Genomic DNA, 105,567 nt, shown 5'->3' with positions numbered 1-105,567 from the left:
TGGATGATTTCAACATGATGTATGTAGGGAATGTATGGATGCTTATTTTACTTAGTGCTTGAATTAAATATTCAGTTTAGCTGCTTCAGTTTGTTTTACAATCAAGATTTTAAACCCTAGTTGACATTAATGGACTGTTTTATTGGTACATGGCCTCTTTTACATGATCTTTTTTAAGAACATGTAAAAAATAGCTGTGAATGAATAAAAAAGTAAAGAATAGAAGAAAGTATGAAAATCTTAACATAATTTTATGTAGCAGAAATACATTTTTTCTGCTTTCCAATCTTGTTAATCATCTTGTGACTACTTGTAGGGGTCCTGACCCCCCAGGTTGAGAACCATTGTTGTAATGTAAATGCAGCCTTGGACATTTTAATCTACAGTGTTATGCTTCAAAGGTACTTTATATGCTTTTAGTTTCCAATCATATCAGTGACTGACTCTGGATCATTCTTAAACAATGTGCATATTGTATTATTTCTTTGTTGCACTGTCCTCATCCTGGTATGTTTTACATGTTATAAAAAATGTCAGCCATCTGTTATGGAAATAAAGTTTACATTTTAAATTAAGGTTTAAGAACAGTTCAATTAAAATCACACCAATGCATATTTTATTTAAAAAAAAGAAACATATTAAACAGATATCATTGTTAAAGTTAAATACAATATGTTTATGCAGGTAAACGTATGTCTTATCGTATAGCAACTTTTAAGAAGCAATGTTCCCTCGTTCAGATGTTGAAGCTTTTGAAGGAATCGAGATGCTTCCTATCGATTTGGCTCTGGAGCTCTTCGGGGATGCAGTGAGAGAATTTGTATTTTTCCTTAATCCACTTCCCCCCTTCAGTGTTTTCAATTGCCACAGCTGCTACACCTACAGGAGACAATGTTTACTTTAAAATATGGAGTTTCACACATTTATGACGTTTCAATTCACCAAAACTTTGACCCACCTACGACAGTGCCGCCAAACCTCTCCACCAGCTGGATGGCAGCCTTCATCGTGCCTCCAGTCTCTATCCATTGGTCCACTAACAGCACCCTCACACCTGCAGTATGGGGAGTCATGTGATTACTTATATCTGCTGGATGTTGAATCATTTATATTAAAAGTGTTCATATGGAAAACAAAGTCAAGTATTTTAAGAAAATGGTACACTTCATTTTTTTTAATAAAAAGCCTAAAGATACAATTATAAACAATTTAGAAAAGATTAAAAAAGGAAAAAAATAAATGAAATGTAAAAATGCAAATATATACTGAATAGGAAAAAATACAAAGCAAGCATAAACAATTACACATACATACATAGTTACATTTTTAAAATTTGATGTATACCTGACCAAATATGCATGAAGAACAATTAATTTAATAATTAAAATCGGAAAAATCATACAAAAAAACTAGCATCAACCTTGTGTGTCTCTGCTCTCCCTCTCTAACCCTCCACTCAGGGAACATGAAACTCTAATGAATAAAAAAACACACCACTCATCTCTGAAGGTATTTAAGATTGATTGGAGTTTTTGTTTAGATATTCAATCAATGATTACCATGGTTACGTTCAAACATTTCAATGTGATTATTCTGTAGGCGACTTATTCTCTCTGCTGGCATTGAACTAAGCAGACCTGAACATCCTACATACTTTTTTATTCTTCCCCTAATTGTTCCAAACATTTTTGGACGAAATAAGACAGACTCGACTAAGATTATCTCTGTGCACTAAAGATGATCATTTGTCTTCATAATATCTGATAAGCTGTCAAACATAATATAACAAAAAGACAGAATTTCTACTGGATCTTTAATTCTCAGATGACAGAAGTCATTAATGAACTGATTGTTGCTGTAATTTGCTTCAAGCAACACTGGGGGGTGCTGTGTCACCAGGAATGAATATGTTAGTTTAAATCAAAGGTCTGTAGAGGGGGATGTGGGCCTTCCCAGGGGGCCCCCAAACTGTTTCAGGGGAGGCATTAATTTAAATTGTGTGTATCATTATTATATAACAGTGCATAAGTGCATTGCAGGTTTTCCTATGCTCACCAAGCTAAATATTGTTTCAGTATGAGCTGCAGATTAGAGTTTTGGTGCTAGATGATGATCTTCTTCTGGCTTTCCCTCCAAGAAAGACTCTCAGAGAATAACATAACCTAACCTTACATTGTGCATAGAAAATATTCAACATAAAGACTGGATATTTACAAAACAAATTCAGATAACACCAGTCTAAACATATCTATTGGTAGGACAGCTTTCCCTCAGCTGGGTAAACAATCATTTTCTCATGAGAAATGTTTAGCATGATTAAAGGATAAAAAGTAAATATTAACCTGGTTTTAGCACATCCAGTCTTACTTCCATAGTCTTTTCTCTGCCTGTGTAGTCTGTGTAGCTTTGGTTTTGGGTTGCGACACACAGGTGTCCTGCTTTGCGGATAGCCAGAAAACCTTTTCCAAGGGTGGTGGCAACAGACGCACCTGAAAAACAGATTGAGAACATTCATTTAGCCAGATAGAATGATTGATGATGATTTCCAGTTTAAACTGGACAAGAATATTTAGACACATTGTGCCACTAAGCAGTGTCTGTTTAAAGCAGTGAGACACAAATATCTAAATTTAGTATCTGTGGCAGTGGGTTAGGTTTCCTGACATATTAGTAGGGTAACTGGCTGGTAATATAAAATTAGCGTGACACACCATGTGTCCAACAAAGCTATTCATTATTTTCCCTCTAAATCTTATAATATGTAAACAACCCATTACTGTATGCCATCTCACTTATTTTATTATTATTGGATTTTTTCACTGTGTTGTTGAGAAAGGCAGATCATGCAATTATGTAAAGATACATGTAAACATTTATGCAACATAAGGAAGGGTGAAATGGATAACCAGGCCCTGCAGAGGAGCCGATACACACGCCTCCCAAATCTCAACAGCCTGAGTGCCAAGCAAAATCATAAATTGATTTTTTTATAGTTTTATAACATACAAGTGTAAAAGAAGCAGCCAACGTCTCAGAACGATGCCTTCTGTCAAGTCTATTTATTACATTTTGAAGATTGTGAAAAAAACAAAAATGTTTACCAGCCAACACAATTAAATCTGTCATGTAAGCATATGGATCCGTTGACTGACATCATTATTGTATACAAAATTGGCAAAGACTGGAGTTCAGGAAATTAAAGAAAAGGTAACCAGTATTCAGACAGAAGCAAAACATGGAAGCAGAAATTGGTCAAATTTACTGAGAAACAATGAGAGTTAAACTTATTTGGTTTGTTTGTTTGTTTTTTACCTAAAATGAATCCCATTGCATCTATTCCAGCAACTAGGTCAATAGTGTCATTGTGGAATGGACTGAGCAGATCTTTGACACAGTCCGCAAGAGCCTGAATAAAGAGCAAAGACAGTGAATGTGTAAATTACAAAGTGTGCATGTGAACGAACACATAGCGTGTATACTTGTGCACTTATAAATGAGTGACATACTGTGTTCAGTCAGACACCAGAAACGGTATCAGCACAGTAGAAGTGTTTTTCTACAAACTGTACCTGGGAGTTACAGTAGAGTCTTGACGGGTCCAGCCAGGCAAATGTTGGTCCCTTAGTGTTAGGTGCCATTAAAGAAAGATACCATCCTTTATGCCTGTCTGCAGGAACGGCCAATGCGTCCATTTGAAATACACCTCTTCTCAGAGCGGTTCGAGGGAGAAACTGGGGTGAATGAACTGGACTGTGAATGAGCAAGTGTCCCATATCAGGTTCCAGTGGGGTGAATGGTGGGTGGGAGGGGGCGGTTAATAACACTGCACTTTGTCACTAATTCACCCTGAAGTTGCTGCAGGCTTTTAAATTCAAAATCTAGTCAAATAATCATTTAATGATCAGTCATTCATTCACAGTAGTGTGGAGAATTCTTCTTTGCACCGTTACTGTGACAGATATCCACAGCTCATTTAGTTTCTCATCTGACTCTGTTTTCCCATTGAGTTGCAGTGGGAGGATCATTGTAAAAGGAGGAATTTGGCACTAAAAAGACACTGAAAGATTTGACTTTATCTGACTAATTTGGAAAGTGGAAGATTTAAATTAGTTTTAGATAAACTTTTAAATACACTTTAGTATGGAAGAAGGACTGATGACTTTGTGATTACAGCAGAAACATGTGTCAGCGTTCATTTGGGCACCAGACTGTTGTTTTAGTACAGACTTGAGCAATTGTGAACCTGCCCTTTAAATGACAGCCACCTTGTCAAGCTCACATGGGGTCAATGTTGCATACTCTGTTTAGGTATATTTAGGTAGAGTGTCACATTTAGACACAGCTTTCATTTATAACGTGACCTGGTTCTGGCATTGAATAAGCAGATGTCAGGAGTCATAACAAAGCAATCTGTTTAAAGCATCATATACATTGCTTCTAAAACAGCAGATGGTCGTTCTGTCTAATGTCGAACATTTTCAGATAATAAATGTTCAAGAATGTGTCACTTGCTTATGCAGGTGACATAGCTGTGCTTGCAAGTTGTGCAACAAAAGTAAATCTGAAATCCTAATAAACTTTAGTGAGACTGTACATTTTAGTTTTATGTAATAATAGTTATTAACACTGCACTGAATGTAGAGAAACGAGCTCAGAGCTGCTGTCTTCAAGCTTTTACGTCAGGTGTTTAGAATCAATGGGGGATCAATGTCTAAAGAAGCTCATGTTACCATCATGTTCGCTGCTGGAGCAACCAAATCCATGATGTCAACATGGAGCTGACTGTATTCACAGTATATTTCTCACCCGACAGACGGGAAACTTTATTAGGGTTATTAAACAAACTGGTATCTGAAATTTCATCCTGGTTTTGTGCAACATAATTCAAGCTGAGCTCAAGACTCAGTGCCAACAGTAACAGTGCTTTCCCACAGGTTTTGTTTTATTGTCACAAACCTTATGCACTTAAACGTTACATCAGAATGTTCACTTACTTTCTTACTTTACACATTTACAAAGTTTATAAGATAATACATCTTGCAAATGTTAACATCAATTTTAAAATTCTCTAACTTTTCCATGCAGATGTTTTATGTATGTAATGAAATACTGAGATATATTGAGGATTTAAGATGGTTGTGGTCCAAGCATTAAAGCAAGACTTGCTATCAGACATGATTTAACTTAAATGTAGTGTAACAGTAGTAGAGAGGAATCTCAAAGTCAGCAAACTAAGGAAAATAAATGTCAGTATAGCTAGGCCCAATATCTAAGTTTGCTAACATTAGCCAACATATATTAAAGAGCAGCACAAGTGAGGCCATGCCAAAAAAATCAAGGGTGAATAGAACAAGGTTTTGTTTTAATTCTGATGACTTTTACTTTTCTTTGTAAAAGGAAGATTGTGTTACACTTTCTTTCTTTTTTTTTTGGGGGGGGGGGTCACATGTTACAAAGCTTTGAGGTCGACAAATTAAAAACAAAGTGGCAGCAGATTTGTCTAATGCATATATCTGAATGCCTGGACAAATGAGACCAAAATGATGTGCATGAATTAATACCACTAGGCATAAAGATTTTTAAATGTTTAGTTTCTATGATTTACATAACATGTAATGCCCTCCTAGGACCCACATTTTACATTTAATACTCCATTGAGGTTTAATTCTGGTGTATATCAATCACAGAGGAAATATGAAGTGTTTTACATATGGTGAAGGAATGCATTAGAATAACACAATAAAAAGGGAAACAAATCAATTAAAATAGATTAAAATATACATATTTCACAATGACTTCATGTTCGGTATACATGGTATACATGCAGGAAACTTCATACAGCAGCCATAGTGATGAAGCAACCGGCTTCACATTGACTTTCATTCATGAAGGCCAGGATGCTGCAGTGACTGAGTGACTCCTCGCCTCCTGCAGGGGGCTCTGTTCTGCAGCTCATGTGTCTTGTGGAGCACAGCCTTACCCAGCAGGAAACAATACAGCACATATTTCATCAAGTTTCACCTTTCATTTTCACTGTGTGGTCTTACTTGACTACACATGGGCCCCGAAACTCTCCAGGTCAACAGCAGGATTACTTTCCTCATTTTGCCCCAAATCCAATCCCTGCAGAGATCACTTTAATTCATGAGAACCCCCCCCCCCCCCCCCCCCCAAGATTTGGTCGAATGTTGCCTCTGGTGATTTTACATCATTTCTCTCCGCCTTCCAACAATCCGATTTGAGTGCCTTGAGTGGACTGGATCCCGCCTCTAGAGCTCTGTAAGACCAACCATGTGACAAAACACTGGGCTGATTAGAAACCAACCTGACAAGAGGGTATTCTTTGGGAACAGTCATTTGTTCAAACACAGAAACTCTGCAGTGCATCATTCTCTTAATTATATGATTTCTGTAATAATGTGTCCAAAAATGTCACATGTAAGCCCACCTACTATAATTATGATATTGATTAATGATATTGAGTGCAGCAATATATAAAAAATCCATAAAAAGAGAATCATTATGTGAATATTTTTCATAATTATATATTTAGACCTACTAGTCCAAACAAAATGTATGGATCCCTGACAAAACATGTGCTGTAAAATACTGAAGAAATCCAACTAAATAACTATATTGCCTTCTTCTTCAAGCTTTTGAGATAAAGTTGGCACAATTCAACACATCAAGAAAGAACAACTGCTCAATTCTTTATCTGTGCACCTAAATATTTCAGGATTTGGCTCTGCTAAGTCATGTAACTTTCTTAAATACTCATACAATACAACCAAAAGATTATGGCAACATCACAAAAAAGCAACTGGCATAACTCATGCCAACGGCTCAACATACCTGCCTCCCACACAGCCAACCCGCCCTGCTTTTATTCTAGTGAGTTGTATCTGATCAGTTCAGATTGTGACTTTATGTTGCTCAGCTCCTTCACTCTGGGTGCTTGCGTGCCACGGCGCCTACTTTTCTCCACATTCCACAATGAGAGAGTTTTGTCTCTACGATGTGATTTAGGTCATCACCAATTCAGTGCATGTTTTGTGGCATTTGAAAGATGTCCAATCTCCTGGGTTGGCACAATCACCCCATGCTTGTTACCATGGAAAGCAGGCCAAGCTAGAACCTCCTCCATGCGTGTTCCCAAAGTAAATCTCCACTTTCTGGGGGGTTGAGCCGAAGGGACTGGGAGGTAACTTGCGGTCAACTCTCTCAACACTGAAAGGTGCTGGCGGTTTACACACCGACATATTAACCCTCTGCTCGAGTCCTGCTGGTTTTTATTCAGAAGTAATCACTACGCGCTTTGCAGCCGTGCAATAGATAAGGATCAAGGATCAAAGATCAAGGATATCTTTATGATCTCTAAGGTAAAATGCAAGCACTAAGCAAACAACAATAAATAGAACAATGGATGAATAAGATGAACAATGAACAAAAATACTATGTCAATACATCAGACATAAACAGAGAACAATAAATATGTAGAAATCAGTTATTTAAAAGGCCACAACAAGCCAGAACAAATGTATTTGTAAATCTACTGGTCCCGCATCTTGGCAGACTATCCGGAGCAAGACGGAAGCAAAATGAACTCATGGGACAGGGTGTGGCTAGGATCGGTTAGGATTGAGCTTTTTTTAAGGTTTTGATTTTGAAAGGTCAGGTTGGACAGGTTATTCAGGGATATGCCTTTCTGCCTTTGAACTTTCTGCACACTTTTACCCGTGCCAAGCAGACGACGAGAAAGTGAGCACGGATTCAATAAAACAGGAATAAATCAAATAGGCAACACCCAAACCAGACTGGAAATAAAGAAACCTAAAGAGGTTAATTCGGCTGACTCCTCCCAGTGTTGCAATGTATCTTATTAATAATCGCAAGACCTCAGCTTCGCCTTAAAAGTGGGTGGGCTGCTAGAGAGGGCTGGAAAACCGAGAGGAACTGTCTCTGTTACGCATGGTGCTGAAAGTGCAGCATCATGTGGTCGGTCTTTTTTGTCTTTCTGTCGTACTTGGACAGAAACTTCGTTAAGGGCGACTTCCTCAGCCTAGCTTTGGAAGCAGAGAAGGAGAGCAAAGAAATGTTCTCCATGATTAATGGCACCTTTTGCGCAAAAATGTCAGCGGTAGGAGAGAATTTCCTCTACCAGGTGTCAGATGGAGCCGAGGCGGTGCGCTCCATGGTCAGTCCCGCCGGGAAGCTGGTTAACTGCTCTGTGATAGTGAACCAGATGCAGGTGAAATCATTCATGCACGAGTGCAGGTTGGGACTGAAAGAGCAAAGAGCCGGGGAGCACCTGGACACGCGTTTTGAGCGCATGGATGAAGCCAAGCTGATGTGCCGGGAGTTTAAAAAGAATTCGGAGCGCGCCGGCACGGTGGAAAGAAATGATGACCCTGACCTGCAGGACAAGGTGTTAAAAAGATCCAAGAGAGGCTTTACGTATCCTGGGACCCTTTGGTGTGGAGCGGGCAACATGGCTGATAATTATAATCAGCTAGGTATGTGATAGTAGATGTTTAACAAAATGAAATTCAGAGAGCATGTTGCAAATATTAAACTGTTCATCCATTCTCACATCACAGGGGAATTTGCAGATACTGACAGCTGCTGTCGGACGCATGATCACTGCCCCCATGTCATTCATGCCTTCTCTACAAAGTATGGTCACACTAATTTCAAGTGGCACTCCATCTGTCATTGCGACTGTGATAAAACGTGAGTAAAATGATTTATATACTAATGTATTACTGCGTTGGTCTCAATTGTATATGTGCAAATGGTTGTTATTGCATTTAGGCACAGTTTATTGTACATTTGTTAATTATTCATTCGTGTTGGCCTACTACTCAAATAGATGATGAAAGTTGAGATGGAAAGGCAACTGCACAGCATTGTCTTGGTGTAATGTTGTATAATGAAAATTATAGAAATCGAGCCAGGATTGTGACAGCAAGTAACACTGCTGGAAACCTAATGATCCATTCACAGTTTGCCTCCCTCACTGTAAAAATGAATGTTTTCTTGGCTCATAAAAAGCTGAGTAAAATTTTGCAGCAACATTTTTAAGAATTAGCCTGAAGGAGTTTAGACCATTTAAACATAATCTTAAAGACCCACAAACGAATCAGTTACACAATCAGTGAAAATTAATTCAGTCAATTTGAAATAGCTGTTGAGTTATTTTGACAAATGTACCAGCTCAAATTTTCTCTCAGTCAGTTGTTTTCAAGGACTTCTCCATTATAAATAAATGATTATTCTTTTAATGGTCTGAAATGAAGCTTCTGACAAAAATGAAAGATGTGAGTCATAAGGGTTAGTGAGATAATGTGAGTGAAATATCAGGAGGACCAACTGAGCTAACAAATAGTTCACAAAGAAGTAACATCTTAGATGTGTCACTCTGAGTTAGAAGGACAAAACTAAAGTGAGTTTGGATGATGAGAGCATTATTCCAATGATTAATCTGACAACCTCAAATTGAGTTTAGGGACTCATGCAATAATTTGGATAACCACAACTACATTTTGGAAACTAATGAAAGCTTAACACTTTGCAGATGAGTTATAATTCCAGATAAATAAATTAAAACATTTTACAGTTGCACAGTATCATCAAAGCAGGGAGCATCTGCAGGGGAGGAGTCGTAGCACCAAGTCAAACTCAACAAATATGCTTTTGTCCTTTTCTGCAGTGACACTACTGCACAACTGTGTTGCCATTTCTTTTTGTATTTAATTGATACCAAATTGTGAATTTTTGTTCTCATATTCTGCAGGTTGAGAGGCTGTCTGAGGAAAGTCAATGACACATCTTCCAGGATTGTCGGTCAGGCATTCTTCAATGTTATTGGTGTGCCTTGTTTTGAGTTAGCTTATGAAGAACAGTGTGCAGAGCGGCACTGGTATGGAGTGTAAGTATATTTGCCTGTAAGAAGCTTACTGAGTTGTATTACTTTCAGCAGTCATACCAACATGCTATTTCTGCTGAATGATTGAAACTAAGCAGGTGTGGGCTTGGTTAGTAGTTGGATGGGAGACCTCATGGGAAAACTGTAGTACTGGTGGGCCAGTAGGGGTCAGTCATATATATATATATATATATATATACACACAAGGAAAGATAAATTAAATGCAATTTATTATTTCTATTTCTGAAACACCACACAAAACCTCCCTTTTCCTCCGCTCTCCCATAGGTGTAAAAGATATGAAAAGTTCCCCATTGCTGTGCTCCAGGATGCTGTCCCGTATGACTTTGGAGGTATCGAGGTCATTGATGAGTTGCCAATTGTTCCTCCAGAGAAGAAAGATTCCCAGAAAATGGACAAAGAAGAAAAAACAGAGAGTACAACACAGTCTACAATGTCAGGGCCTGAAGAACCTTCACTCAGAAACGTGGTTACGGCTGCCGAGGACTTTATCAAGGTGCTCGCTACCGTCTCAACCTCTCAAAGCTCCAACACTGACTCTGACAAAGACGAGACGCAAAGCTCTGAGAAGAAGAAGAAGAAGAACAACACAGGCAAAAAGAAAAAAAACAAAAAGCGAAAAGGAAAAGGAAAGGGGAGGAAGCAAAAGCAAAAAGCAGGGGCAGTTGTTAAAATAGAGGAAGGAGCAACAGTTTCACCCTCTGGCAGCAAGGCAGAAGAAGTCATCTCTCTGAGTAACTTCATCAGTGAGTCACACAAACACGACCAGTCAAGTAAAATCACGAACAGAGTCAGTGACGATGAATATGCACTCAGAAGAAAAGAGGAGCCCTCAAATGGAGTCATGAAAGACGAACCAGCGATGGATAAGGAGATGGTTTCCATTACATCACCTATGGCAGTTAAGAAGAAGCCAGTCAAGACAGACAAGGATGCACCGACAGTGTCCACAGAAGTTGTTATTCCACATAAAGCAGAAAGCAGATGGTTAAGAAAGGGGAAGAGAAAGAAGAGCAAGAAAATCCCTTTTTCTCCCTCTGAAGAAGTTGTATTGAACATTGATCAATCTGTAATGAACACAAAAGACAACTTAAGTACCATATTTGTGCCTGCCATCATTACCATAACTCCAATGACACAGGCCGAACAACAAAATTTTGGGAGTGACACTGAAAATCAACCTGTTGTAGGCAGAGCTAGTAACCCTGTTGTAATCACTGATGTCAAAAGAAACAGGTCAAAGGAGAGAGGAGTAAGGGACAGAAGGAAAAAATGGAGGAAAGTCAGCTCAGCTTCTCCTATTGTGGCCCCTGAAAATTCTTCTGCTGACAATGGGGCTCTGACTGCTGTGCCATCAGGGCCCGCCATGGAGCACCTGGTCTCTCACAGGCCAGAAGTTTATGGAGGAAGGATGACTGTCCATGTTACAGCTCTGAACCCTTCATTTAATGTTTTGAAAAGGCAAAGGTCAAAGCAGCGAGGACTGAGAAATAGAAAGAGAAAAACAGCTTTGCCTCTTTCAAGTGAAAATCCACTTTTTCCCAACAGCTTTGAAGATGTCCTTCCAACTCTGTACACAACAGGAGCATTGAAAAGTCCTATAACTACTGCAAGTAACTGGCCTACAGAAGGAATAGGAACTCACAGTGAATGGAGGCTTTTTACAACAGCCATCCCTTTTATTATTACCAAAAGACATGGGCAGACAATCAGGCAGCAAAGAAAACCAAGAAAGAAAGCCACACCTGCTGCTCTCCATGACAAAGTTTCTGTGCCTAAACAAACTGCACATACAACAATGACATTTACAACTATGCCATCCAAAGTTACCACACCTAAAGAGCTCAATTTTCAGAGATCTGAAAACTCAAAGCCCTTCATGACCACCTGGGCTACTCCCTTGAGTCCAATTCAACTATCTATCGAGAGAGCGAGAGAACAGTTCTCCAGAAAGAAGAGAAGAAAAGCAACGCAGTCTGTTAGACAACAATGATCCCTGTGGTGCAAACGTAGCAGGACATAGGCTGAAAAAAGGCAACTTAGCTGACTAGGATAGCTCCCGATGATCAGATAAGTTTGCTTCGTGATGAGATAAACACTAGCCACCATGAAATTCTTACAGTATAATATTTTCAGGTCCAGCATTTAAATTGCAAAAATCATATTTGATTGTAAAGTGAGAATCATGTTTTGTAATACTGCATTTTGCATGTCTTCAATAAAATGTGTGAATGACTGTGAATGTATGTTGTCATAAATTACATAAAGGAACAATTTACTCTAAAGGTGAAGCTACAGCCATCAGCTGGTTAGCTTAGCTTAGCATTAATAGTGACAACAAAATACATCAAATAGCAGCTCTAAAGCTTACTAATTAACACATTTTATCACGTTTCTTTAATATGTACAACCACCAAAATCTTGGCTATGCATTAACTTTCCCCATTTAAATTGTTTGAGCAAAGCTAAACTGACCTCCTGCTGGTGGTAGCTTCATATTCATTGCACAGACATGAGAGTGGTATCAATTTAAGAAGGTCAAAACTATTATTCCTTTAAACATCTTTTTAGATATCTGAAATGGTACATACTCAGGTTAAATATGACTATGTTGAATAATAGTTGAATAGATAGATAGTATGACTGATTTGTCACATTTCTTCTCTTATCTGGAAGAATTGAATCAAAAAGGGAACATTTAAACTGAGGTGCTTAACTCTAACCTGCTTAGCTTGAATTTTCCATGTATGAAGGAACCAAGCCAAGAAATGCTGCAAAATGTATTCACTGTGCTCTTTTGTTCAAGGTGACCAAGGACTTTAGCCTCATAGTTTACACCCCCATCGTGGTTTAAGTCAGGGTCATTCTCCACGCAGATTAAGTTCCTGACTTTGCACATTACTTTCTCTCCTCACCGCTATGAATTGTAACACCAAGCACATAGGCTGAAATCCACCAGGTCAGCTGATCCTCACATGCTTGCATTAGAAGAATTTATCTAAATGAGTTTTGAAAGGGTGAGACATCCAAATGAGATGTCCACCACATCTGACATGTATGCAGTACTCTATTGAGGGAAGATTTTCAGATATACTGCATAGTTTCCGATTATCTTGTGTAAATCCTTGGCAAAGGAGCTTGGCATTCACTCACAATCATAAGCTGAAATGGCAGCGCAAGTAACACAGTTGGATCTGTGATAAAGCCTTTTTTTCTCACAGCGAGGCAAAGAAAGTGGCCGGAATTTTCCATTTCATCTAGTATGACCTCTCAGAATATATTCTAGGTTCATGTCTATGCGCATATAAACGTGCAAAAGTCGAAATTATAGGGTGGGGTTTTAAAACACGAATGTTGACTGTAACAAAATACTCAGAATACCCACTAATTGAAAATAATGTATATCTGAGAATTTACAGATATGCAACTTTGACCCACAAGAGTGCTTTATTAGTTTTATTCATATGTGTAGCTTATGCATGTAACTTAAATTTGTCCAAATAAAATGAACATGGGGATAGAAAATAATTAACACTCTTGCAGAGGCCAACACACACTACATGCACTGTCTATTATTTGGAAACTGGAACTAGAAACATTAGAATCTTCGCAGCAAATTCTTGTCAGCACATTTCATTAAATATGTCACTGAATTTATGTGCAAGTTAAGTTTTACAAATATATTCATCTTGTATCTGCAAGATTAATTCATACTTTTATTGCAGCTGCATTTTGTAAAACAATGAAGAGCACGTTAACAAATGGACAACAAATGGGAGTTGCTTCATGTTGCCTTTTACTTTGACTTGTCTGCACAGAGCCCGACTGCAGTCCCATCCAATTGCAAGCCTGTATTTACCACCCAACATCATTGGGTGAGCTCTTGTAACCTAATGGGAACATTCTTCCTAGAAGGGTGGAGGTTGGTATGGCTGTAGATGTTCATGGTGTCCCCATACTTTTGGCTATGTAGTGGAAACAGCCGACATTATGGGGGAATCCACTATCTGGGTCACGACAGCAAAAGCAAAATTCACTTTTATGCAACAGTTTCAGCCTAGATGACCTTAGAGATCCAAAGGAGACTTGAAATGTCAAAGATCTGAGATGAGATGTAAAGGCCAGTGTATTTAGTGCCTTATCAACACTCATTATAGGCTAAATTTTCAATTAAACACCATAAGATTTTACATGTTTGTTTATATTCACTTTAAAACTTGTACATTCAATTTTCTTTTTGCTCCTAATTTGTATTTTTGTATATGATCTGTTCATGTGGTTTCCATTTCTATCTTGTGTTGCACTTCTGCACTGCTAGTTGCCCTTTAGGAACACATAAAGTCATTGATCGTCTGGTTTCCGGTGCATCGTCTTTGAAGCACTGAAAACCAGTGGGAAGCCAGCACACAAATGGTGTGGACTTATTGTGTCACTAATACGCCTTGAAACAGTGTTATAGATCAATTGCAGAAAGGACAAAGAACTGGCTCCAAGACAGCAAGAAATGAAGGTGTGAATTACTTCTCAGATCCCAGAGTTGAATGGACTTGATTTTTACATTAAAAGGAAAGATTGGCAGGTGACGTGTCACATGAAATATTTAAAAGATTATGTGGTTAAATAATAATCACCACAAGATCTCCTGAATGTATGTGATACATGCATTTGACAGACGCTCCCCAGTTTATTGGCTGGATGCCAACTGTGCAGGGGTCGTGTTAGGGTTTTGACCCTGGTCCGCTATGGCGCAGATGGCTTTGAACATTTAAGATGTTATGTTAGGACTGCTGAACACTCTGGTCAGGCAGAAAAACACACAAAGGGAAGCACAGTCCATGGTAGGGGCGATAATGAGTGGACATCACGCTCTGTAGCATCCTATTAGGAGAAGAATCCAATAATCCATTATATTCACACACACAGAATAGAATTTATTGATTGAGGAAAACTGACCCGTAGTGAGTAAATTGACAGTTGTGGCACTGATGGATGAGGGAGTGCATGTTCTGCTTCTGCTTTACGTCAGCCTTGTTTCTACAATTTTTACAAACAATCCTGGATTCATCATTCACCTCATTACAAAAAGTAATGATGAACTATATGGGAAAAGTTTAATTATACAACACTGTCTTTTTCTGCTGCTATCTGAACCCAGTAATTATGTTTTACTCCTGTCTTGGCAGGTGACCGTGACAAACACAAAAGTCTTTTACCCCTATTCCTCTGACACAGATTTTCTGTTTGGGTGCGAGGAGCTGCAGCCAGGCACAAGAGGAGATACTTTACACTGTCCGACACACAAGTACTTTGCCAACACTTGTGTATACATATACAAATGTGGTCTCAGTGTAAAAGGGTGTTCATTAACATCAGAAAGACGGTGGGGGGTGGTTGGCAGTCGCCAGCTAAGATTGGCTTTTCTCTGGGCTGAAAACTGAGCAGGAACTTCTTTAGTATCTTTCAACAGGCAGAGGCACGGTCGGAGATGAAAGTAGGTTGAGGACCATCTCTTACTTATCCTGAATGTAAAGAAATTATATGTAAGGTTTGAACATATCACTTCCAGGCTTCACACTCACTAGTGGTAGATAATATTTTACATATTACCTATAGTATTTTTGTCCTTATAATACTGCAAAGACTCCATTATAGGACACCCTGTCTATCACCAGAGTTACTTTTTTTTAAAAATATATATATATTTGTGATGACAACATGAAGGAAAACCATGAATATATTCACATTACCTGTCTTTCATCATCTGTGTCAATCAAGTTTGAGAGAAAATATGAAAGTAGTGCTCTACTTTGTCACTACTCACTATTTCCTCATTGTGGAGTTTACTAAATGTGCTGTTTTGTCTGTTTTTGTAACAGCTGAAGAGGCTTTGCGGCTTCAACCTGATAAGAAAGGTTTATTAGAATATGTTTATATAAAAAATATGATAACCAAACATACTTATCATTTCACCTCCCTTAACCTTGCATCTACTTCAATCCTTTAAATACACAGGACTTTGGACAGCTTTTACTTTCTTACTTTGCACATATCACTATCATGTTTTCTCCCTCCAAAGATGATGTCAAACACTGAGTTTCATAATGTCATGTAATGCTGTGCTTGTGACCTCTAGTGGGCAAAACCTGAGCACTGCATGGTGGAAATCCAAATCTCATGTAAGTCTATGAAAAATACATTGTTTGATTTAACATGCACTTCTTGTAATTGTACTGTTCTGTAATAGAAGACCAAACAGTGGCTTTAAGATGTAGTGTAAACACCTGCACAACTGCACATTATGGCATTGTTTCTCTTTATTTCATAATGTTATTTTCACTACTAACAAACACCACTGCAAAGACTATTTTCTCATTGTGGTAATTTGTTGCTTAAATGCTCAAATGACCCAAACTAATAGATACCTTAGAGTTGTAGAATAAAACACTCTAAACTTGCATTAACATTAAATATCACTTTGTCAGCACACACATTTGAGGATGCTTACCCTCTCATTGTCGCTGTGTCTCTCCAGCTGTTCCACAAAGCCATCTAGTTCCAGGTGTTTGTGTTGCTCCAAGTTTGTCCAGGTTGACATCTTCTGCCGACTTCAAACCATCCACAACAACTTGTGCACCCGTTCACAGATCGGTGGGTTATCCTACAGACCATCCAGAGCCTGTCAGAACTGCAGATAAATGATGAGCGAGATCACTTCAAACAATGACAACACACTGACAGTGATGTAAATAATTTAGATTTGGTTGTATATACATATATATGTATATATATATATACATATATATATATATATATATATATATAGGTAAACTGTATCAGTGTGTCATATGTCAGGAGTTGTAGCCTGTTTTCCCCTGTAGGCTATATCACACATTACAGCTGTGTGACAATGATGTGAAGCACCATAAGAATTATTTATAAATTAGCAAATTAATTAGAGCATGAGGCTGATATACATATTTAAATTTTATGCTGAAATGTATCAGAAGTCATTTCTTTAGTGACATCTAGTGGACATTAAAGGAACAAGTTTTTCTTCTATGGGACAGTTTCGAGTGCCTGAAAACTGATTTTCTCTTGTTAATTTCCAAACTTCTTCTAACTCCAGGCATAAAACATCTCCACAAAATGTCAATGTTTCTATTAAATGCAACATTTTAATGCAAGTTAAAGATGTGGGATATTTATTTTTAAGTGAAAAGTGGTAATGGAGCATCTTAAATACTCCTGGAACCACAGGGTCAGTAAGAAACCAAAACGTTTGTGATCTCACCTCATGCTTCTTACACTTGTCCCTCCGGAACTCTTCCACATCAACGTAGACTACAATATCAACATCTCCTGAACATCCTGGAAACATCTGTAGAGGAGGATTAGATGTATCTCCTTGGCATATTTGTACATTAGAAGGCTGGCAGTTTTCATATGAATTACATGGTTAGTGTTTGATACAGCTGTATCTGTTGTCCTTGGTAACTTGATTCCTCATTTGGTTTTATACAATTGTTGACCCCCACCATTCTTCAAAGGACCTTTATCAATCCACGTTACAAATCTCAGACAATATGTAGCCTCACATCAAGGTGTCAAGGTAAATCATTCAATTTAGTTCAATCCAAACTGCACTTTTTAATGTATATTACTGTGCAAAATCAGTATTTTGGGTGTAGTATTTTTTTCAGTTCAATGGAGCAGTATACTTTACACTTCTGTGCAATGTAAATATCACACTCAGGTATATTACTATTACACCAATATTCCTCTCAACATACTGTTAATATTTTTTATTTGTATTTCCTATTGTTCATATTGCTTGTTTTATTACTTATTATTCATTGTTATTTATCTTTTATAGATGCCCTTCTGTTTTTACTGTCCACTTTTCTTCTGTAACTTTCCCTACCATAAGACTAATAAAGGATTATTTTATCTTAATCTACCACCAATACACATCTATCAACATTTTATGCTGCACTGAGTCACCAGCTATTGATAAATACATTTTGAGAACACTATACAAACATAAGAAAGTTCAAGTTTATCTGATTTTAACCACAAAGAAATTACAGCTGAATTAAATATTGTTTCTCTGTGTATCAGGCTTTTTTTTTTAACTACAAAACACCAAGAAAAAATATAAAACACTTCAAGTGTACAGACTGACCTCTAATTACTGGGCATTTCAAATATATCTTTTTAAGACAACTCTGCTTCATTTTTATATAAACAGCTGTAATACAATATTTATGCACTTAATACATTTGAATTACTTCTAACTCCTAACTACTAAGTTAGGTATTGCATCATTGGTTTATGAAGCATTATCTAATATTAAGGTTAGGACTATTGTGACCCGTGCTGTAAAACTCTGCAGGTTATTACAGGTCAAAATTCTGCTGTGTAGTATTTGATTGTTAATGACACCTTTGCCCCCCACACAGCTCCTGTACTACATCTAATCTATGCAAACATGGGAACCTTTTCATCCAGACAGGCAGTGGTAGTAAAATAATCAGCACATTTGATTGATAGTGATATTAAACAACACCTACCACATATCTTTATGCCTACAAGTTACTCAAGGGTATCTTATCTACACGAGAGATAATCCAATGAATGACCCCAGACTTTATCTACTTGTTTGCTTTGATATATGCCTGTGACAAGTATTTGAAGACAAGACAAACAATGCAGACATGAACCTAACAAACATCTATGGAAATGTACAAGCATGCCAGCATCAGAGGCGCTGCTGTGAATTTCCTTTTGTGCATTTTGTTTATTGCTGCTTCACTTGAATGTTTGGCCATGAACTGAGTTTGACACTAGTATGACATGAAAACCTAAAACCAAGACACATACAATTTAAATGGAGTTTTCAGTGAAGCAGGAGAGATCAAGTCTGTCCTAAAACAATGGTCAGAGACCCAAATGAACATTGGCATATATTTTTCCTTTCTGTAACCATTCTTCCTTTAAGGGGCCATTAAGAGATCCCTTCATAATGCTGTAATGATGGTGTGAAAAATCTACAGTACTCCTTCCATGCAAAAACATGTACTTTTACAGATTATTTGAAATGTATATGAAGCTTCATCCTAATTAGTCAAATTAAGTAAATATTTCTCAGGTAGTCTTTTTATAGCCAGATTTCCTCTTTGTGCTATGATCCTTCAACCACAGCTGAACAGGGAAACACTGTCCATTGAGTCACAGCGATTGTAACTGTGTAAGAGATCCACTTTATTTGACTAACTCAGATGGCTGAAAAATGAGCTTTTAAATGCACTTTTGCTCAAAAGGACTGTGACTTTTGGTCCCTGTCACTTACATTGTAAGAACATGAAAGGAGATCTTCTAATGTTCAGTATTCAGGAGGAATAATTACAGCAAGAAAAATGTGTCAATGATCATTTTGGCAACTGGCTGTTGTCTTAAGAAAGGCTTAAAAACACTGGATCTATCCTTCAAGAATCAAACCAGGAAAGTAAAAAAAACCCAAACATGTAGCCCAACAAGAAAAACCAGAAACATTGTAGGCAATGTTTTTTTCTTTTTCTTTTACTGTATAATACAGAGAAATTATGTGGTGAAATGCTTAAATTATTAGTAAACTGCTTTAAAAATACACAAACTGCAATTATTGTGCCTTGTTTTGACATGTCAGTAAATCCCTGCCAGCTGCAGAGTGACTGTGCTGACATGAGAACAAGCCTATTACCAGATCCCAATGCGCAACTTTAAAAAGATTATGATAAACTTCTGTGAAATCAAATAAGCTGAGAACAATTTTTAGATATTTTTATAGTCTCCATATTCTTATTTTTTATATATTTTGGTGACTGTATGTTGTTGTAGTTCATCACTACAATATTTGTTTACTGCCTGGCTGGAAATCTAAATTCTGTTAAACAAATTTAATCTCCAAATCAAGATATTTATTCTTTAAGTACCAGATTACAAACTTGATAGCAAAAGTTTGAACATGATCAGATCTAGTAGTGTTTCACAGTAATTGTAGTCAACTAGTCAGATGATGAATGCATCAGTACACATATTAGTTTGTCACATGGTGCCTTCATTACAACACCTGCTCCACAGGTCGCATCTGAATGTCTCCAATCTGAAAGAAAGGATGCAGAGGTTATCCCAATTAGGTTAAACGGCTAATATTTTGACAGTGACAGACCAAAGGTGATAAGTCTGTGTGATAGGTCACTAAAATACAGACGTAAGAAAGGAAATCACTAACCTGCACATGGGGAGGGGCGCCGAGAACGTATGTAACAGCATTTGCTACATCTATAGCTTCCAAAGGCTGTAAGGGAAGTGAAACATTTCATCATTTAGAGCAGCTAAAATATTTGAGAAACTTTTGATATTCTAGTAATAATATGAGCAATACTCTAAGTATCTTGAGATTATATTTTTACCTTAAATTTTGTGTAAGCACCAGCAGCTTTATCAGTGTTCTGGCTGTAGAGCCGCGGAGCAAATTCTGTCTTCACTACACCAGGAGATATACACTGCAGAAAGAAGAAATGATCAGAGTGGACTGAATGTGGGGAGTGAAAATATTTATCTAAAGTGAGAAGAGAGAGGGGGATGAAGTCTCACTGTGGCTCTTATGTGAGTGTTAGCCTCACGCAGCTCCTGCCTCAGGCCCTCTGTCAGGGCAGTCACAGCGAACTTGGTGGCGCTGTAGAAATGCACATCAGTGCTATGAACCACACGGTGCCCGCTCATGCTGCGACAAGAAAGATGAATTGTGAGTTGTAGTAAAGATGAATCAGGTGAGCAACAGTATTTTGAAAGCATCATAAATCATTAGGTATTGTAACTGTACCTGTTTATGTTTATGATGTGTCCGTCATCAACATTTCTTTCTTTCATTGACTGATATGCTTCACGTGTGCATACAGACAATGCAAGGACGTTCACCTGCAAGAATGTTAGAAATCATAGAAACATCCCAGCATTATAAACCTATAGATATTGGCCTCTAGTCTATCAATGGCCCAATATGGAGGAGTAGAAGACGTATTTGCATTTTTTTAAAGATACTTGACCTAGTTTTACATGTTAATAGTTGAATAGTTAATTCCTCGAATAAAGAAACCTAGCTCTTACATCCAGCATGTTCTTCCAGCCACTGGTTTTGCCACCTAACAGTGATTCAGGATGAGCCAAGCCAGCGTTGTTGATGCACACATCCACGCCCTTGTGCTGGGCTTTGATGGCAGAGAACATGGATAGAATCTCCTCCTCATTGTTCAAGTCGCACTTGAAAGGCACCAAAACACCACTGTGGCCTTCACTTTGACACTCAGCTGCCAGTTTCTGAAATCAAAACGGAAAAAAAGTCAGAATATTAGCTTCAGAGACAACTCAGTGAATCAGTTTTCCATTTTCCAAGTAACATAAAACTAGTGCGGAAAGATTCAGTTTTTTCAAGTCTGTCTTAAATCAATAGTCAGGTAACCAAATGAACATTGAAACAGGTTTTTGTTCACTCCTCTAGTTCATACTGAACATTAGAAGATCCCTTCATAATGCACTTACAATGTAAGTGATGGAGGACAAAATCAACAAGCCTCTTTCTGTGCAAAAATGTATTTAAATGTTTATCTGAAGCCAATATGTAGCCTTGTTTTGATCTACCAAAGTAAAAGGAAATACAGGGAAACAAAAAGAAGGAAATGGATGAGAAAAAGACTGTAAACGTGACATCCACTTGTCTGCTAAAGCCTCATAGCAGCTTCAGAAAAACAGACATTGTGATCATGTCCTTTAAGTGCATTAAGACTAATGAATGAATATTAGGAAGGTTTGGTTAGTGTTTAAATGAACTTTTCCAAGAGGCGGGAGGTGCTCACTTTTTTGTTTTGGTTACAGATTATGGCAGGTGAAACATTAACTAATAAACTGACTTACATAACACTGACACAGCTAAACGTGTTCAACACTGTTATTTCATGCAATACATTATGTGTGTGTGTGTGTGTGTGTGTGTGTGTGTGTGTGTGTGTTGGGTCGTTGTGAGTTTAGCAGTCTAACATTAACTGTTACAAAAATAAACAAAGTAACAATAAAATGTGCTTTCATTGGGTTAAAGCCATAGACTATATAAAGGTTAAAGCTGGTGTTAGTTACATAAAGTGCATTTACATTAATCAACAACCAATACTTCCTGTACAGCTGTTCAGTCACCTGACCTCACTCTTAGCCTACTTTTAAACTAGTTTTCCTTTTAAAGTTTTTTAAGCTCTAGCTTCTGATCATCACACTAGTTTGTACTGTTTGTCTATGGTGGGTTGTCTATGGTTGTCACTCTCTGAATCCCACCTGGTGCAGACTTTTTTGAGCGTACCTGCATTTTCTCCAGGTCCCTAGCGCAGCCCACTACCTTCATCCCGTACCGGACTAACTCTTTAACGATTGCCGCCCCGATACCGACCGAGGCTCCGGTCACCAGGGCCACTCTGCCCTTCCAGCGGTCCATCACACCAGCACACACTGACCAACTATACTGTTAACACAAAATACAAAGTTAGCTGCTAAAGCTGCGAGCAACCTCCGAGCTCCTACAGTTACGCTGGAGCTGGAAGGCGCGCAGTTCCTCACATGCTCAATACGTCATTCTGATGCATTCAAGGCAACTGAGAATTGTAGGAATTCGCAGAGAAATGTATTTTCTAGGGCTAGGTTAATCACCTCAAGGTTGTTGAATGATGGAGCAGCCAATCTCTAATTAGGCCAAAGATTAAAATGCTACGGTTGAACACAAATGCTGACTAGAGTGCCCTTATTTAAGACTCCCTCCAGACCTGTATTAAGATAGGCTATATGAAAGTACTGCTGTGGTTAATGATTTGTACCTGATTTGTTTTTTTCATGAAAAAGTTAAATTAAATGTTTATAAATTGCAAGATATGCAAGTTTTGGCACATGCACAATAAACTTCTTTCGATGCATATTTTGTAGGGTGGTTTAAATTTTTAATTTGTCAATCTTACTGTTACAATTTACCACAGCTTGTGTACAACCTATGGCACTCCTTGCATTTGACATCAAATATTGAATTCGGTTTGGAGAAGTTGAAAACATTTCCTTGTATAGTATACAAATGAGGGTAGTTTGTGTTGAAAATGGAGTGCTCTTTATGTTAATGTCTATGTACACGTATGGATGCACCTGTATGTACCTGTATCCATGTTTTTTGAAATCTTCTTCTCTATCTTGTGCACATGAAATACTTTCATGTCTGTCCAGCTCCCAAAACATAATATTTAATAAAAGCTTGGTTGAAAAAATAATGTGTATGAAGTGAATCTAAGATCAGTTGCTGAAGTTGCAAAAGGGAGCAATTATTAGGCCTATTATTGTCATAGACTCATAGAAGTGCAAAAGACTTGCTGTCATATTCTAATAAGTCTGCCTTCCAATAATGAAGAAAACCGTGTCTAAATGTATTTTTGTTCTTTTTTAAATATCTGATCAGGTGGTTATTTTTCTGATAAACAAAGCTAAACTGTCTCATTCCAGCTGTGAGTATTTAGGCCTGACCATTTGAATTTGAAGACTCATCATTCATTATGTTATGATTATCAATATTCAGATATCAGTGTACCAACGCCTGCAGAGATTGGACATACGGTCATAAAAATAATAGGGTTATAAAAGCATTCAGTGGGGTGGTGGCAGGACTAATAGGTGGGTGTACCTGTATTATAAATTGCTGACTGAACTCTGTTACTGGACTCATCTTCAGAAATATTCAATACAGGCAGACTGGGACGGATACAGTACCTTTACAATGCTGCTAACATCTGTTTTATTCTTGTGTGCTTCTGCCGTGAAGATTGTGTCAGGGGCAGGTAAATTCATTCAAGAAAATAATCTGAATTTATATAAATACAAAAAAAATGGAAACATTTTATTAAATATATTCTGTTGTAGTAATAGTTTGGTTATAAATAAGTGACCTGATATCTGATCTTCTTTTCAATCATGTTATATGGAACCAGAATAGTTACTGTATGACTCCTACAGCAGCAGAATAGGCTTCAGTTAATGGCAGAAGTATATGACTGTAACAGAAATATATTTTATTTCTCATAACTTTCATTTCTGTTTTTGATTTCATATTGAATGACTTACTTTATACCATTTGTTCCAGATTGGTGCTACCAGTCCCAAGTTACATGCAGCAATCGCACCTGCTCAGGTAAAACTCAGGACAACACTTGCCATACTAATTAAATGTACCAGAAACGTTGAATGCACTATTGATCTTCTTGCTTCACAGGTCCGGATTCGTGGGGTGGGGTTTCACCGCCCTGTGATGGCAGATCCCAGTCCCCAGTTAACATTGTTACCAGGAGATTGATAAGAGATGAACGTCTCACTCCTTTCCAGTTCACTGGCTACCAAGAAACGTTTCACGGTCGCCTTCTAAACAACGGTCACTCCCGTATGTATTTGAAACCCCTTTAACCTGCATTAGTGAAAAATAATGATTTCAGTTTTGATTGAAAATTTAAAAAAGAACGTAGTTCTCTGCTTCTAAGTGCAAGCAATCCGTTTGACTGGTTGTAAAATATCAGTTGTAAACTGCTGAGATAACGGTCGTAGGGTCTGATTTACTAAATGTCTGCGTGTATCAAAATGTGACATCACCCGCAAAAAATATGCAAGCTGATCTACTAACGCTGAGGTTGGTGTCTTTCAACTGTGCAAGATAATACGCGCTGTCCAACGTTTGCCATAATGAATATGTAATATGGGGCGTTTCAACCCCAGTGTGCAAAATACAGGGAGGAGAAAATGCAAATATATTATTTAGCACACGCATTGTGATTTACCAAACCTGAAGGTATTCTATTCTGAAGCTAACTGCGTCTATTAATAATACCTTTGAAGGGCAGATATTAACCGGCTGCGCACTGCGCTCAGATGACTTCTGTTACTGTAGAGAGGAGGAGACGGAGGCATAATGACAGAATACGCACAGGATGGAGTTTTTCCACAAGTGTTAATATTTTGGAGTGGAATATTTTTGGTTTTACTAACAGCATTGACTTTGTCACACATATTCTCCCATATGTCGTTTTTTTTTTTTGGCAATATTAGGGTTTTTTTAATAACTCAATATATTTGTCAACTTCTTCCACTAGAACCTGATCACATTTCATTTTGCGCTTGCAGCTTTCTGCTCGCCCGAACTCTATATTCAGACACGCAAAACCCTCATTTAAATACTGCTGTCTCCACTCTGTGGCACCTGTTTTCATTTACGCAGTTATTATATCACCCACAAAACGCACGCAAACGAAATGCGCAATTTAGTACCCTTTATTTGGGATCTTAGCAGAGGTGGAAAATAAAAATCTGTACTTTTACTTTTACTTAACTATATTTTGTGTGAAGTATTGTACTTCGCTACATTTTAAATCACATCCGTTACTGAGTAAAAAATGTTGGCCTTTTTTTTTAAAGCAAAAACCAGCATGATACAATAACTTAACATTCATAAACTACTGCAGCCTGTGACAACCTGGCAGCTAGCTCTCATAGCGACGTATAAACTCTAACAGTACACAACAAACTCACATATTTACGGACGCACACTAAAAGAAATGTCCATTAGACGTTGTGCCGTCATCTGTCTCACTCTGCATGTACAGGCATTGAGCATGATGCGTTCACGTGAAAAGGACAGCGTCGGAAATGAGAGAATTAAGCGAATGGTTTTCAGTAGGGGTACTTAAAATGTTGTTCTTCTTTGGGTCATTTAAAGAAAAGTTATTGCTCTTGTGACCTTGACCCGTATTGATTTATAGATTTGCAGTATGACTGTTGGTGAAAAAAAAGGATGGTTTACAGCATGGGCGATTGTAGTACTAGGATCAGACCTTTAGAGGGGCTCAGCTGCTAAGTAGAATTTGACATTCAATGCCAAGCAAGTGTTTAATAATTCAGTGTTTCCCCACACAATTTTTAGAGACTATGGTGGGTTTATTATTTATTTTTAGGGGTGCTGAGATCAAATTTAGGGGTGTTAGAGCATCCCTAAAAAGGGTCTAAAATCGCCCCTAGTTTACAGAATCCACAATTTATGCCACCTTCAATTCAATTCTTGTTTTGTTTGAAAACGTTTTATGGGATGGGCTGCACTAAAATTAAGGCCATCCAGAAATGTTTTAAATGTCATGTGTTGTAAATATATACCTTTACCTCTAATTAAAACAATAGTTAGAGATTTAGATTAAAGTAGTGGTACTTTTACTTGAGTAGAATATTTCAGTACTCTTTCCACCTCTGGATCTTAGTAAATCAGGCCCTTACAGTGTAAGAGAGGCAAAATAAACAATGAAAGAGAGATACAAAAAAAAAAACAACAACAAGAAAAACACTGTAGCTAAATCCAGATTTTTTTTTTTTTTTTATCCTCACAGGGAGGGTTTCAGGTTTCATTTTCTATCTGAATTGTTCAGTTATTTCTTTTCTATTCTAGTACAACTGGATTTGCCCTCAAGTATTCAGATCACCGGAGGAAATCTGGCCACAACATACAAGGCAGTTCAACTTCACATACACTGGGGCAAAGATGGAGGTCCAGGATCTGAACACACGATTGATGGAGAGCAGTTTCCAATGGAGGTAAAAAAAAAATATATGGTCAATGTTTGTTAAAATTAGCACCGCATGTGACAAAACCCATTTGAATAACCTTTGTATACCTTCTACAGATGCATATTGTCCACATAAAAGAAGAATATGACTCTTTATCCCAGGCTGTCAGAGACCCTTCAGGAGTGGCTGTTCTTGGATTTTTATTTGAGGTGATTTTATTTATTTTTCTCTTATCAAAAACAGTAGAGGGGAGCTAAAGATTACTAAAATGAGATGAAATGTGATTTCAGGCACTTTAACATCATGTTCTTTCATTTCAGGAATCAAGTTCTGCAAACAAGAAATTTGATCCCCTCATTAATGCTCTGAAAAGTATCACTCAACCCAGTAAGTCATTCATGTTTTGTGACATGCAAAAACGGCATGATTGCGCTTTATTAGCTTCCAGACACATTATCTCCATTGTCCTCAATGTCCTGCCAATTGTTAGAACATAAGGCTAAAGTGCAATTGTCATGACATAACACAACATCATAAATTGATTAAATTAACGAAGTGGTCACTTTGAACCCATTTACTATGAGATTCTGCATGTTAATGTCCTGTTAATATTTCATAAAACCAGCCAACTTCACAACACTGGAAGGTGTGTTCCTGGATATGTTCATTCCTGCTCAGAAGAATTTGAGCAAGTATTTTCGCTATGACGGCTCCCTCACCACACCTGACTGTTCTGAAGCTGTCGTCTGGACCCTGTTTACAAGCACTGTGCAACTCAGCAGGGAACAGGTAATTTTATGACAATATTTTGTCATCTTCTCAAAGGACGAAATAATTTGTAAAACATCACCAGCCTTGTTCAGCCCATATTATTACCCTGCAGAGTAAATTCTCATCTGTTTGCTGTATTGTTTCATCTATGTTACAGCTTGCTGCATTCAATGAGCTTCAGTTTTCTGATGGAAAGCCAATGGCAAAAACCTACAGACCAGTGCAGCCCTTGAATGGAAGGAAAATTTATTACTCTGCAGGCTATGCTGCTGTGGTTAGTGCTGTGTTGCTTATCAGTTCAGTGCTGGTATCCACTGTTGGTGCACTCTCCTGAAACACTGCAGGATTAATGCCGAAGCCTTCTTCTGATGGCCAAAAGGACCATTTCCATGTTCTTTGGTAAAATGCATACATATAGTGCACTGTATTTTTGTAAGTAGATTATGTATGTGTAAATCTACTGTGCAGTGTGCAATGTGTGTAATTTTGTCTCTAACTAAATACTGCAAAAGTGTCAACAGCATTTTTTCTTCCTTTGCTATATATAGGAATTATGTGAGCTTTATCTTTAATAGTTTAACATTTTATAATTCTTGGCTTGACTTTAATTTCTTATAATAATAAAAAAGTGATGAAGCTTACTTATAACATTAATCAATCATTGTTTTTACTTTTGCAACACAAAGTTAGACTGCAGTATGACCCACACAGCTTACAGACTAATAGTTGTATGGTTGCTGATATTTGAGTGAAGACACATGTTCATGTCAGTAAAACTGCTAAAACTGTGAAACGCAGTGTATGAATAAATAAAGTTGGATTTCTGCTTTGTAAGTCGAGTGTTGTTCTCTTCAATTATAGAAATATTGTGATGTACAGTAGATTAATTTACTGCAGTATGTTGCAATAAATCCATCCATCTCTGTGGTCAGATAATACTCACTGTTACCCTGATACCTGAAGTCACAGACAAAGGGGATACATCAAAGCAAACATACAGAAACATAGGGGAAAAAAAGAATAATGAAAACATCTGTATTACCAGGAACAGACATGAATTCAATCAAGCTTCTTTTTTTTTTTTACAGGCAAGGCACATTTATCTGTTATAACCTTTTGACAACAATGCAATTCAAATGACCTTACATAAAACATAAAAGGCATGGAGACAAAATGTAAAAGAAATATGAGACATTATAAAAAGACACATTTAATTAGAATTTAAAAGAGTTAAATGTGAAACAAAACTAAGCTAATATAAGACAGGAGACTAAATATTACAGTGCAGTGCAATATATCAATCAAAAGCCTCAAATATAATTCAATAAAAGCCATCGGCAAACAGAATACAGAAGATATGATATTTTAACATGTATACACATATGTAATTCTGAAATGTTATCGTTTCTATATTCTATTTTGATAATAATAATAATAATTAATTGAATGACTGGGAGTGAGAAATGATTTGCTGAAGCATGGTGCAAAACACAATGTTAGAGATCTTTTATGTTATTATGAGAACTGTACGCAAGCAAAAAGACATCACATGCCATAGTCAGCTCACTTATTAGTCACCGGTGTCACTTATGAGAGGGAATTTCTGAAACTTACATATAGAACCTTAAATGCTCAATTGAGATTTTTTTAGATAGATTGTTTTCTGTTCATAGTTTCCACTAATCTTACTAAGCAAGTACCATGTATGTAACTGTGTTGTGAACATAGCTGAGGTCCTAAACTGCAACAAAGAACAAAAAATGATTAAAAAAAACAAAACTGTTTGGTCACGATAAGTTGGTTTCACTTTGGCTTGTCCAACAAATTTGAAACTTCCTCGTCTCTCTATTGACCCTTGGTGCTGATTGTACACTCCTCTATGTTTATTTTTATCTTAAGAAGTGAGCACTTCTGATCTGACCATTCTAACAGCGGTCACATAGCTCCGATATGAATAATATCTGAGTCACTTAGAGACAACCCCTCCCCCACCCCCCCTTTACTTCAACATGTAAAGTGAATGTAGCCTATGACTTCTCTATAAACCTCAATAGGTGGACGTTATCAGTTCCACTAACATCCACAGAGTGGCAGCACTGAATAACTCTGAATGACTGGGCTCTGCTTCCTGTGTTAGCAGTGAACTCTCGGTAGCAGTTAGATACTGTACTTACAGTTCTAATATAGTGTGTATATCATGGATATCCTCAAATGTTTCTTTTTATATCTTTAGGAGTCTTGGGGAAGTTTCATCTATCATTTTATAAGCCATGAACCCAAGCACAGCATGATGATGTAATGAGAAAGTTACACTCTGAAACAGGAATGATGCCTTTTTTGTGGTGTGTGTAAATGCCACACACTTTGCAGCTGAGGAGTCACATGAACATGGTTGATTTTGACACTCTTGAATAAACACTAAAGAATAGAACTTGAAATGTATTTCTCAAAGGAAAGAAACATCCTCGGCTTCTGTGTCTCAGCTGCACAGACGCAGAGAAGAGGACTGTCTCTCAGTTTGAGATCAATCCTTATAGGTAAAACATAATTCAATCAGTCCTAAGCAGTGCCCTTAGAAGATAATACCCACTGGTGTCATTAGATGGTGCGCTTGTTTTTGGAGTCCTGGCACTATCTATATCACCGTAAGTAGTCGAGGAGATCACTTTGGATATAATCCCATGTTGCACAGGAATAGCTGTCTGATGCAAGCGCAGTCTCTATCGCAACAGTGCTGAGATAATCTGCAGGATGCAAAGTCATGCTGCAGTGGTGCTTTCCTTGTTCTCTTGAACAGGACACACACAGACTCAATATAATAACCTTTACATGTGAGCATGTGTTGTTTGAATAGAAAAAATAAATATATTGTGTGATTCCCTGAAACAAAAACCCTTTAATATGCTATTTGATTCATTTCATATAGTACATTACTGCCTACATATCTTTTCTTCTTCTTCTTTTTTTTCTCACAAGGACATCTTTTTTCTCGGTTTGTGCACACCGCCCTTCCCCCACTTCCTCTTATTTCACTTGGTGTGACTCTGAGGTTTGGGTTGTCAAGACAACGGAGGACACAGGCCTGTCTATCGTCTATTTTGCGAAGTTTCTGTTGTTGCAAGCATATTGCACATTTGCTGCTGGGATAGGGAAGAGGCCTTGCACCATCCCCCACCCACACCTTGTCACAAACACACAGGCGTGAGTTAGTTCTCAGAAATATAAACGAGATATGAAGTCTTAGCTCTTCCTGTAATCTATACAGAAGATTTTAGAATTGCACGGCTGTAAAATATAACATGTAACATATTTGAGACCAGAAATTAGGCCTTTGTTAACACAACCATTTAACAGCATCTCTAAAATCATCTTTAAGTGTGCTGTAATGTTTCATCTAAGGGTCTCACTTTGATCTTTCATCTTTATGTTGCTATTTCACTGAGAGCAAGACCTCAGTGTTGCAACAGAAAACATTGCTTAGTCCTGAAGTAACATGTACACACCCACATAAATTATTAGTGTGATCAATATCTATCTACTTTATGATCTGACTTCTTAAAAAACAAAAAAAAAAAAAAACAGGTGTCACCTTGTAACTGTATGTCCATAAAAGGGATGAGTTCATACATGGTAGCAGTGGTGCAGTCAGCTAGACTTCATGGGCGTAGGCTTTGAATTTGCATGTGTGTGTAGAAGTGGAAAGTAACTAAGTATACTTCCTAAAATGTTAGTACAATTTTTAGAAACTGGCCACTTTTGATTGAAGTTGTGAACTCTTTTCAGTCCATTACATTTACTTGATAGCTACAGGTATTTTAAAGACTAAAATTGTATGTAAAAATATATGATATTCTCATTATAATGTATTGAGTTGTCAGAATCGCCCAAATCTCATAAAAAAGTATGTAAAGTAGTTGGACCTAAATTAAGATGAAGAGACTATGGGTTTGAATGTAAACTAAACTTTATGAATTCTCAAAACATGAAAACATTTGATATATTTTACTGTAAATATTTTTTGATGTGAATAACGATGTTCAGGATTTGAATGCTTTTGCCGCCAATATGTATGTGCGCGTTTGTATGTGTGTGTGAACATAAAAGCATAAGCATGTGCACATCTGCATACACTTCCCTGCATGTATAGTTGCATGTGTGTGTATGTGTGTGCGTGTGTGTGTTTGTGTGTGTGTGTGTGTGTGTGTGTGTGTGTGTGTGTGCGTGTGTGTGTGTGTGTGTTAGGGCTTTTCCTGTGTGAACCACGTGGCTCAGACACGGTTAATAAAAGATCACGTTCACTTCTGGGTTTTCTTTCTCCTGGGAAGTCCAAACGTTGGTAAGACCATGACAGCAACTGACTTTGCTCAAATCTGATGATTTCTGTTTTCTTTCTTTATTTTACTTTTGTTTTATCTTTAGAATGAAAATGTATTTATATATACTGAATTTTTGGATCAGAATCTTTTTAAGGAAACTTTACTGTCAAAATGCTATGTAAGGTAAATATGAAACTTATAGTAAACTGTATCTTTATCTCAGTTATGAAATGATGTTAGAGAACGAAACTGTGTCACATTTAATGTGTAAAAACTTGCCTTTAGTCAACCCTTCAAATCTTCAGTGTTTGCGGTGGAGCGACCAGAAGCGACTGATGTACAGTGTTGTCACCCATAAAGTAGAAAGCACTACTAAACTTCACTACACAGTGTAGTGTTTCCTACTTTATGGATGAGTATACTGTTGGCTGCAGAGGAATCTAACAGAAAAAAGAAACCAACGGACTTCAGATTTAGAGTTGAAAACTTTTAGGCCCATAATGAAAACCTGCTGAATTTCTCTGTTTTTTGTTTTGTTTTTTTCTTTGATTGTTTATGCATTACAAATTGATGTGATGAAAGTAAATGCAAAATTCAACAATATATGTTTGACGTAATGTAGTGAAATCGCTCTACAGTTAAAAGAAAGCAGGAAGGCAGTGTACAAATTCAAAAGTTTATTTTAGTTTTTTGCTGGTGATACATTCATTGTTTCCTTTTTTTATTTTACAAAATTTTTTACAAGGTTTCTGTTGTGTGTTTCACATGAAAAATGCAGCAAAACATTTCAAAAGAAAAAAAAATCCCCTATATGAAAAGACTATGAGCCCATTATATAAAATATACATACAGGGTATAAGGCAAATATGGACATGCTATAATGATACACTCTGGTCTTCAAAAAACTGAGACTATAGGTGTATTCTTAAGGCTAAAATAATCTATAAATTGTCATCGGTATCACTGAGGCTCCATTTAATCTCATATTTTAAAATTTTAATTTGGGATATATAACTGTTCTATAGCATGAATCAGGCTTTTTGGGAAAGTGCATAAAGTAAAAGTAAAATGAAGATAAATATCAGATAAGTAATAACTGAACTGAAACTCTTCCATTAAATAGTTACACAATAAAACAATAACTTAGGTTTGGGTGCTTTTTTAATATAATTTGAAATTGTCTGTATTTCTGACCAAAAACTGTATAATTACTGTCATAATTCTTCAATAAATGGTTTATGTGAACAGTGTATTATGAGAGCTCTTTTCACTTAGTAGCATTATGATTAAGCTGATTTAGATAGATCTTCAGTTATGCAATCTAAAGCAGGTGATGTGCTTTACTATAATATAAAAATATAAAAATCTTTTTGACACTTAAAATGTCTGTGTAGCTATTTTTAAAAAAACATTATATGTATATACATATACATATATATATATATATATATATATATATATATATATATATATATATATATATATATATATATTTATATATATATGTGGCATTTTATTCTAATCCCACGGTAGCGGCTGCAGAAAGTTTGATGGGACCAAACCCCGTCGTCCTTTTACATCTCCCTACAATTGAAATAAAAACGAAAAGAAAAAGTCAGCAAGTAAAGAGGTTAAAAACTAGGCGACAGTAATTGTTAAGATGTAGAGATGACACTCACATAGTAGAATCCATCTTGATCTATTTCACCTAAAACATATATGATGTCTCCTGCACTAAAGCCAAGTTCCTCCTGTTAAAGAAAATAACATGTTTAAGTTTGAAACATCATAAACTACTTTGCTGAATTCATAGCAACAGAATATATATCAGATTATTATGAATAATTATAGTGCTTACTTCACTGTCCATGTTGGGTGAATTTTCCCATGGATCATAGTCAAATAAGGCCACCATTCTACGAACAATCGCATCATCAGGAATACTGCCTATGTCGCTTGGATCTGGTGTTACAGACATACCTGTGGACCAAAACTCAAAATATTATTTGAAATTGTACAATTATGAAATGGAAAATCAGTTTTCAAACTGGCCAGTTAGAGCATTAAACCTCAAAAAAGTAACTGCTGAAAAAGATTTAAAAAATAAAATAAAATAAAAGAGCCGGTTAACTGATTTAACTTATATAAATCTTTAGTGTCATTTTTCACTCATAGTTTTAAGTAGTTCATTTTGTAATATACACTCATGAACTGTTTTTTTACTTTCCTTTTGTAACTTCCTACAGTTACACACATTCACACTCAATGTAAGCAGCCCCCTACAGATGGAGACCCCTGTGCAATGCTCAAAGTTAACAATACATTTATTGTTCAAAGTAAAGGAGAGGTGATTTTCATGCTTCCAGGTTAAAGTATATTAGTATATTGCTCTGAAGTTACTGCCAATGTCCTGCAGAGACAGATGACTGATACCTGTATTGTCCACTGGGAGGAATCCCTGCTGCATGAGTAGATGCTTCAGATATTCGTCATCCACTGGGATTTCAGCCACCATGTTGCTTGGCACATAACCATAGAGGCCACCAGACTCACCATGATAGAAACCATCAGGGTCTTTATCTCCTACCACCTAACAGATGCAGAGACATGAAGTTATATTATATTGTAGATTTGGGTGGAAAAAAATACATGCATGTGTACATTTGCAACAACATACAGGTTTCAGAGAAACAGTGGCAAATCTCATCAATCAGTTGTAAACGGTGACAGGATATAATGAAAGGAAGTGCTCATCTTTGTTCACACTCAGTTGGTTTGAATCTAGCACACACAGGAAACAACATCATGTTCTTTCAAAGAAGCTTTTCAACCGATCAAGTGAAGAAATGCAAGTGCACCTAAAAAAGCACCACAGAGATCTGTACACGATTAAAACAGTAACATGTTTACAGTATACAGTAAGTTGCAACAGAAAAAGAAGTGTAACATGAGTTTTTACCTTGATTATCTGGCCTGGTACAAAAGGCAGCTCCTCTGCAGCCGTGTCGTAGTTTGGAGACATTGCAGCAGGGTTGTACGGGTAAAGTGCCACAAAGAGCCGGACGGTGGGTACAGACACCTGGCTCGCGGTCTCAAGTTCCCATTCTAATAGTTCCTCCGGAGTAGCAAGCCTCACTTCATCTGGGTATATCAAAACATCCAACTCCAGACTTGTCTCCATTTACAGCAGCAGGAGTTCTCGACTGTCCACTTGGCAGACAGATGGCTACTGTAGACAGCAGATCTCTCCTTACCCTTATCCTAATTTGAAGTAACTAAGCTAAGCAGAAGGTACAGTAATCCTCTTTGAAGCAAGTGGATACATCCAATGCTTCAACACTGCCTGTTGCGCTGTAAGACTGTACAGTGCAAAGTAAAGGGATTTCAATTTGCTAAAAAAATAAACAAACAACTGATACATTATATAGGTTTGTGTAGGCTGCATCTATCCAACATTCGGCAGCTAAAGATCTTCTAGTGTTTATAAGTATTACTGAAAGGTGCATGATAAATACACCCACAACACAACAGTTGTAAACTTTTCATTTCAAATCACTTTACATTTTAAACCACATAAAAAAATACACCTGCCCATTCAATATCAGTATCAACTCTCTTTAAAACATCAAGTCTTGGTTCACTGTGGGGAGGCAACATTTAGGCCTGACGCCTCATCCTATCATGACTTGACCCAGTTTACATGTCACTGAAAGTTAACACTTCCTCTTTTGACCTCAGGCCAGGTCAGCAGGTGATCATCTCCTCATGTAGAAGAAGGGAAAGGTTTAACAATTCTCTGTGTGTTTGTTTATGTTTGAGTAAGCGATAAAGAAAGAGCCAAAAAGAGGGAGGCATGAGGAGTAGATATACCTGCCAGCATTTACTTATACTTGGGGTTTTTGAAGTTGTGTTTTTGATTTTTGATTACTTTCTAAACTTGTTAGAGAAACCAACAGGAAGCTATCCACACAGTGCCACATGAACAAATATGCACACTCAGTCTCCTTGTTAAGAATACAGCTGGCCAACAAGAAACATTATATGTGAGATATTATTTATATGGTTGGTTAAATTTAAATGGCATTTAAAGCAGCAATATGTGTTTGTATTGTCAACCTGAAAACAGTTGAATTATTCCAGGTTTCAAACTGTGGTTTCTACAAACAAAACAAATTCTTTTACTTTCTGAAGACTCACTGTAAAACATGTCTCATCCTCAGATATTCCCATTTTTATCCACAAGAGGGAGCTGTAAGACATTAAATATTCTGCTTTAAGTAGCTTGTATTGCTCAGATGTATTGGTACAGATTCAACACATAAACCACACTACAATAATTCACACTCACTGTACATACTATCCTGGCTGCCAGCGTGTGGTGCTGAATTTAAAGATAATGATAGGAGCATGTTCTGCCCTTAGTTTGTTCGCCACCAATAGGGAAATATGACTGCACACGTCCGACCTCACCAGCAGAGTTTGCCCTTTGCATCGCTCTCTAGCATGTGGCCTTGAGGACAGGAAATGCTGTGATCTCAGATTACAGTTCAGGGACGCCCTGAAAGCTGCCCTCCAAAAAATGATTAGGTCATGATTAAAAATATACAGAAAATTTAAAAGTCAAAGTGCTGGACTTAGTGATGTGGGTCTATCCAGGATGTGACATTTAACCTATTGGAATCTGTGCGGCATTAGGGTTACAGTAAATAATCATTTAGTCTTTTTGAACACTGTAAGAGCAACACAGACTTAAGAACAATCTTTGCTTTACCTTAAAACTGATTCTGGGATAAAAAAATCACAGGTCAATTCCAAGTTGGGAAACCAGAAGCAGATTTTTCACCTTAAAACTCAGTTCATAATTTAATCCTAGTAGAAATGTGACGCTACCCCAGTCTGAAGACCATTGTGTCTGCTAAACTTTAAAGTTGACTGTGATACTTTAAAGTTGGACAGGTTCACAGTTTTTCAAGTGTGTCCTGAAACAATAGTCAGATGCCCAAATGAACAGTGAAAGTATTTTTTCTGGCTGTAATCATTCCTCCTGTTCATACTGGCCATTAGAAGATCCCTTTATAATGCACTTATGTAAGTGATTGGGAACACAATCCAAAAGCCTCCTTCTGTGCAAAAATATATTTATAAATGTATCTGAAGCTAATATGATGCTTCAGACATCCAAATTACTCAAATCAAGGCAATAACTTTCAGACTTTATTTTTATTACTGCTGCAGGTGAACAAGAAAACACTGTCCATCGAGACTATTGTATAGATATGTGGACCTAGTAAGGTGACATCACCCATTGATTTGCACTGGAGCCAGTTGAAAGCCCACAGTTGCAGCTTATGGTTGATGCCATTCTTTATGTTTGAAGCTGTGGCCTTTCAAATAAGGAGTGTGGGATGTTACCTTTCACGCTCTGGAAACACAGACAGATGCACACCTGGTCTAATGTTTTCTACTTCAGCTAAATTGCTAACAGGACAGGTATTGCTATCAAGTAACATTAAACTTACCCAGGTATTGTGACAACAACAACCCTTTCACCTCATGTCCCATCAGCAGCCTCCACAGTCAGATGCTGTGTCACACCTGGGCCCCTTCAAATTAACTGAGCCTGGACACGCCCCTGGCACCAACAGGGGACTCCATTTCCCAAAAGGCCTTTATCCCAGCGCTGCTCCCATCCCTTGTATGCCTAGCTTTCTGGTTCCCATGTATGGAGTGTTACATCATTGTCATAGACACCCACCTTTCTGAGTGATGACGCAGCCGGGGGAGAGTGTGTGAGGAGGGGGGCAGAGAGGAGAGGGTGTCCCGTCTGCACGGAGCACAGACAGACAGCAGAGAACAGCTGCAGCATTAGGTTCGCGTAGGATTTCACTGCATTGCGATTTAAAATATCATTTCATCCCCAAAAACCCAAGTAGAGCAGCTCGACTAAAGCAACCAAATATCATTTAAAAAATGGTTGATCGCGAGCAGCTGGTGCAGAAAGCCAGGCTGGCTGAACAGGCTGAGAGATATGATGATATGGCAGCTGCTATGAAATCGGTAAGTTCATTCAAAAACATTATAATAATGACTTAGATGTGTGTGATTGATGTCTATATGACAGTTCAATGTGCGTAAAAGCGCGGCGCGCAATCTCGTCTTTTTAGATTCAGACTGTTGCCTGATTATCTGGAGTTACACTGGCATGCTATTTCTGCACTACAATTAGGCATCATAGACAAATAATATTTAATGTGTTTATTGTCTTGTCGTCAATTAATCGACTGCTCATTGGCCTTTTTTCCCTTAGTCTTCTGCTCCTTGGGCGGTGCCTGTCTGTCAGCCGTTCGGTTCAATGAAGGGATATTACAATGAAAATGCACACAGGCCTGAGCTTCATCTCTCTTTAATAAGAGGCTCATGTCATATAATGGCCCTGCTCTATTGCATTTGCCCCCTTTACTACCCCACCGCCCCTTCCTCCGTTATGCCAAATGTCTAAAACCTACTGCTGCTGGGAGCCATGTGAGGTTGCTCGGAAAAAGCCCATTCACTGCTGCTGCTGCCCCCTCCTCCTTCTCCTCCTCTCTTTGTCACATTAATTAAATTAATATAAAGTATGAGAAGCTGATCATTTTTCATACAAGCAGTGAGGCGGTTTTCTTTTTGTCCATCCAATGGTCAATAAAGATCCCAGTAACTGCTCTTTACTCTAAACAAACGTAGGAGGCAGTATAATCTCTCTAGAATATTCTTTGTCATATTGCAGTGAGTCAATATGATCAGATTTGTACAATAGGCTTTGTTTTCTCCTCTCTTGTTCACTTTATACCTTGTCCCTGTGCCTCAGTCAGTGTAGTGCTGTCTCTGTGTCAGGACATGATATCAATCCAGCAGCAATTTGAAGTCATTTTGGGTTAATGACCCTGACTAAGTAGTGTAATATTTGCTGTAGACACTGATGGAAAGAGGATGACATGGGTGGCCTGCCCCATGGGATCCTTTTCAGCTCTCATTGGTCAGGGATGAGGACTGAGCCTCCATCCGCTTTTCTTTTCTTTTCTTTTGTTTGTGGCCCCTTAAGAAATTCACTAGTGGGTTGAAAAAAAATGCTGTGTCACACCAGCTCTTACTGGAACTAATAGCATCCTGGTAGTCCAGTATAAGCTTACTCACATATAAATTAAAACTACTATTATTATTATTACCATATGTGCTTAACACAAGGAACATTTTATCTTATGTTTCCAAGAGGCGATGAAGTGAGCCTCCGCGGATCATTTGTCATCGAAGGTTTCTGGTTGCAGGAGGTGGGATGATGTGTGTGCAGGGAGGGATTCCTTCCCCTTTAAACAATCTGCCATGTCAGTGCGGTCCAAACTAGGCCCTTTTGCAGGGGTGTGTACTCTCACTCTCTAATCTAAGGGAATCCCTTGCCATTGCAGCCTGAAATGACTACTGTTCACCTTTGTCTTCCTCATTAAAAGAAAAAAAGAATGATTTTCATCGTAACAGGTTTCTGGCAGCTTTTCAGACAGCTTTTTCGACAGATATGCTTGTTATATTTCAATTTTAAAGGATGACATAGGTAGCCGTCATGTCAGTGTAGATTTGCCAAAGAAGCCCATAAAATATATGATGTGATGCATTTCTGCTCATTTTTATGAGTGTAATCCAGTTGACATGGTAATAGGCTTCCCAAACATCAATGTATTATATTTAAAGTGGTGACCTAATTGTTTCCATTAAAAATACAACACATACGTTATTTGATCAATAGAAATATGCTTCGTTTGACTGTACATCCCACACAATTGTAATTTGCATTTGAATTGGATCAGTAAATGTTTTGGATAGGCAAAATGAAGGCTCTTCATCTCTATACGTTGAGCCCTCCTCTCCATTCACTCAGTGTGTGTGTGTGTGTGTGTGTGTGTGTGTGTGTGTGTGTGTGTGTGTGTGTGTGTGACGTTGGCAATCCTGCGCCATCTTTGTGCTCCTCTGCCTGAGCTGAGAATGCTGAAACAGCTCATGAGAAAAGAGAAATATTAGCACATCAAGAAGAAGTGTTTCACATACAAGCCAATTATAAACTCTATTTTTGTTAAACCTAAATCACTTATTTTTGATATGTATAAATATATGTATATTTCAACTATTCCAACACAAGGTTGCTTTTACAAATGTCCTTTTCATTGCAACGTGGTGTCTTTGATCACCACTCAACCATCACCTTGATCCATCAAAATCTAAATTTAACAATCTAACTCAGAGTGATGTCACGGCACAGCGTTTTAGATAAGGTAAAAAGGTCAGCTTCAGCCAGAGAGAAGGTCACTGGGACACGTGAACTGCCTGTGCAGTGATGGTTTTCACTTACAGTGCAGCTGCCCCACAGTGCTCGTGGGAACATTTTAGCCATCTCCAGCCCTCCTTTCGCCTTCCCCTTACCCAACCCCCACTGCCGTTGACTATTCTGAATATCGCTTCTCACTAACTAGCATTAGCTGTCCACGTGGCAGCTGGAGCTGCTGGTGCACCAAATGAATGGATTGCCATGAAAACTGGAAGTTGCACATGACAGATGAAATATTGCTAATCTCCTGTGCTATGAGCTGTGCTGCCAGTTAGGATTTTTTCATGTCATTTGCTCTGAAGATGTGTGAATTGTATCTACAGTTGTGTTGGTGATTAAAAGGTCCCTCCTCTTCCTCTTCCAGGTAACAGAACTGAACGAGGCCCTGTCCAATGAGGAAAGGAACCTCTTGTCTGTGGCTTACAAGAATGTGGTGGGCGCCCGTCGCTCATCCTGGAGGGTCATCTCCAGCATTGAGCAGAAGACCTCGGCTGACGGAAATGAGAAGAAGATTGAGATGGTCCGGGCCTACCGGGAGAAGATTGAGAAGGAGCTGGAGGCCGTGTGTCAGGATGTGCTCAACCTCCTGGACAACTTCCTGATCAAAAACTGCAATGACACGCAGCATGAGAGCAAAGTGTTCTACCTGAAGATGAAGGGCGACTACTATCGGTACCTGGCTGAGGTGGCCACAGGGGAGAAGAGGGCCACAGTGGTGGAGTCGTCGGAGAAGGCCTACAACGAGGCCCACGAGATCAGCAAAGAGCACATGCAGCCCACCCACCCCATCCGTCTGGGCTTAGCTCTCAACTACTCTGTGTTTTACTACGAGATCCAGAATGCCCCAGAGCAGGCCTGTCATCTGGCCAAGACCGCCTTCGACGACGCCATCGCCGAGCTCGACACCCTCAACGAGGACTCCTACAAAGACTCCACTCTCATCATGCAGCTGCTCCGAGACAACTTGACACTGTGGACAAGTGACCAGCAGGATGACGAGGGAGGGGAGGGCAACAATTAAAGAGAAACCACACTTCAAAAAAATATGAAGGGCCGGTGGACTTTGGCAGCCGCTTTTGCCGATGATACTACCGCAGCAGCAGTTCTTTATTTTTCCATGTGTTAAAAGAAAAGAATCAAAAGAGAGGTGAGCGTGGAGGTTAAATCTTAGTTTAAATATATATAGAAATATATATACAGTTGAAAGGGCCTCCGTCTTCTTGATTTTCTCTTTGACATTTGCCAAAACCACTGATATGTCAGTCAATCAGCCTGAAGTGGTTGTTGTTGGATTGAAATGGCAGCCTCACACTGGCATAGGAACTGGTCTTGTTCTGTCAAGATAAGCTGCTTAGTTAGGTTTTTGCGTGATAGAGATGCATTTGAGTCACTTGAGAGAGAAAATGCTTGAATGGGAATGCCTCACAAAACTAGTTTGCATTGGTTCCAGTCGTAGTCTATATATGAGAAAGGGCCCTGAAAGGCATTGATGATAATCTCAATCTTACGGCAGAGAAAAGTTTTAAAAACCTGAATAATTCTCAAAAATTTTAAAAGATAAATTACGTGGGTGTGAAAATGAGAACTGGATAAAAGAAAAATGACCCCTCCCCCTTTAGTCTAAAGTGTATTTGGGATCTCACAGAATAGTCTACTCTAACTATGTCACTGGAACCATAGTTTATTTTGGAGGTGAAGGTTACTAAAAGGCAGAGACTTAACAATATAAAATGAAAAAAAAATGACACAAAAAAATAAAGTAAAAGCAGCTTCAGAGTTTGTGGTTTACTTATGTGTTTGTTTTATTAAATGCACTTGCCTACTATACTGTTTCTTCAGTGTAAGATGATGACAACAATAATATCGATTATTCAATATTGTGCATGCTGGTGATGTATTTATATACAGTAGCTTGACTTTATTAACTTATACTGTGGGTGTTAAGTATTCATATGATTGAGAAAAACAGGCTTTGTCTGATGTTGATTTCTAATTTCTAATTTATTTCGTTTTGTTATGGTTTTTGATTTGCTATACCAAAATGGTGATTGTAAAAATTGACCTGTAATGGGCGTTGCTATAGTGACATGCAATATGTGTATTTAATTTGTTAATGAAAGAAAAAAAAAGGAAGATAAAAACCCACCAGTGATCACTTAATCTTACCAGCTGGTGTTTGTCACATTGAAGTATGATTATGCTATATTTTGTTCTTCGAACAGTATTGAAGTACCTTTTTCTGTCATGCTATCCAGTTTTAACAATGGTGACGTTTTCAGGCTCAATGTTTCTGTTATGAATTCACAACATGGACCATATTTTATTTCTGACAGTATACATTTTTTTGTTTGTTTTTATACCTTTTAGCTGTTCCTGAGTGACAAAATATCTTGAATGTGAGTCATTATGTAGCAGTTGCACAAGAACCGAAATAATAGCTATGATAATAAAAAAGAATATGACTAAATTATAAATGCGCCATTTCCGTGGTGGTCTAGTGTATTGTTGTATCGTCACCCATTAGTAAATTTGTTTTTAAGGAAAAACCATTTCATACAGAAATGTTTTAACACTTTGTTTCATGCCCTGAGTATGGTATGTGCTTACTTTTTGTGCCTGTATCATTATTTAATATGCCTCATTTGCAAGTTAACCTTCACAGAAAAAGGATTTATCTGCCAGTATTTTTAAGTTCCTGCAAGCATGTGTGCAAGATGTAATATTTTACCGACAAATGGTTCCTCACTTTTATGTGTGTGTCAGACGGTACTGCTCTCTGTACAGCACATATATATGAATATTCAACACCAATGCACAAATAGAGTCACAGGGAAAGCATAGACAAAACAGTAGAATTGGTTATTGATTAGCGGTTGCGAAAACTCACATCTTCAGAACAAACTTTAGACATTAGGAAGCTGCCTAAGAGCACTCGAAGCTGATGAACTGATTCATTATGCTGCTAGTTCTATAGATTATTACATTAATATATTAACACAGATGGCAGTTTCTATGAATTTAGGTTTTATTTTCAGATGTGATGGCTTATGAGATAAACCTAAAAGCCTTAAGGTCAGTCACACAACTTCCTTCACGTATGCCAATTATGTCACCATGATGAGTCAGCCTCCATGAGCTTGTGCTGTATGCCACAGCTGCTTTGATTTATTTTTAATGTAGTATAAAGTTGATGGTCTTGAAGGCTTGCCAGACAAATAGCATGAAATCCTAATGCCATTCTGTGTGACTGCTCACACAGCTTATAAATATTCGAGTGGAGTCGAGTCCTACGCTTCAATTTTTAAGTTATGTGTGTTAAAAATGAGTGGAGGTTGAAATTTCTCTCCCTTTTTGTTTTGATATATTTTGCAAAAAAAAACAAAAAACATGTCAGGAGACTTTCACTCATTGCCAAGAATACATGCATTGTGTTTTTGTCTCTCTCTCTCTCTCTCTCTCTCTCTCTCTCTCTCTTTCTCTCTCTCTCTCTCTCTCTCTCGTTTGTGGTTTGTGTTTTTATTTTTAAGTTTCTTTATTTTGGATGCTGATCCTTGTTTCTGTGACATGAAAATATACAATTACAAGCTCTGAGGAGAAAATAATTGAATCACATATTAGATTAAAGAAGAGCTGACCTGGTAATTAGGAAAGAGGGGGGAGGAAGGGTGATAGTAGAAAATGGGATACAAACTGTATGCTCTGAGGAATTTTTGGTTGCCATCTGTTGCCCATTAAAGTTATTTGTTTATCGGTATTATTCTATATTTTCATTTCTCTCTGTGACATAGCCATTTGCAGTCATACCAGACACACCACAGCTCATTCCTTTTCATTCTGTAACTTCATTACTGAGAAGATTTTACAGTAAAGAGCGCCTGCCTACACATAGATACAGGAAGTCAATATGACCCAATGTAACCCTTTGTGGGTCCCATAACTGGTGTGTGTGGGGTGTGTTGGTGTGTTGGTGTGTGTGTGTGTGCGTGTGTGCGAGGCTCTTTTTAAGGCCACTTTGCTAATCATTAACTAAATTAGGGCATAGATCCAAGAATATTACTTTATGATCGTAGCAGCAGGAGCGCTGCAATAAAATAAAATAAAATCTTGCATCTCATGATGGACAATGGATGGAGAATCTGCACCTCTCAGGCTTTTAAACTCACATGCAGGTTGTATTTTTACACCCAAAGGTTGAGCTTATCTTAGCAATTCTGCATATCTTTGCATTTCAATCTGGCAGTCGAGCCCCTACACTGATTAATAAGCTGAAGCGGCAAGCTGTTGGATCGCCCACCCTCAGACTGCAGCCTCTTGCTGCAGCTTGCTGCACTGAACCTTTCATGAGATGAAATTCTGTGCTTTGAACGGTCGTCTTCGCCAGCCAATAGCTGATAGGCTCACTCTCCACAGCCACCAATCCCATTCCTGTTGCTAGGGCTATAAGTATCCCACTATTAGCCTGGCTCCTTGCTGCACTGCTCAGACACCTATTGCATCTTGTAAAAAAATGAAAGCTCAAAGCACACAGGAGGCATTGGGATTCAGCACCAATCTTTCTGCCAGCCTATGTTTTAATGCACTGCTACACTTTCAGGCACACTGGTGTCATCTTTTTTGGACATTAAACTTCCCAAAACACAGTGGGACCCACTAATGGACAAGTAATTGAATCTCCAGCAGCTACAAATTCAATTTATCACTTTTCAGGATGCGATTCTGATCAATTACAGTAAAGTAAAAAATAAATAGATATCTCTTGTAAAATATTGTGTAATTCAAGCTTTTACATTAAACATGCATATATAATCAATACAATGTATTTAACTGATGCAATCATCCCAGCGAAGATAATGTTTTAAAGGTCATATCTACAAGATATGTAGCTACAAAATGGAAGATTGTTCACTTACAATTATACAATAACTGCTCTGATCACTTTTAACACATGAAGCATTACTTCCCTTAGGGGGACGCATGTAGTCCAGACAATGCACAAGTGATCATTGAGCAATAACTATTTCACCCATGAGCGAATGCCCTCTCAACCACTGGTTCAAATTCCTCTTTAGCATCAGTGGATGAACACTGTGATGCCACTTTTCATTGGCATCCTAATCATGTAACATAATATACATCTTTAATGATAGATTAAAACAGTAGAAGCCAGGTGTACTGTATCTCAAAGATGATACAAGTTGGTTCATTTTGTTGAGGCACCTCTCTGATTATAAGAGCACTATCAAGTTTGTAGAGCGATAGTTGTGTGCACCTCCTGTCCTCTATTTAGCAAGAGCAGGATACCGGATTTAACGCATGAGGTGGTCTACAGCTACGCTAGTGTCTCTGTGAGGCTGCAGGCACACAGCGTTGCTTTCACCTAAAATGCTAATGTCAATTTGCTAACATGCTCACAAGGACAGAGGCAACATGCTGATGTTTAGTAGGTAAAATGTTTGTCTCATCTAGGCCATGCTGAAATGTAATAATTAGCACGAACCACAAAGCATAGCTGAGGCTGATGGGAAAGTCGTCACTTTTGCAAGAAAGCTGTCTGGACACAGTATTGGACAAACTGATATTTTGACCTTTGATGGTGCTCGATGAGGATGAGGATGAGAAATATAGTTAGTTCAAATTCATCCTCTGTGGACTATGAATGTCTAAACCAAATTTCATGGTGATCCAATTTTTTTTTGCACAAAATGAATGTGTCTGAATGAGAGAATTACAGTGAGGAAGACCTTACTATTGTTTTAAGACACACTTGAACAATTGTGAAACTGTCCTTTAAGCTCCCAAGATCTTGAGGCATCAAGAAGGCAACAGTTCAATGTTGTTCTTTACCAAAAGTCATCACAAGGTCTGAGCTTTGTTGCAACTCATTGTTTTCATTTCTTAACTCCACAATGGTATTTGGTTATTGTCTACAAATTTCTGCAATAAAAGGCATTTACCCTCTGTGGTGTATGCTTTGGTGACATTCATCATCAACTAAACTGCAAGTCAAGTGGCTTGTTTTAGGTGCTGTGGGGTAAAAGTGGCAGCTCTATGGACTCGACACTGGATAGTAGTAGCAGAAGAACAGACAGCTTTAAACTTAAGATGTTTACTTAAAGTGTTTAAAAACTTGGGGAATGAAAATTGATGACTTTTTGTGAGGTCTAACATGGCAGCTCACGACCAATCAGATATTAGAAATAAAACCTCAGATTAAAGCCTCACTATTCTTCATGAGATGATGAGATGATATTTCTGCGCAGCAAACCGATAAAACAGAGACACATCGGATTTTGAAAAGTTTATGATCTGACTCAACGTGATCTGCACCTCAAAGATGCAAAGAAGATAATAGCTGTGCGGCTCCAGAAATATCAACCCATTAGAGGGAGGGAAGGGGAGAGAAATGAGAGATGGAGGAAAAGAGGGGACCGATGTAGAAGCAGAGAACAGAGACAGATCTATAAATAGGTCTCCCTGCAGCCTGTGAGTAGACAGTGAGTAGACCAGAGACATCAATGTGACAGCCTCTCCAATATAGAGACTATGTGTGGATGGTGAGAGTTCATGTCTTCAGTTAAGAGAGTCTGATTCATCACTTTCACCCCCAGCTGAGCAAACACATGACATGACATTAAATTACACACATGATACAGTACGAACAATTGAATCACATGTCCGCTGTTTTTCTTAAAGTTAACTCAGCCATAGTTATGCACAGCATTAAGTTATGCTAAGACAAAGAGTGGCACTAAGTCTTTCAGGCACAAAGACAGCTGTATGCATGGCTGCTGCAAAATAAATTATTCAGACTAACATTTAGACTCTCTATTATTTATCAAAAAGTGCCACAACGTTCAGCTGAAGGTTTTAAGAGACTATTTTAGGGAGCACTTGTCCCAAAACATTCCAGGATACATGATAGGCGGTGGGAAAGTGTCATCACATGATTTTTGGGAGAGCTTCAATCCCCCAAATGCTCTCCATCTGGCCTGAAACACAACATACAACACTGCTGTCATTTACATAATTTGCTTTTTGCCTTTTCTGACAACCAAACTTATTCCACAGAATAATACAGGAGGTGATTATTATAACTACAGAGGCTTGTGTGATGAACAGAAGTTTGTAAAAAAGGTGATTCTAAAATTAAGTATTCTACCATCCCTCCCTCCTTTCTCACAGTTACGTCACTCTGCATGTTCTTTCAAGGCCTCCCATTGCAGGAGAATCACAGTCACACCACGTTCCCATAAAATAACATCAAACACAAGTATGCTCAAACTTCATTATGCAAATAAATGATACTTGACATGTTTTTCCACATCTTAGTATTCATGAAGATATTGACTTTATTGTGAATAATCCTCTTTTCTCAAATAGGCACCAACATGTATAAAAATATCATTTATCAGTGCAGAAATACTGTTTTTGGAGCATCTTTTGCCCCACTGTACCATCTTCTAAAAGTGGAAGTGGAAGGAACGGGTAGTGAAAGACATCTGTACCCTGAGGGATTTATATGAGGACAACACATTGAAATCTTTTGAGAAACTTGTTAGACAATATACTTTGGCCAGAAATCAGTTTTGGAGATATTTACAGTTGAGACATTTACTGGTAAGCACATTTGGTTCCCCTCAATCCCCCCCTCAGGGTATGGATCTGCTAAAGCACATCTTGGCCACTTTCGGGTTGGGTCACTAGGCCTCTATTTACTACTCCTTACTCATGGATAACAGTGTTGATCGTAACAGGATAGTTTTGGCTCTTAAAACAGTTTGGGAAAGGGACCTAGGACTCACTTTCGAGGAGAAGGAATGGGATGTTATCTCAGGGATTCCCAGGCAGGTATCTAGGGATATTAAAACAAGGCTGACACAATTTAAGATATTCCATCACTTCTATTGGACTTCCTCCAGATTCTTCAGGCTGGGTCTGAAAGAAAACCCAGACTGCTGGAAGTGTAGGGCAGGGGAGGGCTCTTTAATGCATGCCCTTTGGACATGCCCAAAGATTAGTGACTTTTGGAACAGTATTGACAATCACATTGTGGCCCTGGGTTATACATTCTCGGGAATCCTCGCCCTCTCAAGCAATCTCAAAACCAGTAGCAGACTGGATACAAACTAGTATCATGATCAGCAGGCCGATAATAATGACAGGGTGGAGGTCTCCGGAGGGGCCTTCGCTCAATGACTGGCTTCTGGAATTAAGTAAAGTAGCTGCTTTCGAAAAGATTTCTTTTAACCAGACAGAAAGAAGTGGAAAATATCTTAATAAGTGGAGCAAATATTTAGAATTTAATTCTTTGTAATTCTCGGCGTAGGGCATGACGTCAGGCGCAGGGATACTTATTCTTAGCACCGTGGCGAGGGACTGGGGGCTACAATTCTCAATGTGGAGGGGGACGGGGTTTTGGTTGCTGGAATATATGCAACATCTTAAAATCACTGGGATTGTTCTGACCTGTATGTTCTCGTTTTGTTTTTTGCTTTGGGCTGGTGTTGTTGTCGTTGTTTTGTTTCCTTTTTTTTTCTTTCGGTAGGTGCGTGATGTATATTGGTATTTGTTGGTGTGTAGATAGGTTTTGTGTTTTTTTCCCCTTCTTTTTTGTTTTGTTTTGTTTCTTTAGTTGACTGTTTATGGTGGTATCGTGGTGTGGTATTGTATAAAATGTTCAATAAAAGTTTAAGTCATAAAAAAAAAGAAGTAACAAAAAACAGTCTGTGTCCCACACCAAAATTACCCTGATGATATTATCAGGGTTTTTTCTCAGACTTTAAACATCTCCGAAATTGCATTATATGTCTGTACTTAAGATGAATGTTACTCCACATGGTGAGCAAACTCTTTTAGTCACTAACTCTTTAAGCCCAAACTAATAAAAAAATACCCCCTGACTGAATAATAATGAACACTGAGCAGGTAGCTAAAAACAAATATCATGCTTCCTAAAATCAACAGTGGCTACACTATTATCCGAATCTGACAAATATAAATGTAATTCATTTTTCTCCCTCAGTTCAACTGTCAGAAATATAGAGTTTATTGTAGCCTCACAAATGAAGAGAAGACAACAAGCATTATAGATGTACTGGCCAGTGTTTCTATAGGTTGACACTACTCAGTAGTTAAAAATGTTAAGATTTCAACACCTTTTTGTGCAACTTTTTGTGCAACACCTGGCAGAGTATTTTTAACACTACATCTTTACATACATTTTCCCTTTACACCCCAATAATATATATAATATAATAATAATATAATTATTATATATGTATAGCACCTTTCAAGAGCAGACATCACAAAGTCAGGCAGCTAAAAAGACAAATCAAAAAAATAAATAAACTAAACAAAACTAAACAAAACTATTCTGAACAAATGGGTTCTGAGCTGCTTTTTAAAGGTGCCCTCAGATCTTAAGTCAAACGGGAGAGACGTCCCAAGTTTAGGAGTCTTGAGCCTGGAGCGAGTAACAACCAACGACCTCTGATCCAAGTACTTCAGATTCCTACTGGTATTATATGGCTGCAGTAGCTCTTTCTTGAAGTGTCAACATGTACTGAATATATCAATGTTAAGAGGTTAAATTTAATTAAAAATGAGTTTAAATAATTTACTTCTTCCAACCTGTTAAAGCTGTTTGTTGAGATCATTCTGAAGACCAAGATATTTGCAAAATACTTCAATACAAATCTTGCAAATCATGATTGGTGCTGTGCACATAAAAATTAGATGATAAAAGTCAATAATATAAAATCTGAATTGGCTACACACAGACAATTTAGACCAGTTAACTTAAAGGCATAATGTAAAGGGCGTCATCTGAAAAGTTTGTTTTTTAAAAGAGCAAAATAAGAGGATTTTTGTAATAGTTCTGTTCTCCATGACAGCGCTGTATTTTATTACAACATGCATGATTTATGTGTTGAAATAGTCTTTTTGTGGTACTTACATTTTCAAGTATTTCCTGTCATTTTCCCTTTTGCCCATGAAGAACAATATACATGATATGAACAACAGATGATCAACTTATTTCTTCACATGGCATCATTCAACACTATTAAACATCTTAAATAGTTGATGACTTTATGACTGTTCTTGTGTTGTTCTAATATTAACTTTGATGGCGGGTAAGTGCTTAGTTCAGAGTCATGGATGTCGTGTCTGTCACAAAACAAAAAAAAAGAAAAGAAAAAAGAACGTGAGAAGAAAATGGCATTGCATCACCTGTCTGACAAGCAGTGGTGTGAGGGAGCAAATTATATGTAATCTATTTTGGAAGTCTTAACTTAGCAGACAGGCTCACAATGTGATAATTAACTGGCAATTACTTAAATGTGCTATGAAGACTTTGAGTATTGTTGATCACCTGTTAACACTGGATTTGATAGAAGATTCATACATTTTAAGTTGTTTTTCTTGCATTTCATGGTGTGTATTTCAAGCTTTTTCTGGCAGGCTGACTCTTGAATCTGAAATGTTTATGCTGCTCTTCATCACTGCAAAGTGCCTGCATAATCTCTTACCTAAACACAATGTCTAATTAGTTATACTTTGTTTTACAATTAGCTCCTCAGGTGCCAACTGGTTGACAGATTAGGCTATACCCTTCATGATGTCTGAGCTGATGACTCATTATGAATGTGGGCACAGGGGATTCCCAACAGTGCAGGGTAGGAGAAGGGAAAAAAAGGAAAAAGAAAAGCCTTTCTGCACTTTGCAGCCTGGAGGGATGTACAGTTGAGTTGACAGCAGGCCAGTGGGGTCAGTCATGGTGGATCATAGGCACAGAGAGAGAGAGCGAGAGAGAGAGAGAGAGAGAAAGAGAGAGAGAGAGAGAGAAAGAGATAGAGGGAGGTAGAGAGAGAGAGAGAGAGAGAGGCCGGTGACGTGGAGTCGGCTGAGACTGGAGGGGTGAAACTCAGCGTGGCGACAGGAATAGAGGGTTAACAGTGAGAGCCAAGGGTCAGTGTTTAGCTGAGTATCTGAGGCTGAACTATAGCTGGCTCTGAGTGTGGAAACTTAGCGGAGTTTGGGTGTGGAACCAGACGCAAAGTTTCCTCTGCCCATTCATGAAACAATGACACCATAGTTACAGCCCAGAAATAAAGACCTCACTATGTATTTAGACATACAGTAGCATAGAATAGAGTAGAAAGAAGCAGAATAGAATAGAGCATTGCATTACTCATGCAGGCAGGGAGCTGAGGAAAAAGAGCAGTCATACAGTGAAGTTACTACTCTGTATGAACGCAGTATTGTGCTGTTGCATGGCAACAGTTTCCACAGAAATCTTTGCCCAGAAACACTCCTCTTTGGTCTTCACATAACTGCAGCAACAGAAAAATGGGATGACTGCAGGAATACAAATGGTATCAAGATGGCTTGCAGGGGTCTAAAGAGTTGTTTTTATCTGCATTTTAACATATTTATGGAGTGGCTGGCAAAGATAATGTCACATGAGGTGTATTTCAAAATCTAAATCATTTTTGGACTGCTCAAAGATACAGGATGTGTGATAAACATGACTTTAACTGATCAGACAGTAATAATGAATGTACATACCAAACTTTCATAAAGCTGTGATCAGTTAAGGAAATGTGTAATGTTCTTCTGATCAGTTTGATGAGAAACCTGAGTTTCTCATCAAACAATTATATTACACAATTTGAAGGATAGGTTCATCATTTTTCAGATCTGTCTTCAAACAACAGTCAGATGCTCACGCTGTAATCGTTCCTTCTGTTCATACTGACCATTAGCAGATCCCCTATGGACAAAATCCACAGTTTATCTGACAGTTGAGAGTTTATCTTAAGGTATTATGAGGCTTCAGCAGTTTGAGCTCGGCAAATAAATTGGATATCTTCCACAGTTACAGTCCTTTGTGTCTCAGCAGTGTTTCCCTGCACAGCTACAGTGGAAGGATCATAACAAACAGAGAGAATCTGACACTAAATGACTCTAACTTTGAAAGATATTGACTTGATCTGACTAATTTGTACAAAGTTTCATATAAGTTTTAAATAAACTTTTTTATAAATTTTTGCACGGGAGGACTGTGGATTTTGGCCCTCATCACTTACACTTTAAGTGCATTATAAAGGGTCAGTATGACTATGAACAGGAGGAATGATTACAGCAAGAAAAATGTGTCAATGTTCATTTGGGCATCTGACTGGGCAGACTTGAAAAACTATGAACCTGTGCTTTAACTAGCAATTTTGAATACATAACGATGATGCACCATTGACATGGTGTTGATATGATGCATTTTTAACTGTAACTCTATAGTTTGCATTGGCTTTTTACCTAGTGACATTCATGGACCCCAAAGGATGCAAAACACAAATTTTGATGATCCCCTGACTTTTACTCTAGCACTACCCGCAGGTTACAGTGTCAATATGTCCAGGAATACCTTCAAACTAATGGCATACCTACCATCTGCTGTACTTTACGTGTAACTGGTAAGTGTTAGCATGCTAACATGCTAAACTAAGATGGTGAACACAGTAAACATTATACCTGTTAAACATCAAGAGAGACGCTAGCATTTTTGACAATAGATGTCGGCCTTCTTCAACAAATCCTAGACACATGATATCAAAAATCCATATCCATCAATAGCTAAAAGGTTCTAAGGTAGGCTACTTGATCTTAAATGCGAACATTAGATACTATGCATTATGCATAGTATCTTTGTGATGATCTATTTCCAGTTTACATTTTGCACTTCAGTATTATTTAATCTTACCTCTACTACTTTCAGGTGGATGTGGGTGACCATGGAGTAAAACTTTACATGATTTAACCTTCATTTCACCAAAGTATCCTTTTCTGCTTGTTCTGTTTCTCTTCACCACCTGTCTCACAGCTAAATACTCAAATAAAATTAAAAGAAATTAAAAAACCATACCCCAGCTTTTCTATATTTTTTGCCATTGTTTTTATCCTACACTGTTCTGTCTCACCCCCTTCACACCTCCAGAGAAACCTGCAGGCCCACTCTGCCTCAATAAATCCACTGGTGTGTCCACAGCTCACCCTGATAAACCTGAAATTTGCTCTGATCAGGACTGTTCGGGGACAGTAATGCTGAGATGGAGAGTGGCAGTGGCACTCCTACTCAGGGATTTTACATTTTGCAGCATCATGCCTCCTCCTTATATCATCAGAACAGAGCGATCTATTTTTGCAGCACAATCAAAGGAGAGAAGAGAGCAGTGTTGGGATACAGTATGCATTTGCTAAGATATGCACAAAAGGTGCTTTAGAATCCTTAAAATACAAGGTTTACGTGCATTTCTGAGTCCAATCTTTTTACTGTCAATCTTATTTTTCAAAATATCTGCATATATCATCATGCCAAAGCTAAAATTACACCAAAAATAACAGGGATTGTTCCTGCAGAAGAACAGGATTCATATTTTCCTTACATTGTCCGTAAAATATATCAGAAATGTTTCAGTAGGAAAAATACTGCAAATAAATGATTTCTAACACAGTTATCCACTTCACCTATGGGAGCTGTACTGTGTTTTTTTTAATTACATTCTACAATAAATATAACTGGATAGGGACATAGAAATTTCCTAATAATAGTGTCTCTGTTTAATAGTATGATAAAGTATTGTCACCTCATATTTACTGAACCAGTTATGCAAGTGTAGGCTGCACGATTATAGCCTACTCATATTTGCTTATCCAGTATAAAGAATCTCATTTAACTGTGTGAAATGATTTAATATTTTGTACACTTTTGATGCCTGAAGGAGAAATCTGTTAGAGCAGGGTCCTTGCAGTTTGCTCAGTGGCACTTAAGCAGGCTGGACTATTGCTGTCATATGGGCTCTAACATGGGTCTGCTGGTCTAAAGGTGATCTCCTTACTGACAAAACAATGCTGCCCTCTACTGGTATGGAGAATGAAGTGCCTTGATACTGAAACTTGACAACAGATGGGAATGGGAATTTAGACTACAGTAGCTGGCTGCAGGGCTGTTTTGAATATATGACTTGAGTACATGGTAATGTTGGGGTGTGTATTTGTACATTTTTAAATGCTGTTACTTTGGGGAAAACATCTGTTTCTAAATATGTAACTGAGGCTGCCATCTAGTGTTTTACATTCAACACACAAATGTTATGTAATATCTATAATTACACACACAAACAAACCTCCACAGTTTTTTCCACAATCAATTAAAGTCAATGGTTCAGTGCTGTCTTTTATTATTTTCAACATCTGTAGGAAAATGTAAAAATATCTTCTTTATAGAGCATATTTACATTTTTAACACAATCCAGTTAATTACTTTGCATTCAAGAATCATTCATCAATCATGCCTTCCTGGATTTACATATGCATATAGCAACAGAAAAGCAGATTGAACAAACAAATCTAATCTTATGTGTAATCATTTAATTTATTTCATGCATACGTGCATTTCGAGCCATCTTTTCAATATTTAGCATATATCACAAAATTACTGTATCACAATCTTCTGCACTAAAGTAAGAAAACATGCAAGCACGTAAGCACAGCAAGCGCAAAGCAAAAGCATCAAATTAGGAAAGAGACAGATGTAAAGAAAGGTACAAAAATGAACCCTCTCTTCTTCTTTTAATCTGTATGCACAATATATCTGTTTATTCTGTGCAGTCTATAAATGTGTCATCTTCGTACAAGTCCTCCAACTCTCCATCTCTGCTCCCCTCGTTGCTGATTTTCCTGTGGGCGACAAATGCTCAATCATCTTGTCGAAGGTACTAAGTGAGATTGCAGATGAGGAGGAGGAGGAGCGCGGTGAGGGAAACACTAGACTAAAAATGTCATAGAGTACATGTCCTCCACAGCACAGCTCATCACTTTTCACACACATCAACCTCAAGAGGACACATGAGAGACAGGAACACAAAGCACTCAGCTGTGTGCGTCCATTTATTTTGGGTACAGCTCGTTGTTGAGAGCTTTGTGTTGTCTTGTCCCTCTTAAATCCTCTTAAGGTTTAATAAACAACTGTTGAGTTGAGCTGAGAATGAAACATCAAAGCTCAGCCTAAATGCTCCTGACATATTTACCTCAAGGAAGGATGAAGATGAGGTGAAGACCCTATTAAGCCCCAAGAACCACTGAAAGAAAGAGGACATTGTGTATAACAGGCCAGCCTGTATGCTGTCCACTAACACCATTAATGATAAACAATAACAATGTTAGGCTCGATAGTGACAATTTCACTATTCTCCAAATTTGATTTGATTATAGCAGGACTGGGGCGGTTTAAAAGAATAGGCTGACATTTTGGGAAATATGCTCCTTTGCTTTTTTGCTGAGAGTTAGATGAGAAGACTGGTGCGACTCTAATGTCTGTCAAATATGAAGCTGGAGCCAGAAGTTGGTTAGCTTAGCTTAGAATACAGACTGGAAAAAAGGGGGAAACAGATAGCCTGGTTCTACCAAGTGTAACAAAATCCTAAGGCTGCCACCAAACAAAGACTTTCATAGTTGACTAGTAGTTGTTAGTTGCATGTTTATATTACATTTGATATCAATTGAATGATTTAAATGCATATTTGGTTGGGCATCAGAAAATGGTTTGAGTTCCAGGCAAGCAATACTGTAAACACTGTGCTGCATTACAGAGTAATACATAACTGTAATAATGAGCCTTTAAAATATACATTTTACAAGCGCATGCACAAAATCTGTTAACGACAACGCTAAACACAAAACCGGTAATGATTCTAAATATGTCAGAACAACTACAGTAACAAAGATACTTCTACAGAAACACTAAAGCTCACTGAATAACAAAGTTATGTTTCAGTTTTTTACATATATGTATAAAACTGAAACATAAATGACAATTTGTGATTTTAGCAGGTGTTGTAAACTGCAAGTTGCTCTGTATGCTAAACTGGCTGTAGCTTCATATATAACAGACAAAGTTAAGTGGTATCCATCTTCTCAATCTTCTCATCTCTCGATAACAAAGCATTTATGAAAATGTCAAACTATTCCTTAGAGCTTCAAAGTTTTTATTTTAGATTACATCTTAAACTGTAATCTGTAAATATCATTATAGTGCCCCCATCAGGCCAATTCATTTATTGTGCTCAAACTCATATAGAGACCCAAATGTTAAATATTAAATTGAATGAATAAATCTGAATTGATAATTGTATGAATAAATACATAACAAATGTGTAAAATAAACATGAAATTTGGAAATAATCCAATACATTTTTTAAAGCTCAGCTAATTATTGTAGCTGCATTATTTCATCATACTTCTTTTCACGATAAAACTTAAAAAAAAAAAATCCTGCTGTCATTGTCAAAGACAATTAGGACTGAAACAGTTATGTGATTGGCTGCTGCAGAAAAACAATTGCATAACTATTTGTAAAAAAAGATATTTTGAAAAACAACATATTGTGAAAAGAAGTCTGATGTAATAATGTTTTGTCATAATGAGTTTTATTTATTTACTGGATTACTGAACAAACAGCCACAACACATCATCCCTCCAAGAAGATCAAATTTAACATTTTGATCTTCTTATTCAAGCCAACTGAAGGGCTGAACTACTTCTACTACTTCTACCTCAAATTGTAAAATGTTCACCTTTAATTATAGTGTCCACTAGCAGCCACCTTCAACAAACATTTATCACCTCAGTCTTACCAGCAGCATTGATGTGATTTCACCATTTACACATCACATGTGTCAGATAGACAGACAGCCTGATCCAAACTCTCTCCACAGATTGTACTGTGTGGGAGACTGCAGCGCTGTATGCTGTACTGGTGGTGACTGGGTTAGTGTGGAGGAGGATGTAGCTGCAGCGCCACATCTCTTCCCATGGAGGTATAATTAGCTGTGCCAGCGGCCCCCCACAGACAGAACTGGCTTGTTAATGGAAAACAAAAGCAGCGCAGCCATTACTGCTGCCACAGGGGCTTCCATTTAGCTTATCAGGAAAGAAGAAATACTTTCATCTGCCTGCATGTGCTGCTAATTTATGGGCTAAAACAAAACAAAGGACCTGCAGTCAATATTCAAAGATTAGTGGTCCAGATATGATAGTAGATTAGACTCATTTTATATTGTCATATCATATCATAGTTAATATGAGGGAGACTCTACACTCCTATATGTAAGCGACTGAATCTATTTTTATCCAAGCATCTGCTCACTGCTTTGTTTTGTTAGAGGCCTAATCGCAGAGCTGGCAGTTTGGCTGAGCGGAGCGGGCAGGATTTGCAGAGTAGGCTACTTACGTAAGAAGACCTCCAGGGGCAGACATGGACCTCTCTGCCCGTCTGACCTGACACTCAAAGGGATTACTGAAAGACCGCTTCCTCAGCATGGACTTCACCAGAATCTGCAGTGGACATCAGAGATAATCACAATGAAAACAAACAAAAACAGCATCATATCATTAGCTAGTTGTCCACAACAAAACATACACTTAAAAATACAAAATTTGATTTTTTCTAATATGAAATCCATTAAAAAATCTAATTTTTGAAAATTTCTGGAAAACTTTTGTTGTTGTTTCTTCATAACAGATAATTAATGTTTTTTGTCATATAATTATTGCAATTTCACAACTTTGAAGGTAACATGATCATAAAATTTGCATTTTTGTGTCATCTGTCTATAATAATAATTATGTAAGCTTTCTTTTTTAAAAGACCAGTGTGTATGATTTACTGGCATCTAGTGGTGAAGTTGCAGATTGCACAAAAACAAAGGCCCTCTCTAAGGTCAGAGTCAGTTTGTCCATTCTGGGCTACTGTAGTAACACAGCAGGCTTCATGAAAGAAGATATTCTCCCTATTTAGATATAAAGGGCTCATTTGTGTCTTCAGGGTTTGATAGCTGTTAATGGTTGTGACATAAAAGTTTGTCCTTAAACACGTTGTGTAAGTAGGAAATCCACTAACCCTTATAGGATCACAGAGGGAAAGAGAAGGAGAAGGCCTAAAGGTAATCATATGTTGATAATTACATCAGTGGGAGGCATTGTGGCCCCTATAGAGTTAAATAATGGGGACACACAGAACAGTCACTGCGACTCACCACAGCTGAGAGGCTGGGGATGAGTTTGACACTGTTCTGCACCTCCTCCTCTGTGACCTCTACTGCCGTGCAGTGTTCCTCCTCCAGAGGGAGAGGATCTGAGCCATTCTCTGTCACCCACGGGTGGAGCTGTGACAACGAGACATAAAACAAGACTTACATTTTAAAAGAGTCAGGGACATGTAATCTGTTGTTTCTATGATTTAATTCTTTACCAGTCACCTTAATTTCAGGGATGGTGATTCTTGTTTCAGGGTTTTTATCCAACATCCTTTCAATGAGCTCCTTCAGTTCAGCACTTATCGATGGCCTGTGAGACATAACAAACAGACAAAAAAACACACAATAACAGTTTGTATGCCTATTTAAAAAATAATGTTTTATGGTGGCATGGAGAGATGTTAGTCATCATGAGTATCAAAAAAAGTAGACTCAAGGGAACACAAAATCAGTGAACAGACTAAAAACGCACACCCCAATGTTAACATCTTCCCATTAACAAACAAATGAGCACCCGTTGTTTATAAGTCTTCTGCTTTAGTTCATCATTTTTTTCTCTCAAATCAAGAAAAATATCTTTAAAAAAACTGGTCACTTGCTACTAAAATGTTCAGTCTGGAGAAAAACTTACACTATAGTAAATAGTCTTACACTGTATGAAGTAACCATGTCTAAATGTTTTCTTACGCTTCTGGAAACTCCACAGGTTTGTTCTTGATCTTGTTGTGCAGAGAAACGATATATTCATCATAAAAAGGGCACTGCAATAGGGCAATCACAAGGGAATTATTTCAGTGTTAAAATGGAGTGTTTGACTGGCTTTTTATCTTTTTATTCAGTGTGAATTATGCTGAGAACTTGCTTACCATCCCAAAGACAAAACAGTAGAGTGTGACTCCAATCGCCCACACGTCTAATGCCTGGTAAACAAACACAGTAATTATCAGGACTGTGTCATTACTGAGAAGCTCACAGTAGGCATTAGGACATAATTTCTTGATAATGTCTTGCAATCAAACACAGTCTGATATGATGAGTCATATTCAGTGATTAACAGTCTGTTTTCCCGCTGTCCAACATCCCACCTTTCCGCTGAAGCTCTGCTCGCATTCAGTCATCATCTCAGGGGCCATGAAGGCTGGCGTCCCCGCTGTGCTCGACAGGAGGGCGTCTGACCCCTCAAACTCGTTGCTCACTCCAAAGTCTGCGATCTTGACATGACCGTCGTCCCCCAGCAGCAGGTTGGAAGGTTTAATGTCTCTGTGGATGATCTTGTGGTAGTGCACTGGACAAGACAGAAACACAGAGATACCATCATAGCAAGTGTTTGCTGAGCAGCTAACATAAACATATTATAACAGATATATGGGTGCACTTTGGTATAGTTGTACTGATATTATGAAAAAAAAATCATCATACTAATGATACTGAAATAATCCTTTTTACTTGTCTTTAACAGTGCAATATGTCTTGAATTGTACCTAAATAAAGCCCTCATTGTGCAAATAGCCAACCGGAAATAGCTCTAACTTTTCAGTCTAATTGCAGCTTTTAATTTAAACAGCTTATCTCAACTTTTAAAAACCAATATGTGTAATAAGATACCACTTTCTGCTTGTTCAGGTCACTAAAGTTGGAGATTTTCCAATTCTATTGATTTGCATGTAATCACAAGCTTCATGACTTTACAAAAAGAAAGGTTATGAGTACATGACATGTTTTGACTCTATAAAATGTAGAGATATTATCTGTAAAACTTACAATACTCTATACCCAAGATGATGTCTCGGAAGTAAAAGCGAGCCTGCTCCTCTGTAAAAGGGATGTCTGTAGGCACCTCCATCACTGGTCTGATCAACAGGAGAAGTGGAGGGAAAAAAAGGAAAAAAAGAAAAAAAAAGAAGTAGATATATAAACTTCATAGAACTAGTAACTTCTTTATTTATGTCCATCCTGTCTCCATTTGGAAATCTGACAGAAGACATTAATGTGTAATAACGTACCCTTTCGGCATCAATTCGAAAGCTTGAGGGCAAATAATCGGAATTTAATGACACTGACTTTGTCTTTAAAACATTAGGAGATATATTCAGTTAGTGTGAAAAGAATACATTAGACCTTACCCATGTGAAGTCCATCTTCATCAGGATCATCAAGTACCTGCAGGACATAAGAAATCTCAAATAGTGCATTCATTTATTTATCTTACTGTAGATGTAATTGTAATATGAAATGCTTTTGTGTGTTTTCACACAGGTGTTATCGATTATTTTGGATGAATAAGTAAGAACACCTGTGGGTGTGTGCAGGAGCTTTAATTAATTAATGTTCTTTTAATGTGTCTTTGGTTAAATGTTGGTTGTCTGCTTTTGTTATATACCACATAAATACTAATAAATATATTTTTTTCACATGGATATATCAAAACAGTCCTTTTTTTCTTTGTGTAGTTTAATTCCAAAGTCTCATCTCACACTACAGCAGAAATTTAGCATCTCAAAGTGTTTTCATGAGACACTCAAACTGCAGTGTTTTAGTTCAACTCCTCTGTTGTCACCAGTAATCAGCATTGTTGTCACTGTAATCACTGAAATAAACCAGTGTGTAGCAATGCAGGACATGTCTGACCTCCACTAGTTTCACCACATGAGGATGGTGCAGTTTCTTAAGGATGGCGATCTCCTTGTACACTCTCTCCAGGGGCATTGTGGCTTTAGGGACTGCATCCTTCCCCTGAGGAGGCAGGCGGCCTGAAATTACACAAACACACACAAATGCAGACAGACAAGAAAACAGAAAACAAATCAGCACCAACAACACTGGAATGGACTGAGATAATTTGAATCATGGAAATTTCACTCACGCAAAAATCCCCACTGTCTCATTAGCCTCTTCTTTGAAACAACTTTCATTGCCTGAATAAATGAGAAAAAGGGAACAATCATGAGGACAATCTAACATGCTACTTTGATCTTGAATGCACAAAATATAAGTTTAAACTCACATAATACTGTTCAGAATCTTCATTATAAGCTAGTTTCACCACGCCGTATGAACCCTGGGGTATAAAAAGAAGAAAACATGATTTTAAAATTCTTGTCATTCTCTTTGTGTCCCCTCAATTACTGGATGATGCTTATTATTCACCTTTCCAATCTCATTCTTCAACTTATACTGGTTGAGCTGGACAAAGTCCTGCAAACATTACAGGGGGAGTTATGTCAGTAAAGCATCTCATAAGTAACAAATTATGTCAAAAATCCAACTCTGGCAGTGTAAGACCCCTCACATCAGCGTCTGTGATAGACACACGTTTGGTCTCAATGGTTGGCTGCCGAGAAATGCGGCGCTCCTGCAGCGACATCTTCCTGTCAGAGAGGCGAGCTCTGTGAGAGCTGGTGGCCCTTGGAGCACCTGACCTGCAGCCATTAGGCGGGGTCATACGGTTGGCAGACACGTTCATGGCAGCCACCATGTCATCTAGCTCGGCGTTGTGCTCCGAGTCCGCTTCTGCCCTGCAGACAGCGTCGGCACTCATGGTGGTTTGGTCTTGTTCAATCACAGCTGAACGTCCCAGAGCACCAAAGGATGCATCACTGCACTGAGAGATGTGGAAACAGAGAAGTGAGACTCAGTTAATTAAGCAGACTTTCTTTTTGTCAAATGTATAATTTTATCTTGAACTGGTTATCTGTATTGTTGTTGTTAAGGTGCTTCAAAAATCCAGACTCTGAACCCTGAGAGTCACCTACCAAACAGCAACCTTTTTCATTCAAGACACAAAATTCAAATATGCTTATTGTTCGATTTTCTGACAGCACAGCTTGTAGATACAGAGCTTCTTTGCAGCTGACTCACATATCTTGGATGTCAGGTTGATTTGAGACAAAGCGGGTTTCAACTATCGCATGCAGATCTTTATATCAAACTACATGAATGAATATTAATGGCTGGCTGAAAAAAAGAAAGTCAGTCTAAAAATGTATGGTACAGAAAGGTATTAATGGGCCAAAACATATAGTAGTAGTACATGTGTGGTCCTTTAATATAAGACTCAAGATTCAAGAAACTTAATATTCTGTCACATAATAATAAAAAATCCTCTTTGACACAGAATTACAAGATTCTGTTCTGTTACTCCACCAGTTTTAAACACAAAGGTCTTAGTAAGTACTACTGCATAAAAAGTTGTATAAAGCCTTTTGTTGCTCCGGAAAGAGCACAAGTGAGGTCACTGAAGTCAGAGTCAGTCAGGGCTGAAGAAAAAAAATAATTTAGTGTGTGTGGACTTAGAAAGTCACAGGACCAGCAATACCAGCATAACACACCTGAATCTGCACTGTTGGGAGAATATAGTTGAGTTGCATTGTGGGTAATGTAGGCGACAGGTTTAGATGAAAGAAGACGAATGCATGAAATAAAAAAGATGATATCTCTGATTGTGCTGTCAATTTTGACCCTTTTTAAATACTTATTTTTGGAATAGCCTACTTCTTCACATTCTTGTAACAGCTATAACATTTAATCCATTGTCTATTTTTCTACTTTAAATTCAATTGATTAATACATTGGTTTTATTTACCAGTAGCACTCAAATAAAGAACACTGACTTCATTTTGCAAAAGCATTAGAAGTCACTTGTGTGAACTGCAAACTGCCCTCAAACTTGAGTCTTACATTCCCTTTAGAGATTTGAAAGCTTTATTATCTTATGTTTTTGTATTATACTTGTATTATACTTTTATCAATTCCTTGTTTATTGTGCAGTTGTGTTGTTTCTGGTCTTGTGAATGTTTCTTGTTCTTATGTCTCTCTTGGAAAAGAGAGGTTAATCTCAATGACCCTGCCTGATAAAATACAGATTAAACAAAACAAAAAATGATGTCTATCGTAATAACAATCTGTTTATTTACTTGTATGTTTGAGCCTCTTGGCTCCCACACTGCTGCTTAAATAAACCAACTACTGTTGTCTTGTCCTGAGTTTCATTTAACAGATGGCACACGGCTCAGATAAGAATTGTGGGTAACATAAATAAAAACAAACACACAGGAAATGAGCAATGTCCCCCTCTGACACCAGGATAACAGTCTCACTGTTTCCTAAAATACAACACAAAGAACTGAAAAGCTTCTTATGTAACTCAGTAGAAAGCTTGAACATTCAGAGCAGATTTAAACCACTATTTATTGTGTATGTTATACATGTTTTATGATCGTTAGAGTGTGTGCAAAATGAGAAAAAAAGCAAAATTCAAAGCTATGAAACATGCTCCTTTAAATGGATAAACATTAATGAGATTAGATATCTTAATAAATAGAAACAGCCTGACACTCATTTGAATTCTTCCAATACAAATACGCTGAACTATGAGTTAAATTATTACTTGTATTACTTACAAAGTGGTGGTGTCCTGTGTTGAGGGCTGGTGCGGTTAATCTGCATGTCGTCCTGCCGCTCTTAAGAGGGGAAACTCGTTTGTGTCTCAGTGCAGGACTTTCACTGACGAGAACAGGGAGTTCTTAAGGATTAACTGAGGCCACATATAGCCGAGGCAGGAAGTTATTCTGAGGGAGGCCGGCAGTGCTCACCTGGATAGTAGGATGTGTTTGCAGGCATTACCCTGGTGTGGACAGGACAGACATACATACAAACACACACACACACACACACACACACACACATATACTTGACATTATCAGTCTGGAGTCACTTATCAGTCACAGTCTGTCAAGGAGGAGGAAACACCACAGAGGTAGTAGCAGAAAGTCACCAACATACATTCATTAGCTTGGATGAAACAAAACTTTATATGGTAATGTTGTGTAAATACAGTATGTATACAGTATAGGCTACTGTATTTACATAGCCTAAAAATGTTTTGTAATGTAATGTTTTTAATGGCTACATATAACATATTCTGATATGCACTGGAAAATAGCTGGCTGTACTTTTATCAATGGTAGTGGCATTAATCCTGCAATATGTATGTTACATACACATTCTTTAATATTCCACACTGCATTGCAGACATTTTCTTATGTATTTTCATAGGTCCTCATGTAGCCTATAATAGAAGCTGGTTTAAGCCTCTTACCTTCAGAGTAGGAATAATATCCTTAAACATGAGGATCACTGTGCTTTGACTACATAGCCTACAAACGGCTGTATAGTCTACATACATAGATTTACAGCCATGGTATCTTGCATGGATACACATGTTGGATATTGCACGTTTTTATTTGAGGCATTAAAAAAAGATAAAGACTGTAAGAGTGACTTGAGTAAGAGTTACCATGGTAACAGCTTTACGAGTTTGATATTTGTTGTCAATACTGTAGCATTCAGTACCTGCTGTCCTAAATTGGCTGAATGAAATGAAAGGTGCATTTCATGTCGATTAGCATTTAGATTTTCGGGGGGAGACAAAGTCTTTTATGAAGTATTTCCAGGCTGTGCGAGATTGAAGCAGAGATTTCACGCAAACAATAATTACATCAGTGAAACTCTACATGTGATATATACATGAGGTATATTAGCGGCAGTTATTACTAATTGTATCAAGCTAAAACAAACTGCTAGTAAATTAACTTACAACACATCTTTATCTTACCTCAACTCCATAACATATGTCACCAAGTCATTCATTATCGAGAACGCTGTACTCGCACAAATCCGCAGTTTCCTATGGGACCATGAACGCAGCATGGACGGCAGGACACAGCAGGGTCAGAGCGGTACCAAATTTTGATGAAGCAGTGAGCATGCAGGGTGGAGGGTCATCATGTCTCTGTCGGTGCAGTTTGGTGTTTTGAGGACCAGAGAGCTGAGGGAGCTGTTGGAGGATGAACACAAAATAAATCACATTGTCAGGTGCAACGAAAAGGTGAGCAGCATGTGTCAGTGGAGCATTAACACACTGGCCTCAGAGTGGGATGATTTAACGCTGATAACAGATGATATTTTATGTTAATAATAATAAAACACATTGCTTATATTTTCTCTATATTATGTCATATTAAACTCTTACTTTTACTCTTACTTTGGTGGCGCATGGTCATTTCCAGTTTCAGGGACTGCAGGGAGCCACAGAGAAGATGCTGCTTTCAAATCAAAAACTAGCAAAAGAGACTCTTTCACAAAAATCTAAATTTAAAAATGCAAAGTTACTTCTTGCAATGAAGTACAAGGAACTTGAAAAACTTAGAAGCATCATCCAGGCCAAACAAGAGCAGCTTGGTGAGTTTTTATTATTATTGTTCTATATTGATTTTAATTCTCCATGTATTTGATATTTTTTGTGCTGCTGAAATGTGACTTTTGTTTTGCAGCAGAAAAATACAGTGTTCATTATGCTCAGCTGTGCCTCCTGAAGAAGATAAATCATGCTGAAGAGGAGTGTGAGGTGAGGGAGCACTTCTTTTTTTCTTTTCATGCATGTTGAAGCATTTTCTATACAAAAAAGAGTGCTACTGTAATACTCAAGATATATCCTTTCATCACTCAAAGAAGATGTTAAACCAGTGATGTAAAAGACTCAAAGTGGTTAATGTAGTTAAGACATCAACAATAAACTGTTGACTGAAGAGAAGCTACACTTGGATTATTGGATAAGAAGGATATAAGCAAACTGGTTGCTTTCAGGTAATAGATATACTGTTACACCCTCTAGCATCACACTGCCACTGCTGTTATAGAAAAGGCTTGGAGGACAATGCAGCATTTAAGTGGTGATTGAAGAGGGTGTGAAAGAAAAAAAAAGTCAGTTCTGTCACTGTGTGAGATAAGGATACAAACATTGTGTCAGTATAGTTTTCTTCCACAAAACCAGTGCCCTACAAACTTGTGGCTGCAAAGAACAAGTCTAAACTGGTGTAAAAGCTGTCCACTGACTGTGTGTGAATTAAAATATCTCCCCAAACAGCTGCTGCTTCAAAGGTTTGTGGAGGGTGAAACACCGCTGGCAGTTTTCTTGGATTCCTTTCTCAGTTTGCGGAAGCAGCAACACATTAAGTTGATCCTGGTGAAAAAACTTCAGGAGAGGACTGAACTTAAATCAGCTGAAAGACTCGGTGAGATTCCCCCTCAGTATTTCTCAGTGGGCTTTCACCAGCAGATCCACAATCCCTGCCTCCCAGTCTGCAACCTCACCACAGCTGTCATCTTGCCCGCCTGCTGCCATTCCCTCACATCCCTCCCAGTCCTCCCTCGTCCATTCCTGCTCCCCTTTGGTGCCCACATACACACCGCTCAATGTCCTCAACATTTATCGCTTTGTTTTCATCACGTTGAGTCCCCACATCCAGGAAAGTTCCCCAAATGGCCAACAAGGCCCGTCCGCCTTCAGCCACTGAAGGTTGAGCACAGGAGGCATCAACAGGCACCACAATGAAGCTCCAGATGCAGGATACAAGTTACTACTCTCATATTGAAGGTATAGAAAGGGGCTGGATACCACTGAGTACTGACTGAAGTGTGTACATAGCGTTGAGTCACCTTAGGGTTTATTCATTAAATCATTTTATTTATTTTGAGTATTATATTTAGTTCTTGAGTGTCTGTTTGAGTTCAGACAACATTAAAAAAACACTGATTTGAGGCAGCTTTACCTGCTGATTCAGTTTAGATCTGTGTTTTGCCTACTCTGGTAACACAGTCTCTGGCGTTTGACTGAGATTTCCCAAATAAGCATTTTTTTTCTTCTGAGGACAGCGATCCAAATCTGAGCTCAGTGAAGCATCTTTGATCCTCATTTCAACACTGTTCAAATACTAACATTCCAGAGTTAGCCCTTTAAAATGAAGACATAAATGCATGATGAACTGAGTCTACACTCACGCTGAGATGCATTAAGGATTCAGCAAAAAACATTAAAAGTTATTTCAAGTTCACCTGTTGACTGTTGTGTTACCATTCCTTAACCCTCCTGTTGTCCCCCTGCATCAATTTTGACCCAATTTTGGCCCTACTGACCATAATTTCCAAATTAATATGTTTAAAACCTGTGGTGATAAGTTAGGATGAAGTTGGCTTAAAGGGTCTAACATAGAACTGGGTGATCATTTAAACATTGTGCTTTATAAAGAAACAAACCAAAAGTTGCAAGGTCTATGGGAAGACAACTGGAGGGTTAATTCAAACAATTTTATGACTATACTGTATCTTAATGCAGATCTTTTTAACTTGCTGTGTCTACGTGAGAGTGATGTTTTTAGATTAAGAAATAAATAGTTGTCATTTGTCATCACTGTAACACCACCAGCAGCATTTCTAAACATGTTGTGATGTGATGCACATTTGGCTACTTCCATCTGTAGGAAATAGTGCACAAGACAACAAAGCAATCAGAAATATGATGTGCATCAATTAAATAGCTGTGTGTGTTTTGGTAGCTACACACAGGTGACAAATGTCAATGACTTTTTGCATGACAGGTTTCTCAACTGTCCACTGGATGTCCATTGACTTTGAAATAGTGTGTTTGAATGCTTTAAACACTTTAAAATACGGTTTCACCAGATGACTGTGACAATGTGGCCACAACACATTCACTGTTTTACACAGCTGATTAAAAGAAAATACAGTATGTGTGTCAAACTGGATTAAAAAAAGGTTTTCCCGTGTGAGAAAACAGTGAACACAAGTTTGAGTGAACTTGAACTGCTCACCTGACACTAGATACCTCTGCTCATTAGTGTGCAGAGACTCCTGCCAAGGTCAGCAAAGGAGCATTTTTTCCATTAAATTCACAGTTACTTTCTATCCTCACTAATATTTACCTGTAACATTTATGATAAAAGGCTAGGGAAACGCTTGTCACAATACAGTTTCACTTATTCATTCAGTATCCGTGTGTTTACCATGAACTCGCCCTGTCACTCGTGAGGGTTAGCGAGAGTGCCATACGGTCCAGGTAAAGCTTGCCATACCAATTCATCCATGGAGAAACCTCTCTGGCACTACAGGAGATGATTAGCAAGGTGGAGCATGTTCAAAGGCTTTTGTTACACCACAGACTTCTGTTACATCGATGTCAACAGTTCCTTTTGTCCCACAAGACTCAAATTGGGCAATTTTCTTGTCTGTCAGCTGATTGTTTTGTGCTTCTCACCTCATTCACCTGCACATCCTTCACATCTCTGCACTCATTGATGGAGCATATTGTTTTAATGAGCTCAAAACAGCATTTATATTTCAAATAGCTCCCAAATCATAACAACAAAGCCAACCCAGGCTGAAAAGTATATATGATATGCTATACCATTAAATTATTGTTATGAGAATATGGTTACACATATTAAACTATATTCTTAATGTAAACACATGAGAGGCCTGTTAGTGCCGACCTGTATCTCACAGTTAGGGGTGTTTTATCTACACATTGTTCCCCAGTGAAGGGGATTATACAGTGGAGTATCTATAACAGCATCCACTAGCAGGGCAGGTATGGAGTGACACTTGGTGGGGTTTTCATCATGTATGAATGTGGGTCAATGTAGGTTGACCTTTAAAAAAAAAAAGTCCATTCAAACAGACTTAAGACAAAAAGCAGAAAATAATATTTTTGGTTTATTCCACTTAATGTGTGGATGTATGTCTTGTGGGTACGGTAACAACATTCTGTTTAAAATGTATTATTCACCTACAGGTACAAATGACATTTTTCAATATTTACTCATAGTATTAAAAACATTTCTGGTGTTTCTGGTATTAAAAAGATGATTTCAGCGTCAAAACTAACATTTATTTTAATATAGGCTGAGTTTCGGCTTATTCATACTAGAGTTGAGACTTATATAGTAGTAATACAGCTAGAAAATATGCAAAATATATCCTTGGTGCAGCTTCTCAGTTGTGAGGGTTTGCTGCTTTTCTTTGTCGTATGCAATGATAAACTGAATATCTTTGGGATTTGGAGTGTTGGTCAAACAAAAATCAAGCCATTTGATGACACCAGCAGGGGCTCTAAGAAATAATGATAAGCATTTGTCACTATTTTCTGACATTTTATAGACCAAATGAATATAAAATGATGATTGTAAAAACAAGATAAATCATTAGTTGCAGCCCTCGTCTTAAACAGCTATGTTCACAAACAGGAAACTGTCACCTGAAACCAGATATTAAATACAAAAACCCTACCAAGACTACCTAAAAAGCCAGTAGGTTACTGTGCTTACACAACACTGTAAATGACACCCCCATCTACATCATATTGCACTCTATAAATAAGAAAAGAAAAGAGAACAAGATATCCAATAATGTGCACGAGTCATCCAAACTCCCATCATGAAATATCCTGCAGCTTCTGTTTGGAGTGTGGCCTCTTTAATAAGATGAGCATGAGGTAGAACAGGTCCAGACCAGCAGCAGTCAAACCCAGAATGCCTCTCTTCAGAATGACTTTGTGCTGCTGTAGCTGCAAATCAGACTGTCTTGACTTTGCCAAATCATTTATCTGTTGACATGTCAGAGTGGAGATTGCTGGGCCTGCTGAAATTTCACCACAGCTCTCTTAATCTGCTCAAAACTTACAAACATCACTATGTTCCAGGAACCCAGACGAAGAAATGAGGGCACAAAGCTGAAAAAGAATCAGATGGCAAAGCTCATTTAGTTTCTGCTTCATTTGACTTTTTGACATGAATGCTTTATAACTATAGCACATACCCCTTATAGAAAGCTGTGGGTCCCTCATTAATCAGCATGGTTAAGGCACAGTTAGCAGCACCTTTGTACTGGCCAGGCACTGAGTTCATGTAGCGTGTTTTCACCACATCCACTGGGGACGCTACAATAGTGGTGCAGAAACCTGCCGCGAAGGCTGCTGTGAAGTGACACGGCATGTTGTCTGTTGGAAATAAAACATCTGCATCAATATTCAGTCGTGTGGACAGACATACAGCAAATTGAAGTTAGAAAGTTTCACATTAAGGAAAGCAGTTACATGAAGAATTGCAAATACTTGAGAATAATTTTTTAGAAAAGTATGAGATTTACATTTTTTTTGCAGATAATTCCGTCTGCACAAAGCAGAGAAAAATAACATACAAAAAAGGAGAAGTAAGGCGTCTGTAGTGCTGAGTATTTATTTGAAGTGTGTGTACTTGCCTGACATCAGATTGTACTTCAGGATGAGCTCCTTGATGATGTCATAGGTCACAAGTTCAGAGCAGTTTACGATGGCATTGCGAGTTATATTTGGCAGACAACCTGAAAAAACAGTTTGAACAACTATTATTTCACAAGTTGAACATCACTGACAAGATAAAAATGTAATAAATTAAAATAAAGCCCTTTTTCTAACAGTTCATATAATTTCTAAAATGTAGGCTCCGTAGAAATTATTACAGCATTACTGACTTGTTACTTACAGTTACAGTACAAATATCTCGATCCCCTAAATATAACTTGCCTTTCCAGAGCCCTTTCACCCCCTCATCCCTGGCAATGGTCTTATAGGCATCAATAGTGCTGCTGTATCTCTTCACAGAGCCGCTCTCAGGCAGCCGAACCTGAGCCTGGAACCTGACTTTCACCACATCTGTGGGCTGAGCAAGGGCCACCGCCATTGCCCCTGTGGTGCAGCCGGCCAGCAGACGAGTCCCAATTCCAGCATCTGTTAGACAGCAGACATTTTGACTTGTCATTGACATACAACACAACGACCCAAAGACAAACAGCTAAATGAAATTCTAAAGAAATAGCAGCATGCTAGACTACATTCTACGGTACACTCCCCTCCTTACATTTTGAAGTAAGTTTCCATGAAACCACTCTGCTTGTTAAAAACAAACTAGTTTAACAAGTTTTCTGTGAACGTGAGAAGGATTAAGAATAAAAAATTGAGGCCTCTCCCTGTCTGTCAAACTTTGAAATAATGATGTTGCCCTGATGAAGATGGACCAGGTAGAGGAAGAGATAGGAAGTTGTTGCCTGTGGCATAAACACCTTCCCTGACAAAGGAATCTGCCCTGTGCCCTACATCCTGGAGCAGTTTTTTTCTGTAAAACAAGCTCAGAGAAACCAGCTCTTGCATTTAAGAACAAACATCAGGCTTTGTGTGCTTTGTCACAATGCACACAAAAAAATGTAAACAAAAAATATGTTATGTTCATGATAGGTTTACTTGTAAGAGGTACTTTGAACAGTCTTCCAGGCATCATTCAGTAAACACAGTGCAGTGGTAAGTCATGTTGAACTTACTGGTTTATATTAAACACTTATTTTTAGGTAATACTTTCAGGCATCTCAAGCACTCTTGGCTCTCTGCATGTTTGTCATGTCAGGTGAGTAATTATCAGATTTAAGCTAATAAAAATGAAGCAAATGTTCTGTTGCATACACAGTATCCCACAAAAAATATATCTAGATTAGAATAAGCCAAATAATATATAAATAATTGAACAATGTGCTGAACACAAACAGATCTCAGCAGTGTCACTCCACTTGTTGAACTCCTGACTTTTGAACTTGGCACATACTTTCTGACCCCCTGCTGTAGATCTGCTTCATGGTGTCATAAAGGCCGATGCGGACTGAGGCGAAGCTCATCTGTCTCTGCAGACCTGCCACCAATCCACTGTACAGACTCCTCGGCCCCTCAGTTCTCACCATGGTGTAGATGGTGCCAAACACACCTCTGTATTTCGCCCTTTGGCCTTCGAGTAAGGGCCTGGATTCACCTTGAATCTGAAGTAAACATAAATGCACAACAAATGGATTGGAGATGCCCTCCCAACTCACTGTTAAGGTTTGGGAGAAAAGGTGGACACTGAGGGCTTCAAGATCACTATCTTATGAAGATTTAATCTCTATTATGAAATTAATTTGCACAGAAGTGATCGTTATATCCCTGCATGTCATGTAGTAATGTACTGATGTTAAGATGTTCCTCCTGTGTAGTGCTAGGACTGCAGCCTGCTCAAAAGCAATGTAAAAACAGGGCCTGGTAATTTGTATTTCTGTACTATAATTATATCCTGCCATTGTTATGGATTGTTTGCTTTGACAACAATCAGAACAGTTAAATAATAAAATCTGTAGGTATGTATATGTTTCTTGGCAGATTCCTGTCCTCTATGTTCCTAACATTCAAACTACAGCCTTGCAACAAACAGTGTATTCTCACCTGCAGCCTGACTTTGGCTGTGTCCAGGGGGAAAGTGACCAGGTCGGCCACACAGCCAGCTGTTCCAGCAGAAAAGATCTTGACAGCAGCCGTGGGGGCCAAATCAGCAGTTCTTCCACCAGCCATGATCAATGATTGAGCTCAGGGGATCAACAGTGTAAACAAACTCCGTATGGTGCGGCACCATAAATCACAAAGACAAAGCAGCTTCTCTCCTGTGTCCGCATTAAAGGATTATATATTTGTGTAGCAGAATCATACGTCCTCTAATGATTTTCTTCTCTGGGATCAGGTCCAGATGACACCAGGCTACCTGAAGCCAACATCAAGTTTCAGGTAAGGAAAAGAATGTCTTATAAAGTCTAAGTCCTTCAGTTGTGCCATCTGCCATAAAAAAGCTCCAAACTACCATTCCAGTGTAAAATATGAATACATAAAATAAAAAGCTTTCTTAATAACTGCACAGCAACACAAACAGCCGACTGTAAAACACACGATAGTCCTTCTCTGAGTGCACCCTCTTCTGCTCAGTTGACTCTTTCAAACAAAGCAGCTGTTGCACCGCCCTGTGTGAAAACCTGACGTACCAGATGAAAACAGTTGCTCCACATCTATGGAGAGGCAAAAGTGTCTTAATTGCCAGCAGCCATTTCTTTTGGAACATGATTCATCTGCTGTCCTGATGCAAATACTCAGCTCCTATGTAATTCATGTCTGGACCGTGGTCTTCATTAGTTAATGTGCTGTTCAAGAGTGCAACAGTCATTCAGGGTTCTTGTCAAAGTGGTTTTTAAAAATATACAAATCAACCACATTTGAAAAAACATAGCAAATATTTAATACAAAATGTTACACTTAATTTACATGATCTTCTAATGGCCTGAAAACAGTAGGCAGAATTATAATTTACACTTTTCTTTATGTCCCTTATTTAGCACTAATAAACAGTATATGAACAGTTAATAGTTAATAAAACAATATAATGTAGTTGTTAGCAGATATACGTGTATTTATGTATTTGTCAACAACTATAGGCTGTTGTATTAAAATAAACTGAGTGACAATGCTATTAATATGTGTCTTCATGGAAGTTATGAGTGTTGACATATACTGTACATTAATTCACACTTAAATGTCCTTATATCTGCTTATAGCTACGTTATAGTGTGTTATAAAGCATTTAAATGTTAATGTACTGCTTATAATTGCTTAATAGGGGGACTTAGTGAATTGTTACCCATTTATCCAACCAAAACTACCACATACTAGTGATCTTCATCAAACTGAGCTGCAAATATTTTTGCTATCCTTTCAGTCTCTTTCTTCATGTACGTTGGTGACATGTTGGGACACTGCCGAGGACCTCTGCGAGGAATGCTGTGAACTGGAGTGTTCAGCCCCTAGAGAGATAAAAAAAAAACCCAAAATGAACTGCGTACTTAGACAACAAGATCTGACACAAGAAAAAAAAAAAAAGGTAGTGTGCCAATTAGTCAGAAAATGTATTGTGTTCGTGGCGACATGAGTCAACATTCAAACAGAGCAAGCCTTTCTTTGGTTAACATTCATGAACATGAACAATACTGACATACTTGCCATCTGTCAGTTTGTAGTACATGGAGTACATCTTAAGATCAGATACGAGTAACTAGCTTGAACCAGATCCAAGAAGGTATTTTGTTCAAACACACCTCCCACCTCTAATGTTATCTCCACACCCTCACTGAAACAGGATCCTTCAACGTCGGTGTGATGCAGAAATATGTTTCCATCTCTACAGCTGACTGGGAGTCACCCAGCTGAACTGTCTGACACACACTATGTACTACAATACAATATGTGGGTTATATTAATGTGCTTTCTGAGTTTTGTAAAATACTGACAACTCACAAATGTAATACATTTACATTGCTTAATTACAGACGATTAACATAGTGCCAGTAGTTTGGTTCAAGCTGAAAAACTGATGAAAGTTTGTAATCAAACCAATAAACCAAACCTAATTATGGATGAAGGCACTTTGCTGTCTCCTATGTGTCCATAAGGGATCTTATATACACAGGTATGTGCCTCAAATCATGTCAAATTTATTTTTGTTTCACAAGTGAACTCCAATACTAAAATATAAATACATTTGCAAATTAATCTAAAAAGTACTTTACTGTTATTATGGGTTATTGTGTATATAATCATGCACCAAAACAGTCAGTTTAAACCTTTTTTGATTAAATATATATCACAATCAAATGTGCAATAAGTGGAGGGGTCTGAATACTTTTGAAAGCTGCTAGTGTAACTTAAAATACTTTAACTAATGATGTAACATTTCAAAAGCAAAACCACCTGTTACAGTTCCTAAAAATGTATCACTTGAAAATCATTTTTGGTCAGCACAGACGTCTGAGCTCCCTCTGTACAGAAAGGTGTTAATATTCGGGGCAGAGGTGGGGGGTGTTTTGTTCATGTAGTATATCAGCTAAATACTGCTTAGACTGGTTTGTCAAAAGGAAAAGTCTGCAGACACGATACAATTAAGTATGAGAAAAATATGTGCTGCAAACTGAATAGCGGTAGACAGACGACCTGCTTTCCACTGCACTGTAAACAAATATCAACATTAAATGTACTCATGATACTGGCGCGCAGGTGGTCGAGTGGTTAGAGCGCATGCCATATACGCAGCCGACCCTGGTTCGAATCCCGATCGGAGGTCTTTTGCTGCATGTCACACCCCCCTCTCACTCCCATGTTTCCTGTCGGTCTACTGTTAAATAAAGTCGTCTATGCCAACAAAATCTTAAAAAAAAAAAAAAAAATGTACTCATGATACTGTAATATTACTCTAGTAAGTGCTACTGCAATGTACACAAAGTCTGAGGGAGTCGAGCGCTAAAAATCACCAGCTGATTTCTGTTGCTTTTCTTGTACTGAAATGAACATGTTTGTTTATAATTCCTGGACTGAGTAGACTAAAAGGATTTCTATCTGTGTGACAATTTCAAGGGTAAAACAGTGCCTACATCATTTATTTGACATATTTGTATGAGTCAGATTATATAATATTGAGTATACGTCAACCTGTTAAATGACAGTTAAATTACACTGAACTGAATTTGGCACATAGTCACTATGCCTGACTAGCCCATCTTCAGCATGTGTCATTTGAAAAGTAAAGTGACCCTTTAATACCACTCTAGTTTTGCAAGGCAATTGGGTCCCAATGCATGCAAATACAACTTTCTTTGAAGTATTAGTATTAGTAAAATATTAAACAATGAATTAATCCAATAGGACCCCATTTCACAAAAACAATTAAAACTAAAAGGTTATTATTACAGCCAAGATATTCAGGTACCCAGTGAGAGGGGAGTGAAATGTAAAGAGGGGGAGAAAGTATAAGTGTGTGTGTGTGTGTGTGTGTGTGTGTGTGTGTGTGTGTGTGTGTGTGTGTGCGTGTGTTTGTGTGTATGTGTATGCCAGACGTAGTCAGTTGGTGACAAATACTTACAGAGTCACTGGAGGACTGAGAGAAAGACGGAGCTAAACGTATGGCTCTCATAGATGCCTCCAGTTGGTGGGAGGGAAGGAAGAAATTAGGAACCTCCACAGGAACCGAGCTTAATGTGTAATGTTAAAAAAAAGACAACATATGAGGGAATCCGAGATCAAAGATTCACGAGAAAGTGAAATTAGTGACTACTTAAAATAACACAAAAATGTCATTAAAACTCTTTCTGACTTTCATGACTACAGCTCTTGTGCAGCATGTGGTTTCCTGCTGCTTTTCATGCCATTATAAAAGCATGTCAAATACCACATTTATTTTTGAAACAGCCAGTGTTAGAATAGGGAAGAGATGGGACACATGCAAATGTAACCAATTAGACTGGGAGACTGGGAATTTATCGTCCTTTATCACAGCAGGTCATTCTGTGTCAAATCCCTCCCTGAAGCTATATGATGCGCTGATCAAGTCAATCACTCTTTGAAGAAGATATAGATTAAGATCTTTGTTCAAACTAAGTTCATTTGTTCTTTTACTGGCTTCAAACAATGTACTTCACTCACTGCACTAGTTTTGTTGTGAATCTTTGAATCTTAGATCTTAACTGGCCTTCAAAAGCAAATGATGAATAGGAAAGACAACAACAAATAATGATTAAGGATACGGTTGGAGGCTTGTGTCTTGATTGCCCAGGGAACATGAAGCATCCTGGGAGAACGGGCCGTGCTCTCGTGTGGGTGCTGCATCACCTGACCACATGTTTGGAGTCTCATCAACATCTCTCTCTGCGTCTGAAGCATCACCTGCTGATCCGTTAAAACTGTCAGTTTGACAGTGTTCATCTTCCTGCTTCCTGCTGGAGCACTGAGCGTGCAGATTTACATTCTGCGATGTTAAATGACTCTTGTCTTCCTCATCTTGACTCAGATCCAGCTCTTCCGGTACCTCCATGCTCACCAGAGAAACCAGGTCAGGGTCCGATATGATGCTGGTCCAAGGACTGGTTTTGTCCGTTAGAGAGGTCACCTCATTTAAATGTCTCGGCTTCACCACAACCTCCTCATAATCTTCCTCTTCTTCCTCCTCCTCCTCCTCATCATCATCATCATCATCATCATCTCTCCTGCAGTCTGATCCATCTTCATCATCATCTAGTCCTTCTCCATTTTCATCATCTAACACCGTGGCTGGGCAGTGTTGGCTGTCTTTTTCTTCCTCGGCCTCAGAGTCTGTATGCTCCTCAGACAGTTTTGGACGGGGTGACAGGGGCTGAGAAATGTCTTCCTGAGATGAATTTGAAGCTCTGCGTGGACTGGAGATGCTCTCAGGGATAACGTGGAAGTCGTTGTGTCTAACAGGGGAAACTGTTGAGCTGCTCTGAGGGTTGGAAGCAGTCGTTTCCAGATTTTGACCTCGTATACCTAGGTGAAGATGACAGAGTGGATATTTTTTCTGCTCTTGACAAGATTGTGGAAATGTTTTATCATACCATTTCTCTTTCTCTCTCAACTCTCAAACACAAATTCAGCTACTCCAGCTATCATTTTTATGTTTTTTTCAAGTTACGAGGTAAACATTTTAAACCAAAACAAAAGGATAACTGCCTGCCAAAGCACCTGGATGGACTATTCACCTTTTTTTCTTAAAACTAGACAGGCTTGGTTGTGTCCTGTTTACAGCTTAAAAGTTAGATTATCAAATGTCATCTATGTCCAAAATGAGCAGCAATAAACCAACAGCTGTAGAATAACTTTATATAACAGTTTCAGAGTGACAGTGATGCAGTTTTGACTTTATTCAATTTGCTGATATTTTAGCAGAGCACTGAACATGTCAGAAAACACCAGGTTACCTTCTTTTATGGTTCAAGTCTGTAAGCTACATAGCAGACTGTGTCCACAATGGACTCTGGATCAACTCACATGCTTGGGAAAACTAGTACAAAGTTTACCTGGCAAGAATCATCTTTATAAAAGATAAAAACGACTACTGGACATTTTAGAGAGAAATGTACCATCCACCTTATTCATTTCTAATATCAAAAATTAGCTGCACTTGGGGTTTGTTGCTGGTAATTTCAGACCAATTCTTCAGCATAAGCGAGAAGCTCACCATTAATGATACTGTTGACTTCTCCAACTAACAGGCTGGACTTGCGAAGAAGCTGAGATGTGTCTGTCTCCGACTCCCTCTGTTCCTCTGGCTTGGTCTGAAAGGCCTGCTCACTCACAGACGGGAACGTGGGAGTTGAAATCTTACGGCTGAAATATCTCTGGATATTGTCAAGCTCGCTCAGCTTTTTCCTGGAAGAACAAACTAACGTTAAATGTCACTCTTACAGCAAACAATCTCAATCCTAATGTCAATGTGTGTACTGATACCTGAGTGCTGAAAACAGGACTGAGCTGGAGGGAGTGATGTCGACAGCACTGCTGCTACAGGCAGAGTTAGATGCTGTTTGCTCCTGCAGACTCTGATGGTAAAGACGCACTTTATCCATGTGCTCATGATGACGGTCACCCTCACTGGACCTGGGATAACTGTAAAGATGACCAATAAAGATAGTGATGGACTGCACAGGATTATTTCAGCATGCAGGGACACATTTTAATCAATAGCAAAGTGAAAAACAAACTTCTCAGAGAACAGCCTATCCATGTGGTCAGGGGACGAAATCTTCTGCTCGGTGTATCGGCTGATGTGAGACGGGAAGCTGCTGTATGTAGCTGTGGTGTGGTAGCTGAGAGGGAAGGCCTGGAATAAAGCCTGTTAATGAAACACATTCAGTGCTGTTAGATTTGACATTTTATTTACTCCAAATAATAATAATCCATGTAACTGAAAATTCAATAAAAATATTGATATATGACTTTTCTCACCGATGAGTTTTTCGCAGCTTCTTCATTCACAGTTTTTCTCTGCCCACGGAGGTCCTGGACGCCCCTTAGTGGAGTGATGGACACTTTGAGCTGACCGTGACACTGTCCACTCAAGTCTGTGATATTGTACCAACCACACACTGACAGGAATCCACACAGTAAGGGGGACAGGTCTACAGAGGCAAAACCAAGTACCCTTTCCATTTCTATTGGGGTAAAAAAAATGTTTTTAATATATTTTAAAGATATATATATTATGCATATAGCTGCATCATGAAGTAAAAATGTCTGCTGTACCTCCTTTGTGCCAGACTTTGAACACGAGGTACTGTTGTGGATCAACCAGCAGCTGCTTTGAAAGCCTGTAAAATTCACAAAATACATCAGATTGATATCTGATAAAACTGTTTCAGTGTAATTGAAGTGCAAGTTATGTTTGATATGACACTAACCTGCACTCATGCTGATGATCCCACACAGGGGAGTCAGTGTTGGGTATTAAAGCTGTGGACACTGGTTCATCAGTGTCAGCAGTAACGTATGAAACACAGCAGCATGGTGTCCCATCACTGCGCTCAGCTAGTGGACAGCCTGCCAGGAAGAAATTACTCACATTTTATTTTTATTGCAAGCAAAACAAATGGAGGAGAATAATCATTTCAGGTCACAGGCTAACCTTTCAGATTCAGGTGCATGGCCCTGTCCACTGCAACCGTCACAGGGAAGGATTCATCCACACTCATTTCTGTGTGCCCCAAAGATGTGATGTCTGGAGTTGTTCTTGATGATTTATGTTGATGTTTGCTTTGTGCACAGGGTTGTTTAGGTGTGGTAAACAAGGAGGCACCATCTGCTGCCTCCATCTCTTCTTCCACCTCCCCCTGGCTGTCAGAGTCCACCTGCTTGTCAGCTTCAGCAGATGTCTTTCTAGGGTCACAACCAGCGGTCAGGGTGATGTGCACCCTGAGAGCAGCCCCCTGCAGGTCTGCTGCTGAGCGTCTGAACAGCGGGTAGACACCTGTCAAAACAAAAAACTCTTTATCACACCCAGAAATACACATTTAGCTTTTCTGAAACACTGGTGATTTCTTTAATTAATACATAATTAAATATTTCATACCACTGAGAGTCAGCTTCTGCTTGGCTGTCTTTGCTAGCAAGGACAGCTCGATAAATGCTGATCCCACCAGGCGGTCCGTGTCGCGGGGCCTCTGAGTTTTGTCTTTTGTAAAGGTAACCCACACCTGAACCTCCAGCCTTTCCTCTCGAAGGTACCACATCAAAGGTCGGGTGCTCCTCAGCTCAACAGTCCTACTTCCTTCAAAACTTACTGTGGCTTGGCCTTCCTCCCTGCCCTCAATGACAGAGGGGTGTTTCATCTGAGAGCAAAAGGCATCCTGGTCATAGAATTTGTACCTGAAGTAGCAGTAGGTGAAGCGTTGCAGCTCACTGTGTCCTGGAAGAAGCAAGCAGTGGACTGGTAGCCACACTCTTGGCATTGATAAGGTCAGAGACATTTTCTTCATGCTCTCTTCCCAGGCATCTTCATCATCGTGCCTTTCACAGTCAATCTGGGCCATTTCCCAGCCTACGCTCTGAGCAGCTCTAATAACTCGCTCCCTGTCTGAGTGGTGGGCGAAGCTGAGAGAGATCTCAAGGCCCCCGACCAAGATGTGCTGGTCCTGAGAAGAACTTGTTTCCTGCGATACATAAACTCCAAACCAGCCAGAAATACCTTTATGTTTGGAAGAAGAAACATAAAAGGTAAATAAAGGTTCATCAGAAAATCTATTGACCATGCAGTCAGTGAAGAGAACAGCGTACCTGTTCTTTTAAGAATGAGATCAGCCAGTGGTATTTTTACTGTGCCTAACACCACATCCTTAGGCTTGGAAGTTTCCATTGCTGCAAAAAATAGCACAGACCAAATGAGTGAATTACTGCTTCAATTAACATTTTGAACAAAAACAGAGCAGATCATTTTTCCATCCTTATATACCACAGAGGCTCTGTTATCAATAACAAACTAATTGTGTGCACTGATTTACTGTTCATTTATATGTGCTGTACTGTACATTTAAAACACTTTTCTTAAAATGTTGAGCAGAAAAAGTACCTGTTAAAATAGCAAAGAAATGGGAAGGGTTACTGAGGCAAAGAAACAGTATCCATTATTCAACATTCAAGTTAGTAACAGAGTTCGATGAGGCATAAAACTATTTCTTAAACCTTTGCGATTGTCTCTGTTCCAGACAGTGAAGACAGCAGAAGCTTCCTCCAGCTGTTCTGCCAGACTGCAGGTTTCTCCGCTGCTCCTCTGAAGCAGCAGATCACAGGACATCTCCATGTGGTGGTCGAACTCTGGGCAGAAGGTCCTGGCAGCTATGCGGGTGCACCTCGTCTCGCTCTCAGGCAAGAAGGAGAGCTGCACTGTTACAAATGTGTTCACTCCCACAGTAGCAAAGTAGCTGAACCTTTCATTTTGTTCTGATAACAGCCTGCAACAGAGACAGAGGCAACATAATGAACTGAAGACCTCGGGCCGCTATGTGCAAGTATAGTATCAATTTTAAAGTTTTAAAAGTTATAAAATACTGTACATGTAGAATTTGAGTAAACATATGTGTAAGGAAGAACTAAAAATAAAATAATCCATTGTTATTTCTTCCCAAACAATAATGATTAAATTAATGACTTACAACTCTACTTCCTTACTCTAATAACAGTGCTAAGGGGATTTTTTTTTCATGTGATAGATTGTGATAAATGATCTATCATTGTACTAAACAAAAAGCTTCAAATTTTATCTTTATCTTTTTATATGAATTCAACTTAAACAGCTGGTTCAACAGCTTCTGAGAGGACAGTGAGAGTGAGGTACCTTGCTGCAGCCTGCAGACCAGACGCTCTGTGTACTTCAACCACTAGAGTCACTACACGAGAGGCAGCTCCTCTGCCAGCCTGTCCTTCAGGTCTCACAGGCCGATGCTTGTACCGGACACACACATCTAGCAGGCCTGAGAGACATCACAGAATAGTCACAACATTAAAGATGCTAAACACGTGTCCACACAGCATTTTATTGTCATTAATGTGTATGTGTTTTTACCTGATGGTTGAGGGTGATGCCCTGTGGGACTGTCGGTCCTGGGAATCAGTGGCAGGGAAAACATTTGAGCTTCATCAGGATGCTGCCTCTGCATGGTGACCATGGCACATAGCTTGGATATTGGAAGTATTCCTTTGGCCACGAGCTGATCTCGGACATTTGGATAATAATATCTGCAGACAGAAATATATCCTAAATATGTCATTATGAACCACCTATAAGTTTAACACTGAGGTACGAGGCAGTAGTTACATTGCGGGTATGTCATGCATTAAAAAGGCACTGTTTTATGTTCATACTATTTTTATATAAAGTCTATGGTTCACACCAATAGAAAAGGTGTTAACATATTTCCCAGAGAATATTTTGACTTAAAGTAGTTTTGCTAGATCGTTAGAGAAAAGGAGGTTTGATCCATGTTGTTATCACTACCAACAAACTGACTAACACTTGAAACATCAAGGAGAAATTACAAAGACAGCCCACAAAGATAAATAACATGTTTGTTGCTGTCTCCCTGTAGCAACTTTAGCCCCAAAATTAAGTTATATTTTGAGGTGTACGTCAGCTTTGGTAGAACACAGAAGCGTAACTCAGTCTTTAAGCTTCTAAAGAAGTCAAGGTTTGGGGTAGATGTCAGGGCTACTTATTATAATATATCAGGTTTTTTTTCAGCTGGATCAAACAGTAACAACCACAAACCTGCACCACACTTCAAACTGGATACCCCCTCCAGTGCTCAGGCCTTGACTGGAAAGAGAGCTGAGCAGCAGCCTCTGGACAGGAACTCCCTCAGGAGACAAAAGCACATGAGTCTCTGTATGGCTGAACAGTGGGTCAGGCACACAGAGAGTGGTAGTGGTGCGAAAAGGCTTCAGGTTCACACCTGTTGGAGATGAGATACAGGTTAGAATGATGCAGAGGACAGAAAAACTTCTTGTGTTGTTGAGGGTTTCATACAAGAAAATGTCCCTTACTGCTCTCTATGAGGTTTGGGTCCACTTGTGTAGCAGGATCACTTTCCTGACAGGGGAAACTGTACTGCACATAGCAGTCAGCCTCGCCCCATACTGTAGATTGCAGTGGTGTCAAGCCAGTGACCTTCTCCACCCTTATCACAAACAAATGCTCTCTCATAGTTTGCTCTTGTGCTGCACTCACCTGGGGGAGAGACACAATAGTGAACAGAGGTCAAAGAAATTCCTTCTAAAGAAGAAAAAAAGGTAGCGGGAGAGAGAAAGAAGACATGCAACATGCAGTTGACAGAGGTGAACCACTGTGTGTATATTGTTTGAGATACAAGTATAAGAGAAGTGCTGAAACTACTTCAGCAGTTCAGTCAGTAAATCATTGGAATGTATGAGGTGTTATTAATTTTGACAGTAATAGAAACCCACTGTGCACCTCCAAATGTGATCCTGCACGTTCCCATCAACAGGGCTGGGGGGCATCTACTACCAGTAATATCTGTTCCACAGCAACACAGAAATACAAAGCCTCATTCACCCAAAATTGCCACTGACCTTTGTGTGCACGTGTGGCTGGTGATCAAGCAGATGAACTGGTCTCATCAATGGAGAAAAAGAGTCATATTCTTCATCTCTCGTACGCTGTAGGGCGATTATCTGCTCTGATCGACCCATAGCCAAAACAACCCTGAGGTTTCCTTTGCAACTGCCTGAGAAGACATCAATAACGGGCATGTAGCAGTCCACCCCTAAAACGGGGTACTGTGCCTGAAGAAGAAGGTGAGCAATCTTTGGATCTCTGAAGAGGATGAAGAAAGAGAGGAGTTACTGGTGTCATATGAAACCTTGTTATAGCAGATATTTAAATTACATTTACGCAACAATTGTACAAAGAGGAGTTTGTAGTAAAAAAAACAGCTTGAGCTTAGTTGTTATGGTATGTGGGATTCAAGACCAACTGTTCTATGTGGTGTTAGGGTACTATAGCGCCTCCCAGTGGGGAAGTTAAATAAAAGAGAAAGTACTCTGAATAAACACCATTTCTTAGCATTTTGCCCACTTTGAAGACAAATGTTGGCTTTTTCCCCCAGAATTCTGTTCAAAAAGAAAAACTAGCAGAAAAAAGCTAGCTTGCCATGACTTGCCTAAAGGACATGTAGAACTGGTGGAGAGGTAATTTGACAAGGCCAAGGAGGCAATCCTGCCCTGAACTCCCCATCTTCTGCCACACCTCGATCACCATCATATTATTCTTCATCCTCTCCAACAGCTTTACTGTTAATGCCACAGGAGTCACCTGAGACAAATGAAGGAAAGAAACTCATTTGGCTAAACTGAATTCAGCATTCGCAACAACACAGCTGAAAAATTGGACTCTTTGTAGTCTCTGAGTTTAATTAAAAAACAACTTTGCTGCTAACCTGAACAAAGTTGAAGGAAGGGTTTGCCTGACCCCAGCTGACAACAGATCTCGCCGTCTCATCGCACCAAAAGAGCTTACAATTCAAGTACACGTTTGGAGCCTGCATAGGCCCACAGTTGAAGTTCTTTCCATCTGGCACCATGAGTAAGGTATGCAACAGCACCTCAGAGTCCTCTTCCACCTGCTGCCATGATTTATGAGGAAATGTGTGGAAGCCAGGATGAGGAGAGGCTGATTTTAAGGGTTTCTGAGGACTGGAAACATTCAATCTGGATTCTACAAAAGCCGGTAATTCCTCTGTGGTAGTGTCAACATGATGAGATCTGGGGCTGGGCTCTCTCTCAGGACTGGGTACGGGGTGTGAAGGTGGTATATCACTCCAAGCCAGTTTACATTTCCTTTTTTCAGAGAAGTCTTTGTTGTTTGTAGTAGTCACAAGTTGTAGTGACACCTGAAAAAAACATTAACATTACTCCTACATGAATATTACAGCCATCTGGAAAACGCAGATCAGACTTTGAAACAATAATGCCTGGGTAAAAAAAACAATATGTTACCTTAAGAGGTCCGATTTCATGTGTTTCACAGTTCCCATCAACGCTCTGTACTGGTAAAACAACAGACTGACTCAGCTCCTTGCTCTGCAGCAGACAGCGCAGTGGGTGAACTGCTTTACCAATGAGGACAGGCTGTAAGAAGAGTTTATAGTGATGAATTTTGATGAAAGTAAAGCTGTGTTTCTAAGTATTTAACACAAAAAGGATCTAATTTAGAAACTACAACCAACATTAAACTCTATGTTTATGTTAATCAGAGAGCAAAATCTGAAGTGTCAGGGTGACACATTTTTAAAAACATTTGAACAAATAAGAGTAACATTTGGCTACTTTTTATGTTTTATTATGACAGACGTACCTTCTTTTGGTGGCTCTTTCTTGAGTGAATCTTGAAAAGGAGGTCAGTTCCCCACCACTGTTTAACTGCTGTTGTACTCAATTGGACAGGAAACACTGAGTGCTGATCAAACTTCACCCCTTTGAAAAAGCAATAATATATATCAGATACAGTCACAAACCTGTACAATGGCTGATCAAATGTTTTTATTGTTTGTTTTTTTTTCAATCAAAGCAAGTCATACTTCCTCCTGAAACTTTACTGGAAACGGCTCTGGTCACATCTCGATCTGCAGCCTTACTGTGATCATGTCGACTGGACGTGGAAGCTGTCGGGAACACGTACTCAACAAAAAATGTGCTGCCAAAAGATAGGAGACATCACAGGCCTTTCTTACTCATAATGCCAATGTTATTTTAAATCAGATGAAAATAGTGTTAAATATTTTGCCTACCACTTCTTGCCGGTTAATGGTTGAGGAGGTTTCCCTTTACTAGAGGTCTTTCTGGGAGTGGTGATTGTGCTGCCTGCAGGTACAGTCAGGGAGTCAATGGTCACTTTTGCCAGTCGGATCAAACTCAGCCGCTCCAAACTCAGGCCAGAAGGAACCCCACCATCATCTGTAGACCGCTGAGGGTCTGAATTTGGGCTTAACAAAGTCACAACATGATGAATGTATACATGTTCTGAACTAAGCTGAAGATCTGCCTTTTCAGATCATGATCAGACTTTTTTTTTTGAAGTAGATGTTTTTTGAGATAAAAGATAAGTAAAAAAATCAATCTCCATCTACACATACGGCTTAAAATGCAAATGAAGGCCCTTACTTTTCATTAATCTTTGGTCCAGACAGAGTTAGCCGTTCCTCAGCTCCCAGGGAGCCGTGTTTTGGCTGACTTTTACTCGAGGATACTGTTGCCTCAACATCCACATCAGTGTCATCTGGTCTGATGTCTGACATCTGAAAAAAAGACGAGAATGTGTTTAAATAACCATCTGTGAAAAGTAAACTGACAATGGCATTACACAAGAACCCCATGTAGAAATCATGTACTTACAGGAGTTTTGTAGAACAGGTTTTCCAGTAAGCTCTGATCATATTGTGGGTCATTGAGTTCACTATCCCCACACACACTGCTATGCCCAGAGAGAGATATAGGAAAGGAGCCTTCATCATCCCAGAGAGGTAGAGGAGATGTATTTAAGCTAAACAAAAAGACAGAGAAAACATCTTAGGAAAAAAATAACAAATATCTTTATTGAATTCTTTGTTTATATTTTCTGTTTGTATATTTTCTAAGTTTGTAAGAAAAGGCACATAGTTACCTGCCGAGGAGAAGATCGACAGCTCTGTTGTCCACATCGACAGGAGAGTCCAGACTGCAATCCGGGACTTCAGCAACATCATCAGAGGCCTTGAGAGTTGAATCAGCATGCAGAATATTTTTAAGAAACATCCCAGAGGGAAAAGGAAATGGCCTGCAAATACAAGAATAAAGTATTAAAAATTATGCATCATATTGATTTAAAGTATTGGGTTTTTTATTCAAAACCTTTGGCACTAACTTGGAAGGTGGTAGGATGTTATCTTTTGGGAGAGGAAGAGGAGTGTCTTTCAGAGTTGGGGCAGAATCCATATCACATTTCATAGCTGACACCACCATAGCATTTCTGAGTTTGTTCCCACGCGCCAGAATAACTGAGATGAGAGAAAATGTTGTTAAGAAGCAGTCAGATTTATGCCTGTGTGATTATGTAAAACTGATGTGTAATCTTGTTGTGACAAACCTGAGAGGATATCATTGGTTGATTGGCCACAAGCTTCCTGACATGAAGGGCTCACAGCTGTTTGACTGTTCTGAGATCTGTTTGTTGTTGGCACCTGATTCTCCAGTGACTCATATTTGCTTTTATCTTTCTGGGCAAAATATAAGTGGTCTTTCCCTCTGAAAAACAAATGCAGAGATGTTAAACTTAGTTACTGATGTTTCATTAGCAATTCATTATTGACATCAACAGAAAACACCTGAAATATCAAACCTTGGTGTGTTTCCACCACTGCCTCCTACTGATTCTTTCCCGCTGCCGGCCGAGAGCGACCTGGGCCTCGAGGGCACAATCAGCGTCTTGGCTTGTGGTCCTTCAGTGCTGACATCTGTGGCGGGGCCTGAGCTGCTGCTGTCATAGGCTTCAGTCAGAGGCTCCAAATTAAGAGAAACCTGAGGAAAAAGGCTGTGACATTTACTTTTTAAATGGCCCTCTCACAGTACCCTAATACATGCATTTAACTTTTCAGATTTACCTTGCCTTTTACATAAACATTTAAGTAAAAAAAAAAAATCATCTTTCATTAAATCGGTTAATAAAACCCTCAGCTGGAGTCAGCTACTGAACAGCATCCAAGCAATTGGTAGTGATTGTTTGCCTTGCCTTTGGGTGCTTCAGCAGGACACTTATTGCCATTATAGATGGGCCATAGAACATGAATAGATGTAAACCTCAATAAAACTCAACAGAAGAAGATGAGGCAAGGCCAGTTGTATGTGTACGAAGTGGAAGTGTGAATGTATAATTAGAGCTGGATACCTGACCAAAACTGGAGCCTATTAAGTCCAAGAAGAATTACTTGCCTAGCGTATACGCCAACGTTTCTAGCTTCCACTGAATATGTGCAGTAGTGTGACTTTACATTGCGGTACAGTAACAGTTTTTTAAAATCACTTTTCTCGGCTTGAGGACAGTTTTACAAATGTAAAACCTCCATGGATCACTATGCTGCATGTATGAAAAGGAGCTTCACTGTGGCTGAATGTTTGTCTAATTGTCCAGAAGCTTTTGCAAGAAATCAAACATCACTTAAACATCCTATTCTATAAATGCAGCTGACATGTAAATGAATTCAAATTTCCACTCACAAATTTCCACTCACCTGTAACTCTCCCAGCTTTTCAGATGTTGGAGATACGAGGGTGTAAAATCCACTGATGGGACATGACAGAGAGAGGCGGGAGATGCCAGCAACCTGAGTCCGTGCAACTGGCAAATTATCCGGTTTTGTCATAACTTCCAACACTACAGAGCCCATATCTGTTCAAGAACGACAGATTACCTGAATACCATACATACATTATATATTATATTTTATATATACTGTATACACACACACACACACACACACATATATATATACCTGTAAGGTATGAGGTGAACTGCTTTGGACCACAGCGGATTGGGAAGCGTGCTGTGGTCTTAATGGTCTTTTGTGACAGCTGCGATCCATCTCTTGGAAAGAACTGTGTACCGTTGGACGATTCCCCCCACCATCGCAGCCTGACAAATGTTGCAGATGGAGGCTTGTGAACTGTCCATAACACACGGCTTATCGTCACCCGAAGGAAGCATCTTAGCTGACCCTCAACCAGAGGAGGCAGGCTGGTGGAGGGGGACACATCACTGGGGACTGTAAAGAGTTATTTTTTATTACAGAGAAGCCAAGAAACAAATTCAGACACCATTAATGCTAAAGTCAACATTCAACATATGATAGGAGAGCTATTTGTTGCAGGTTTTAGTTCTACATTGGCTATACGATTCATATACATACTGTCATCAGAGTAAAATTATTCAATAGTACTGTTTATCAAAGTTCTGCAGAATTACATTATTTTGATATAATCTTAACAAATCAGAATTAATTATTTTAAACACAACACACTAAAATAAAGAAAATAGTTTGACACAGATGAAATGTTTTATGTAATATTTTCAGGAGCATTCTGTTTTACTTATGCATGCTTAAAAACACATTTTAAAGATATTTTTCATCTCATCTTGCCAACCCTTATTTGTCACTGACCCATATATCAATATCTGAAAAGCTCTTCAAAGCCACAGATGTGCAGAAAGCTTACATTGCATGAAATCACATTACATGAAAGTAATATCCATAATGAATCCCTCTGAGCTACTGTACTAACCATTTTGAAATATTTCATTTAATAATGAATAAAACAGGCATTACTGGCAATAATTATGAAGTAACCTAAGAATGGTTTTATCTAATAAGGAACCCCCAAGTGTCAGAGATTAATAAAGTAAATACAATTTCCTAAATTAACCTAAAATTAGCAAATGTGAACATTTAGATTCACTGCAGTTATGAATTCTGCTGATTAGTTTAATGTTTTATCTATATTGCATCTATCTATTAATTTATTTATTTGTATTGAATTTTAAATGCACCTCTGGTGTTGTCACAAAAAGTAATTTCTTTGTGCTATACAATGACAATAAAGTCCTTGAACATTGATCTTTAGATTAACAACAAAGTGCCTGATCTGTCTGACATGTGCAGCATTTATCAACAAATAATATACGAAAAGGAGGGACACAGTATGAAGGACACGATATTTAAATCAAAGCCATAAGTAGTAGTCGTCTAGCTAAATCTTTTAAGTTGATTTACTAAATTATGTTCTAAGAAAATGGATGTTACTATACACTTACACACAATGTTTAGCTTTCCTTCAAAAACATACTACAGCGTTAATATGCTTAATGGAGACACATTAGCAACATAGACACTGACAACACATGTCAAAACAGCAGCACAAACAATACAATTTAAGCTCAATGCAACATTACTTTACCTATTATGAGACTGACAGCTGACGCTAACAGCTACTTAACTACTTAGCTGTCATGCTAACAGGCGGCTAACAACAGTTTACCTTTCTTTTTGCTGCCTCCTCCAGCTTTGACGGACCTCTGTTTTCTGCTCTTCATCCCTCCACTCAGTGAGCATTGATGGTGGCTGACAGCCTGGACAGAGCACTGGTTGAACTGTTGGCAGGCATGTTATTGTTTTTAAATCACACTGCAGCTCAGCTAAGTAGTAATCAGTTTAACTAACAGGGCTGCTCGGCTTGAACACACACACATACACGCACACTCACACACACACTCAATCCGTAGCGCGCAAAACTGTTTCCGAGCAACAAAGTCCTACCGGTAACTTTCGTCCCGCCTCCGCTGCCGCTGACTTTCACAGAGGCATTCTGGGAAATTGAGTTTTTTTATGTTGGCGTTTTACCCTTAGGTCTACTGTTCAGGGTCAAATTTGGCAATTTTTTTTACGTTCAAGAGCTGTAAAAACACCCTATATACATCTATTTTGTTCGGACCTTTCCTAATGTAGACCACAGTATACAAAACAGGAAATAAAATGCATCTTTTTTGTGTGCATGCTGATACATATTTTATATACTAGGCTAATGTAAACATGTACAAATGTTCTCCTGGACCATATCATAGTGATTGTGATTGTCTTTTTCCCTTAGCGATGCATGTATTAGTGATGACTGATGAGAAATGTATGGGTGTGAATTGGTGTAGACACTAATTATGAGTCAGAATATGAGCAGTAGGCTATACAAGGGTAGGGTTCTGTAGAGATTCAACAAATGTATGTACAATATTTACACAATTACATGAAATAGTTCTAGTTGCTAGTGATTACTTTGACCCAAATCTTGTGGAAGCACAGATATAACTACTACAATACATGGTGTATAAAATACATTGGGAGCTTTGAAAATATAGGCAGGTTTGGGAGGGTTACTTTGTTAAAGTGTAGGCTACAAATTACTAGTTATCCTATTTAAAATGTAACTATTTCAATTACTAAGTAATCTTACAGTATATACTCTTACATGGGGGGTGTCTGGGGTCTTCCCCATGGATGTATCATAAAAGCTCTTATAATACATCCAGGTTCCTCCCCCAGAACATTTTTAAAAAGAGAAGATGCCATTTCTTGTTTTCTGGCCTTTGGATTTTTATTCTTTGATCTGGCTAGCATGAAAAAATGAATGGGTACAGAGTCATGCCTTCTTTTATATCACCAGCAGATGGAAGTACTGATCTTCTCAACAGCTCTGTGATCTGTATGCAGCTCACCCTCTACTGTGGAGGACATGAATGAATGAATACATGAACCAATAAATTACAAAATAAAAACATTTTGGTATTTAAAAGGGACATAATTAAATGAAGATCTTGGATTTATTTTCCATAAGCAATCTTTTATTTGGGCTATTTTAGTCATTTTCTGTCTTCCATAGCCTACAATTGCAAGGTAATCATTTGGTCATGTTACTATGGCAACATGTGTTTGAGATTGTATGCTTCAAACAGATGTAATGTTACACCTCTGAGTGCTTTCCTTCTAAACTTGTGTGATTCAAGCACCAAAAATCCTGGATCCCAAGCTAGCTTTTTTTTCACTGGGTTCTCCCAGCCTGGTAAATGCCCACAAACCTGTCAATCTTTAAACTCATCCTCATTTTGTAGATGTGAGTTGCATCTTAAAGAGAAGAAGCCCTAGTAGATTGTTTCAGTAGAAACTGCAAAAATAAAAAATAAAAAATAAAAAGCTACTAGACATGTTCATGTTTCTAGTTAAGATGCGCCCACACAGGAAGAGCACATTGTGCACAGGATCTGGAGAGGAAGGAGATACACTACTTTCAGCTGTAGAGGGAGAGGATCCACACCTTTTTGGGGATCGCAGAAAGACAACTGGAGGAGGCCAATGCTGCAACAGATCTCACTGTTTTATTGCATTAGACCTGCAGCATGAATTGAAATTTGATGAATTGAAATAATCTCAGAAATATACTAAATGAAAATAAATGTGTCATTGAGAGAGTCTGTGCCATAGGACTATAATAATTTACTGTCTTTCTTGAACCTGTGTGCTGTTGCTGTGCAGTTTGTTAATCTCCAGTATTAGTGGTGTACATTTACTAACTCTGTAAGTAATCGGGTAGTTATAAGCATGTTCACAAGTTAAGAAGGGTCCCAAAATGTTGAAAAGTCTTTAAATGTGCAGAAATACTATATGTATTTAACAATGTGCTGATGTAGACCTGTACAGTACAGGCATGTATGCTTTAAGTAGTTGTCAAACATGCTGGTGGTGAAAACTCTCTCATCTCTCTCTCTCATGTTTGTTGTGGTGATCATGGTAACAGAGTGGGCTGCTGAGAGTGTATAGGAAGAGTGCAAAGATTACTTAAAGCTCTTTTCCTTCCAGGAAGTTTATTTTGTTTGACAAGTCAAAATAAAAAAAACCCAACACTTTTGCATAGGAAATAAAACATAACGATACACATCTCTGCAGTTTGTATTTCTATCAATATGTCCACAGTAGTTGTAAACCTTTTGTTTAAAAATAATGTCCAATATTTTAATTGAAATTGATTAGATCTTCAATGCTTGAGTCTAAATGTAGCTATGATAGTGTTTTTTAGTAATATGAACCTCATTTTGCAGCGAAACTTATTAGAAAGAGAGAGCCCTCTTATCCATAAACTCTGAGGGAAAATAATCAAGTCCTGCTGTGCACAGGAATGTGCAGCATGTATCCAGTAGATGGCCTGTTCTTATATTTTCTGTGAGTAAGAGTGCATGGGGAGTGGGTCTGTGTGTGTACACTCTGGTGAGCTGGAAGGGAAAACCTACAGTATACAGTATCACTCTGGGCAAGCTGAGTTATTATCTCTCTGTCTCCACCCTTATTTTTCATTCTCACCATTCCCTGCCAAGCAAGCAGCAGGGTTTCCCAAAAAAACAACAGTGAATTTTAATACTGTTCATGTCCCACCTCACTCAGTTTTAAGATGAGCTATGACACAGGTATCTGAGTGGTATGCAGACATATTTGTTCTGTGAGTTCAGACATGAAGTAGACAAAGAAGACGGGTGCTATATCACTTGGCGTGCAGAACATGATTAATGACAACCAGCCTCTGAAGTTCAACAACTGCCAGATCTGCTTCATCTGTTCCATTTAGTCAGTCGGTTACAATGAACCAAATTGTAACAGTCTACCACAGGCAGTGATGACCACATTGCTCAGTCAGCTGGGAATAAACAGGCAAGCTCACAATGACTCGTTCCTTTTGACTCATAGCACCAGTCTAAACTGCACTGCTGAGGTCTGAGATGGCTTAGAGAGGAACTTTCACCAAAAATCTCTTTAGGTAATCTGCAGCATACCAACCAAACAGAAAAACATGTGAAAAGTACATTGAACATTGTGTTTTTAATCATGTTACCCTTAAAGTCACAAAATAATTTTCTGCTCTATAGAGCATCACATTCTTTGGTTGTTTCAGCACTTCATTGAAGCATTATCCCACATATGCTGATGTCAATATTCAAATCCAAAAGCAGCATTTATTTTTATTCTGTGCATCATTTTACACACATTTCACTGTGGCTCAGCCAGGCACATTAGATATATGTAAACTTTGCCATCTACACATTTTAAATAAAGTTCTGAGAGTCCAAACAAAGTTCAGCTGTGTTGAACATTTGTATTGACAGACTCTAGAGAGGGCCTGTGTAGAAAAAGTGCTGCATAAGATGCCAGTTTGTAAGCAAACTGAGGGCAGGAGGCAAACAGCCCTGCACAGTTAACTGAAACCAGCACAGTGTGTAAAGGCAGAGGCCTCTCTCCATCCACAGGAACTGGCCAGTAAAAGTAAGAGAGCATTTGGCCTCCTGGGGCTGATTGCCAGCTGCCCCACTCCTCCTCCACCCTACTTTCCAAAATGCAGCTCAGCCTTGTGCTATCCATGTCCACTGCAGCAGTGTCCGCTGTATGCTCCTGGCTCCCTGGGGCCTGGGGCTCCAATCACAGATGCAGGCTGCCCCTCAACAGCTCTCACCTTCCCTGCCTGTGTGCTCACTTTCTGGCTGCTTCCTACTCTCCGCCTCGCAATTGTAAAGGCTGGCTCTTGTACTCCAAGGGGCCCAGCTAATGCTCCACCCCTCTCACTCTTCAGGATTCAGGCTGCAGCGATGTTTGAACTCTTGTCCGTACTCATGGATCCATTTGTTTGCCACTGGAACACAAAGACAGTTGTTCAAATACGCTAGAGTCTATAGCCATGCAGCAGCTCTGTGGGAACAGCTAAATGCTATTAATAAAAGTTATTGAAGGTATAATACTGTTTACTATTTTCACCATCTCAGTTTAGCATGTTAACATGCTTTTTTGATAATTAGATCAAAACACATAGTTAAGTTACAGTTGATGAGAATATCATTAGTTTTGCAGGCGATAGGTCAAAACTTTATTGAACAAATTTAAATTCTGACTATATGATGTCACTAGATGAAAAGTGGGAATATCATCAAAGTTATTACAATTAAATCTGAGCGAGGCATAATGTGCCACATTTGATAGCAATCTGTCCAACAGTTGTTGAGACTTTTCACTCCAAATGTCAACTTCATGGTGAGGATCATCAGTCAGTAGAAAACATCGTCTGATAACAATAAATATTATAGTTAAATAGTATAGTTAAATATTTCATTAAATAAGTGAAATCTTTGACTTGCTGGTGGCACTAGAGGAAAAGTCAGGGGGAGTCATTAAGAATCATTTTTGGGGCACCATAAAAATCTGTACCAAATGTCATGGCAATCCATGCAATAAAGGTTGAGATATTTCACTAAAAACAGCTGTGTCAACTTCATGTTAGCAGTGATAGAGGGATCAGATGGTCACCCACGTCAGCACAATATATACTCTGAACACATTGAATGTCTGTAAAGAATTTAATGGATATTCATCCAATAGCTGAGATATTTCAGTCTGGACCAAAGACATGGGCTAATCGACAGACAGACCAACATTACCTGCCCTAGAGCCCTAAAAACAATACAAATAAAATTATTCTTGCTAAGGCTTCTTTTACGCCTTTGAATAATCAGCTTGAGAACCATATATCTATGCTACAGCTAATTTCCGAATCAGTTTAATGAAACAAATAAAGGGAGGAAATGCTTCTGTGACTTATTTGTGATGATTAATATGCTTCTGTTAGTTTAACTGGTTCCCTGACACACATTTCAGCTGCCAATACGCAGCAGATGTTTAGCTTCCAAGATGAGCACTCAGTGTCTGAAATGCAGTCTGTGACATCTCTAAATGCATAATGCAGCACAGATGTGCCCTAGCTCTCGTAGATGGACTCCTGTATAATATGAATGCCGAACACTGGATAACTGCTATCAGAGACTGACCATGATGATGAGGCAAAAACTTTGCTAAAACAGACAAGAGGTCACACTAATTCATGTGATTTGTGATATTTCTATATTAACATCACATTTTGGCTATTTTTCAACATTTTCACATTATTTGCTGAATTGACTCCATTTACTTACCCCATTTGTCCCCAATAAGCACAGGGCATCCAGCATGCAGGGTGTCTACATCCCCTTCACCATTTCTATGGAGATTCCACCAGAATATGGCAGCTCTCTGTTATTGAACAAAAAAAGTTCTTTGGTCTCAACTTTTCAATTAAAGCTGCATTCTAACTAAACCTATGTGACAAATATTAGGAAATAGGAAACAGAGCCAAGAACAACCACTCCTGCAGTTACATTATGTTATTGGTCATCCTCTACGTTTATGAGGTTCAGTTATTTTCTCGCTAGACAGCCAGGAAATGAGATCTCAGTCAAATGAAATGTGAAAGGTCAAATGACAGGGATGACTTCTACTGTAAACTTCCACAGCAGCTCATTCATCAATCCAAAATAGCTTCAACCTCCACTGAGGCTTGACCATACAATAGCAGTATTGTAGTAAGAAGTCTCATGGCTGTGGTTGCTATGATCTGACCTTTTAGCATTTTGACAGCTGGACCAGAGAATGCGGGTGAAGTGCAGAGTGAGGTGAAAATGCTCTAGCTTCAGGCAATGATGACATGCAGACATAAAGAGGCTGCTTTTAGTTCATCTGAGACATCCGCAGAGACTTTACCTCCATGACAGGAACACTGAAGTTGGCGTAGATGAAGGCTGTGGAACCACCTGCCTCGACAGAGCTGAGCTGTGGAAAAAGACAATCGTTCAGAGTTGTGTCGTGTTTATGAAATGCTACTCTGTCTGTTTTCAGATGCTCATGAAACCCCATTCTCTTTAGAACCACTTTCACTCAAACTTTCACCATGGACTAATTTTGATAATAATAAAAATAGACACTTTTAAAACACAATTACAAAGCAAAGAAATAAGAGGACAGGAATACTTGAATAAACTGTATAATGGAGGTTGGAAATATCTGATTTAAGTTTATTGCATGACAGAATATCTATAAAAGCTAAGTCTGTCTGGAGCAAGGCCTGACCTCTTTGTTTTTAATTAGACTTTAGGACAGCCAACAGGAATCTGCCCAAGAAGCTCTGGCAGCTTTAGAAGGTCATAAGCGGGTTAGACGAATACTTCACTTACGTATATCATGAAGGTTGCCACTCGATTCCCAGTTTTCAGCTTGAACACAGGACTCGAAGATGACTGGTTACGTGAAAATGCAGACAGATATTAAAAGTAAATCTGCTCATTATAAATGTCGTAAAATAAACAGTAATCAAGTATTAGAATCCATAAAACAAGTCTGTAACTTACAGTAGCGTGGTCAAAGTGAGGTTCATAATGGCCACCAATCCCATAATTCACCACTTGGAGGTATTCGCCAAATGGATGCTTTACATCCAGACGCGTGACCATGGAGATCCTCTGGTCCAGCTTCCCAACAATGGAGTGAGCTGAAGCCTTCAGCCATGCACTAGAAATAAGACACATTGTTAAACATAGCCATCAAAGACCTGTTGATCTTTTAGGCATGTTTACTTTCCTCTTTTGATTTAGATTGAATATAAGATTTCTTTATCTTATGGAAAGAAACATGGTAGGAAATTTACTGCTCTTATAAATGTGTTTTAACTGACTCTGTAGAAAGACATATGATTTAAATGACTGATAACAAACAAAATGTAATTAACAGGGTGTTAACAGAGTACACTTGAGTACCTCTTGCTGATGCGAAAGTCTGCTGTTGCTTGTTTCTCTCCAGCTGCCACAACAGATCTTCTCAACTAATGAGCAAATAGAGAAAAGGGCATTTCATGTTTGTGATTGTTACAGCAGCCAAGCTTTGATGTCCAGCTGTGAGCCCTGACAAAATCAGCATGAACACTTGACCCAGTGGTATTTTTCAAAATGCAAAACTGAGAGCAGATAAGAACAAAATCAAGAATGCAATTTAAGAATTGGCAAAAGCACAGTTTCCAAAGTATTCATGATCTCATCTTGCATGCCTAGTCTTGAGTAGATGACGTAAGAGTTAGTGAACCAAAGATAACTCTTGACATATCAATATTAAGGATGCAAAATATGCATAAAAGTATTCACTGACTTCATTAACAGTCAGGCATGTCAAAGTTTACCTCGAAATCTGAGTATGGAAAGCAGTCTGTGTAACACCAGATGTTTTGGACTGCCCTTGTTAAAAACTGAGCCTCTGTGATTTATTTAGACTGCGGACTAGTCACACTGTGTTCTGCTCATTTAATCCATGTTTTTTCAGTTTGCATTGGGTACAAAAACTGGTGGAATGCTCTAATGCAGAAATCTGATAATTTTCTGATGATGCCAATATAGACACAAACCATTTCAAAGGAGGGAAAATACTATCAAACTTAGTCCACTTATCATGTCACCTATCAGTTCATCACCAAGAAAACCTTTACTCTGCTAAAAACAACAGTTATGTGTTCTTGCTGGATCCCACGCTGTTCTAATGGGGAGGCTATGGGATCCAGAAAGAACTAAGTGTAAACCGTGCTCATGGTAACGAATGCTGCTCACTGCTCCAAACTAATAACGTACTGTGGGCCTGTTTTCAATCAACCCACAAGCTGACATAATGATGAAATAAGTACAAGGGTTTCCATCTGAGCAAAGGATGGAAAACTCATTGAACAATGCCAAAACCTCACAGAAACTATAAGGCACCAAATAAGCTAGGCTGCCAAATATTCCCTAAAGGAACTGAGTCAGCGTACTGTAAGAAGCTCTGAGGACAGCGCAATGTAGCTTTTAAAGGAGCAGAATATTGATAGTTTCTGTCAGATAGATAATAAAGCAATATGAGAGTTTGCCAGTAGAGCCCAGCAGGATCATGTGTACAGTTTGAGGCTCTCGGTCATGTTTTCACAGTGAGGTATCCTTCATTCCTTAAAGCCTTGCTAAATGTTTGGAAGCAGGCCAGCACCTCCTCAATATGGTCTTTCCAGGATCTTTCCAGCAGGAAGAGGTACATGGATGACTTGGACTCCCACAGCCAGAGAGCCCAACAGCAAGACTGGATGACTAAGTAATGATGCATATTTATAGAAGATGTTTTTCATGAACACCCTTGATTAAATAAAAATAAATTCAATCTGGAGTAATGCTCTTGTAGCAAAATGCTGTCTCTGGACTCAAAATCATTTTTGTTTTCAGTGCACTTGTTAGAACAAGAAACACTAAATGACCCAGATGAAAGCTTTGTTCACAACTTCTCAAACAATTAAATGCTGCACTGCACAATGACAACAAAATCTCATTAGGAAAACTTTTTCTGCAGTGAAAGAAAAAGTTCTACACCGCTCTGTTGACAGTGTAACTGATTAGATTATGAGTACTGGTCTTATCTCAGTCAGACAAAATGAGTTGCAGTTATCCTGTAATGCACAGCTCTTGCCAGCATTTGCATACAAACTGTGAGCCATCAGTCTATAATCGATGGGCTAGTCTATAAAGGCCATTGTAAATATGCCTATTAAAGACTACATTACAAGTGAAAAGTCCATTTCAAAGTCAGTCATGGGCTATTAATATGATCATAATTTTAACCTCTTATGGAAAATTGACAGCTGGGGAGATATCTAGGAGGCTAAAAGGAAAATAGAAATGTGTGGGAAAACATTCAGAAATAACAGTAAAAGAGCAGTGGAAACATTAACAGAGGCTAGTTTCCCCAATTAATAAAATGTATAAAGCCACACTGTGTAACTTATTTGATGTACAAGATATTCATCATGTCAACAACAAAATGTTACAATCCAACTATTTGTTGACTTCAACACACTGCAACAGACTCTTAAAACTAAACTCAAACTATTTTGTTTTTGTGAATCCCATGTGGGAAAAAATAGCACAGCATCTTATTGGATAAACTAAAAAACAAAAAGCTTGGTGCTTGATCGAAACACTTGTGGGAGTTTTTTTACCCACAAGTAATGAGAAAAATGCAGTCTGCTGGCACTTACTCCTTGCTGGGCGACTGTTTTGATGTCTTCAGCCTCTGTATTAGTGATGAAGTTGTGATACAGGACCACATAAGGCTGCAGGCTCAGCACTTCACGTCTTACTGGCTGCAGTAGCAGCCCAGGACTGCCATTGGTGAAATAGTCGCAGAATAGTCTGGGGTTTTTAAAATGCATAGGCTGTTAGGAGAAAAATAAATCTGAAGTTCATTAATGAGGTCAAAACAAGAACTGTTTTTCTTTTTTATCTGCAAGCAATTTGTCTCCAAATTTGTTCTCTAACCACATAAGCTTAAAGGGGACATATCATGATTATGACTTGAAGGCAGCATTTTTACAGACATTCACTTCAAGTTTTGAACTTAGACTATGTTTAACATAGACATCTGATATTATAATGCTATATAAATGAGAGAAAATCATATAAAAGCATGATATGTCACCTTTAAAAGAAAATGCAACTTTAAATTGTTGTGGAAGGCAGAGAAAAGTTCAGTCCCAGACTTTTCTGAATACATTCTTGGATAAAGGTTGTAACAAGAGAACTGACTGATAAACAAAATATGATTTAAATCAGGTAAAGCTTCAGACAAAGCTGGGAAAAGGGCGCCTTTGAAAACGTCTGGTTTTAATGAAAGAATATACTCCTATATTCTTTGTGCTCTGATCTGAAACTGTGTATGAAACATCCTTTTTCTACATTTCACTTACAGCTGGCTCTACTGTATACTAACAATTTGAATAAAATATGCATTTAAAAATGTGAATAAAAATGCATTGAAAAAGCAGCATTCTTGTTAACATTTGGTTAGTATTATACAATTAAGGTTACTTTAGTTGTCATATTGACCTGCCCTGATATTTTCATGATACTCGGCATGTGCACAGAATGATTATTGGTGGTGAATACCTGGGAGCCTTGAGTCTGGCAGAGTCTCTCATAAGTGTCTCTGGTCCTTAAATAATTGGAAGCCGGTCTCCTCAGCCCATCACCCCTGATTGATTTGGGAGGAATTGCAACCAGCAGCTTCTCGTATTTCTCAACATTCTGCAAAACTCTTCCATTCATTGGATCTGAGGAGAAATATGTAAGTAGAATAACCACACATTATAAGACATGTTTCTTTATTAGACACCAGCAGTGAAGAGAGTTGTTTATATATGAAGGGACTGAAAAAATGTACCATGATGGAGTAACTCCTGAGACAGACTCAGAGCATAGGAGACGTTTCCAGTCTGAAACAATGAGAGGAATTTAGAGCAGGGCTATTCATCAAACATGTTACAAGTGTGTGTTTTTCTCTAAGCTTTTCACTGACTTTAAAGTGAGAGAAAGCCAGGTGATCCAGAGCGTCCTTTAAAGACCCCTCATTCTCAGGGCTCCAGTCTCCTCCTGTTCCCCTGAAGAGACGCACTGACTCTTCCAGCCATTGCACTGAGTGGTAATAGTCTTCCTGCTCGTATGCCACCTGTGTAAAGTGACACATGGGTTACTTTTAATGACTGATATTTAGCAATTTAAATCATATTTGTCTATGACAGCCATCTCACTCATTCAGATGACAGTACAGACTTTTCTTCGTCTTATCTAGAGATGCAACAGTTATTTTGTAAATTTATTAATCTGAAAGTTATTTTCTTGAATAAAAGAATAATAGTTTATAACAATGTCAATCTTGACATATGCTCACAGTTTCCCAGAGCCTTAATTGACGTCTTGGAACTGGAGCCAAAAAACATTGCTTGAAAAATTACAGAAACAATTAACTGGTTATCTAAATAGTTGCAGATGCATTTTCTTTTGATCAACTAATCAGATGGCTCCATGCATTTTCTCTGCAGTGTGTCATTACACCTGAGATTACACCTGGACTAACAACATATATTAGTCTTCTTTATATTTGAGCAGATTGGAACTTCTTCAGGAATTTGCTTCTGTGTTTACATTCTCACTCCTTCCCCAGACACATCTGACCAATGAGCAGAGAGAACATCATTCTCTCCTTGCTTTTAAAGATATGTTTTGGTTCTCAGAGCATAGCAAACACACTCTGAAAATGGCTTGAGCTTTATATCACGTTGAAAGAGAGTTAACATCCCCTAATTAATGTTTAAACAAAAGCAGTGGTATGAGAGCATAAATCAGGAATTTCAGGGATATTTGATGTCAGCTTTCAGTCCATCACAATATTGACGTTTGATATCCAGCCATCTCTGTAAATTGAGCTACATATCTGTTGATCTTTAAGAAACACCTGAGGCATTACTTTTACATTTAGAAAGTTATGAACACTGTTCTGTCTCATACTTGACACTTTCTCAAACCCTGCTTGGAATTGACCTGCAGCATTTGATTAAGTAGGTGTTGAGAAAAGGCCTGACAGCACTCACATACTTTAGAGACAGGGTGGCACTGGGGCTCCTCCCATCACAGATTATAGCTACTATTCCTCCACACAGCAAACAAACAAGAATTCCAGTGTATCATTTACACACACAAACTCAACTCAACTAATCAGACACGCTGACTTAACTTCCCTGCCATGCATTTACAGCCAGTTCAAAACATTACACCCCATAATTTGGGAGCTACACCCATAGGCTGGAGAGCCAATGGATCCTTAAGAATAGTTTAATAGGAACACATCTGCAGATCTTTTTATGGCCAAAGTGAAGCATCAGTGGTAAGAGGATGGCTACCTCCAACAATTCAAACAGCTTTCAAATTTCTCCCAAAGCAACAGACACGCTACAAACATCTGTTGGTTTAGATGAGCAGTTCATAAAAGCATGTGCTGGCGGACAACACCTTTAAACTAAACATCTTTGTTTACAGATTGTCTAAGATAATCCAAGCCTCCAAATAAGTGAAGGCAAGCTCTGCTCTTTGCTCCAAACACTTCCTGACTTCTGCTGCGTGACATAATGTCTTTTCCATACAGGAGGATGTCTCTCCCACACAGTGCCCAAACTCTTACACATTACCACTGTACATAAACAGTGGAAATCTTTTTTTCTTCTTTCTTTCAGGCTTGTATAATCACTTGTGTATTCATCTTTGAATAAAAAGGATTCCCAGGCGAGTAATGGGAAGAAATCATTTTTTTCCAGTGCTGACTGTCTGGATTTCTACCACACAAGATTTGGAATTAAACTATTTTGCAGACCTTTGGAATGATATGTTAATCAGGGCTGGAAATTTTCAGAGCAACATCTTTCAAAAATCTTTCCATTTCACCAACTTACATGAGCATTCATAGCTTACTTTTAAGAAGGATGACAGACTTTTAAGACTCTAATCACAATTCTTTAATATAAAGGAAGGAAATCCATGGTTTACCTTTCCAACCCAAAAGCAGTCATCACCAGATAGAGGGACAGACACTGCAGGCATGCAGACATCAATAGGTTTTCCATTAGTGACTCTCTGGAAACGACCCATCGTAAGACTCGGAACTTGAAGAGCATACACATCCTGCAGCCTCATCAGCCCCTTCGCGGCCCCCTGGAGGTCTTCCAGTTTGGGCAGATCGGCTTCTTCCTCCTCGTAACTGGACCTGAGGGCTGGACAGCAGAAAGGCCAAAAGGTGAATGGGGGGGGGGGTTGGGTGGTGACAGCAGGGAAGTGGGTGGAGGGGGGTGCTTAGTTATCAGCACCAGATGTGTCTGTAAGGACGCCAACCTTGTGTGTTCTCCATGGCTTCGTTGCTGTAAACTACATTCAGCCACTCTGACTGCAGACGCTTGATCAGGGTGAACGCCACAAGTGGGTTTGCCATCGCAGTCGCAGGACCTTTTAAAACTTGAGCGTGCAGGTCAGACACTTTAGCATAAAAACTGTAGGGGAAAAAAGAGCCTGTAATTAATTTGCAGGAAAGAAAACCACTATGGTCATCATCATTATATCAGAGCAGATGAATAAAAGCAGACCAATATCTGCTTTAACTTGCATGATCAAAAGGGCCCTTCCATAAAATTAGAGGCAGTTTTATGGTGTCACCGTTACTTCCACAAAGACACTGTTGATTGACCCACCAATTTATACTTAAGTTTCAGGTATTATGAAGGTTTCTGTCTGGTGGAATGTACCGTCCATAAAAACTTTCAAATTATTGTTATCCTCATGGGTTTAGACAGTATGAAAACAAATATGGAGTCAAATATGGTGATATTGTGGTTTTGGTGTAATTTTTGTGTCAGAAAAATTCCATCCAAATAAGGTTTTATTTTATTTGGATGCAGGACTCCCAGCTGTGAATCAGAAAACGTGACCACATCCTGGTAAAGCCTCCACATGTGCTGTCATCATGATGTCTAAAAGCATGTTCCTTTATTCTTCACTGTCTATGAAAGAGCTCCAGAATTAGCTACTGATCTGTCTTGTGTCTCAGCTGTCAGGAGATATTCCATTTTTTCTCCAACTAAAACAGAGCTATGAATTAGTTAGATTTTTCTTTTAATTCTCCAGTTTCTCAGAGGCACATATCTGTTTCTGGGGCTTTTTTCACTTCTAAACTTCTGTGGAAATGTATGAATATTTACATTTCTGGCATGCAAATGACAATAAATCTTATCTCTTATCAACAATCTCTAAATGCCTGTCACTCACCGTTTGATGTCCTCCAGTCTCTCCAACTCGTGGTCAATGTAAATTTTCAGGTAATTGATCAGCTTCCGTTCAACACTGATCGCTTGCTTTACGTTCAACAGCGACGTATACATTTCACCTACAGAAACGGGGATCACAGCTGAAGCCAGGAGACCCCAGATTAAGTAAACACATGAAATATACTTCATCTCCAGCGCAGAGAATAAAGCTGGCGTCATAGAAACAGCTATTGACTGTTTCCTCTCAGTGTGCTGAGCAGTAGTGAGGATGTGCAGGGTTAGCGCCTACTGACTCTCCTCTAATTCAGAAACGTGCCTCTGCAGACCGCACTGGGATCTCTTTCAGACTTGAGATCAGCTTTCTGTGCATTGGACTGACCTGCAGCCTGTATTCAAAGCACAATTACTTTCTCATGACTGCATTCACCCGACAGCTTTATTAGCTCTATAATGACAAGAATAGGCTACATAAAACTTTATAGAGTTTGGATCCAGTTTTAGTTCCGTTAGTCTGATTAAATGAGCTGCACATTTAGTTTGTTTGGCTGCATACAAATAAATCATACCACAGTGTCATTCATATTTTCTATTGTTTCTTTTTAAATCACATGTTTCTATTATGTTAAAACTTTTAACTGTGAATCTCATACTTGTGCATTGGTATTTAGTTTGGAGATACAGTGACACCTGCAGGCTGATACTTTGCATAACACGCTGCAGTAATAAAGTATTGTTCCTGTTACTGTTACTGTATTGTTAAAACATGTGCGCATTTTTAGTAACTTCATTGGTGTAGTGGATCGAGAGAGAGAGAGAGAGAGAGAGAGAGAGAGAGAGAGAGAGAGAGCAAGGCTGTACAGTGTTATTTCCATTATTATGTGCTATTTAAACACTAGTAGATAGATAGGTGAGATAAAAATATAGAGTGCTTTATTAATCCTAAAGGGGAATTACACAGTGGTACAGCAGACACTTAATATAAATCACAAAATACAAAAACAACGGGTTGAGTAAGAACGGCTAAATTATTATCACAAAATTACTTTTAAAAAATGGCATTAGTAATTTGATGTACTGAAAAATAACACAAAACACAGCTTATTATTATTATTTTACCCCCAAACAAACAAATGAATAATTTTATTATTTAGTGTATTACACGTATACACGAAAATGCATTAATACATTACATTAATATCTGTTCTGTATAGTTTCCCTGTCATAGAGAGAACAAACATAATAACGGGTACAAAAGTTTCACAAATAAATGACACATTTTCACATATAATTTGCATATTTTGTGCACACACCTTACAGGATTGCTTTCTGTATTTCTTATCATTCAGATATTTAACCTGTGAGACCTGTAGCACAGGTTTGACAAAAATCAAACATGATAAGTATATGTATTCACATTCAATTCATACACAGTTTACATCAAAATACTACAGTGCTTATCTGCAAGTAGGGCTTGAAATACAAAGCACATCTTTTTTTTAAATATATAAACCCAGTCACATAGTTTATTATAAATCTTGTGTGATCAGAAACTGGATTTGAACTTTGGAGACTGAATTTGACCTTTAATGTAGGGCACTTTGGATTAAATCTCACAATTGGGTAATCTTTATTGATGATACTGGGACAGATTTACGGACACTGCCTGGTTTATATTTAACAGAGGTAGATCTATGAACTGTTGATCTTGTCTTCAAAAATGGTGCCAATATGTCCATAAAAGGAAG

General features: G+C 38.5%; 9 protein-coding genes across 11 annotated transcripts; 2 read left to right on the top strand and 7 right to left on the bottom strand.

The window, feature by feature from the left end:
• Window positions 1-518: 518 nt before the first annotated feature.
• zgc:174895 (uncharacterized protein LOC100126024 homolog) lies at window positions 519-3,729 on the bottom strand. The gene is made up of 5 exons (XM_053321109.1): window positions 3,570-3,729; window positions 3,313-3,406; window positions 2,343-2,489; window positions 959-1,054; window positions 519-879 (listed from the first exon to the last, which is right to left on the bottom strand). The coding sequence occupies exons 1-5, from the start codon at window positions 3,690-3,692 to the stop codon at window positions 737-739; spliced, it is 603 nt and encodes a 200-aa protein (XP_053177084.1). The 5' UTR covers window positions 3,693-3,729; the 3' UTR covers window positions 519-736.
• Window positions 3,730-19,523: 15,794 nt separating this feature from the next.
• On the bottom strand, window positions 19,524-22,574 carry LOC128360321 (dehydrogenase/reductase SDR family member 11-like). The gene is made up of 7 exons (XM_053320725.1): window positions 22,335-22,574; window positions 21,095-21,304; window positions 20,811-20,905; window positions 20,582-20,711; window positions 20,398-20,490; window positions 20,217-20,282; window positions 19,524-20,087 (listed from the first exon to the last, which is right to left on the bottom strand). The coding sequence occupies exons 1-7, from the start codon at window positions 22,464-22,466 to the stop codon at window positions 20,046-20,048; spliced, it is 768 nt and encodes a 255-aa protein (XP_053176700.1). The 5' UTR covers window positions 22,467-22,574; the 3' UTR covers window positions 19,524-20,045.
• A 1,206-nt stretch (window positions 22,575-23,780) lies between these two features.
• ca4b (carbonic anhydrase IV b) lies at window positions 23,781-27,704 on the top strand. The gene is made up of 8 exons (XM_053320207.1): window positions 23,781-23,841; window positions 24,144-24,191; window positions 24,273-24,437; window positions 26,481-26,626; window positions 26,716-26,808; window positions 26,920-26,986; window positions 27,225-27,388; window positions 27,528-27,704. Exons 1-8 carry the CDS (start codon window positions 23,781-23,783, stop codon window positions 27,702-27,704), a joined length of 921 nt encoding a protein of 306 aa, XP_053176182.1.
• A 5,500-nt stretch (window positions 27,705-33,204) lies between these two features.
• On the bottom strand, window positions 33,205-34,708 carry si:ch211-105f12.2 (RIMS-binding protein 2-like). The gene is made up of 5 exons (XM_053320206.1): window positions 34,646-34,708; window positions 34,120-34,276; window positions 33,545-33,666; window positions 33,366-33,437; window positions 33,205-33,270 (listed from the first exon to the last, which is right to left on the bottom strand). Exons 1-5 carry the CDS (start codon window positions 34,706-34,708, stop codon window positions 33,205-33,207), a joined length of 480 nt encoding a protein of 159 aa, XP_053176181.1.
• A 2,948-nt stretch (window positions 34,709-37,656) lies between these two features.
• ywhag2 (3-monooxygenase/tryptophan 5-monooxygenase activation protein, gamma polypeptide 2) lies at window positions 37,657-41,060 on the top strand. The gene is made up of 2 exons (XM_053321032.1): window positions 37,657-37,743; window positions 40,404-41,060. The coding sequence occupies exons 1-2, from the start codon at window positions 37,657-37,659 to the stop codon at window positions 41,058-41,060; spliced, it is 744 nt and encodes a 247-aa protein (XP_053177007.1).
• A 13,633-nt stretch (window positions 41,061-54,693) lies between these two features.
• Window positions 54,694-61,669, bottom strand: camkk1b (calcium/calmodulin-dependent protein kinase kinase 1, alpha b). The gene is made up of 16 exons (XM_053320848.1): window positions 61,421-61,669; window positions 61,279-61,326; window positions 61,136-61,189; window positions 60,995-61,046; window positions 60,760-60,881; window positions 60,255-60,291; window positions 60,135-60,156; window positions 59,893-59,981; window positions 59,217-59,416; window positions 58,998-59,051; window positions 58,819-58,892; window positions 58,354-58,441; window positions 58,132-58,260; window positions 57,327-57,430; window positions 55,126-55,176; window positions 54,694-54,775 (listed from the first exon to the last, which is right to left on the bottom strand). Exons 1-16 carry the CDS (start codon window positions 61,667-61,669, stop codon window positions 54,694-54,696), a joined length of 1,455 nt encoding a protein of 484 aa, XP_053176823.1.
• Window positions 61,670-69,600: 7,931 nt separating this feature from the next.
• On the bottom strand, window positions 69,601-72,388 carry LOC128360393 (mitochondrial uncoupling protein 2-like). 2 transcript variants are annotated; one of them, XM_053320817.1, is made up of 6 exons: window positions 72,263-72,388; window positions 71,616-71,823; window positions 70,547-70,750; window positions 70,243-70,344; window positions 69,802-69,982; window positions 69,601-69,715 (listed from the first exon to the last, which is right to left on the bottom strand). In XM_053320817.1, the coding sequence occupies exons 1-6, from the start codon at window positions 72,386-72,388 to the stop codon at window positions 69,601-69,603; spliced, it is 936 nt and encodes a 311-aa protein (XP_053176792.1). The 2 variants fall into 2 exon arrangements, with proteins under 2 accessions (XP_053176792.1, XP_053176793.1); XM_053320818.1 differs by having other exon boundaries at window positions 69,656-69,764; window positions 69,796-69,982.
• Window positions 72,389-73,082: 694 nt separating this feature from the next.
• c2cd3 (C2 domain containing 3 centriole elongation regulator) lies at window positions 73,083-89,987 on the bottom strand. The gene is made up of 34 exons (XM_053321155.1): window positions 89,771-89,987; window positions 88,231-88,500; window positions 87,970-88,127; window positions 87,081-87,259; window positions 86,829-86,986; window positions 86,607-86,739; window positions 86,367-86,519; window positions 86,099-86,246; window positions 85,868-86,001; window positions 85,495-85,689; window positions 85,285-85,400; window positions 85,062-85,180; window positions 84,704-84,835; window positions 84,145-84,597; window positions 83,869-84,020; window positions 83,279-83,522; window positions 82,733-82,916; window positions 82,458-82,641; window positions 81,756-81,928; window positions 81,528-81,663; window positions 80,876-81,144; window positions 80,471-80,551; window positions 79,767-80,381; window positions 79,323-79,664; window positions 79,099-79,237; window positions 78,944-79,008; window positions 78,647-78,852; window positions 78,403-78,533; window positions 78,149-78,307; window positions 77,880-78,070; window positions 76,432-77,188; window positions 75,771-75,879; window positions 73,513-73,662; window positions 73,083-73,471 (listed from the first exon to the last, which is right to left on the bottom strand). The coding sequence occupies exons 1-33, from the start codon at window positions 89,823-89,825 to the stop codon at window positions 73,528-73,530; spliced, it is 6,675 nt and encodes a 2,224-aa protein (XP_053177130.1). The 5' UTR covers window positions 89,826-89,987; the 3' UTR covers window positions 73,083-73,471; window positions 73,513-73,527.
• Window positions 89,988-92,201: 2,214 nt separating this feature from the next.
• p4ha3 (prolyl 4-hydroxylase, alpha polypeptide III) lies at window positions 92,202-104,095 on the bottom strand. 2 transcript variants are annotated; one of them, XM_053321173.1, is made up of 13 exons: window positions 103,824-104,095; window positions 102,897-103,051; window positions 102,555-102,778; window positions 100,534-100,683; window positions 100,399-100,450; window positions 100,125-100,288; window positions 99,218-99,394; window positions 96,936-97,000; window positions 96,531-96,690; window positions 96,357-96,419; window positions 95,887-95,955; window positions 95,283-95,379; window positions 92,202-93,952 (listed from the first exon to the last, which is right to left on the bottom strand). In XM_053321173.1, the coding sequence occupies exons 1-13, from the start codon at window positions 104,039-104,041 to the stop codon at window positions 93,882-93,884; spliced, it is 1,665 nt and encodes a 554-aa protein (XP_053177148.1). In that variant the 5' UTR covers window positions 104,042-104,095; the 3' UTR covers window positions 92,202-93,881. The 2 variants fall into 2 exon arrangements, 1 of the variants encoding a protein (XP_053177148.1); XR_008321512.1 differs by lacking the exon at window positions 92,202-93,952 and having other exon boundaries at window positions 95,243-95,379; window positions 95,746-95,955.
• Between the last annotated feature and the right edge of the window lie 1,472 nt (window positions 104,096-105,567).

This window comes from Scomber japonicus, chromosome 6, assembly GCF_027409825.1.
Source record: "Scomber japonicus isolate fScoJap1 chromosome 6, fScoJap1.pri, whole genome shotgun sequence".
NCBI lineage: Eukaryota > Metazoa > Chordata > Actinopteri > Scombriformes > Scombridae > Scomber > Scomber japonicus.
This window is presented reverse-complemented; position numbering and strand designations above follow the sequence as displayed.

Excerpts from the sequence above, each read along its gene's own strand:
- LOC128360321 (XM_053320725.1), bottom strand. The coding sequence starts at position 22,466 with ATGGACCGCTGGAAGGGCAGAGTGGCCCTGGTGACCGGAGCCTCGGTC. Across the intron at positions 20,906-21,094 it reads GCTGGAAGAACATGCTGGAT|GTGAACGTCCTTGCATTGTC; the intron begins GTAAGAGCTAGG and ends ACATTCTTGCAG. Across the intron at positions 20,283-20,397 it reads GTGCTTACACAAAATTTAAG|CCTTTGGAAGCTATAGATGT; the intron begins GTAAAAATATAA and ends CTTCCCTTACAG.
- ca4b (XM_053320207.1), top strand. The coding sequence starts at position 23,781 with ATGCTGCTAACATCTGTTTTATTCTTGTGTGCTTCTGCCGTGAAGATT. Across the intron at positions 26,809-26,919 it reads TTCTTGGATTTTTATTTGAG|GAATCAAGTTCTGCAAACAA; the intron begins GTGATTTTATTT and ends CTTTCATTTCAG. Across the intron at positions 26,987-27,224 it reads GAAAAGTATCACTCAACCCA|CCAACTTCACAACACTGGAA; the intron begins GTAAGTCATTCA and ends TCATAAAACCAG.
- p4ha3 (XM_053321173.1), bottom strand. The coding sequence starts at position 104,041 with ATGACGCCAGCTTTATTCTCTGCGCTGGAGATGAAGTATATTTCATGT. Across the intron at positions 97,001-99,217 it reads AAACAGTCGCCCAGCAAGGA|TTGAGAAGATCTGTTGTGGC; the intron begins GTAAGTGCCAGC and ends TTTGCTCATTAG. Across the intron at positions 96,420-96,530 it reads CTCACTTTGACCACGCTACT|TCATCTTCGAGTCCTGTGTT; the intron begins GTAAGTTACAGA and ends TCACGTAACCAG.
- zgc:174895 (XM_053321109.1), bottom strand. The coding sequence starts at position 3,692 with ATGGACGCATTGGCCGTTCCTGCAGACAGGCATAAAGGATGGTATCTT. Across the intron at positions 3,407-3,569 it reads GACTCTACTGTAACTCCCAG|GCTCTTGCGGACTGTGTCAA; the intron begins GTACAGTTTGTA and ends CTCTTTATTCAG. Across the intron at positions 1,055-2,342 it reads ACTGGATGTGCTAAAACCAG|GTGTGAGGGTGCTGTTAGTG; the intron begins GTTAATATTTAC and ends CCCATACTGCAG.
- ywhag2 (XM_053321032.1), top strand. The coding sequence starts at position 37,657 with ATGGTTGATCGCGAGCAGCTGGTGCAGAAAGCCAGGCTGGCTGAACAG. Across the intron at positions 37,744-40,403 it reads TGGCAGCTGCTATGAAATCG|GTAACAGAACTGAACGAGGC; the intron begins GTAAGTTCATTC and ends TTCCTCTTCCAG.
- LOC128360393 (XM_053320817.1), bottom strand. The coding sequence starts at position 72,388 with ATGGCTGGTGGAAGAACTGCTGATTTGGCCCCCACGGCTGCTGTCAAG. Across the intron at positions 70,751-71,615 it reads CTACAGCAGGGGGTCAGAAA|ATGCTGGAATTGGGACTCGT; the intron begins GTATGTGCCAAG and ends GCTGTCTAACAG. Across the intron at positions 69,716-69,801 it reads CCCACAGCTTTCTATAAGGG|CTTTGTGCCCTCATTTCTTC; the intron begins GTATGTGCTATA and ends ATTCTTTTTCAG.
- c2cd3 (XM_053321155.1), bottom strand. The coding sequence starts at position 89,825 with ATGAAGAGCAGAAAACAGAGGTCCGTCAAAGCTGGAGGAGGCAGCAAA. Across the intron at positions 79,009-79,098 it reads GATCATCAGCATGAGTGCAG|GCTTTCAAAGCAGCTGCTGG; the intron begins GTTAGTGTCATA and ends TGAATTTTACAG. Across the intron at positions 78,534-78,646 it reads AAGCTGCGAAAAACTCATCG|GCTTTATTCCAGGCCTTCCC; the intron begins GTGAGAAAAGTC and ends TTTCATTAACAG.
- camkk1b (XM_053320848.1), bottom strand. The coding sequence starts at position 61,669 with ATGAGTGCCGACGCTGTCTGCAGGGCAGAAGCGGACTCGGAGCACAAC. Across the intron at positions 60,882-60,994 it reads GAGACAGTGGGGATTTTTGC|GCCGCCTGCCTCCTCAGGGG; the intron begins GTGAGTGAAATT and ends GTGTAATTTCAG. Across the intron at positions 57,431-58,131 it reads TCCCCAGCCTCTCAGCTGTG|ATTCTGGTGAAGTCCATGCT; the intron begins GTGAGTCGCAGT and ends TGTCCACTGCAG.
- si:ch211-105f12.2 (XM_053320206.1), bottom strand. The coding sequence starts at position 34,708 with ATGTCTCCAAACTACGACACGGCTGCAGAGGAGCTGCCTTTTGTACCA. Across the intron at positions 33,667-34,119 it reads CCTCCCAGTGGACAATACAG|GTATGTCTGTAACACCAGAT; the intron begins GTATCAGTCATC and ends TTTGGTCCACAG. Across the intron at positions 33,271-33,365 it reads ATCAAGATGGATTCTACTAT|GGAGATGTAAAAGGACGACG; the intron begins GTGAGTGTCATC and ends TTTCAATTGTAG.